This window comes from Acanthopagrus latus, chromosome 14, assembly GCF_904848185.1.
Source record: "Acanthopagrus latus isolate v.2019 chromosome 14, fAcaLat1.1, whole genome shotgun sequence".
Lineage (NCBI taxonomy): Eukaryota > Metazoa > Chordata > Actinopteri > Spariformes > Sparidae > Acanthopagrus > Acanthopagrus latus.
The window spans coordinates 21,271,332-21,414,253 of NC_051052.1; the positions used below are offsets into that span (position 1 = coordinate 21,271,332).

At 43.2% G+C, this 142,922-nt stretch overlaps 7 protein-coding genes, 3 long non-coding RNA genes and 1 other non-coding gene across 29 annotated transcripts in view; 5 read left to right on the forward strand and 6 right to left on the reverse strand.

The window, feature by feature from the left end:
- phf21b (PHD finger protein 21B) overlaps window positions 1-45,559 on the reverse strand; it is a 75,637-nt gene extending 30,078 nt beyond the window's left edge. The window contains exons 1-3 of one of the 4 annotated variants that reach the window (XM_037121744.1): window positions 45,113-45,558; window positions 44,313-44,378; window positions 8,419-8,469 (exon numbers count right to left, since the gene is read on the reverse strand). In XM_037121744.1, the coding sequence (XP_036977639.1) occupies window positions 8,419-8,469; window positions 44,313-44,378; window positions 45,113-45,166 (171 nt within the window). In that variant the 5' untranslated portion in view covers window positions 45,167-45,558. Of the gene's footprint in view, window positions 1-8,418; window positions 8,470-44,312; window positions 44,379-44,681; window positions 45,011-45,112 lie in introns of those variants that run through there. The other 3 variants (XM_037121745.1, XM_037121746.1, XM_037121747.1) reach the window with 3 other exon arrangements.
- A 7,980-nt stretch (window positions 45,560-53,539) lies between these two features.
- Window positions 53,540-60,873, forward strand: LOC119032562. The gene is made up of 3 exons (XR_005078946.1): window positions 53,540-54,514; window positions 55,428-55,590; window positions 60,749-60,873. It is a non-coding gene; the product is annotated as an uncharacterized LOC119032562 (long non-coding RNA).
- A 796-nt stretch (window positions 60,874-61,669) lies between these two features.
- Window positions 61,670-69,796, forward strand: nup50 (nucleoporin 50). Of its 2 annotated transcripts, none has more exons than XM_037121805.1 (8): window positions 61,670-61,846; window positions 63,176-63,254; window positions 63,359-63,442; window positions 63,605-63,806; window positions 65,108-65,749; window positions 67,658-67,742; window positions 68,249-68,367; window positions 68,836-69,796. In XM_037121805.1, the coding sequence occupies exons 2-8, from the start codon at window positions 63,186-63,188 to the stop codon at window positions 69,033-69,035; spliced, it is 1,401 nt and encodes a 466-aa protein (XP_036977700.1). In that variant the 5' UTR covers window positions 61,670-61,846; window positions 63,176-63,185; the 3' UTR covers window positions 69,036-69,796. The 2 variants fall into 2 exon arrangements, with proteins under 2 accessions (XP_036977700.1, XP_036977701.1); XM_037121806.1 differs by having other exon boundaries at window positions 63,181-63,254.
- A 2,188-nt stretch (window positions 69,797-71,984) lies between these two features.
- On the forward strand, window positions 71,985-113,084 carry LOC119032561. 2 transcript variants are annotated; one of them, XR_005078944.1, is made up of 3 exons: window positions 71,985-72,047; window positions 72,805-72,994; window positions 113,016-113,084. It is a non-coding gene; the product is annotated as an uncharacterized LOC119032561 (long non-coding RNA). The 2 variants fall into 2 exon arrangements; XR_005078945.1 differs by lacking the exon at window positions 113,016-113,084 and adding an exon at window positions 82,899-83,033.
- On the reverse strand, window positions 73,326-91,400 carry kiaa0930 (KIAA0930 ortholog). 4 transcript variants are annotated; one of them, XM_037121822.1, is made up of 10 exons: window positions 91,188-91,400; window positions 83,041-83,189; window positions 81,572-81,676; window positions 81,414-81,491; window positions 81,231-81,332; window positions 80,139-80,279; window positions 79,051-79,239; window positions 77,724-77,883; window positions 77,476-77,631; window positions 73,326-77,047 (listed from the first exon to the last, which is right to left on the reverse strand). In XM_037121822.1, exons 1-10 carry the CDS (start codon window positions 91,192-91,194, stop codon window positions 77,007-77,009), a joined length of 1,128 nt encoding a protein of 375 aa, XP_036977717.1. In that variant the 5' UTR covers window positions 91,195-91,400; the 3' UTR covers window positions 73,326-77,006. The 4 variants fall into 4 exon arrangements, with proteins under 4 accessions (XP_036977717.1, XP_036977718.1, XP_036977719.1 ...); XM_037121823.1 differs by lacking the exon at window positions 91,188-91,400 and adding an exon at window positions 91,021-91,153; XM_037121824.1 differs by lacking the exon at window positions 91,188-91,400 and adding an exon at window positions 88,352-89,106.
- On the reverse strand, window positions 92,964-97,420 carry fbxo7 (F-box protein 7). Its single transcript, XM_037121799.1, has 10 exons — window positions 97,274-97,420; window positions 95,822-95,944; window positions 95,534-95,732; window positions 95,045-95,314; window positions 94,798-94,966; window positions 94,358-94,441; window positions 94,174-94,269; window positions 93,744-93,920; window positions 93,604-93,644; window positions 92,964-93,301 (listed from the first exon to the last, which is right to left on the reverse strand). Exons 2-10 carry the CDS (start codon window positions 95,941-95,943, stop codon window positions 93,002-93,004), a joined length of 1,458 nt encoding a protein of 485 aa, XP_036977694.1. The 5' UTR covers window position 95,944; window positions 97,274-97,420; the 3' UTR covers window positions 92,964-93,001.
- Window positions 98,329-104,509, forward strand: rtcb (RNA 2',3'-cyclic phosphate and 5'-OH ligase). The gene is made up of 12 exons (XM_037121788.1): window positions 98,329-98,737; window positions 99,486-99,564; window positions 99,647-99,714; window positions 99,796-99,895; window positions 100,348-100,504; window positions 100,586-100,742; window positions 100,926-101,085; window positions 101,435-101,610; window positions 102,264-102,452; window positions 102,549-102,659; window positions 103,412-103,531; window positions 104,166-104,509. Exons 1-12 carry the CDS (start codon window positions 98,645-98,647, stop codon window positions 104,271-104,273), a joined length of 1,518 nt encoding a protein of 505 aa, XP_036977683.1. The 5' UTR covers window positions 98,329-98,644; the 3' UTR covers window positions 104,274-104,509.
- Window positions 105,555-116,912, reverse strand: LOC119032483 (protein NLRC3-like). 2 transcript variants are annotated; one of them, XM_037121731.1, is made up of 10 exons: window positions 116,776-116,912; window positions 116,236-116,296; window positions 115,619-115,820; window positions 113,715-113,850; window positions 113,040-113,194; window positions 110,576-112,463; window positions 110,236-110,409; window positions 108,597-108,770; window positions 107,963-108,136; window positions 105,555-105,964 (listed from the first exon to the last, which is right to left on the reverse strand). In XM_037121731.1, the coding sequence occupies exons 3-10, from the start codon at window positions 115,629-115,631 to the stop codon at window positions 105,739-105,741; spliced, it is 2,940 nt and encodes a 979-aa protein (XP_036977626.1). In that variant the 5' UTR covers window positions 115,632-115,820; window positions 116,236-116,296; window positions 116,776-116,912; the 3' UTR covers window positions 105,555-105,738. The 2 variants fall into 2 exon arrangements, with proteins under 2 accessions (XP_036977626.1, XP_036977625.1); XM_037121730.1 differs by lacking the exons at window positions 105,555-105,964; window positions 107,963-108,136; window positions 116,776-116,912 and having other exon boundaries at window positions 108,625-108,770; window positions 110,268-110,409; window positions 116,236-116,627.
- Window positions 116,913-119,764: 2,852 nt separating this feature from the next.
- pthlha (parathyroid hormone-like hormone a) lies at window positions 119,765-135,072 on the reverse strand. Of its 2 annotated transcripts, none has more exons than XM_037121854.1 (4): window positions 135,054-135,072; window positions 126,404-126,514; window positions 120,890-121,432; window positions 119,765-120,482 (listed from the first exon to the last, which is right to left on the reverse strand). In XM_037121854.1, exons 2-3 carry the CDS (start codon window positions 126,508-126,510, stop codon window positions 120,913-120,915), a joined length of 627 nt encoding a protein of 208 aa, XP_036977749.1. In that variant the 5' UTR covers window positions 126,511-126,514; window positions 135,054-135,072; the 3' UTR covers window positions 119,765-120,482; window positions 120,890-120,912. The 2 variants fall into 2 exon arrangements, with proteins under 2 accessions (XP_036977749.1, XP_036977748.1); XM_037121853.1 differs by lacking the exon at window positions 135,054-135,072 and adding an exon at window positions 126,745-127,096.
- Window positions 121,277-142,922, forward strand: part of LOC119032553 — a 111,509-nt gene continuing 89,863 nt past the window's right edge. For all 9 annotated transcript variants that reach the window (XR_005078928.1, XR_005078933.1, XR_005078931.1 and 6 more), the window contains exons 1-2: window positions 121,277-121,413; window positions 133,405-133,465. This is a non-coding gene — a long non-coding RNA (uncharacterized LOC119032553). The remainder of the gene's footprint in view (window positions 121,414-133,404; window positions 133,466-142,922) is intronic.
- On the reverse strand, window positions 123,350-123,422 carry trnat-ugu. The gene has a single exon. It is a non-coding gene; the product is annotated as a tRNA-Thr (tRNA).

Here is a 142,922-nt window from a genome sequence, read left to right on the forward strand (position 1 = left end):
ACCTCTCGCCTCGGGCCTCTGATTGATTCTGACTTTACTTCTATTTCAGTGGGTTTAGCACTCAGATGTATTGTTGACGTGTGTTAAAACAGCCTTAAAGGATAATAGATGGTGATACTGTGATACATAAAACCTCAGCTTCAAGGTTTGGAAGTCATCATGTCTGAGAGGAGGACGAGGAGTAAATGAAGTCATTCCAGACCATGATTTAGTCATCCGAGGGCACAAATTATTAATTTGAGGGAACGAATCTAGTCATTTGAGGGTATGAAGCACTAAATTGAGTGAATAAAAAGTTATTTAAGGGGGTGATTTAAAATTTGAGGGGACAAATTACTAATCTAAAGGAAGGATTTATCACCCTCAGGGCTCTGTTGTTGTCAGACGACGGCACGAGTGTAAAACAGTGATTTTACTGAAGGTCGTAAATGCTAAACGATCATTTCTGAGCAGCGATCAGAGCGGCGGCTCACACTGCTGCAGCCATCGTGCTGAAAGAGATGGATCGTACGGCTGAACCAGACCATTATTTTGAAATTCATCCATTTAGCGTGTTTTTCCTGAGATGCTGCAGAAGGAGACGTAAATCTAAAAAGTCAGATCTCCCCTCTGTCATGAACAGCCTCACATATGGCCGCGGAAACAGACACGTTATTAATTCAGCCTCTTCTTGGCAGCGTGGCGCCGAGCTGAGAGCACTAGACCAGGACCAGAGGGGGTCTGAGGGAGTCCAACTGGCCTGTGGGAAGCCTCGGTGCCAGGGTCGGCGCCCTGCGCTCGCTGCAGAGAAAACAACCGTTTAACATGTTGGATTAGCCGGGATTAAGGACATCTGTTGAGCAAAACGAGGCGCTTCTGTTGGTTTTATCTTTCCTGCTGCGACGGAGAAGAACGAACCAGGAGGCACGAGGAACGAAAAGTCAAAGTCTGGAAGTCACCGGGGGGAATATTACAGCGGAGGGAGATTCAGGAATTAGTTTGAGTAGTTTTCACTTGTGTGGGAGTAAAACTTCTCTTTTACTGATCTGAGACCTGCGTTTTATAATAGAGTCTGTAGGTTAAAAGATCCACAAATAGAAAACAGGACTTAAGTTTCAGCTGCCAAAATGCAAATCAAATCATATCTGCAGTCGACCTGAGTGCTGATAACTTCCCCAGTCAAAGTTAATGTGGAATATTTAGTGTTTTATTTGATTTGTGAGGATCCTCACTGGCTTCACTGAAACAGAAGTTATTCTAACGACACAAAATGAGATGCTGCTGTTGGTTTTTATCTGTGATGACAAAGAACCAGGAAGTCAGAAAGTCAGCAGGAGGCAGATGTTACAGCTGAGAGACATTTAGTGACTCTGGAGGAGGTCTGAACTTCTACTTTACAACATTTAAAGACGGGAGCTAAATGTTTTCTGCTTCTCGTACGATCATCTCAAAGTTCAACTGCTGGAAGGAAAAAGTACGAGAAACAGAGCTGCAGCATTCTGCTGAACAACTCAAGCTGCTGAGACTTGATTTAAACCAGAGAAACAACCACAGAAACATCAGATGTCTCCATACAGCTCATCTGTAACACATCACAACCTGATCTGAGACCAGATTTACACTTCAACACTTTTAGCTCAGCAGCTGCAGGGAAGATTTCAGCTTTAAAACTGTAAATAACGTCTCTTTGAATCAGCAAACCCAGGAGAAGGTGATCCAAACTGAAATACATTCATTTACTTCCTGATGGCTGGATGAGAAGAGTGGTACCACTCGTCTGGCTGCAGCCACTTAGCTTAGCTTAGCTTAGCTTAGCTTAGCTTAGCTTAGCTTAGCTTACAGGGGGAATCTGCTGGCCAGGTTCAGTCTGTAGCTCACTGATAAACATGTTACATCAGGTTTATTTATTCTGTATTTCAAGAGCAAACATTTACAACAGTAAAGATTAGAATGATTTCCTAAAGCCTGAGAACAAGTCCGTCATCAACTCACTTTATTTATCAACTTTTTTTTATTGTAATTCTAGTTGTGTTCTCTATCAAATTATTTAAATATAATGAAAGACGTTTCACCTCAGCACAACTGTCCACAGCCAGATTCAGTCACTTTATAATACAATTAAAACCAAAACAGGACAAATTTAGTTTCTGAGGTTTTCAGGAGATCAGCAACATCATCATCTGGGTTTTAGTGAATTATTTGGATCTTTATAAACCATTTTACAACAACAACAAGTGAAATCAGTTCTCTAAAGTGGAGCTGAAGTCACAAACTGTCCTGAACTTTAAATATTCAGTGTCCCATCAGAGAAAGCAGCAAATCATCCCACTGAGAAGCTAAAACGAGGAACTGTTTGACATTTGCTGTCTTAAATTAATTAAATTAATCATCAATCAACTTGAGATTTCTGCTCCAGGTTTCAGACAGCGAAGGAGCGTCTGTCCTTGCATTTACCTCTCTGAGTCAAATCACTTTCGACCCCCTCCGGTTAATATATGCACATACACAATGATGTTATTCACTCTGTGCAGTTAAATCAAACGTAAACTGGTGACAGAATTAGAAACGAACAGAACTCACAGCTCAGCAGAGGAAACCCGGCGTGTAGTGATCACTGACGTCCGATCTAAAGTGAAGTGAACTAAAGGCCTCGTCACCTCCGATCAGCTCTCTGCACACCCAACGTCAGTGATGGAGGAGGTGGAGGGGGAGGGGGACAGCTGGAGAGGCTGGGGGAGGAGGAGGGTGAGGCTGGGGGAGGAGGAGGGTGAGGCTGGGGGAGGAGGGGGGTGAGGCTGGGGGAGGAGGAGGGTGAGGCTGGGGGAGGAGGAGGGTGAGGCTGGGGGAGGAGGGGGGTGAGGCTGGGGGAGGAGCTGAGCTGGAGGCCAGCAGATGGACCCCCGCAAACAATAGAGTCAGACAGATGCAGCCACAAAGAGCAGCGACCACACAACACACACACACACACACACACACACACACACACACACACACACACGGTGTGTGTCTGACAGCCACCAGCAGCTCAAACACAAACTGAAAACTTTCACCTGAATATTCAAACTGGCTGTAAATCAGATCTGGATGTTTGAGTTGTGTCGCTCTCGCTGGCCGACGAATCAAAGATCATGATACTTGTGACCACATGTGGACCGGTTCTGGACCAGAAACCAACTTTCTTGCGTCAAGAAAGAAAAGTACAGAATTTATAAAAATGACCTGATTTAAAGATATAAATGTGACATTTCTGCTTTAAATTGTCTAAAAGCCTCAAACTTTGTTCTATATTGTCCTGGTACTCAAATCATCCCAAAATTAGACTTGAAGTTCCTTTAATTCTTCTGTTTCTGTCATTTATCATCATTACTTTGGGGATCAAACATAGTTTCATCATTTCCCTTGTTTAAAAGCACTATGATTCCTTTACTTTGCTTTTAGGATTTCCTGTTTCTTTCCAGAGGAGAGACGACAGGTGAAAAACATTTTGACTTTCACAACGAACATTATTTCAGATCAGAATTCTCTGCTGGAGATTTTCATATCCAAACATTAAAATAAAGATATTGTTAATGTGATATCTACTCGCTGGAAATGGTCATGCAACATGACCGCTAACTGCTGTTAGCTCTGTTAGCTGCTCCCATGTTACATGCATCTGTGCTTGTGCTCTGACTGACAGCGCTGGAACAAGGTGAAACAGGTCCTCTTGTTTTAAACAGATGAACCTTTAACGACTCGGCCAAAGACGACTTGATCAGATATCTGTATGCAGCAGCAGGAGCGTCGTCAGCGGGAACATCTGCTCCCTCCACAACCTCGCCGCGTCTCCTCCGAGATATTTGAGAACTTCCTGCAGGCGCTCAGGGGCTCCGAGGGGACAAAGGGGGGGTGTTTCTGTCCCTCCCCTCCTCCCACCTTCAGCCCGAGGCGGAGAGGAAACATCCCAACACACTCCTCCGTGCAGGGGGAGGGGCCTCGTGATGTAACATGGAGGCCTGACGCTGAAACAAGCGCCACCGTTCACATGAATCTCAAATCAAATCCATTTTATTCATAAAGCCAAAAATCACAGTCACATCACGTCGGTGCAGTGAAACTCATCCTCCGGATACAGTGAGGAGAAAACTTCCCACACTGAGCAGAAGAATCAACAAGATGGAGGAAACTCTCCGGGGACGGACACACAGGAAGTAGATGTCGTTGGAACAGAACTACAGAATGTGAGGGAACTTCCTGCAGACGGCTTTGTTTCAAACTCAAGAGTCTGAAGGGAAAAACTAGAATTTCTTCTTGGAGCTCGTTCCTGAGCTGAGGCAGCTGGACAGACGTCACATCTGAACTCTTCTACAAATCCTCAAGTTAAAAATGTGAAGTGTGAGGTCACAGTGACCTCTGACCTCTGGAGTCTCATCAGTTCATCCTCCAGTCATAGAGGACAAAGGTGATATTGTGTTCACAAAATGTGACCCATGGATGGATGGACAGCCTAAAAACATAATAATAATAAAAAACAAACCTGATGTTATCATCAGAAATCTTCCACCACAGCTACATCACACATGAAACACTTTGTTTGTCCTCCATCTCTCCACTGTGTTACACTCATTAACAGTGAACAGCTGGTTGGAGTTTCACTCTGTGCTTCAGCCTCTGTGGTGTTTTCTGAGAGATCAAAGATAAAAATCATTATCTGATTCTGTATCTCATGTCCAGAGAAGTCAATCAATGCTCAGGATCGAATCACCGTGACGACAAACGGCCTCATTTCTGATTAAAGAGTGATTAAACACATGACTCATCAAAGCTTCACGTTCTGACTCAGAACCAGTTCCAGGTCCAGGTCTGATGGGAGAGAAACTCCTCACGTCGGGATAAAGGACGCTGACGTATATTTGAACAACAGTAAAACTATTTTCTTTCTTCAGAATTTGTTCATCAAACATTAAATAACAGAAGATTAAAACACATTACTGAGACTCCAGACCAGGACCAGCACCGGGACCAGGACCAGGACCAGCACCAGCACCAGCACCAGCACCAGCACCAGGACCAGGACCAGCACCAGCACCAGGACCAGGACCAGGACCAGGACCAGCACCAGGACCAGCACCAGGGCAGCCAGACATGCGGTCCACTCCGTGTTTTAAAGATGTATATCTATGCAGCCTGTCACTGCTCTTTGTTCTATATTTACTCAACCACATCTTACAATAACCTCTGACCGCTGGAGCCTGACTGAGCGCGCTCAGTGGCAGGATGTGTTCAGGACAGATAGTCGAGCTGGAGACGACCAAAACATCCAGACAGACACGACGGAGTCAGTTTAACACCAGAGAGTCCGAGAGGAGACGAACCTGAACACACCTTTACTGTCAATCAGAAATATTTAAAAACTATCTGATTCTTTTACTTTGAAAGAAGCAGGAAGTCCTCAAAGCAAAGACAAAAGTAAGAGCTTCATTAAACAAGAGACATTATTTTGACAGTTTGGGCTGTTTGGCTTCAATAACACAATGTTGTTGCAGTGATATCTGTCAGCTGTCTGGGACTTTATGTTTGAAGGCGTAGTTTGTAAGAAATGGCGTGCGAGCCGTTGTTAGCATGTAGCTCCTCTCTGTACTCTGAAGGGCTCTGCAGAGCGGTTGGTCTGCAGGTCATTCACACCTGATTACAGAATAACTGATTCCTGAGAACATGGACGGCTGGTGACAATATTTTCTCATTTATGGAGCACTGAAATGAAGAGAAGAGGATTCTGGACCGGGCTTTACTGGAGGTTCCTGTTCCTGTTCTGAAGTAGATTCTAGAAAAAGTCTCATTGAAATCCAAACACTGACTGAATGTCAGTAATCAGCTGTGGAGGCTTGGTGTTGTGGTCCCTGTTCAGCTGTAGTGTCTCCTCTTATGACACCTCCTCATCACAGTTTATGGAGGAGGTGTGGAGCAGAGCCTCTCTCCCCCTCCCCCTCCTTCTTCTCCTTGCCTCGCCGAGTGTGACGACTTTCAATATCAGTGTATTTGATTTGAGGCCAGCGGGTAAATATTGACAGAGTGGATCTGAATGGAAGACGCTCTGTTTCTGCAGCGCTGCGTCTGAGATGAGTTTTCCTCTGCCGTGGGAGGAGGCGGTGCATCACGGCGGGGCTCGCTGGTGGAGGATGGAGGATGGAGGACATTCGGGCGGCGGCGTGGGGCTCTGGGAGGCTGCCGGGGCCTCCCATCAACAACAGCCATTTTCTTTCATTTGTTTCCCCTCTCTACATCCATCCCACCGACTGCTGCCGCCATCAGCTCAGCTGGTTGTGAACCATCAATTCCTCTCTTCTCGTCTGCAGCTGCAGCTCTGATTGAATCATGAAATACAGCAGCGAGCACACAAAGTGACCCTGACTTCTGCTTAAACTAGTTCGCTCTCCAACTCAATGATTCACTCCATACAGCCAATTAAAGGCGCCCTTAACAACGACAGCCATCAAAGCTGCCCCCCCACACACCCCCGACGCTTTTCAGCGCCATTATTGCTCATCCGCAATCACTTCAAATTAGATCTACAAGTCAATACCAGAAGTCAATATTTAATTTGCTCATAGCAGGTGGTGATTCAGGCAGAGACATGGTGGATCGCCGAGTCCTTCATACAAAGCACGGACCGGACCGAGAACAACAGGCGGGAAACTGGAGATAGACTTCCTCTAAAATATAAAATAATCTATACATTAGTTTATTAGACAGCATCTGAAAGTAGAGTCGTCCAGTTTGTTCGCTAAAAACCACAGTGAGCTGAGTGAATACTGAAGATTCAAGTCTTCAGTAGGAACCAACTGGACACAGACAGGAAGTGAGACGGACTGACATGTTGGTCTGAGTCCAACCACGGCGTCTGTTGAAATAAGGAAACCGTGGTGGACTTCAGCTGGAAGTGAAGACACAAACACAACGCCGTCACAGTTGTGCATCCTAATGGATCGTCTGTACATCCCTGCTGGTGTCTCAGTGCATGCTGGGACATTCTGTGACCCGAGGATGAAGCAGGGGCGAGAGAGCTCGCTCCGTCCTAAACGACTGTTTTTAGGATAAGACGGCGGCCGGCCGGCCTTGATGTTGACTGGCTGTTAAACACTTTAGTGAACCCTCCGGAGAATCATCGAACAGCTTCACTCTGTCGTATGATGATGTTCACGATTGATCTCCCTCCTCGGCTCTGTCTAATTATGCCTCGGGGAGGTAACAAAGGAAGGTGTTGCTCAGCGGACTCTTCATTACTTGGCTGGAGGACCCTGGCAGCAGCTCGCTGAGCAACAACTGGTGAGGACTCGTGTTTATCTGTTGTCTTAATGTGGCCGACGGCGGTTTGCTTCCTCGTCAACACCTCTGGGAATGTTTTTGTTCTGCAGAAATCACTCAGAACTTTTGTGGGTATGGTTGAAACGGCAGCGGTCGACTCTGGAGGAGCGGTTTTAATTAGCTCCTCTGGTTAACAGCAGCAGGAGTGAGAGTACGCTGATAGAACACGGTTTACAACACCACCGTCATGGCGCGTTGAAAGCTGCTCAAACTGACAAGAGTCCTGCCAGAACCAGCCGAGGAGGGAAAAAATGCAAATCTACCCATTTACAAGGTAAACCTGTAAAACAAATTCAGCCTCAATTACACACACTGATGCCTCGCAACAATTATCCACCCATCACAGAGCGCACAGTTCATTTTAATTAGGGTTTTTTTTGTTCCGGGCTCTTCTGCATCACATGCTCTGTGAGGGCCTGCAGAAAGAAGAGCCACCACCATCGACTTCCACTCCGTAATGAATCGCAGCTCTGAAATTAAACTGACGTGTAATGAATCTCCATCCTTCTCTCTGTTTTACTCCTCTCTCTTCAACTCATTTAAATTCATCAGCACTTTCCTGCAGCCACAGAGACTCACTGCAAGTCTGCCCCAGCACAGTCTCAGAGAGAAAGTCCACTTTATGTTATACTTTCCCTCAAGCTTGTCAACTTGGGCATTCGGATCTCACGTTCTGCTCTACAAAAACAAACAGACTCCATGTTTCTACTCAAAGACAGAAAGAAGTTCATGTAGAACATTTGCTGAATTAACAAGAAGGTCCAAATAATGCAGAATGAGTCAGAGACAGAGTTTCACAGAGTTTATAAAGTGTCTCCAACTCAACAACTCACTAAACTGACACATTTGTTAAGGGAGTCTGGTCCAATGAAACAGTGAAGCACCTGCAGGTCAGACAGAGTGTGATCCAGTTTCATGTGCTCAGGTCTCGAGAATAAACTTCTTCAGTGAGCCAAAGTCTCCGTGCTCTTCAGAAGAAAACATCCAAATACTCCCCATGGCAACAGCAGGTCACAGGTTAACACAACGAAACTGGTATAACTACATATATGTATATATCCATCCCACCATCAGTGTGCTGTGAACAGAACTCACCTGTCCGTTCTGAAGTTCGTTGAGGCCTTTGCACAACGTCTGATTCTGCAACTGAGAGAGAAAGAAAACAGAGTGAATAAAACGTTCAGGAGGAAACTGGAATCGCATGAATACAGACGCGTATCGACATTTTACAAATCGGTGTGGTGACATTTCTGGAGATTCAGAAATCCTGATTCACATGACTGATATTGGTTAACCCAATCATTAATAAACCTGACAGATCAATACATCTCATCACACCGACTGAAAATTCAATGGAGACGCTCATTGATTAGAAACAGTGACCTTCTGAAACCACTGAGAGCAGAACAGAACAGGAGCAGTATCGATGGCTCGGACACAACAGTTACGTTACTTTACAGAAGTATATTTACACATCGATCGCTCAGAATCCACCTGTAAACACCTGAACACCAGCCTCAAAGAGGACAGCAGCGTCTCAACTCCCATCCAAACAAATGTGGATTAAAAGATTCATCCTCTGGGATCATGAACACCCACAGCAGATCTAATTTAACTGCGGCGATCAGTTCTTGTAACATCTTGTCGTAGAGCAGAAATTTTGTTTTGAGTTCATAGTTTCCTAAATGGAAAGGGTTCATCATCTGGGGACACGTCGTGAAATTCATCATAATCTGACCAGTTATTTATTTTTTTCCTCAGGCAAGGAGAAATTTGGGGTAAAAAGAAATCAGTAAATTCATCAAGATTTATCCTCTGGGGTCACCAACATCTTAGACAGTTGTCTTCCTGGGACTATGAATTACCACAACAAATGAAAATGTAGTCATAAGCTTTTAAAATATCTTGTCATAAACCAAAATAACAACTTTTTACAGCAAGACAGGAAAGGTCCAGGTTCAGCAGAATGTTATTGGTTCATCCTCTGGAGACCATGAATATCCACAGCAGATTTCATGGAAATGCAACCATCAGTTTTTGCATTTGTATTTTAATGAAGCACAGGTAGAGTAACGGACAATCAATCACTGAACTCGTCGAGATGTATCCTCAGTGGACAACAAATGTTCAGAGGCGTTTTAATGGACGATGCTGGTGCAACAGAAAAGGTGGAGGTGTTATTCATTCATCAATATCAGCAGCTGCTCGACTTCTCGTCGCCCACCCTGCTCTTTATCAAACAGCAGCGAAGCCTCAGGAGACGCCAATAGAGGCGTGTGATCACAGCCGGACCGATCCGAGCCGGCAGAGGAAGATCTGTGTCCATTTGTCAACTATAATCTAACATGGAGGAACGTCTGGGGACAGCGGCAGAAAAACTGAAGCCCGGTCGAGAATCTTGACTTTTTAATTTCCCTCCAGCGGGGCGGGTGGCTCGGGCGGAGAGAGACGAGTGTGTGAGGATAGTCGGGTAGATAAATAGAGCCGGATTCATTCGGTATGCATTGCTTTTCACGCTGGGGAAATTTATAAGCGGAGCGCTGATAGTTTCCAGATCAGGTGCACTCGGGAGTTGAGCGGCGTTGCGTCAGAGAGAGATTACTGCACCGTTTTACAACAGGACGTTTTACTGTGTCACCGTCACCTCCTCCGCCTCAGACCGCTCAGTCAGTGCTACTGCAGAGGAGGAGGTCGTTACAGCCATCAGCAGGAGGACGTGAGGACGATGACCTCTGCTGTAACAGGACAGAGGCTGGGGAGGAAATACTCACAAGTAAAACACACTCTCAGGTTTTAAACATGGCGGAGCTCTTTTAAAACACAGTTTAAAACATATCCTGCGCTGATTTTTAACAACTGCTGACAGTGCTGCATAAATAACGTCAGTGTTTGTCCTCAGTTTGTTCGAGGTCTAGCTGTGTGAATCTGGCGTGATGTTTGAGGGTCGTCCCCGAATTAAATTACACGTTTCTCAATGAAAACAGAATCAACGCCTGGCGACTGTGTCTGTGTACCAGTGGGGTTGTGACAAGTTTAGCAGAACGTGATGTCATAGTGCGTTAAAGCTTCCTTTGAGTTCTTGAGTCATGGCCATTTTAAGAAATTCCCTCGAGGCGTTCACGAAACTGGATGAACGGATTATCCAAAGTATTGTGCCTCTGGCCACAGCCGTCACCAACACAGAGGCACAATAACATCAAGTATCATTTCATTTGAGACATTATTACCAGATCTGTGTACAAAAAGTCAGAAAAGCAAAACTGGATCATAACTGATCTTAAAGGAAGAGTTGACCTGACAGAGTCGCAGCGTTCTGCTGAACAACTGAAGCAGCTGAGACTTGATTTAAACATCAGATGTCTCCATCACTCGTCTGCTGTGATCACAGTCTGCAGCATCGAGCACATCACTAACTGATCTCAGACCAGATTTACACTTTTATTAAGATGAAATCTTCACTGTAGCTGCTGAGCTACAGTGTTAGCGTGCACCTCACATGGAGTGGGTGCATGAAAAAAGGTGTTAATAACATCTTTTCAGATCAGGTTGTGATCTGTTCTCTCCTCCGTTTTTAAATCAAGACTCCAGCTTCTTCAGTCGCTGCTATGAGGCGCCACCTTTACTGTCAGCACCCTTCTGATGAATCCTCTTCAGTTTTCAGTCTTGCTCATGAAGTTATTAGAAGAAAACTTTTATTCAAACCAATTTTCTGACATTTGAAAATTGCATTTACTGATTCAGAGAGTTACTTTGTCCAACAGTGAAAATTGAGCTGTGAAGAACAAAAACAGCAAAGCAAGACAAAACCTTCAGTGGTTCCACAGTGACTGATGCTTCTAATCTGTTCCACTTAAATGAGCAGAGTGAAAAAAAATGTATTCTACTTTTCTGAAACAAAAGTTCACATCAAGGTCATGAAACACTACAAGGAAAGATGCTGATTGGACAGGAGTATAAGACGGCGTGCTGATTGGCACATTCATGCAGAGTTTCTGTGTTAAAGCTGGCCAACTGTTTGCCCTTCACTCCTAAAATACAAATATTTAGTTGACAAGATAAAGATCAGCTCGCTCAGAGAAAAGAACGGACTGAATTTGCGGCTGACTGCATGTGAATGACTGTTTTCTCTCTCAACACATAATCCTCCCCCTTCCCCTGAATGCAACAAAATGAAAACAAATGGCATTCCCCCCCATATTTACAGCCAGAGCATCTGTTCAAAATGCACACAAACACAGCCGGCTTTTGCTTCCTTGTTAGCATTTGGATGGGGAGGCTTTCTGGGGAGAGCATTAGCGTTGTTTGGCTAACTCTGACGGGCTTCATCTCTCAAAGCTGCAACCGTGGAGCCTTGTGGGAAACAGCGGCCACCTGCCCAGCTGCCTCCATCGCAACACGCCCAACTCTCTGCTGTGGGCTGCAGCCCGGGCCCCACATTTATCTGCCGCCAAGTATATGAACAAACACGTCTTCGGTGGTCCAATCAGCACACAGCAGCTGCCAAAAGTGGCTAAAAAACTTGTTAAAAGGTGATTATGTGTGAGCCAGGGTCAAAGGTTAAAGAAAATCTGAATCCAATCAATCATGACTGAAAACAGAAAGATAATATTCAAATATGGTGACACAGCACACGAGGTCACGCTGTAAGAAATGTTTCAACCAGATTAAAAAGTCAAGAACGGAAAGAATCGAGCTGTAAGTGTTTAAATGAAAAGGGTTCATCCTCTGAGGATATGATGCGTTTACAGAAGAATTTCTGAACTTTATTCAAAGTGGGAAACTAAAAGCAAAAGAAGTAGTTTTGGCTTATTTGAGAAGCTGCAGGGGAAAAGTAAATCAAGGATTCATCCTCTGGGACCATGAATATCCACAGGAGAGTTCAACATTTATTTGACGAATATCTTGTCATAATCAAAATGTTGAGCTCTGGGGAATCGTCCTCTGGAGACTCTAAACATGGCCGGATGTTGGTGAAATCTCTCACTGTCGACTGAAGATTTGTTGACAATATTTCATCATGTTTGTTGTTTCAGCTGGAGCAGAAAATATTTGTGCCAGGTAGCCTGATTTTAGGACACTGGCTGGAGCGTTAGAGAACCAATCGCAGGGGACTGGAGGTATAAGGAGCAGGAGGAGGTGTGAGGAGGCAGCGGGGTGGAGGTCCGGAGGAGGAGGAGGAGGCCTGGTCCCGGGTGTGACAGCAGCTGATGGCAGCGTGAGGCTGGAACATGCTCCGACATGCCGGCGTTCAATTAGAGGTGTGGCTCTCACATATTCACAGCTCCAGCAGGAAAACAGCCACTTAGTTACAGTGAAAACGACTTCTGGAGCATCATTCAGGACGCCTGTGGATACTGTTTCTACATGTTAATTAAAAGAAGCTCTTGGAAGCTCAGTTTACCAGCTGTTCTGTCGTTTTTAGAGGAAAAAACATTTTTCTTTGCAACACTGCTGCTTTTTGACCAGGCAGGACTCTGAAACAGCAGCTGCTCCACGTTTAGGTCATAACAACTTACTAATGCTTCTGAATCGGTCATATAAAGATCGATATGCAGACCAGCAGAGACTACAGCACTGACAGATAACGCACAATTGTACACAGTATGTCCCTTTATCTGGATCCACTCCAAACGTTACTGGGTCTATTCTGGGCCGAGACTCATCCATCTCAGTTTGCTCTCTCTGGTTAGTGTTTTTCTGTCTAATCCTGCTGACAAACCAACAAACTAACCAACCAATCACCAACAACCTCATCGATAGAGGCAGTAAAATCCTCGTGCGTATTTATGCAGATGACACTCAAACGTACGTTGTTCTGTCACTGAGAGGAAACAGTTAACTGAACAAACCACGAAGCAACAATCGGCTGGACTTCTCTTCAGGTGAACTGTTCCTTCCACTCAGATGACGGGCTGGTTTCTACTGTGTGGTGGATAGAATCTGATTTGCTGCCACTTCTATAAATCTCAGCGGTTCAGGACCGTGAACTTTTCCTGCACTTGACTGGACAAACAACAAACAAGCGACACGCTGGATTTTTATTGCTTTTTACGTTCAAATGATAAAAAAATGGCGGCTCTTCAGAAAACGTCCGACTGAACAAATGTTTTATTCCAAATGTAACATGAACATGAAGAGGTGAATCCTGTTTACATTCAGAACAGCAGCCGTTTATCTTTCCTGTTTTCATCCTCACAGTTTTCTGATGGGCTTCCATCTGTCAGCATCACAAACTGAGCTGTGGAGGCCGACGCTGAGAGAGACGGTTGATAGTCGCTCTCTAACAGGTCGCTGTGGAGAACGTGATTGAGCTGCAGACGTGGTGTGGCCTCTCGCTTTGCCTCTGGGAGCTGCCGACGACACGCCGCCATCCATTTCTGCAGGCAGCGTGTGTGTGTGTGTGTGTGTGTGTGTGTGTGCGTCCCAATCCATCTCCATGCGATCACACAACACATTGCCTTTTCATTAGATGCAGGTAAATGAAATTGTCTTTTGTCTTCTGCGGCTGCACACGTGAGAGGAAGTCGTCCTCGTACAGACACAGAATCTGATCCACAGCTAACAGACTCACGTAACCGTTACATAAAGAAAACCAGACTGAGTGTCTACATGCGGCTCCTCTTCCTCCCGCTCACCCTGTCACAGTGACTAACGCTCCACCACACAGAACCGAGGGGAACCAGCAGTCCTCACATTTATTTGGACGTGAGCAGATGAATATAAAACGCACAATCGACTCCCAGCACACCCACCTCGTCTGCTCAGTCTGACAAGAAAACCCTCCTCTGTTTCTTCAGGGTCCTCGTTTATTTTTGTGCAAACATCAATTCTTTCACTTTTTAAGTTACTGGCACTAACTGTGATGTAAAAAAATAAAATAATGATATTGTGTTAATAATACATGTGAGATAATGATAATCTCAAGGCTGAAGAGTGTTTATGTTTGATAGCCTGAGAGCTAGCTGACGTTAGCTGACCTGCAGCCAGCGCTGCGCTCGTTAACTCAGCGCTGAACCCTCCTCACTGAACGACCAGGTACCAGAATCTTCATGTAATTAAATATCCAGCCAGAGGAGGAGTTGTTGCAGATAACTGCTGCTTTCACTGTGGTGGATCACTGAGACATTACAGAGGACACGAACCACTTCCTGCAATTCAAACAGAAAAGTCTGTAACAGCTAGAAAGGCGGCTGTGCGACACACATCCCACCGCTTCCATCACATCGATGACACTGTTGCATTGACGTCAGCTCACAGTTGATATTCGACATGTTAAATCGATTTGTTGCGGCTGCAGACGGACTTCTAATAAGCATGGAAGGTGAAGATATCATTAAACCAGCTGACGGCATCATGTCTCAGCTATCTACATTTCAACAGGGCTGGTCTTGCCAAGATGGCTGCCGAGTGGTGAGGATTTTGACGTTATCTTAGCATTTTTACTTCTGTTAGCTAAAACTCATGGCTGTGTGTGGACCAACATACTGATCAGCACACTGAAACAATGAGAGGTCTCTGTAGTTTGTCCCAGACCTCATGATGTGACCTGAACATCGTCTGCACATAATAACATAAATACTGTTTCTTCTACTTCGGCTGGCACAGTAAACGCTGGAACATCGTATTGCTGCCCTCTACTGCTAGTTTGTCATGTTCCCCTCCACAGTTATTAATATACATGCACACGGTTCAGGACTGCAGTGACGGTCCATCAGCATCAGGTCCGACCTGAAGTACTGTCGGGCGTATTTGTTGGTTTAATTTATAAAACTGTAATCACAGAGAACAGAGAACATCCTTTTAAATGTTTCTACAGTTATCATATTATTATTATCGCAAACTTGTTTGGTGTCGTGAAAATCTGATATCGTGCAGCCGTCCTATGAAATGAAATGGATACAGACATCTACAGCTCTGCTGATTCAGGTTCTTTATGAAGGCATTAAAATAAATGGATGTTTAATTAAAGGATGTACACACAGGAGGAGGCAGCAGAGGTCAATGACGCCTGCGCTGTACGTTCACCTCCTCTGAGCTGATAAAACAAAACACAAAGCAGCTTCACGTGTCTGAGGCAGCACGGCCTTCATCTGAACGACACGCTGTAAAGACTGAATACCGTCAGAGAGCGAGATCAGGCCGGAGAACCACCTCAGCAGCACTGTGTCTTTATTTGTATGCGCGCAGGAGCCTTGTTATATTTGGCATGTTGCTACGGAAACTGGCCTTCATTTAAGAACTATTGTTGCCTCTTCCACGAAGGGCGGAACAAACTGTGCCGAGGTTTTCTTTTCATTTCTGAAGTATCCCTTTGACACGGAGCTCAGGTACAGCAGAGTTCAGTGCCACACTAAAGAGCACCAACAAAAAAAGAAAAATCTGCAGCAAGCAAGTCATTATTTTTCATTAAGCAAAGCCGCACAGTAATCACTCTTCAGTTCAGGGCCCAGATTCAGCTGACCGCTGAATAATGTGCAGTGAACACACACACACACACACACACACACACACACACACACACACACACACACACACACACACACGGTGGTAGCCAGGAGCTGTGGAGAGACAACATGGATATACAGTCCTCAGAAATAACACAGCGCCTGTGGGCAGCAGCAGCACTTCAGCTCGCTCCAAATAATTGGGTTAATTTAGCCGTTTAGTGTGATGACGCCTCAGGACGGCGCCCAAAAAAGTCCACAGCAGCTCCAACAGTTGTGACGAAAATAAAAACTAAAAGCACGGCAGCAGCAGCAGCTCACAGCGTCCGTACCGTTCTGCCTTTATCTCTTTCTCCGGGGCACTTCTGTCCAAACCCCATTTATTTTTAATTGCTTTTGTCCGCATCTTTGTTTACGTCTCTGCGGCCTCCGATAAGCATGGCAATAATGGGAAATTAATTTGAATACATTTACAGAGGTAGCTAAAATGTCAGCCTTTAAAATAAAACTCCTGGCTGCAGAGAGCAGCGAACATGAACCTCATTCAGCTGCTCTCATTAGCTTCCTGTGCAGTGCTCAGATGTCCATACGTGCTAACAAAGCAGCTGGTGTCTCTGACGGGCGACATGTAAACACAGTGTATGTCAGAGGGCAAGGAAGACGCATCACAGCCGTCTGGACGGAGGGTGAAATCAGTCGAGCAGAGGCTGCAGAGCGGCTGCACAGATACTGATAGCAGAGTCAGACTGTGTCAGGGCCGAACATTAAGAAGAAAAAATCTTTTGTGGATCTGTGAGCACCAGTTCAGTGCTTATCAGGACGTGAGGAGAGTCGAGCTGAAGCAGCCACGAGCTGGTTTCACTTACAAACACCTGAACTGAGAACTGAAACGTGGCCCATCGCTCCCCTCCTTATAGATTCCTTTGAATTTCATCATTTTTGTCATCTGAAGGTCCAGTTTTAATGCAGTAAGATTAAAAACATCTGTTAGATTAAACAGTGATGTATGTTAGTTTGGTCCAGTCTGCTTCTGCTTGTTCGCTCTCTGTTTTGGAAACAAAGGTATGCCAGAGTAAGCATGAAACGGGCGTCCATATACTTTTGGCCATGTTATGTATTCAGACAATAGTCTCATGAATCATCGTCTTTATAATCATGTGAACTAAACTCACTCCCAGCCTCAGAAAATGTTTAAAAACTACAGACAACTGCAATTCTACTAAATCCTGCTTTTTTTTGCTGGGGTTTGGTGTGTCGGAGCGCTGTTAATACTACAGCACCCATAAGCCTTATCTTCCTGTTGCCATGGAGACCACAGAGCATCTCAGCAGCAGGTCCTTCTTGCCTTCCACCCTTTCCTTTCTTCATGCGATGCATTCATGTGCAGTAAAATACAATCAGAGGAATGATTCTCTGAACAGAACCACCTTGTAGATTTTGCAGTTTTTAGCCTCTACAAACACATCGGCATAAATCGAGGCCGTTATCATCCCCTCGCCACATTTCCCTCCTCTTCACTCCAACTCTACATGCCGTAGCTGCCTTTCACCCATCACTCACAGCGACCTTGTCGAGGAAAAACAAATTAAAGTCCCATTTATTAAACGGCGCTCTTTGTAAGCGCCTGACTGGCAGCACAAGGACGGCCCCCGCCACGGCTAAATTTAACCCCAAACCTCACAAACACCCCACAGATGATTCAGCTTTTATTTAGCTGGTTTTGATGAACTGTTTGTGGTTTTATTAACACAACAGTTCATCTTGCTGCTGCTCTGTCTCTCCGGTAACAGATGACACACAAACACACAAATGAATGAATCAAAACGGCATTTTTCATTCAGAGGTTCAGTGCTGAACACAGCCGACGTGCTTCAAGACCTCTTCATCCGCCCGCCGGCCTTCAGCTCAAGGTGATCCCCACAATAACTGCACAAACCTCATGAAATGTTCACATTTATCAGCATTAACTGCTCCTGGCTAACAGAAAGTCTCTCACACGGTCAAAAGATAAATCTGATGCTGATGAATCACAAAAAAGATACAAATCGAGCACTGAGGCGAGTTGACACTGGATTAAATCTTCAACTCAACAGAAGTGAGAGTTTATTCACATCAAGACTTTACAAGATGAATCCAAAACAGGTTTGGGTCGGTTCAGTGTACCAGTTCAACCCGCTGTGACTGTATGTACCTGAACTGGAACTTGTCAGGTGTGCTAGAAGAGCTGGAAGCCAGCAGCTAGTTAGCAGCAGCACTGGGACAACAGACAAGGCAGCATATCACTGCAGTGACCGCTAACAGCTGCTAACTACTGCTAACAGCTGCTAACAGATGCTAACAGCTGCTAACTACTGCTAACAGATGCTAACAGCTGCTAACAGCTGCTAACAGCTGCTAACTGCTGCTAACAGATGCTAACAGATGCTAACAGCTGCTAACTGCTGCTAACTGCTGCTAGTAGCTAGTAAGGTGCACTCAAAGATGTTTAGATGTTAAACACAGATGATATATAAATCCACAAGATATCTCACCCTGATTTTGTTAAAATATGACTAATAAGTGAACAGAGTCTGAACAGAACACAGCAGCGTACTTCAGGCACGTTCTGGTGGATGTACCTTTACACAATCAACATATTCTCTTTAAAACAATCATGTCAACCCGTTCAGATCCGCTCGCACTGCTCCAGAGCAACTGATGGTGACAGATTTCAGTGTGCAGAAAGCGACGGCGGAACAATCCACGAGTCAAACGCTGCATGTGGCTGCACTCAAGGACATTTCTGAGGCCTTGTACGCGGATATTCAAAGACGTCCTCCTGCTGCTTTTGTTAAATTATGATTCTTAAGTCGACGATTTCCGCTCCACTTTAGTTACCAGGCAACTTGGCTGCACATTTAAAGTGAGACGTGATTAAGCAAACATATTATTCTCCTCTCTGATGAAACACATTTCCAGCTCGGGCCTGTTCGTCTCTCTGTTCCTGCTTTTAATTCCTCACATGGAGCTCTTTATCACAGCGTGTCACTGCCTTTGACAAAATTGGGCCTGGTGCTGCTGCCGTCCCAAAGACACGATAAAAACCTGGGTGGAAAAAAAAAACAGCACCCTGCAGCAGAAATCTGTCGGAGAGCGGTCCCGGCAGAGGAAAGGTGACACATATGCAGCCTTGAATCTCAGCTCGAGCCAGGAAATCCCTTTCAGCTCGAATCACAATCATCAGCCTCTCACAGTCACAAACCGTCGTGCTGCTTTATGTGCCTGTTTGCATTTCGGTGCTGTTTTGCAGAGCGAGGCCCGGCTCGTACAGTTGTGTTCCCTCCCAGCGAGCAGCGGTTTATTTACAGACTCACACACACTCATTTTAAAGCATGGCAGAGCTATTAATAGCGTGGCAGCAGCCCTGATCTGTAGCTTGAGAGGAGACTGCATACGAACCATGCCATCTTCTGGCTGCAGCAGAGAGGAAAGAGACGAGAGGGAGGAGAGGAGGAAAAAAAACGACAAATCACCGTCAACATCCAGCCGGTGTGGAAGTGGAGACAGAGATACTGCTCACAGAAGATAACACACCAGAGACACGACGTAGAGAAGCGTCTTATTTAACACCACGTCCTCCTGACGACACTGAAACAAGAGAAAAGCTTCCTCCTCATCATCACTGCGTTCCTGCAGGTGAATCTGCAACATGTCCGTCTGTCAAACACCAACACATGACTCATCTGGACTTCACTCCACCGAGACTCGTCAGGCTTCCTTTTCCTTTTCCTTTTGGTCCGAGGCCAAAATTATTAATAAACTATCAGAGCTGGTTCTGAAGCTCAACACACACTGTCTGTTACACATTGAAGCCAGAATGTAAAGTCTAAAAATCAAAGTCTTCTTCTTTAGTTTGGACAGTTAATTGAGTTCCTGTACTGAGTGTCTCGTTCACAGATAAAGAACAGATTTATATTTACCATTTCCTGTCGTGGAGCCTCTCAGACGACAGACTTCTCACAACCGGAGAGACGAAATCTTAAATCTTAGAGCAAAGCTTAAATATTTCCTCTCCACGCAAGATATCTGATTACAGGCGATCGATATCTGGTGTGCACAACTAAAATCTGTCCGTAGAAGATAATAACGTGTGTGTGTGTGTGTGTGTGTGTGTGTGTGTGTGTGGTCAGGTTATCTGGTTCACAGTAGATAACAACTAAAGCCAGTTCAGAGTTAGTCTCAGTCTTCAGAACAAAGAGCCTTTTAGTTTCAGTCTACTGTCATTTTTATCCTTCATAGTTTCAGTCGACTAAAAGGTTTTAGTCAAAATATATAATAATATACATACACTATAATACTATCATTCAAATCACACTGGTGCTGAAACCATCTGACTAGAGACAAGAACCTCATACAAGTCCTCATAAAGAGACACGAACTATCCCTTTAAAGTCAAAATCAAAGCTTGAATGTTTTTATTCACGTTTACACCAGAATCTGGACCATCAGCAGCCAAAAACTCATTTTGTCTTTATTCTTAAAAAGTATTTTTAAGGTTTTGATTTCCTGGAAAATGATAAAAAATGTTGATGACTCTTGAATGAATCTTAATTTGTATGTGTTACTGCACACAAACACACAGTTATAACTAGTATGATGTCACGTTCGTCAACACCAATCAATCAATCAATCAACCAATCAATATCCCCATCCGAGCAGCTGGTGTTAACAGACGTGGCTGCTGCAGCTAACAGCTTCTCTCTCTGTTCCACTGGAACTTTAAGCAGCTCACAGCACCTCTCTGCTGTCAGCAGAAGGCAGCCATTTTGTTTCAGGCCTGTGCAGTTGCAGTTGCTGTAGCTGTCCCAGCTCTGTGTGCTGCACCGAACCTCCCTCCGTCTCTTCCTGCTGCTCCACCCGTCCTGTATCAGCACCGTCGGCTCGCTCGCTCCCTGACAACACGGTGTGCTGGCGGTCACGTCGGCAGGTCGGCCCTGAACGCCGGCTGCTTCCAAACGGCTCCAGCTGAAGCTCTGACTCACAGGTCAGCGTAACCCGGCAGAGAGAACAGAACAGAGGAATATGGGTGATATTTTTAGGTGAGTGACTCACGCAGACACACATCTCTCTCTTTCCTCCACGCTTTCACTTCTTGACTAAATGTCTTCACAGAGTGCTGGAGCAGTAACGAGCTAACGCAGCAGCAGCGGGATGAAAGGGCCCGTCGCCGCTGGATGGAGCGTTTCCATTACGTGAAACTGAAACTGGATCTTAATTCTGCTGTTCTGAACACGGCTCAGAATAGCTCCATCCAAATCAGGGATGAAATTAGAATTACCTGGTGTGGCACCTCCACCACTCTAAAGATCTGTGACAGACCAGACTTCATCTCCAGAGCGTCGGATTAGATTCCCGCTGCAGACCCGAGCCCACACATTCACATCTGATTAAAACGTGTGAGGCTGAATATTGTTGATGTTCACGATTAATAAATGTGCTTTCAGATTGATTCTGACCCGCTGCTACAGGAGGTGGTTCAGGAGAGACCCAGAATCATCTGGACCTCCATCTAGAACTGGCTCTACATAGAGGCGGCAGAATCCATGGCTACACACACACACACACACACACACACACACACACACACACACACACACACACACACACACACACACACACACACACACACACACACACACCTGGACTAGTAACAATCAACAGATTAACTGTTCTTTACAAAGACAGGGTGAATTTATCCTGGAGTTTTCTTCATAAATTCAAATAATATTCACCATTAAAATTAAATTCAACTACAGACGTCCTTCTGTGGTTCAGCAAACTACAGAGAGATTCTCAAATCCAAGATATTGATCACTTCCATGACCATTGATGATCAGCACATAGATTTAATATCAGTTATTATATAAGGCAGATTTAATAACGGGGTTATTAATAATCGTTCCACAGTGAATGTAACTGTTTCACTGCTGGAGACAATAAAGTTTATTGTTCAAAGTGTCGTGCCTCCGTAACATCTGTCACAGATGTTTCGTCACCATCTGATGGATCGATGGAGTAAACACCTGTTTCAATATCAATATATGGATATTTTGGAATGTTTTACTCCATAATATCAGTTTGACTCTCGTCACCTCTTCTGCTTTCCAATCACTGATACAGTGGATCAGATGTTACATATTAAATCTAATTTGACAACATGCAGACGGACAGAGCAGAGGAATCAGACAGTAGCCTGGTGAGGTGAAGTAACGTTACTGTAGGCTGAAGAAAACTCCATATTTAAACATTACAGGACTGTTTCTGTTATTGCTCCCGACTGTCTGAACCGCCTGCAGATTCATTCTGCTTTCACAAGATGTCGGAGTGTTTTCACAGTCACTGTCATTGTTAGCTCGACTCCTGGCAAACCTTTGGGCTCTGAGCGCCAGAAACAAATGTGGATATCAACGCTGAATTAGCGAGCGGAGTCTGTTTTACGGGTGAATGTACCTTTGTGGCGGCGCCCCGTCACAACTTCAAAGCACACAGACTTTTGAGGCACAAATGTCCCCAACTTTGAAGCTGATCAGGGAGGCTGCCGAGCGGCGGCTGACAGTGGGAGGAGCCTGGATGAAGGCGGAGAGCCTCCCTGGAGGTTTCTCCACCACAGCGAAGAAGAAAACACACTTCACTTCAAAGCACAGCCGCTCCTCCATCGCTGCAACTCGCTATCTTCACTGCTGCTGCTGCTGCAGCCGGAGCTGCCGCGCAGCCAGGGCCTCCAGTCCTGGCAGCTCAGCTTCTATGTGGGCCGACAAAAAACTGAACGCCCAGCAGACAGTCTGACAGTGGAGGCTTCAGCACAGGCTGGAGATTCATGGTCTCCAGAGGATGAGTTCTCTCAGTGACCCTCTGACCTTCCCCCCCAAGTTAGCAGGATGATGTTTCTCTTCCACCAGCGATGGCAGCTTCTTCTCAAAGTTTGTGTTGAGAGAACAGGTGTTTTGTCAGATTCGTGTGTGTGCTCGGTTCATCAGGACGGTCGGCACGGATCACTCACCACGTCCTGTTTAAAATTCAGTGGGGATATTTGCAGTGAAGTTAAAATCACAAAGACATTCTTGTTTTGACCGACCAAACGAGCAGCAACACAAAGAATCTTAATTCACTGTGAGAAGACAGGAAACAAACAGGCGGATGTTTTTAAAAAGCTGCTACAAAAGACAAGTTCTGCTATAAGATCACATATTCCAATAATCCTAAGTATCATCTGCACTTATATAACATCACCATGCTGTAATATCACGAGGTGTCAATCGTTCGAGGACTCATGTTTAAAGAAGCCTGAGTCTGTAGGACACTGAGGAGCAGCAGCCTTATTATTACCAGACTGAAACAGAAGCCATGACGATCTTCATCACGTTGACTCTGATGCTCAGAAACCTCCACACATTACCAGAGCACATAAAGAGTAATAATCAGAATTTAACTGTATTGTTCCTGGCGGCTCAGGCTGAGGTAAATTTAGCAGAGAAGGAGGGTAAACTCTCTGTGGCATTAAGTCTTTACTCGGCCGTTTTCCAAGGCAATGTTTGTGTCGCTGCTGCTTTGATTAAGGGGATTTCCAAAGATTATATTCCCCGCAAACTAGAAAGGCATTATCAGTATTAAAGCAGCGATGCCTTGAGCTATGCTGCAGATCTGTGGATGAGATCAGATTTGAGAGGGATGGCAGGATTAGACGCACAGAGGCGTAGACCTGACAGCTCATCACAGCTTAACACCGGCTCGATCCCCACGACACCGCCGATATCCCTCCGTCTACTAAATATTTGGACGCGGGACCGGATACAAACTGCCAGCAACAACAGAGGAGGAGGAGGGTGACGCCGCACTTCTCAGGAAAAACTTCTCTAGTTCCTGGTTTGTTAAATATGTCGGAACAATCAGAGGGATCCTGTCAGCTTGTGCAGTTTGTCAGGGATACAGAGTCACTTTTCAGTCTGATCGGTGATGCAGCCTGAGTTTGATTACATCTGATATCAGGTGAAGATATCCAATAAACATCTGATCGTGTCCTCCAGAGGATGAATCATGTGTTTTGTTCTGTCGGAGCCTGAGGACGTGGCGTCCGTTCGGTCCGGCCGCTCGTCTCCGAGGTGAACGTGAGGCGGTGCGAGGCTCTACGGCAGTATTTTCATTTTAGATGTTTGCCGCCTCGACGCGGCCCGGCGCCACATAATGAACGACTGTGAGCGCCCTGCATCATGTGACACATTCATCTTCTTCCTCTGTGCGACTCCCTCCCCCTCCTCCTCCTCCTCTGTTGCATCATGGGACGGCAGGGAAGTGTTTAGTAAATCAGGACGAGTCCTCATGGGCCCAAACAGGAGCCTCTGTCTCCTCCATCACCGCTGCAGCTCGGGCTCCGTCAGTCGGACCGTTCAGAGCTGATCTGCTCACGTCTGCGTTCAGTCACCTTTTCTTTGTTCTCATAATTCATTTAACAAGTATATAAGGTGATTATTAGCCTGCAGGCATTTCATGACTGCTAAACGACTGCACGCTCATTAAGGTTTAATTAGATGGAAGTCATAAAATGCTAACGAGAACTTCCTGCAGGAAATAAGTGTTTTTATTTTTCAAATATCAAGAAATTAACAAAAAATTCTGAAAAAATGTTTCAATTGCTAAAACATTTTTAATAGTTTTAAGTTGCATCTTTAAAGTAACGCAGCAACAAACAATTTATTAAACTTTATTATTAATTACTTTGTTTTTTAATAAATAAATCAATGGCTTTGCGTGTGATGAGGTTTGTGAGCATTTGAAGACAGTTAATAAATTATTCATAGTTCAGTTCATCAGCTGAGAAGGAAATTAAGATATTTTTGGCCAATTTACACTTAAACTGAAAATTAAAAATTAAAAGTTAAAATGTAAAACAATATTCACCTTTTTACTTTTACTTTTCCCCAATTATTTATGTATGTTAATATAGATTTTTTATAGTCAATAAATTGTTACAGTTGGTTTTCAGGTAAAACTCCCAACACAGAAATATTTGGACAACTGAAGATGATTTTATACAATTTTCAGACATTTTATCAACAAGATCACAAGAATGATTGATCTGAGCAGCACTAACCTGTGTTACTGTCACTCATGTCTAAAAATAAATAAATCTTATATATGATATGATTTATGATATATCTTGTTATATTTTGATATAACTGCTTATTGCCTGAAAACCTCCAAAATATAGTTACTGTTCACTAAATGTTTCTTCTCTTTCTGAACATGAAGCTCAGATTAAAAAGTGCTTCATAAAGAAGGTGACTGAATATAACAGAACACATGTGGGGCAGATCAATGATGCCTGATCACCTGATCGTCCCTGTTCCCCCTAACGACTGACACCAGCCGCCTCCTCCTCCTGCTCCTCCTCCTGCTCCTGCTCCTCCTCCTCCTCCTCCTCCTGCTCCTCCTCCTGCTCCTCCTCCTCCTGCTCCTCCTGCTGCTCCTGCTCCTCCTCCTGCTCCTCCTCCTCCTCCTCCTGCTCCTCCTCCTCCTGCTCCTCCTCCTGCTCCTGCTCCTCCTCCTGCTCCTCCTCCTCCTCCTCCTCCTGCTCCTCCTCCTGCTCATCCTCCTCCTCCTCCCTCTCCTCCTCCTCCTCCAGGTGTTTGTTGCGATGCGGCACATGACGTACAGCTCGGTCTTTATTACCATCCGGCTGATGTCATGTGACGTACGACCCCGTGACCTTCCACAGGGAGGACGAGGCGTTGCGGTCTCAAACGAACCAAACGCACCGCGGCCTCTGGCGTGGGGTGTCACTCAGACGCTGAGGAGGACAACAATGGGCTGATGGGACTGATGACACGGCTGTGACATCACAGACGCTCAGACACCTGACTGACAGTCGCACCATCACTGATACCGTTTGCTCATCACCTCCATGTTTACCGGTTAATTGTCATTTCTTCCACAGATCATGGACAAAAGTTAAAAGACTGAAAAATAAAAGATATTCACGACTTTTCTTCACTTTGCTTGAAAAGTACTGAAGGACTAAATTAGATGTCCGAGTGTTTAATCATCAACGAGAAAAACAAATCTTTATCCTGCTGCTTCAGTTTCTAACTTCACATTCATCTGTTGTTTTTAATGAGTTGCAATCAAGATTTAAAAGATTAACGCCGTTACCAGGGAATTTTTACGGTATTATCACTTCTGAGAAGATCTGAGAAGAATCAGCTGAGACACCAGGAGGATGTGACCTCTGGCAGATGACTGATAATAACATGGCTGCTTGTGTTTTCCTGTTTTGTGCGGTGGACCTGATGAAAAGGCCTCGGCCTGAGATCTACTTTAGCTACAACCCCACCTGATCAATTTTTCAAAGGGTCTTTGAAGTCACCCTTGTTGAGTACGCAGCCCTGCTTCCTTTTATGGCGAGGCCTCTTCCCCTTCTAAGGATGCCACTAGGAGACTCAATAATGCATAAAAAGCAGGGCATTGTGGGATGCTGGCCTAGAAGGAGTATGTAAATGACTGCTGGGTAAGAAGGCCAGAAACACAGGCCACTCCCACACATTGTTCTGATGTGAATACACACAAACACACTGTTTTTCTGCAGCTTTAAGATGTGAGTTTTCTTTTTAATGTGTTTGGACCCGACTGGAGGAGAGCAGCAACTCCAGCAGGACAAAATGTTCTGGGTTTTTTTGTATCACGAGAGGCTCGAGGAGTGAAGAGAGCAGGAAAAAGCTGCAGCGTTTCACATTTTCATAGATGTCAGACGTACAATCAGCCCTGATGTCGACAGCAGGAGGCCAATTTCTCTGAGCCGGAGCACGAAATGGTTTCCATAACAAAGACTAATCAGACGAACATTTGAGAGGTTTTTTTGCTCTTTGTTAGTGCTTTTCCATAATTGACCTCTTTCTGCTGATGTCTGTTTAGCTGGCTGACTGAGTCCATTGTTTGTTCCTAAAAAAGCCTTGACGAACGAACCACTTCCTCTCCCACACACACACACATATATATATACAGAGGCAGGAGACGGAGGGAGAGGCAACAAAAAGCTAATCAGAGAGCAGTGAATGAGGCCTGGACAGCAGGGGCTGAGAAGCAACCAGCTGCTGTGGGAAAGACAATAACATTCCTCTCTTTTCTCTGCTCGCTTTCTCACAAAGACAAAGACCTGCGAGGACAAATACAGCTCGACGTCCTCAGCCTTATCAAAACACACGTCTGGGCTTCAGACCTGTTCATCCTCACTGAAGCACCGACAAAGTTCCATCCTGCTAGAATAACAGAGATAATCACATGCACACCAGTGAGCTCCACCGACTGGCCAGAGTACATCTGAGAAAAGTACATTTCAGCAAAAACAGAGACGTGCTGTAGTTTCTTTAGGCCCAATTTTCTATTTCGTCTTGTGACAACACTGTGCTTATAGTCTGGTTAGATTAAGGCACAACATCACCTGGTTTTGGCTTAAAATACCTGTTAGTGCCACCAACAACACCTCTTTAAAATACTGAGATATTTTGTTCTGTAGCTGAACACGCAGCAGGAAAATGTCTCTTCAAAAATACTCTGTTTTCTCACACAAACAGCTGAAAGCATCACGATGTCTGGTTTTGAAACATGGCTGTAAAAAGGTTTTATCATATTACACTTCACAGTTAAAAATGACCCAACGTCACATCAGAAATATCTGACATGGCTGAAAAAAACAGACATTTCGTTAAAAAGCACAGCTGGAATCATCCTGACGTCTCGTTAGAAATATCTGACAGGTCCAGACCACCAGTCACTGCGACCAGAGATCATGTTAATCGTACCAGGTATTGTTGGAAATGTCCTGACGTCGCATCAAAAACTAATATATGAATATGACTGTCTGAGATGTCAAACACCAGTAAATATGAATATAAACCGGGTCGCTCCAGGTGTCTGACAGACTGAAATATAGGACGGCGGTTCTCGTGTGGCTGTACGAGCTGGACGCTGATTGGATTTCCACTGCAAACACTTAGAACAACATGGTAATTGATACGCTGCGAGTCAGTCCACAGCAGTTCAACAGATCAAGTAAAACAATTAATAATTTGCTGTGAGCAGTCATTCAACATTATTCATGGAGCGGCACCCCTGGCCTTTTCATAATTACCCATTTAACAGTGCCATCTGAGCCAATCAGGGGTCAGGACGCTGCGGAGGGGCTGATTCAGCAGCTCTGGAGACGGAGCCCACGCTGGCTGACGGCGGGCCCGTCGCAGTGGAGCTATTAATGAGCAGTAGTTTAATTACAACACCAGACTTCTTCTGCTCCTAATTGTTTATTTCAGAAGTTCATCCCTATAATATCTGCACACCAGCAGTGCTTGTCACTTTGAAGATGGATCCAGACTGGAGATGAGAGGGATTGTGGGGCGCTAATCGACGAATCACAGCGCGGGGACAGAGATCCGGTGATGACAGGCGCCGGCGCCAACAACAACAACAACAACTTGACTTTCTGCCTCTGACGCTTCTTCTTCTCTCCTTCTCTTTGTAAACTCCCCAAACTGCAGCGCTCCAGCTCAATGTTTAATCAGGATGACCTCTTTAGTTCAGAGGATAAATAAAAGATTACAGAGCAGCCCAGTTAATACAAAAGCAGGAGACGGGGGAGCGAATAAGCTCACTTTCAACTCCGACTCCTCCAGGCCTGAGCCGGATACTGTGACTCTCCTCAGCTCCCAGAACGACGACGACGACGACAGCAGCAACAAATGTTTATGAAACTGCTTAAACAGAATTATTTCTGTTTCCAGAACCAAAACATTTCTGTTGCCCAAACATGAGCTGAAAACTAAAGCAGGGAGTAATCTCTCTCTGTGTTCAGGTTTGATTTAATATGGAGTTCAGTTGTGACGCTGCTGAAGAGGAAAGACAGAAAATCCACAACCACAGTCGAGCTGTTGGATGAAAATCAGCAGGCGACAGTTTGGGCAAACCTCAAAGCTCCCAGCACATCATCAAGGTAGGAAACATGTTTTCCTGCTGTTTGGAGAAACAGCTGCAGGAATCCCAACGTGACAAAAAATTCAATGCAGCTCTGTCGGGTTCACTGAGTGAAGCTCCCGTGTTCAGTAAAGCGTCGCTCTCCGTCTGACAGATGGAGGTGAAGTGGGTTATGGGAGCAGCCGGCTGCAGCAGCCCATCATCCTGTCAGTCTGAGCGCAGGGCGGCGTTCCCCTGCACATACATGTTCCCTCTAACTGATGAAGGTGCTGCCGAACATCAGAGACACTCGTCACACTGACATCACTTCCTGTCCGGGGTCAGCGTTGGGCGCGACACAGTGACGAGGCTACGATTGATCCTGACGGTCTCATGGTGCAGTTACGTGCTGATTTAAGATGATCTTCTTTCTTCTAGCTGCTTCTTCATTACAGTGTTTTCCATCAGTGTTAAAGGACGAGTTCACATAAAAATGTAAATCCAGTCATTAACCCTGACTGACGGAGCCGGAGACACAAACTGATCTGACAAGACGTTATTTACACCCTGGACGTGTGGTTAAGCTGGTGAACCTGCTTCAGACGCTTTCAGCTCAGCAGAAGATTTCAGCTCATTAAAGGTGTAAATGACGTCTTTTCAGATCCGTTTGTGATCTCTGGACTTCTGCGGTTCTGGATTACAGCAGACGAGCTGTATGGAGACAATCTTTCCTGCAGGTGTTTGAAATAAGTCAAATTATATTAAACTGAATTGAAGCAAAGTTTATTTAATAAGAACTTTTCTTGGACCTCATAAAACTTCCTCCTCCAGCCGTCCAGTCAATGCAGATCAGACTGTTTTACTATTAAAGTCTTTCTATAAAAGTTTTTGTCAGTTGAGAAGTTTTAAGGACATCTCCTCGCTGAAATCTCGCATGAAGACATTTCAGATGCTGCTGTCATGGTGACTGTCACAATAATCTGCCATGCAGCGGCTTGAGATGCTGCAGCTCAGCGTCTGATGATAAAGTGGGTCTTTCTGGCCGGGTCCCGCTGCTGACTGTGCACAGCGGCGTTGTCAGCCAGTAAGCTGCTGACGGAGCCTCGGCCCGCCGCTCCGCTCTGCTATCAACACACACACGGGCTGGAAAACCTTATCGAGGGAAAAGTCAATACGGCTGCCTTTCCTAATGCTGCGCCCTTTACAGGAAAGAAAAATGCTTCAACAAGGACCCGATTCTAATCTCCGTGAAAAAAAAGTCACGACTGTCCTTTAAATTACAGCGTTCAAGGTGAGTTCACCGAGCCTCTGCAGCAGGACCGCTGGGTCCAAACGGTTTATCTCACTCTTCAGGAAGTGAGTTCACACATCTTTATGCTTATGAAGAAGAAAAAAAGAGTCCTGTGGGCAGACATGCACCAATCAACTGCTGCTACAAGATGTATGGAAGCCATTAAGGACCAAATGACAACTGCAGGTCGTTTCCAGCTGGTCTGAATGGAAACGTGAAGGTTCATATGTCAGCTCAACATTTAGCTTCAAATGTTCAGTACAGTTATTTCTGTTCGTTACCAGGATCTGAAAATTAGAGCCGCGCTTAAGCTTCAGGTGTTTAATCAGGTGACCACAGTTTGAGTCACAACACTGAAGGACAGCTGGAGATATTTCAGAACATTTTGGTGACCTTCACCTTTTTACCCCTCTTCAAAAATATCATCAAAAATCACAGAAATGTATTTCACATCCTCACAGGGACCCCAAAGTTAATCTGTGGGGCTGAATGTTGGAGAAATAAAATTATGCTCAATAAAACAGCTGGCGGCTTGGACTGTAAGAATGAAGCGCTCAGATGTAAGAATGTGTATCTAAGAGATTAAATGGGAGTTAAAAACACCCGACTACATCTTTGGCTTCAGTTTGTAGAACAGTAACAGGAGTTTGGTCCACGACCGTCCTCTGGCTGACATGGAGGCTCATCTGTGATCTGTGATGCATGAGAGCGCTCACGTACACGAGACGCTTCAATGTCAAGGAATCTGCTCGTCTCACGGATGCTGTTCATGGTGTCAGTCAGCTGGACGGCCACACCGGCGGGGGGAGGAGGACAAGAGTCGGCTGCTTTTATTCTGAAGGTGTGAGGAGGCTGTTCCTGTTCTTATTCACACACACAGAGCCGAGGCCCAGGTGACTGGACGGTGATAAAACGTGTTGCTACGATACCAGGATGAGAAGATGTGAGGAAGTTCATTAAGGGTGAGGCTGCTGAATGGAGCTCCACCGAGAGAGGAAACAAATGAGTGCAGCTTTTGTCCCTCCAGCTCATCAGCGAGCCGACCGAGCCGCCGGCACACTGAAGACGTTCACATCTGACAGCAGAGATCAACCACAGGCTGCCGTGTGCTCGCTCACACACACTCACAGCGTTCATCACCTGCTCGACCTCTCTGCTAACTCTCAACATTAAAGATATCACAGCGAGAAGAACACGGACACCAGAGCCAGAACACACACGATGATACCTGCTGGGGCTGTCAACACTGCTCCGAAATGATGTTCGAATATTCGCTCTGAAAAACACACAGGTTCCAACCATTCAAATATCTATATTTGCACATTTTGTCAATAACAGGTCAAACTGATTAGAGACATAACTACTTAGTAGGTATTTTCTTGGCTCCAATTCTTGACAAAACTCTCTGAAGCCATCAGTGATACTGATCGGCTTCATGTCCTCGCATATGAACGAAGCCAGTTTCTTCCTGCAGCCTCTTGTGCTGCAGACAAAGAGCTCGTGGCGGCTGGTGAGAAATAAGAGTCAAGATGTGGCTGTTTAGTTGGAGTTCCAGACATGATGGGACGCTCATCTGGGGTCACATTTTTAAGCTGTGTCCTCATGTTGCTGATGGTGCAATGCTAAGCTAACTGTAGCTTACACAGCTTGCATACAACTTTATCTCCAGGCTTTGTTCCGTCTACTGACCAAAATCCAAAATATTTCCAAACGAATCACAAATAAATGTTTAAATGGTGTTAAAATGAAGGGTGGTTCCCCTTCTGACTGGGATTCAGGCAATGAAGACTATTTTTTGTCCCTGTATCATCACATGTGTCAGTCCATTATTAGACTCCTTGTGATGCTGACTCCATCACACAAAAACAAGTGGCAGCGTCGACAAACATGGTGGCAAACTGTGACTGTGTGGCTGCAGTGAGCAGCCCTGAATCAGCAGATTCCTCTGTAGTTAGCTGAGCAGTGGGCTGAGATCAGGAGTGGATCGTTTGGACAGTTTCAGATCAACAGACTTGCTTTAACGGCTCAGTATCAGCAAACATCTGCACGTTAGCCTCCAAACTGTCCTGATTAATCAGCATCAACCTGCAGCTGAGCATCCAGATTTATCCCTGAATCCATCTGAACTCCTCCCCTTCACATCGCCGCCCGCACGAGGATCAGGATGAACTTTGTAAATATCAAACATGCCGATATCATTGACTGTAACTTTCTGCCTCCTGAAGCCGTGTGTGTGTGTGTGTGTGTGTGTGTGTGTGTGTGTGTGTGTGTGTGTGTGTGTGTGTGCAGCAGAAAGTAGTGCAGTGAAAACACACTGATGTCCATGAAACCTCAACAATTAACTTCAGGTCTGCGTGAAATTGAGCAATGATACGGACTCGTGCTGAAAATGCCGGCGCCACAAAGGGCAGGAGATAGCTCTCATAAACAAAACATGCAAATTACCGGAGCACTTTGTCTGCGCTTACACAAACACAAATCTTCAAAAAGAAGAAGAGGCTCTGCGCACGATGCAGGGAGGCAATTTTTGAATTATTACAGCAATTTTCACGGCTTTTTGAGCAGGATAATCCGAGCTGTGCAGCACTCCAGCACACGGCTCTCTCACTCCCTGAAGGATGTTTCCACCTGCCGCCTTCCAAACTCACCACAGAAGAAGAGAGGAGAATGTTTCCAGGCTTCTTCTTTACTAATGAAGTCACATCTTTAACACCCGGGCACGTCGCCGCTCTGCTTCTGTACCCGACGTCAGGCTTCCTCTGAGGGATCACACGCCTGTTAACATGGACAGACTGAGGACGAGCTCACCGAGAGCTGCTGCAGATCATCTCACAGCAAAGTTGTCATGTTGGTAAAATGGTGTTGGAACTCAACAGAAAAGTCAAAAATTGTGAAAAACAGAGATGTAAATTCCAAAAACGAAGTCATGATGTTACTAGAAACAGGCCAAACATTATTACAAGAATATAATATCATCAGGTTGAGTCCAAACTTCACCAGTTAATCTGTAATATCAAAACTGCGTGATAAGGAAAGAAACTGAGAATTTGATGTAATTCTGAGGAAAAGTTGTGATGACATGAGATACAAATCTTACGTTTATGAGACCAAGTTGTAGTTTTACAAGAAAAGTTATGAGTAGAAAGTCGAATCATAAAAACAGCCTGACTTTACAAGAAAATAGGAAATTATGAAAAAAATCATGTCGAGTCCCTACTATGGGTTCAAGCTGTAATTCTGCCAGAATCAGCTTTGAATAAAGACTGTCGGCGTCTCGTCTCACCTGTGATCATCACATGTGAATTAACGTGAGTACAGAAGCCCCGACAGGACAAAGTAAAGAACAAAGAGCGGCAGCAGCGGTTACAGCTCGCAGCAGACGACTTGCCTCATGCTCGCAGTCTTTCTATCGATTTCACTAACTTGCGTCTTTCATTCTTCGCTCCACGAAAAGCCGTTTTCCAAAGCAAACTCTCACTCATTATTTATTATTTCCTCTGGGATCGCCTCCGAACACAACAAATAAAGGGAGCTGCTGTGAACAGAGGAAGTGATGAAATGTAATGACTGTTTCTTCTTTGTGTGGACCTGCTGGTGTTTCTGCTGCTGAATGAGCCTGAGGGAGGCGTCGTCCTGCCTCCCACAACACCGCCACACACAGCCTTCATCATCTGTGTCGCACATCTGCATCCAGAGAGCAGACGGACCCCCACTGCATCATGGGAAATGTAGAGATGTGGTTGTACTCAGGACGGATTTTGTGTTGAAAATTGTTCGTCTATGCAGCAAAATAACAGATTGAAACTGCCGTGAAACTGATCTGCACTGTTGGATTCAACTTTATGAGTGTTGTCAGAAATAAGTTATATTTCAGGTAAACAGGTTTAATGGCTATCAGAACCAGAGGCGTGGCGATATACGATTTCTGACAGTAAGTAAAGACAAGCTAATACATTAGCATCTATGAAGTTTTGACAATGCACCAATAAAGTGTGTAAAGTTTCAAATTCCTGAAACTGTCTTCTGTTTTTCCCCAAACGTTCCCTAGATCCACCTCAGTCACAGACTGAGTCAGAACACAGTGTTCATCATCAAATGGATCCAGCAACCCTCTACACCAGAGATCCTAAGATGGCCGCCATTTGATTGACAGCTCTTTTGAGCAGATATGATGCCCGCCCTAGAGCCTTCACCAGCCAATGAGTGATGGTGTAGTCATCAGGTCCAGTAACAGTTTATCAGTTATTAAAGCCCTGATCTTGGAAATGATAAAAGTCTGTGTAGTTTTCTGTGTTCTTGCTCTTTGAACAGTCAGTTTTTAAACTGTTTGTTTATAAAAGGAAAATGACCAACATTTTCAAGATGTCGAGAAAATAAATATTTTGACACCTCAGCAGTGCTGAAACTACGAGACTATCAGACTATCAGAGACGGGCCGGCTGGAGCTAGCAGTTAGCATGCTAACTTCAGTAGAACACAGATCAACACGGGCCACATTTTGCAAAACGACAACAACAGCCTGCAGATTAATCTATAACACAACAAATACATGAACACATTTACCTGCACTATATAATCCACCTGAACTATTTTCTGTGCTTTGTAGGCCGTTTCAGGAAACATCGCAGCGTGAGAAGGAAGTAGGAGAAAAAGTGTCTCTGTTTCTATTTCATGTCTGTTGAGCTGTGAAACTGGAGAGCTGCAGGAGCCGGTTTAATAGGATGCAGCTGAAATATTTAAAAGAACAGAGTCTGTTTGTGTAGATAAAAAGATAAATGTGAAATACAAGAGATGATAACAGATTTCAGTTTTTCTAGGATGTCCAGCGTGACGACTCACTGAGGAGAACAGGATGACGGACAGAAATGATACGCAGATCTAATGTCAGAGATGAAATCGTCTGTGTTGTCAACTGATTTAGCATCGCACGATGATCTTAAAGCAGATTTACTGCTGCTCCGTCTTCACATTACACACTGTTGCTGTGTGAAGAGAGATGACAGAGTGTTTGAGAGCGAGCAGCAGCATCATGGCAGTCAACATGGGTTAATTCATCGCAGCCTTTCTGCTCCCTCTGCCTGCCAGCAGAGCTACATCAGCACTTTTCTGTGAGTCTGTGGAAATGACTGTTTGCTGTTCGGTAATAAGAAGCCGTCAGACGGATCCACGACTGCAGGATGATACGAACCCGGCCTGGAGAGCAGGAGGAAGGGAGGCTGGGGCTTTCTAAGCATAGTTGTGACACACCAACAAGCTTAAAGAGACCAAAACACTATAAACTATTACATAAACATGCAGGTTGTCGTATGTGTCTGTCTAACTGACACCAGCACTACAGCAAAGTGTCACTTTATCACAGATGTCACTGTAAATCCTCCTAATAGACTGAAAAAATACAGGCAAAACACCGAAGAGGTTGTTTGACTGTACAATTAAAAATGTGATGTGATGTACAAGAACAGTTAAAACATGAAGTCCAAAGATAATGAAATAAAGTCAGAATGTTACAATAAAAAGCTGTAACATCATAGAAATGATGCAGTTTCATTACAAAAACACTATAAAGTGTTTGCTCAGGAGAAAACAGAGATTTTACATAATTGCACTCAAACTTTTATTTTTTTCATTTCCTGCAGGTGTTAACAATTAAAAGTCCCAGAGGAACAGAGGGGATTACGTCTTGTTTGCTGCTTTTAATGTGGCACATCTGAGATGAAACTGATATCCACCATCTCATCTCCTGAAATGGCAAAAATAAAGAGGATTTCCTAAAATGTCAGACTTCCTTCTGGGCCGTTTCAGACTCACTCCAGGAACCCGTCACGACTCCATTGATGGTTTTAAACACCGATGCAGACAGCCTGGCGAGCTCCTCGTTTTTAACCTCGCATGAAGCAGAAAGCACCTTTTTACCCAGAAACAAACGTACGGGCTGTTTGAGGCCTCTGATTGTGGTGGAGACAGTGAAACATGAAGCTGCTAGGCAGACAGCCCGGCCTCCCTCAGGAAGAGTCATCACAGGGTTTCCTGCTACGTTCCTCTTAATTAAAGCCGAGCGTGCCTCCAGTAACGAGTACAAAGACAAAACGCAAAAATGGGGACGATTCTCTGCAGCTTCAAGAGCACAAGGACGACCGAGGGCAGATTTATAGTCCCGTGAGACTGATCTGGGATCTGCTGCTGCGTGGTAGTGATATGTGGCTGCCCTCTAGGTGGCCTGTCCTACTGAACACACACACACACACACACAGCTACCCCCACACCAGCACACAATTCCATTTGTCTTACTACACTGTGAGGTTCTCAACCTGTGAAGCCACAATTTGCTGTAAAAGACTGAAGTCTGGAAAACATCCAGAGCAGTTCAGTTCGACCAATCAGAGAGCTACAGGAAGTGCTTACATCCACAGAGACATGTCCGACCAATCAGAAAGCTATATGAAGCATTCAACCAATGAGAGAATTACAGGAAGTGTTGACATTCACAGGGACATCTCTGACCAATCAGAGAGCTGTATGAAGTGTTTACATGATTACACTTCCTCTAAAACTTCAAAATAAAAGGTTTTTCATAAACAATGAAAGGCCAGTTCCTGGATACAGGTCCTCACTCTGATGACCAACAACAGAGACAAAATATCCACTCAAGGTCCACTTACTCACTTTCCACTGTAGCATCGTCTTTATCTGAGCACGCTCAGTACTGAGATGACTGTACACATCCAGTCAGTCAGTCGTGGTACTACCTTCTTAAAGTGACAAATGAGAGGATGTGGATCTGGTCTCTGAAGTCCACACCTCCATTTCTCTTCTGTCCAGAGTGATGGGACTGGAGTGTATCCCAGCATGCAACGAGGCAGACAGGACAGGCTTCCGGTTCATCACAGAGTGAAGAGACAGACAGACGCTGCGCTTCATACTGATGGACGAGTTAGTGACCACAGAGAACTCCTGAGAGACGAGCAGGAAATGAAGCTGAAACACTTCCTGCTGCGACTCACCGTGTTACGTATCATGCACTACACACCGTGTCCTGATGCTGGCTGTGCACTCTGCTGGATTAAATTCATGGAGTTTATATCAAGAGAAAATTATAAAAAGAGCGAACTCCAAAAATTCAGACGGACATGTGAGAGAATCTCTTGTCCTTGTTTGTGTTGGTAGGAGCTTTATAAAGAGAAGATTTAAATCTCTGGAACATAAGTTGATTTGTCTTTAGTCTCACATGTCGGTAAAATCACAGACAGTTAAAGGATGAACAGAGAAAATCCATCACATTAAAACAGCTGCAGACAAAATCCTCCAAGTCTGCCTGAAGACGTCAACAACGTCCAGCTTCTGAACCGTGACGCAATGATTTCACTAAAATAACAGCACATGAATAAATAATGAAGATAACTGTTAGTTGTAGGGAAACACTGGTAATTGGATCTGATACTATTTTATTAATAATGGGATTTGGCTTTTTTTGTCCACTTACCGATAAAGTCTAAACTAGAAAGGCATTCGAGTGCCCACCTCCACAGGGTCTACTCTGAGCCGAGACTCGTCCTCCAGACAAGTCTGATGGAAATCTGTTTCTCTTCTTGTTAAATCCTTCTGACAAACAAACAAACCCACTGATAATTCACAATTTTGGAAATAAGATTAAAACTTGTATTTATTGGTCACTCGTCTCTTTAATTACCATTCACTGCTATCAGTTGATCCCTGATTACTTTCCAGAGATTTGGTGCCATTTACGACATTTTTGATCATTTTTGCAAACAGATAATAAGAATGTGGAGCAGACATGCTGTCTGACCTGGCTGGTCTGAAGCACACCGAGTCTTTTACTCTCTGCTTTGGCTGCATTGTGAAAAAACAAGACACTTTCAACACACACTTAGTCCTTTTCCTCTGTGAACCTCCTGCATACTGAAAAACCTCGTTAGGAGAAGAAGAGCGTATTTTGCCATCGGGACGTGAAGGTACAGTAATTATCCAGTTAAAGCTTCCTTCAGTTTTGGAGACAAAAGAAGAAAGGCAGCAGGGTGAATTCAGGGAGAAAGTTGTTTAAAGGTATAGATTGGCCTCTAAAAGAAAAGCCTGGAGGGAACCGGGTCCTTTACACCACTCTGCTCTGTAAAACCACGAGTTAGTCCAGCAGAAATCCCTAAACCTTCCTCTGGTTCAATCAGCTCTGCAGGAGGCTGTAATGAGCCGCTGTGGGATTAGCCCGAGTTTGGTTTGAGTTGCTGGGAAAGTTCGCCTGCTCGCCGGCCTCCGTACGACGGCTGAGACAAAAACCCTGTCCTCTGTCTAAACAAATGTGACCACCACTCCCTGAAACCTTTAGCCTGGCCCAGCAGGAGGAAGCTAGGGATGGAGGGATGTATGGATGGGGGCAGGGGGACCTCTCTGCCTCCCACCAGAGACGACCAACAGCTTCTCCAGCCTCTCAAATGTCCAATTACTGAGCAGGGCTGATGTATGACACAGTCGAGTCTCAGCAGCGCCGGCCGACCGCTGACCCTCGCTGACTAATGTATGTGCAAAGAGGAAATTAGTGCAGAAAAAAGACACAGTGTTGTCTTTAAATGGCTTTTAGCTGGACCGGAAAGAGTTCCTGAACAAGTTACAGCCGCTTTAATGTCACCTGTAGGGCTGTGAGGGGACAAACAGCCGGCTTCACTAAGTTAAAGTCGACACTTCACGAGACCTTTTTAAAAATACCACACAGAACACAATCTGAAGCCTGTTTCACCATCACCACAGCCACCAGAGGCAAATAATATCACATTTTAAGATCACACCTCAGCAGTTAATAACTATAATGTCTGATTATTATAATCAATAACAGTAATGTGAGCTGGAACAGCAGCAGAAAATGGATTTAAGAGTCCTTTACTGAGAAGTAATTTAGAGCTGGTATGAACATCCATCCTGAGTGAACTTGTGTTTTTTAATAAAGAAAGAAGTTCATGTAGCAGAATTAACAAGAAGGTCCAAATAATGCAGAATGAGTCAGAGACAGAGTTTCACAGAGTTTATAAAGTGTCTCCAACTCAACAACTCACTAAACTGACACGTTTGTTAAGGGAGTCTGGGGACTTTCTCCACGGGGACAAAGAAGCCGCCTATATTGTTCCTGTTTAGTGTCTTTGTAACATGTGACATGTTTAGATCAATAACATGCTTCTTCTTTCATAAATGGAGTGTAAATGGTGAAATCAGTGTAAACAGTGTGTTCAAACAGCTGATCAATGTTGGCAGGTAAGACTTTAGCACTTTAGACACAGAAGCAGACAGGCTGGTACAGACATGCTGCCACAAACTGACACTTTTTACAAGGAGACAAACAACTTCAGCTGAAACATTTAATGCTGAATTTACAACAAGGACACAATGAGTCAGAATCTGTCAGAGACACAGTTTCACTACGTTATGAAGTTTGTTTTAAGTCAACAACTCTTAAAATCACCACATTTGTTAATGGAGTCTGGTGATGTTGAGGTAACTATTTCAGTGCTGCTGATGTTGGCAGGCTAACAGAGACCAACATCTCAGTAAGGCACCTGAAGACCAGACACATATAACATAATCCTGCCCCTCACTGTATTTGGGGGTGTGCAGTCCTGCTTCATTACGTGACCTTCAGGCTCTGTCAGGTGGAGGACCTCCATGTCTGCACACAGTTTTAACCCAGTTTAAATTATTTCACTTGTGTGTTTATATGTTGCACTTAAATCAATGTTTAATAAAACACATCTGGACCAGCTCAGATATAGAATAAAATACAATCAACTGACACAAGTCCCAGTCTTATTCGCTTTTTTCCACAGAATAAAATCTAGAAATGTTAAAATAAAGTGCAAGAGATCTTTGACATCAAACCTCTGAACTACACAGCACCAACAGATCTGCTCCAGAACTCTGACCTCAGCTGTGAAAGTGAAAGAGGTCAACCTGAAACCAAACTGTAGCTTCCACACCAGCTCTGACTCGCTTTGTCATCCGGCTCTTCCCTAAGTAGCTAAATTAATTCAGAGTGGTGATCTCTCATTACACAACTTACTATCGAGGAGCTCAGGAGAGAGAAAAAGTCAGATTATGGAACAATCAGGGACACAGAGAGGAGGTGACAGACTCAAAACCTCCGATTACCAGCAAATTAAACATCTCTGGGACTCTTACTAATACATTATGTGTATCAACTTCATGATGTGAAAGTTGCTCACTGATATGATATAAAGATGGTGTGTTTGATATAATACAACTCAGAACTCGCTAGTCTAACACCATATACCATCTTCTGACTGTCTTCACCAAACTCAAGCTGAATTTTGTTCAGTTCTGACTGAAGAATTCACTTTGTTCTGGAGATCACACTGGTTTGCAGACGATGCATCACTTCTTGTACACTAACAGAAACATGTTAGCACATACTGTAGTGTGTACTTCACAGCCTCAGTAAACATATGGAAATGGGACACACAGCATTAGTCATGACCTTTACACACTGCTAAGTCCTGAATATCCAACCATCCAGAAACACACCATTTCTCATCACAACAAACCTGATTAGAAACATCTGAATCTGAATTACGAGAAGTTTCCTGTCCTGAAGTACAAATACTTACTTACTAAGTCAGTACATGTTTCATGTATCTGAGTCTCTGTGTGACTTCTCCTCTCTACACCTGAACTTTCTCCTCCTCACAGCTTCAGAACAGCCTTGTTACTTTAGTTTGATGCATCTGAGCTGAATTCTGGATTCTTGTTATTTCCCAACATCAGCAGACTGATGTGGACCAATCAGACGCAGCGAGACGAGACAAAGACGTAAAAGCCGTAAGAAGCCGTAAACAGACAGAGAGGGAGGCTGGAATGTGGAGAAAAGGCGAGTTAGTGTCTCGTATCTGCAGAGAGTTTCTGATTTTCTCTCTTTGTTGCTGCTCGGGACGCTTTACCAACCCAACATGTGTCTATTTGACGTCCTGGGAATGAGACTCAACAATCAACTGTCTTTGTGCTGCGTTCAGGAACAGCTGGGACAAATCCTACTGATTCTACCTTTAACTTTAATAGTCTTTGAATTCTATTAATATGACGTGAGCTTCAGTTAGCTTTGACCACAAATGTCCTTCAGAGGGAGACTTTTTACTCTGATACTCTGAGTCCATGTCAGAGCCTGAACTCTGTTACTGTGCTGGAGGAAACAAGCTGGATCAGAACTTCTACTGTCACCAGAGTCTGTTTTTACATGAGCATCTGTTCTTCTACAAGAGGAACATAAGAGTGTACAGCTGCCACCTGTTTTCTGGAAGGTCACTCACAAATATCAGTAGTCACAGAATGTGCGTGTTTAGTAAATATATTTGCTTCTCCTTTGCAAAATTACAAATTAGATGAACAATTAGCCTCCCACCTTTGGTAAAGCTGCCTGTTTGGTGTTGTTTTACAGACCTGGTTGCTTGTTTCTCTCGCCAGATCTGGCAACACCGATTACAACTGTGTCTCGTCATTACTCCACCAATCACTCCCTCTGCACTCGCACTCCTCTCCTGTGGATCTCATTTTAGAGAGCACTACTTCTCTTTGCTTTACTGCTGTTCACATGTACACACACACACACACACAGAGTGTGTATATATATATATATATATATATATATATATATATATATATATATATATATATATATATATATATATATATATATATATATATATATATATATATATATATATATATATATATATATATATCAAAATACACTCCCTGTATACACATCACTATGTGAAACTTTAAAAAAAAGCCTTAATGAGGAGCACAGGGTGTAAGACACAGGAGTATCCATGGTTACAGATGCTGTATTTAAAATGACTTTACTTCTGTCACTGGGAATCTTTCAAGTCAAGCAGCTGCAGCCTTTGTTTCAAGTTAAAGGGAAGACTGGAAACACTATTTCTACTCCAGAAATTGAATAAATAGAAGAGTTTAACGCCCAGGAGATAAATCCACAGAAGCTGATCGATGGTCTGCTTGAAGAAATAAATGAAGACAATAAATGGAGCAGAACTGTTGAAAAAGGAAGAAAAACAACTTCTATCCACCTGACAAGTCAGTAAAAAACTGACGCCATGATGCAACAGAGGGCAAGTAGAGCAGAGTGGAGCAAAATCAATGAATCCATTCTTCTTCAAGGGCCAAAAACACGGCTATCAAGGATACAGGTAGTCGATACAGATGTTATAGTGGAGACAGACCTCCACACCGAGTCAGAAAACCATGGTCAGATTCTTATATGCATCTCATCTGTTCTGCACTTCTCCAGTCAAGTTATTTTTATTTTCTAATCACTCCTCACTTGCATTTACATCCGTCAACCACGGAGAGCAGCCTGTTCCCCTCCTCTGATAAACACTGGCTGTTTTCTGGAGCAAAACAGGGTGTTATTAAAAACGTGTTCTTATTCACAACATGGATGCTGAAGACAGACTGCGCTCCATATTCACTGCTCAGCTCCAAATTAAAATCCTCCATCTGATTAGTGGAGGCTTCTCTCTCAAACTTCCGTCTCCAGGCCTCAAACTGTGACCATGAAATGACCTCCAGGCTTTTTCTTCCAGCCAGGAGACAGTCTCTCAGTCCTACTAAAACACTTGTGCAGTTATCTAATTATTTCTGCTTCCATCTGATAAAAACTTGCTCTCTTAGCAGCTTGAAGTTCAAGGCGAGTTTATTTCTGGACATAGCAAATGTTGACACAGCCTCAAAGTGTGCTTAGTTTTATCCAAGATCATCATTAAACCTCTACTGGAACAGCCCTCTGTGGATGTATAATTTAGGACTAATTTGGTTTAAGAGAGAAGCAGCGCATCATGTGTGTGCAGAGGAAAACTAAAGGTCACATTTTGCTGCTAAGAAGAAGAAAAAAAATCAGTGTAGTGTGTTGTGATTAAAAACATCGCCGTGCAGTGCTGACTGGGCTTTCTGTCTCTCTTTTCCCTGCCACCCCTCCCCCCGTCCAAACCAAAAACAGCATCAAAGCAATCAAAATGGTAATGTTAGGCATGAATGGGGCCCATCCCCCCTCCTCCTCCACCTCCTCCTCCTGCACGAAACTCTGCAGACTTTTTTCCTCTCCATGTTAGAGGGGGGAAGCAGCCACCCCCTTTTCTCTCTCAAAATGGAAGCTTCCACTACCAAACTGAAAGAAGCAGAAGAAGAAGAAGGGGAAAGAAAAATACACACTCCAACACAAACACAAGGATGTAGAGTCAGGATTCAGGCCTGCACCGTGACAACACACGGGATTCATAACTCTGGCTGTTGTGCTATGTGGCTGTTTTACATACAGCAAGTTTAATGGGTTTAACTGCAACAAATCAAGGCGCTGCTGCTCCAAGTGCTCACAAACTGCATTCCACAGGAAATGGGATCGATGAAAGTCAGGCAGAGGGAAAACAGGCCCCGAACAATTCAAATCAAACACAAGGCAACGAGTGGCGAAATAAAAATCGACCTATTTTCCCTGAATTCTTCTTCTTGCTAATGTGGGGAAGTTGTGTGCGCTGCTGTCGGGCTGGGACCGACCGGCGGGGCGGTGCAGCGGCAGCCGGAGGAGCCGGAGGAGCTGGAGGAGCTGGCCGCGGTGCTGAACACCACTGCTGCCTCCTCCAGCATCCATCCATCCATCCAGGCCGTGTAGCTCCAAAACCAGCCGCTTCAAAGTTAATATAGGACACCGTTTGCTAACCATAAAGATAGTAGAAAAGTGAAAGCGTAATCGTGGGCGAATCAAATGCACCGCTGTGGTCATGTGACCCACAAGAAATAATAGCAGCAGACTAAGTATAAAGTAACAGAACCGGGCCGAGCAGCGGTGTCAAACACGCCTAAAAAAAGAAAAAAGAAAAAAGCAACTCCACCGTGATGTAAACGGTTCCGTTCACCCACACAACTCCAACTATTACCTCCCAAAAAAGTCTGAGCCGGATAGTTAGCTCAGCGGCTCCTTTTATTAGCCTCCACCGTTACTCTCCAGAAACATGTCGACCTACTCAAAATGGACGCTAACATTTTTCAACATTACACAACTTTGAGTGTCGAGAATGAAGCCCTGCGCCGAGTTAAGCTAGCTGCACTGCCCGCCGCGGCTCGACGAGGCGGCTTCCAACGGTCCACTTTCACATCCACCGTGTTGTTGTGGCTACTTGTACCCGGGAGAGAAGCTCCCACAGCCGGGCACAGACATGGCAGAAAATAAAAGAAACAGTCCGGCCGGAGCTTACTTGTTTATCGCTCAGGGCTGTTATTCTTGTTTGCCTGTCGTGTAGCTGTCTCTTAAGCTCTCCATCCTACAATCGAACAACAACAAAAAAACACACTGTCAGTTGAAATGACCATTTTGTGACACAACAATGAAACTTCACACCACATATGACGGGATTTTTTTTTCCTCCATTAAAGTCACGATGAGGGAAGCTAAAGCTGCCAAAATAATAACACTAATAAAGACAGGCGTGCTAACTGGTGAAGCTAGTGATGTTTAACCGAGGACAAGAAGAGATTTATGCTGATAAAGTTTCTCGCACACTCCCCGATCCAGGATCCCGGATCGTGTCGCTGAGAAGCTTTCAGGAAATATATATAACGTTTACCTGTGGGTCCTGCTTCATCTGTGCAACTAGTTTGTAAACGACGGAGGAGTGAAATGGGAATTTACAAAAGTGTCTCAAGTTAGTATGTAAGGGAGGAACAAAGCGGTGCTGATCGCCACAGCGACTCAGTTTCTTTGCACCTCATAAATATTCAGGTCGCGTCCTGATCGCCACACAGCACCACCGCATTATCACTCCAAATTCTTGTTGCTCGGAGAAAAACACCGACGACAATCGGCCAAAAGTACCATGAAAAGTGCACTTAATCAAGACTTGGAAGTGGACGATGTGTCGCCGGCAGACATTAACAGCGACATGTCGCATAGTTCTCCCCTCGGAGTGTTAACCTCTCATCCCTTCAGATTTCTCCCCTCCTGCTCTCACTTGCTCGTAACACCAATAAGGGTAGAATAACACGATGTTTCATTTACCTGATGACATTGGATTTCTACTTTCAACGCCTCTTGCAGGCCTTGTAGTTCCATGTTCCGACCAGAAAAACACTTTTCTCCCACTTTCGACGCGACCGAGACGAAGTTTAAGTGAATTAAAGATTTTTTAAAGCGACAATAACAATTGAAAGAAGAACTACTCAGGCTGCAAAGCAAGTTCTCGCTTCTTTTCCAGGCTAGGACTCATCACCCACTTTCCGCCCGTCTCAAAAAGTGCTCCAAACCCGGCAGAAAGAGCTCCGGCCCCGGACGGGTCCTCTCCAGATGACGGCCGAACGTCGACGGGTCCGACCGGGAAGCGGGTTCGCTTTTCTTTCGATAAATTTAAGTTGAAAAACGAGGACTATATTTTGTCCGAGTCCGCGGCTTGATTTCACTTTGCCTGGGGAAAAGTTGCGCTTCGGCTGTCAATGGTAATTCTGAAGTTCCCGGATGGAGCAGAGAGAGCAGAACCCCCCCCCCCCCACGGACCGAGCATGCGCAGTGAGCCCGTGGGGCCACTACTTGAACACAGTGAGGAGGGTTTCTGATTAAAACTCTGTTTTCACTCAATAATCTAACGTGAACATGATCGAAATATGAAGATAGAGAGTCTGAATCAGAACTAGACTTATTCTGCATTCAGTGAGAAATCATACAATCATCAATATGATTATATTACACACACAATTAAAAATGCTATATACACCTACAACATTTAATAATAGGTGTAGTATCAGTATATATATATATATATATATATATATATATATATATATATATATATATATATATATATATATATATATATATATATATATATATATAGTCATTTTGTTCTTGGAGCAATTTCTGACCTAATATCCTGGATAATAAAGTTCTATCTGATCTTATCTTTTGTAACTAGGTAACTAAAAGCAGTTCTGAGACATTCAGAAAATTCAGCCTCACATGTTTTGCATGTCTGGAAAAATTCTAGTTCTGAAATCATTTTTGTGCACCTGAAAGATGTCTGAACAAAGAGTTTATAGTAAATAACCCTCTGGTGGGCTGCTGCAGTATTATAATGTGAGTGTAAGTGTTTTTATTAACTGCAACTAAATGCTTTATTAGTTAAATACTATTGTTTTCATGATTTTACCAGAAAATATGACCATACATGCTCAGTCAATCGGATAGCTTATATATTAATATCACTAGAAAATGGTGCACTCTTCTGAAATTCAGTCAGGTGTTTTCCCTTGAAAAGGTACAATAAAATTTCATATTTCTTAAATTTACAATCTTTTTCTGGTTAGGTTTATGCAAAAAAGCATTCTAGGGTTAAGAAAATATCATTTGGAGCATGAACTTATCTGTGGTTTGCAGAAACATTAACTGTAAACTTTGCATGCCAGCTACACGTCTTAGATCGTCCTATTCTTCTTTCCACACATGCAGGACCTTTGTATAGATGAGAATCTGCTGCTATTCTTCAATTTCATAAAATACAGATTCAAATATACAACTACAGACTTTCAAGTGATATTATGAATATTATTTCAGCTGCTCAAAATCTATTTGATGCTTATATAAGGCCTAACGGTCTGTGAAGTCATTTCCAAAGTCCATAAGTTGAATTGTGACTATAAGAAGGATTAATATCTTTGTGTTTGCACCATTAAAGTTGTTTTAAGAGGCCTTTTCTACATTTGCCGCGAATATAAAACATTTTGACTGTTCAAAAAAGGGCTTTAGTTTAGGACTACACTCATTTTTTCTCACATTAATTTTCTCGGTTCAGGAAACAGTGTAAAATGCTCTCTTTGTCATGACTTATAATAATGATGACCTGTAGTCTATCCACCTATACATTTGCATCAACAATACAAACTTGCAATCTAAGTTCAGATTCTTTTCAGACTATTTTATACTATAGTTATTTAGTTCTCTACAACCTACAAAGGCTGCAGTGAGTCGTCCAACATTATTTAACTCCTCTGGATTCCAGCATTAACACCAAGAGCAAAAATGGCAGCAGCAGCTACAATCACAAGTAAGTGAGGCAGACAAGGAGAATGTGGAGGATTAGAGAATATAAAATATGTCGATACATCTAGAGCCTCCGAGCAAATCTGCCCAGTTGTAGTTTTTGCCTCTTCAAACACAAAGAGGCCAAATGTGGCAGTTTGTTCTCACAAATCCAGCCTCTTCTCCCCCATTTCTGTCAGCCTGGCCCCCGCCGCCTCCTCCTCCTCCTCCTCCCGCCCTCTGAACACAAGCCGAGCCGCTATTGGTCCGAGCGGCTGCTTCAGTGCGCGAGGGACGAGAGTGGGCGGGAAGGTCGAGCCAATCAGGAGTTGCGAATGCAGAGAGACGGGACAGGGAACCAATAAGAAGAAGTACGGGCTCGGAGTGGGCGGGGCTGCACGGAGTATGTGATCGGAGAGTTGATGAAGAGCAGAGATGGCAGTTAGTGTTTGACTTTATTGTTGACTCGACAGCGATTAACTTCACCACAGTCTGAAGCACCAAGCATCTCAAAATGAAAATCAGCGGAGGTGGAGGAGGAGGGTGTGTGTGTGTAGGAGCTCAGTGCCGGCGTTTAAACGTGTTTAATAGGGAGCAGCACCATGGACAGAGGCAGCAGCTCGAGGGACTCACAAACGGACATTACAATTCTTTCGACGCTGCCGTGGAGCCATTTCTTCATGTCGGCGGCCCCCCGGCGGCCTGCCGCTCCGCTCCGCTGAGTCCGTCCATACAGCACTAAAACCCGGGGAGGGGTCCACCAGCGCAACATAAAACAGGCCCAAATTCTACATCAGCCCTCACAGTAAAGTTGTAGTTTGTAGTCAGCTTGCAGCGCTGACAGAAAGTAGTCCCTCCCAGCCCCCTCCTCCACCTCCACCTCCTCCTCTCCCCTCCACCTCCTCCTCCGCCCGATGAACCCCTCCCCCACCCGGTCAGCTCTGCTGCTACATCAGCTGCTACTTTTCATTTCACGGCTCAGCGGTGAAACTCTTGAAGTCTTCTCTGTGGTGGCTCTCCGGTCCAAGCTGCTCAGAGTTTCAGCGCTGCTCGCTCTGAATGGAGCAGACTCTACATCCTGCTGCTGCTGCTGCTGCTGACTCCATGTTGGTTTAATGTTCAGCTCTCTGTCTGCAGGGCCGCAGATACACAGATCCACCGAGGTCAACCCGAGGCCCCCCATGTCCCCCCCTATTATTCTAATTAGATGGATCATTATTATGTAATATGTTTTATTCTACTACATCATTTATTTCCATATTTTGTTTATGTTGGGAAATGAGTTAAAGGAGCAGGCCCCGCATTTTAAATCAATTTATTTTATTGGAAAAAATCAGATTTAAAAACACTGATTTTAAAAATAAATAAATACAGAATATCTGAATCTTTATGTGGTATTCATTGTTACTTCGTCAGAATTAAGAAGCTACATTCTTTGCCATAAATTACTGATATTCATGTACATTTAGCACCAAATACTTTGAGACTTCTACTCGAGTACTATTCATAGTCGCGCTGTCTCTGTTGTGATAAATGTACTTACTGTAAGTCTCTTTGGACAAAATCTCAGCGTCAAAGAGGATTTAACACGTCAGTTTTCTGCATTTGTACATGAAGAAAAGTCCTTTCAAAATAAAAGATACAACTGGCTGAATCATCCAACATGAGATCACACAAAACACTGAGGTGCCCTGAAAGATGTTTATACTGTTTATCCATCAGATCTAAATCATTTATATCCTATATACAGGTGATCCTGTATTCAAAAATGTATTTAAGTAAAAGTTAAAAGTATTAGCCCACTTAAAGTACCAACAGTTAAAGTACTAATATGCTTTAATGGCTCAGTTCAAGCTAATGTATATTATTACTGTTGAATCATAATTATTGATGGACTCATCCTGCTGCATCCTGTTGAGACGGAACTCATTTTAATAACTTCATATAAAGTTCTGAGTATTTTAATCCACCATAAACATACTTTATTTCTTCATTAATGTTATCACATTAAAGTCGTGGTAGGACCATATTTCTCTCTGAGATGTAGTCGAGTGGAAAGCAGGACATCCTCAGGTTGAGTCCAGCCGTAAAGTTTTATTTAAATACAGTAACTTGACTACATTTACATTTATGGCAGAGGTATGCACTCTACTGGGTGCCATTCTAGTTGTTAATGATAAGCACTTGTTAGCTGGTTTTATTAAAGTGCTCTATAAGTAAACAGTTACTAACCTCTTAGTGAATGAACGTCGAGTGTTCTGTCGGCTGATCAGAGGTCAGCAGTGACGTCTGAACAATGACGAGGAGATCAGTAACTGAGCAGGTCTGCTGCTTTCCTACAACTTGATTAATTTTCATTTATCTTCATTTAATGTGCAGTTGGAGGAAGACATGCAGGAACTCAAACAGATTTGATATCAGCTGGACGTTAGTTTTATGTTATAGTCCACCTCAGGCCAGGCCTGGACCGGCCATCTGTCAATACTGGCAGAACCCAGTGAAGCCTGGCCGGTCCTGGACCAGCCTGGGTCGTCACTCGCAGGAAATGTTTAATGAGGGATATTTGGAAAACAAATAACGTACAGCAGGCTGCTCAGCTGACTGCACAAACTAAACTGCACAGCTTTATTTTGGTGCTTTGTCAGGGAGGCCACAGAGAAGTCTCAGAAGCACAAATGTCCCTGAATGCACCACCACTAAAAAAAGCCAACCCCTATAAACAACAGGCCAGTGATATCTATTCATCATCATCATCATCATCATCATCATCGTCGTCAGGACAGAGTTGACTGATCTCACCTCCAGGTCACTGCAGTAACCGTTCTGGAGCTTTCAGTCACATCACATGTTCTTCGTCCATCTTTCTGAGCACTTCACAGATTTCAGATTTGTGCGTCTGTTGAATGAATCAGTTTCCTGAAATACTTGAGCTGAAGTAGTTTGAGAGGTTGGACGAAGTCATCACAGATGGTCCTCACTGACGAGCAGCTCTCAGCGAGCGATGAGGAGCCGGAGGGTCCAGATCAGAAGCTCTTTCATTATTTGTCCTGAACATGTTCTGCAGGGAAAGTTAAGAGGAGATAGAGAAGATGAATTAATATGAGGGCAGAACTCTGGTTATTTCCCTCCAGCGCTTCATTTACCTGCTGCCTCGCGGTGTGCTGAGTGATGCTCTGAGTGTGTGTGTGGTATAAACAGCAGCAGCAGGTTGACAGTTAAATGTGGCCCAGTATCAGCAGAGACACTCCATCACTGAAGTGGTGCTCTGACGCTTTTATTTGGTCTTCCAAATGGATGGTTGGCAAACAGCGTCGCACCACGCAGACGGAGCACAAGCCAAGAACATATCCTTCACCGCTGATGAAAAGATACACTGACATTTGTAAGGATTGTGTCTTTGGGCTTATGAGCGGTTGACATAAATGTCAGCCAAGTGCAGTCAGAGAGCTGGCAGCTGAGATGAGAGCAGAGGAAACACTGCGTTCCTCTACCTACAGACTGCTGAGCCGCCGTCAGCTTCACTCCACATCCACACACACGCAGGGCAGCAGATCTGTGTGCACCTGACATATATGATACTAAGGTTAGCATGATATGAGCTCATACACCACTGTAAACAATGATTACTGTCAGTTTAACGGTAAATTAATGGCTAATAAATGCAGTAACTTGACAGTAGTGTGATAATGTAGATGAAAATCACAGTAGAAACAAGATTCCTGTGATTTTCACAGCAGTTTTCATTGTTTCTGCAGTTAGCAGACACAATATAACTGTAAAAATACAGTACTGTGATGTAAGACTTCATTATGATGCTGTCAGTGTCTTCAGTGGTTTAGGATAAATGCTGCAACACAATATTATTTAATTTCATTGAGGGGCTCAATACACAGAAACATGTCTTAAGAGTGATTCCTGATGAGCCAATAAAAGAACTGGTACAGAGCTGAAGCCCCGCCCACTCCAGTGGACCTCATGGAACCTTATTTTTGTTTGTCAGTTTGTTGTAGTTTAGTGTTCAGCTCAGTGAGCAACATGGTCTCATCAGCACAGCACCAGAACCAACATGGAGCCCACTGGGTCAGAAAAGGTCATGAACAAGAAGAACATCACTATAAATCTGCTTATTCTGACAACTGCAGTTCTGGCTCAGTTCTGTGAGCTGCTCTACAGTGTTGAAGTTACAGGTTCTGGTGAACGTTCAGCGAGACGACAGACATCATGTGATTCATGACACGATTCAAACTGGATCAATACATTCTGTCTCTCTTCACTGCCAGACAAAGATCTGATCAAATCATGTCCATGAAGGGAACAGGAAGGGGCGGGGCTTCAGCTCTCTGTTATGAATTGAGTGGATTTTCAAAATAAAACACACTGCGCAGACTGATCTACAGCACAAAGTCAGAAATATTCACAATAAACACATTTAAAACTGACAAAAACGAAACAATTCACTGACACAGCCCAGTCAGCCATGACACACCTGGCACACTATAAAACTACATGAGGGATACAGAACTTCTGGACTGGACCAGCATGTTAGAGGTTCTACAAACTGACTCACAGGATTCAGCTGGAGGGTAAAAGGCAGAACTGTAAATGTGTTTTCTTATGAAGGTACAAGTTAGTCTAAATGTCACCAGGACATTTCTGCAAAGGTCGTGTTCATTAACTGACTTTCATGTCAGAGGCAGCAGATGTTTCTGAGGGGAGCTGGAGTCACCTGCAGCCGGTCTGTGGGGACAGAACCAGGTGTTTTCACAGAGACCTGCTGGACCTCAGTGCTCATGGAGACTGACACAGGTGAACCCAGGTGCTGCTGGGCACAAACCTTCTGTGACACGAGAAGAATCATCTTCTGGTTTAAGTTAACTTTTATAAAGAAGCTTCTTACTTCAGCAGCAGCAGCAGAACATTCCCAGACACACTGAGTGTTACCTGTGTCCAGGTGCAGGCCATGGACCAAACCACTGTGAGGCTTATGGAGCAGGAGAGGAGGACTTTATATCCTCAGGAGGAGGAGAGGAGGACTTTATATCATCAGCAGGAGGAGAGGAGGACTTTATATCATCAGGAGGAGGAGGAGAGGAGGACTTTATATCCTCAGGAGGAGGAGGAGAGGACTTTATATCATCAGGAGGAGAGGAGGACTTTATATCATCAGGAGGAGGCGAGGAGGACTTTATATCATCAGGAGGAGGAGAGGAGGACTTTATATCATTGGGAGGAGGAGAGGAGGACTTTATATCATTGGGAGGAGGAGAGGAGGACTTTATATCATCAGGAGGAGGAGAGGAGGACTTTATATCCTCAGGAGGAGGAGATGACTTTATATCCTCAGGAGGAGGAGAGGAGGACTTTATATCATCAGGAGGAGGAGAGGAGGACTTTATATCATCAGGAGGAGGAGGAGAGGACTTTATATCATCAGGAGGAGAGGAGGACTTTATATCCTCAGGAGGAGGAGAGGAGGACTTTATATCATTGGGAGGAGGAGAGGAGGACTTTATATCCTCAGGAGGAGGAGAGGAGGACTTTATATCATCAGGAGGAGGAGAGGAGGACTTTATATCATCAGGAGCAGGAGAGGAGGACTTTATATCCTCAGGAGGAGGAGAGGAGGACTTTATATCATCAGGAGGAGGAGGAGAGGACTTTATATCATCAGGAGGAGAGGAGGACTTTATATCATCAGGAGGAGGGGAGGAGGACTTTATATCATCAGGAGGAGGAGAGGACTTTACATCATCAGGAGGAGGGGAGGAGGACTTTATATCATCAGGAGGAGGAGAGGACTTTATATCATCAGGAGGAGGGGAGGATGACTCCATAAATCTGCTTTGAAACCCCCAAAACAGACGCTCCTCACATGTGCAGAACTTGCCTTAGAAACATCACGTTTTAAGGTTTGTTCTGTACATCCATGAGAACACTGCAAATAGGAAGCGCTAACAGCTGATTCTGCAAATATTTTATCAAGTATTTTTAGTTTTTTTGGTCGTTTGTCTGTTTTAAATCAAGTCTCCAGCTGCTTCAGTTGTTTAGCAGAATGCTGCAACTTGACGACGACACTTCACCTGAATTTGTTCTGAGTTCATATCTTTGTGTTATCGAGCAGAGCGCTGCAGTAGAACTTCTCTCTCAGCGTGTGTCGCAGCTACATCAGCACTGTGTGACGATGGTCGAGGTTGGAAGCGTAAACATGTTTGTTTTGAACTGACGTGAATGGAAACCAGCGAGAAGCTTGACAGGAAGAAAACACATTAAATCCATCTGAAACACTCCAGAAGGCTCTCAGGACGTGAAGTACTGCTGCTGTGGTGACAGCGTAGTATTACAGTGAGTATTAAAGTAGTATTATGTGACATGCCATGCAGCCTGATGACGGCGGCAGCAGTCGACTCTCCAAACAACACCGACCTCTCTGAGATAATTGTTGCTGTGCTGAGGCTGTGACCCAGTTCTCTCACTCAGAGCTTCTTTCTCCTCACCAACTAAATAAACACAAGTTTCTCCAGCGAGCCGTCTCGGCTCGGCTCTGGCTACCAGCCGAGCGCACAACCCAGCGATTCTGCAGCAGCCGGCACAAAGAAACAGCTATCAAACGAGTCGTATGTGAACAGAAATAAGGCGACTGCAGCTCCATTCTGCTCCTGTGAATGGGAGGAAAGCGTATTGTTCAGCTGGAGATAATGTGCTGACATAATAATGATTCACTGTGTTTCTGTGTGTCAGAAACATGCAGTGTAGCAGGGAGGAGGCAGCCGTGCTGAACCATATCTCATGTTTGTGCACTCTTTGTGTCTTTGAAGGAGTTGTGCAGGAGTCTCACATCGAGCAGCGTGTGATTACATTCATACAAGCTGCAAAGCAATAATTATCAGCTCGTTAGCCGGCCTGACAAGCTCCACAAGCTAACATTTAACAATTAGCTTTGGATATCTCTGTATTATTACCAACATGACGGGAAATATTCTGCTCACAGGCACTTCAGCAACAAACAGGAGGAGGCGGGTTGGTTTGAACTGGTTGTAACCCTTCAAATTAACAGGAAGAATTAATTAATGTAGATATCAGTGCATGAGGACGACCACGTGTCTGGTAAACTGCAGTTTGGAGTCTGGAGTTAGTGGAACATTTAAGCTGCTGCATGGAATATTTTTACAGTTTGGCGTTCAGTTAGTGAACTCATCCACCCAGAGATCATCTACCGAGTGGACACAGCAGGAGACCAACACTGAGCTGCCTGTCTTCTAAAATCAGATGCCAGCTAACACTGGAGGACCTGAACCACCAGCAGACTGAAAGAAGCTACCAGACCACCATCACACATCCCCACGTTACTATGTTATCTTATGACGCATCATGTTAGAGCTACGTTATGTTACGGTACGTAGCGTAAGGCCTGAGTTTTGCTCACGTTACATTTCCTCATGTTACATCGGACTTCTTTAGTTAACAGTATGTTACATTATGTTTCGTTACATTAGGACCACATTACATTAAGTTACATTGTGGTACGTTACGTTCCGTTACGTTGTGCGATGCTACGTTACATTACATTATGCCTGTGTGATGTCATGTTGTTTCATCATATAACTTTTGGTCCATGTTATCTTATGCCTGGGTTACGTTACTTTCTACCTACATTACATTATGTTGTGCTATGCAACACTACGTTACATTATGCTACACTGTGCCTACTCTACGTTACATAACTCACTCTGAGCCTTTCTTTTTGGTAGCCAGCAGGCTGTAAGTGTATATGAATGCATGTGAGACTACTGCCTAATGTCACAGTCTGATGTGAGCTGTGTGAGCAGTGTGTGTTCAGGGTAGTGAAGGATGTGTGCATCAGTTTCGGTCTGAGATGCTGCTGCTCTAATGTGACCATCTGCAGCAGTGAATGTTGTACATGTCACCTGAACAATCAGCTGAATATGTGCTGTATAATGAAATAATACAGTGGCTGTTCTGCAGGTGCTCTGCTGTGTTACACAGTGTTAGTAGTACTATAATGACACTGACAGATATAATTCGCTCAGACTGCAACAAAACACCTCTTTTCTGATCCTGTGGTGACGCAGCTCTTTGGCAACAGCCGCTCACTTGTTCTAAATTTGAGGATTTAATAGGAATGAATTATTAATCAGTACAATTCAGTCATTCTCAGTCTGATTGTTCTGAACTCCCCTCAGTGTTTGCAAAGCCACTTCATATTAAACCAAACAGACAGTCTGTAATCAGAAGGCTTTAAAGAGTCTGACGGGCAGATTCATTCATCAGATGGATATTTCCCCAGGTGGAGGATCAGCTTCACAGGCTGTTATGAGCTCTGATCCGGAGCAGCGGGAGGAAGAACTCCCCAAAAACATCAGACGGCGTGCTGTTCCTGCCGCGTCCAGCAGAGAAGCATCAAACGCTCGCATCGTATAGCTGCTGCACCAAACACACGGGGCTGATGGGTAACGACAGGCTGTTGTTCTTAAAGACATATTCATACATTTATCCTCTAACCTGAGTGTTTCTCCCCCGGGTCAGCACAAATCCCAGCATGCACCGAGACATTAGTGGCCACAAACCAGCACAGAGACCATTTAACCTGCTGAGACGTCCAAGTCTCACACACACACACACACACACACACACACCAGCTGTGTGTGAAAATCTCTCGCCTCAGAATGAAAATCAAACTTTCATAGCTGTGAGATGTTTGTATTTATTTATTTTAAACTTGGCAGAAGCTGCTGAACGTGTTCTGACTCCTGATGTGAGACTTCAACCGCAGATCTGAGAGGAAAAGAGAGCGATGAGATGAAAGTTCACACTCACAAGATAAAAAGTAAAATATCTGATAAACAAGTCAGTCATAAACAAGAATTATTATATAAAAACTCTCAAATACGAGAAAAGGCATTTAAATTATGAGATGAAATGTCAGAAATATGAATTAAAAGTCAAAATTACAAGATAAAAAGTTATAATTATGAGATACAAATTCATAGAACAGATTTACATAACTTCAACTTTTGTTTGTTCACAGAAGTCTTGTTGTCTTATAATTACGACCATGAAGTGTTTTTTTAAATCATGGCTACATGTTTTTTATAGATTATTATTCTATAACTGGTAGAAAAAGACTTCCATAAAAAAAACCCTTTAATCGAGGAGGAAATAACAAATGTTAAAGAGTTATCAGAAGCTGTGTCTGGTGTTAACGTGACAGAAGAACCAGTGAGTTTGAGCACATGTTGTGTTATTTGTCCTCTGTCACTCCCTGTAGTTCCTCTCTCGGCCACTAGGAGGCGTCAGGCTGTTTCACAGAAGTCTTTTCTCTTCAGAGGAGAAACTGAAGTTTGTGCTCACTAACACATTATTGTGATTATTGTGATTATTGTGATTATTGTGATTTCTCTCACCTGTTTTTAATGGGACAACATGTCGGATCATTAACAGCATCAGTTCTGCTTCCTTTTCATTTGTCACTGCACTAATTGACGTCCACAGCCAGTGAATTAATTCAGCCTAATTATAGCTCCATTTGCAGAAGACTAATTGACACGTAGATCTGTCTGTTGAACGGCCGATTAGAGATGAGATGCATGAAATATTGCATGTATGAGATGAAATGATGGCAGGATCTTAACGATTTAATCAAATATGATAATTAATCAGAGGCGGGAATCTAAAGGCAGGTCGACGACACGAGCTCTGAACACATCGTCCTCAAACAGAAACTCACACAGACCAAACTCCATTCAAAAAACCACACGTTTTATTCTTACTGTCATGAACTACTTCTTACTGATTTGTATACAAATTGTTTTTTTAATTAACTTTTCTCTTTAAAAAGTTGATCTGATAGAAATGGGATGAAAAGATGAATAAACGATTAATTAATCAATTCAATCAATCTTGTAAGTTTGAATAACTGAATGAGATCAGTAAATAATTAATTGATTAATTAATCAATTACTAGAAGAATTAATAAATAAACAGTCAGAGTTACTGATTAATGAGCCAACAAGTGAATAAAAATAAGGAATTAATTACTTTACTTATTTTGATTAATGATTAATGTCACAATTACTCATAATGAATGAATGAGTGAAGAATTAATTAATTCTGTTGTGTGTTGTGTTGTGTTGTGTTGTGATGTGTTGAGGTGTGTGTTGTGTTGTGTGTTGTGTTGTGTGTAGTGTTGTGTTGTGTGGTGTTGTGTTGTGGTGTGTGTTGTGTGTTGTGTTGTGTGTGGTGTTGTGTTGTGTGTTGTGTAGTGTTGTGTGGTGTTGTGTGTTGTGTTGTGTGTGGTGTTGTGTTGTGTGTGCTGTAGTGTGTTGTGTAGTGTTGTGTGGTGTTGTGTTGTGTGTTGTGTTGTGTGTTGCGTTGTGTGTGGTGTTGTGTTGTGTGTGGTGTTGTGTGTTGTGTAGTGTTGTGGTGTGTGTGGTGTTATGTGTTGTGTAGTGTTGTGTTGTGTGTTGTGTAGTGTTGTGTGTTGCGTTGTGTGTTGTGTAGTGTTGTGTTGTGTGTTGTGTAGTGTTGTGTGTTGCGTTGTGTGTTGTGTTGTGTGTGGTGTTATGTGTTGTGTAGTGTTGTGTTGTGTGTTGTGTAGTGTTGTGTGTTGCGTTGTGTGTTGTGTTGTGTGTGGTGTTGTGTGTTGTGTAGTGTTGTGTTGTGTGTTGTGTAGTGTTGTGTGTTGCGTTGTGTGTTGCGTTGTGTGTTGTGTAGTGTTGTGTTGTGTGTTGTGTTGTGTTGTGTGTGGTGTTGTGTAGTGTTGTGTTGTGTGTTGTGTGTTGTGTAGTGTTGTGTTGTGTTGTGTTGTGTGTTGTGTAGTGTTGTGTTGTGTGTGGTGTTGTGTGTTGTGTTGTGTGTTGTGTTGTGTAGTGTAGTGTTGTGTGTTGTGTTGTGTTGTGTTGAGGTGTGTGTAGTGTTGTGTTGTGTAGTGTTGTGTTGTGGTGTGTTGAGGTGTGTGTTGTGTTGTGTGTTGTTGTGTTGTGTGTTGTGTAGTGTTGTGTTGTGTGTGGTGTTGTGTAGTGTTGTGGTGTGTTGAGGTGTGTGTTGTGTTGTGTGTTGTGTAGTGTTGTGTTGTGTGTGGTGTTGTGTAGTGTTGTGGTGTGTGTGGTGTGTTGAGGTGTGTGTAGTGTTGTGTTGTGTGTGGTGTTGTGTAGTGTTGTGTGTTGTGTTGTGGTGTGTTGAGGTGTGTGTTGTGTGTTGTGTTGTGTTGAGGTGTGTGTAGTGTTGTGTTGTGTGTGGTGTTGTGTAGTGTTGTGTTGTGTGTAGTGTTGTGTTGTGTGTGGTGTTGTGTAGTGTTGTGGTGTGTGTGGTGTTGTGTAGTGTTGTGGTGTGTGTGGTGTGTTGAGGTGTGTGTGGTGTTGTGTTGTGTGTTGTGTTGTGGTGTGTTGAGGTGTGTGTTGTGTGTTGCGTTGTGTAGTGTTGTGTTGTGTGTTGTGTAGTGTTGTGTTGTGTGTTGTGGTGTGTTGAGGTGTGTGTTGTGTAGTGTTGTAGTGTGTTGTGTTGTGTGTGGTGTTGTGTGTTGTGTTGTGGTGTGTTGAGGTGTGTGTTGTGTTGTGTGTTGTGTTGTGTTGAGGTGTGTGTAGTGTTGTGTTGTGTGTGGTGTTGTGTAGTGTTGTGTTGTGGTGTGTTGAGGTGTGTGTTGTGTTGTGTGTTGTGTGTGGTGTTGTGTGTTGTGTAGTGTTGTGTTGTGTTGTGTGTTGTGTAGTGTTGTGTTGTGTTGTGTGTGGTGTAGTGTTGTGTTGTGTTGTGTGTTGTGTAGTGTGTTGTGTAGTGTTGTGTTGTGTTGTGTGTGGTGTTGTGTAGTGTTGTAGTGTGTAGTGTTGTGTTGTGTGTTGTGTTGTGTGTTGTGTTGTGTTGAGGTGTGTGTAGTGTTGTGTTGTGTGTGGTGTTGTGTGTTGTTGTGTTGTGGTGTGTTGAGGTGTGTGTTGTGTTGTGTGTTGTTGTGTTGTGTTGTGTGTTGTGTAGTGTTGTGTTGTGTGTGGTGTTGTGTAGTGTTGTAGTGTGTAGTGTTGTGTGTGGTGTTGTGTAGTGTTGTGTGTTGTGTGTTGCCTTGTGTGTGGTGTTGTGTGTTGTGTTGTGTAGTGTTGTAGTGTGTTGTGTTGTGTGTGGTGTTGTGTAGTGTTGTGTTGTGGTGTGTTGTGTTGTGTGTTGTTGTGTTGTGTTGTGTGTTGTGTAGTGTTGTGTTGTGTGTGGTGTTGTGTAGTGTTGTGGTGTGATCAGTAGTGTATCAGCTCTCAGGAGACACCAGCTTTGATTCTGCTCACAGCTCTGAGGTTTGGACCCACACAGCCGGGCCCCGCTGAGCTCTGAGTGCGCGGATCGGCTCGCTCTGAGCCCGCCGGCTGCTCCGGGCTTCAGTGGACCCCTGCTGAGTGAGGGGCCCCCATACTGAGCTGAGGGGCCCTGCATCTTATCAACACACTGTAATTCAGCCTGCACAGCAGGGAGGAGCTGCCGCTATTAAAGCAGCAGCCTGACGGTACCAACACTCGACAGACGCGGTGAAGAGAAAACCTGCTCGGAGCACAAAGATCTGTGAGGTTCTGTTAATATCTGCAGACTCAGATCATCACAGACTGCAGTTATTCAGCTCAAGAGATGCAGAGCCACGTTTACCAGTCAGCAGTTAGAAAAACGATTTGAAAAGATGGTATGTGAACACTTTATAAGCTGAAATCTTCCCTGGAGCTGCTAAGCTACAAGTGTTAGCATGCACAACCAAGAGACATGTTGCTCAGTGAGCTGCAGACATGATGGAGATGATTCAATATGTGTGGCTAATATTAGCTTTTGAGCTGTATTTAACATGGTATTAGCTGCTCGCTGCTAACGTGTGAGCATGGTGAACCTGCCGTTAGCTCACGTGCTAACAGAGTTTACTCCCTGCTGGAAGAAACAGCATAGACACACGTGTGTTTTTCTGCTGGTCCAAGGTGTTTTTTCCAGCAGGGAGCTTACTGTTTTACCTGGATAATTGTTGATTTGACTGAAACGTAATCATTTCACCTGAGATGAAGAGTGGATGCTTGTTAGCAGCGTTTCTTTAAAAGTCAGAATACTAAACTGGACACAAACTGACTCCAGAGAGCCAACGAGCATATTTAGCCCAAAAACTGTTGTGATTGTGTTTATTTCTCTTTATGTATTTTGTTCAAAATGAACTCTGGTCCCTCTGAACTCTTTCTAGCATGTCGATAACAATATCCAAGCTTCCATTTTTGAGCCTAACCATAAAACTGTTCCAACATGAGCAAACACAAAGTGGGATTTGAGCTCCCATCAGTCGGTGTGATGTGTGAGGCCTTAAAGAACCCCTGCGTCTCTCAGCTTCACATGTTGGCTGCCCTGTTCCTTCTACATTATACAGGTTTTCTCTTTTTTCCGCTGCCAAGACTTTCCATTTTCTCCTCGCCAGCTGGTCAAGGGTCTCCTGCTGCCGCTAGGGCCCACAGCTCACTTCCTACTTTCTCCAGCACCTGTTCCTATTTGGCAAAGCCGGCTGGGATCCTGAAAGCTTGGAGACGAGCCATCTGCTGCCCGGCTCTGCAGCATTTTACCCCCCAATCCCTCGAGTCTCTGCATGCATCCTGATTTCTCTTCTGTTTTCAGATGGAGGAAAAGCTGAAATGGACTGGCTGCTAAATCCCAAAATCACCTTCAGCTGAAGGGAGAGGCCGTGCAGGTTAAATCAAAGCAGGACTCGTGTAGCAGAGCTCATTTACCTCCTGCAGGCCGACCGACTGATAACTGTTCTCACCTCAGATCCAGGAAATTATTTTGACCTTCGTGCAGCAACAATGGCTGTAGCATCTCACCCTGACGGACGTGTGGAGAGATGTTCTGAAGCCTCTGAGCTGGAGCCATGAGTTTGAATTCAGGTGTCATGTTACAACTTTAAAGGAGCAGTCTGAAGAAATGTTAATGAGCAGAGAAACATCATCAGTGGCTGATTTATTTCTGCCTGAACAAACTAAATAATCAAACTCTCTTTGTGTCATCACTGAATAAACAAGCTGACCTTAAAGGATGACACAGTTTACACTGTTTCACTTATATGTGGCGGACCCTGCCACCTTAAGGGAGTAAAGGTCAATGATACATGTATTTACATGAATGTACATATTGTATACTATCAGTCGACTGATTATCTGAATCATAATTCACCTTTTTTTTTTTTCATTTTTGCTTAGTTAAATATGAATATGGTTGGCTCTGATGCAGCATGTAATCTGTAAAGAAACTAGTAACTAAAGTTGTCAAATAACCATAGTGGAGTGAAAGTAGACAGTATCTGACTGCAGAATGTAGTAAAGTATAAAGTATAAATTAGCAGATAATGGACAAACTTTTACACACTTAAGTTAAAGTATCTCAAAATTGCATTTAAGAAAATTACTTGAGTGAATGTACTTAGTTATATTCCATCACTGAGTACACGTCTTCCCTTCTAGAAAAACAATGTCACTTGTTATGAACTACAACTCCCGAGGTGAACAGGACTACTGCGCATGGGCAAAAAGGTGGGGCGCGCGAACCCATGCGGATATATCGCTATGTAAAATGGCGGCGTGAGAGAGGCTCGTTCAAAACATAGCGGTGTTACCTGTGAAGGAGGTTAGCTAACGTCTCTGCTACGATCTGCGGTACGTGGATCCGTGTGCGAATCATTCAGTGGAAGCGGCTGGAATTTACGTTCCGGTAAAAAAGGTATGTCGTGTTTTATTCGTTGAGTCGGTCGGTGTGTGGAGCTAACGCTAGCCTTCACGCTATATTTAAAATGACGTTAGCCGCTAGCTGCTAACGTCTGGGCCCGGTGAACCTGCCGTTAACTCACCGGCTAACAGCCTGTGGATGGATGTCGAGCAAATGAACGTATATAGTATCAAAAGTTTGACTACCTGAGTAATTAACCTTGTGAAATAATCTACTCTTAATTGTTTATCTGAGTGAAACGCGGATAATCACCCGGCCTGAGGTGAAGAACGGACGCTTGTTAGCCGGTAAAGGAAAGCTAACTAAGTTAAGCTAGGTAACTGTTACCTCAGTTAAATTCCACCGGACATGTGTGTCTGTGTGTTACCTGAAGGAGGAAATCAAACCTTAGCCGGTTCTGTAACAGTCGGGTCACCACGTTAATGAAACAGATGCATGTTCCACACCGGTATCAAACCCTCCAGAATGTTCTCACAACACACAGACCGTGAAGGCAACTGATGTGTTCACAGGCACGATGTCACAATTATTTTAGTTACTGGTGTGATTATTGTGCAGCACTTCAGTACAGATGATCTCAGACATTATTCTATTTTTATTTGCTTTTGTTTCTTTAATTATTTTTTATTGAGTTTGGTTTCTAACCTGCCTCAATTCTTTTGGGATGTAGTAAGTTGGTTGTTCTTAAATAAGTGATTCATCCTTTTGTTGTAAAATCACCAAAACACAGCCTGACATATTTAAATATCTTGTTTTTTATCCAACAACAATTAAAAGAATTCAAAGATATTTAAGTTTGCAAGAACCAAAGACTAATGAACCAACATGTATTCACATTTGAGAGCCTTATTCTCATCACTGATTTAAGTATTTCAGTGTTGTATCTGAAAATCTAAATCTGCAACATAACTAGTAATTGAAGCTGTTTAATAAATGTAGTAAAATAAAAAGTACAATGTTTCCCTCTGAGATGCAGTGGAGTAAAAGAATAACACAACACAAAATATAAATACTGAAACAGAGGAGGTTTATACTTTCTGTCATTTTTTTTTTTTAGCTTGTTTTACGACTTGTCCTGAACCTCTGGATGACCTGGTCCAAGCTGCTGATGAATTCAGATATTTATATTTAGACGAGATGTATTTAGATATCTATATTTAGATGAGATGTATTTAGATATCTATATTTAGCCGAGATGTATTTAGATATCTATAATTAGATGAGATGTATTTAGATATCTATAATTAGATGAGATGTATTTAGATATCTATAATTAGACGAGATGTTGTCCTGCTAACTGTCCGTCTGCTCTTTGTGTCTCAGAGCAGGTGGGATGGCGAAGAGGATCGCTGATAAAGAGCTAACAGACAGGAACTGGGATCAGGAGGAGGAGGGAGAGGAGGTGAGTCAGAGCTGAATGACAGAAATATTCTTGTTCAGCCGGATCCGTATCAGGATTGCAGACAGTGATGATGTTTTAACCTGTAACATGCTGTCCTCCATCAGGCCGGGACGTTTTCAGTTGCGAGTGAAGATGTGTTGAAGAACCGACCCATTAAAAAGGCCAAACGCAGAAATGTGGGAGGAGAGGTAAAACCACACATCAACGTATAATTCAGCTTTCTTACTGACTTTACATCAGCCTGTGGACGGAGTAAATTGTTTCTTTAAACGTCTGCAGAATTCACATCTGATTCTGAGATGACTTGAAATGAGTGCAGCTGTAAACCCTCAGTGCTCACTCTGTTTCAGGGAGAGGGCAGTGGATCCTTTAAAGGTTTTAAAGGGTTTTCTTTGAGCACGGCGGCGAGCGGCGGCTCCACTCAAACAGCCTTCTCTGGATTCAGTAACGGTGGCGGCTTTATAGGCCTCAGCGGTCTGACCAACGGAAACAGCATCGCTCCATCATTTAGAGGGTTCTCATCTCCTGCTGCAACATCCCCCGCTGCACCTGGTGAGTTCACCACTGTTCACCCTCTGTGTGAACCGACTGGTTACTGGCTGATGTTTAATGACTGAATGATCCAAGCTGGAAGTCTTCAGGTGTCCATTAGAAGTCAGGAAGGGAGCAACAGGCAGAAACATGGTGCTGCAGCGTGACACTTTCATGAGCTGAGTTAACAGCAATACTGAGATGTCAGTAGTGAGTTCGAGTTGACGACGCGTGTCCCGCACTGTTGGCACTCGTCGGCTGCTGTTGGGTCGAATAGGCTGTTCTGTTGAGGACGAGGGAAAGAGCCGATACTGGCGCACGATATACACTGGAGCTAAAAATTATTGGCCTGATAATGGAAAATATGCATGATCGCTTTCGGCAAAATTAAGGCAGAGAAGACGAGGAATGCTGTTGTCATGCACGATGATGTGATCACCCTTTGCGATACTTGTTCCAATGTTACACGGGTGATCACAGAGGAAGGAATAAATCTGAGTTTAATATAATAATTCTTATTACAGCTAAAGAATATTAAGTCAGCCATCTTTGCTGGCTACATCTGAGTCTTTGTGACCTGCAGATAAACTACAGGTGAGGGATATTTTTAGAAAAGGTAAAAAATGATATGAAATTATCGGTTCTCTCATCCTCGTCTTCAGTGTCAGCCTTGAGAGGCAAGAAATTATGTCATTGGTATCAGCTGGAAAAAAATCCAATATGTGCATCATTAAGCAGCCTACAAGTTGTTAATGTATAACATTAAAAGGTAATGTATAATTATTAAATTCACATTTAAGTATTCACGAGCAGTAGGATAGAAAACCTAATAAATCTTATTGAGTTTTCTTGCATCTAGAGAAAAAAAGATTATAACCCTTTGATAGATGGTTCATTTTTTAAATTAGAAATTGAGCCCGAGTGTCGGTTTGTTTGGAAGATGAACTCGTTCTGTGCTCGTTGTGTTTGTTGCTGACTCCCGACGTGTTCGTGGACATGATCATTAACCACGTCAGTAACATGGCTCGTCTGTACGTACAGTCTGATGTCTGGTGTCAGTGTGCTCCTGCAGCACAGCAGCAGTTTGTGACCTGATTTCAGATCAGTTTAATTCTCTCTGACTTCATAAAGGCTCGTTCCCTCTGATGAAATCATGTTCATCCACATGTAATGGAGGAGGAAGCAGCTCGTGTGTGTGTGTGTGTGTGTGTGTGTGTGTGTCGCTGCAGGGCAGGATGGGGGGCAGCAGAGGGGGAGGGGCCTCCTCCTCTCAGCCTCACCCAGCTGCTGTCACGCTAACGTTTCTCCCTCCATCGTCTCAGGTCTGACATTCAACGGCCCCGCCTCCGCCAAGCCCAGCGCTGACATCACAGCCAAGCAGACCAATGGCTCCACCTCGAGCCCGACTCAAAGCTCCAGCTCCTGCAGCAGCGCCAGTGTGAGCAACAAGGAGTACAGCCGGCAGCTCACTGCCCTCAACTGCTCGGTGCGGGACTGGATCACCAAGCACGTGAACGACAACCCTCTGTGTGATCTCAACCCCATCTTCAGGGATTATGAGCGGCACCTGGCCAGCATCGAGCGGCAGTACGGAGCCGGGTCTGCTGACGGAGGCTCCGAGGAGAAGAAGCTGCCGGCTGCGGCCACCCCTCCTCCTCCTGCTGCTGCCTCGGCTTCCTCCTCCGGCAGCTCGGCGGCTCCGGCTCCAGCCGCCACTTTGTTCTCCTTTGGCAAAAACACGACAGAAGACTCAGCCCGGGACAAAAGTGCCATCGGCGTCACGTTTAACTTCGGTCAGAAGGTGGACAGCTCCGTCCTCGGCTCCTTAGGGTCCAAAACGACTCCCCCCAGCTTCTCCTTCTCCTCCAGCGCCTCCTCCAGTCAGACCTCCCTGTTTGGAGCTCCTGGATCTGCTGCACCACTGTCCTTCAGCGGGACCAAGTCTGAGGATGCTCGACCGGCAGGTAACACCCGCAGATATCTTTATGTCCTTAAGCAGAGAGCTGAGAGGCCGTCTGTCGTTTAAATTAATGTTGATGTTTTATTCTCCAGGAAGTCAAAAGAACTTAAATATTCTCATCAATTCTATCAATAAATCTGCTGGATTTAAAGCTGCAAAAGAAAAAAATTATCCACAACCATTTTGATCATTGATTGTTTTCAGCTCATCACACATGAAGATTAGTATCTGTATTTTTCTAACAATAATAAATAAAAGATCTTTCTTGGAAAAAGTAAAATCGACAACGACATCACTCGGCTTTTAATTACTTGATTCATCAAGAACTTTACTCTCAGAAAATAAAAATGATCTGTTGTTTAATCTCGTAACAACTTTATATTTCATGTTAAATGTCAGCAAACTGTTTTCATCCTCTAAAAACTGAGATATCAACATCGCTTTGGACTTAAAGAAACTGGGCATTGGACATTTAACTCAGAAAATAGTCGTCAGTGCAGCCAACGTTTAATATACTAATATCAGAAAGACGTTCAGAGTCCATTATGACTCCTATAAATGTGTTCTGTTGGACCAACAGGAAACAGAAACAAGATTTGTTCATCTTATCTGTGACACAGTGATCCGTAATAATGATGTTAGGAAAGTGTCAATAAAACACAAATATTATTTTGACTGTAGATTCATTCATGTAATATTTTCTTGGATAATCTTTGGGTCAGTCAGTTGTCATAGAAATGTTTAAAATGGCCGACAGAACCGAACACCAGTCCAAGGAAATCAGTTTACAGTCAGAGCTGCTATTGTTTCTGCTCTGGCTAAAATGTCAGGTTTTTTAAATGAAACCTGGTTGAACAGGCGAACGCCTCTGTAACAATCCTGTTTAAAATCATTAATATTAATGTGGAAAACAGTCAGTGACAGCTGATCTATAATTATAATGAAGAAAACGATCAAATCTTCAATTTTGAGACGATGGGACTGAATGATTTATGGTTTAAAAATGTAAATTATTATTTCATTGCTGTCCATTAACTACCACTGATAGCTGACCATTTGTTTCAGCTGTAGCTAAAATCAGTTGTTTTTTTTTATTAGCTGGGTTAAAAACATTTCAATTTTCTTCTTTTCCATCCAGCAGAATTTTTGGTTAAACTCTTTTACTCCTGTAACAATTTTAACTGAATACAGTTAATTACAGTTGATTGATATTCAGGCACTTTTAACTCTGCAGGTTTCGTTACATTAATTCTGAACACAAAGATATTAAAGATCAATCTCTCAATCACAAAATAAAATCTAGTGAATTTTCACTTTTAGACGATGAGACTAATTGAGTTTTGGTTAAAAAAAAGACAAATACTCATTAAACTATTGATAATTAATCAACAGACTGTTCCAGCTGTGGCTTAAATCGCCTGATTTTTAAACACACTCTGGTTAAGTAAATGTTCTTCTGGTTTAGCAGCTGGATTGATTTGTGGTTAAACTCTTTCCTCCTGAAGCTCTGTGAGGCTTTTCATTAAATACAGTCAGTTACAGTTAATTATAGTCTCTGTTACATTAATTATGAACTAAGATATCAAGTTCACTGTCATATAAACCACAGAAACACAGAAAACGGTCTCAAATAATGTTGGATAACATTTTTTTTTGTTTGGACTAATTGTTAATTTAGTAATAAAAACACTACATACCTGAAAAAGGTGATTTATATTTAATTAATAGTTTGTAATGAGCCGACATGGATCCAATAATGAAAGACTGATTAATCTGCAGATGACTTAAACAGATGCCTAATAATTTCTGTAGACGGACCAAACATCTGAGCTTTACTCCCGGCTGTTTGATCTTGTTTTTGTTGAAAAATCAGATTTTTTTAAAACGTATTTTAATTATTTATTTTTGGTAGACGAGAACGGAGACGAAGACTCAGACGAGCCACCCAAACCGGACGTGAAGGAGGTGAAGGAGGACGACGCCTTCTACTCCAAGAAGTACGTCTCACTGTTTCATTCACCGTTTAAACACACTGACGTCACATTAAAATCTGCTCAAAGATTTGTTTTCAGACAACTTGAATCTTTAACGTGGAGCCATGTTAAAACATTACAGGTTCACTGTTTATCCGTCAGTTTAAACAAAGTGATTTACTTCACTCAGATATTTGATTTCAATATTTTTTAGGCCTGAAGAATAAATGATCCACTTTGCCACAAGAAACAGGAAATTAACAGATTTCATGTTGAATAAATGAATTATTGGTTTTGTTCGATGTGTTTTTATCTAATGATCACTCAGCTTTTGGATTATATCATAATGGGTGAGAATCATTCAACCACAGAATAATCTACAAGGATGCCTGTGATTCACCATTCATTCAAAAATCAGAAGTGTGAAATAAAATTTTGCTTTGTAGAAAATCTGAATTTGAACACATCATCGTTCAAACTGTATCTGGATGTTTTTACCTGTGTTAACCTGAAGCGTCTGTTTCTGTCAGGTGTAAACTTTTCTACAAGAAGGACTCTGAGTTCAAGGAGAAAGGAGTCGGCACGCTGCACCTCAAAGAGACCGACGACGGGAAAACTCAGATGATCATTCGTGCCGACACAAACCTGGGTAAAAAACAAAAAGTGGTGCCAAATAAAACATTTATTCTCATTTTAGATGCAGTGAGGAAGAAACTACATGCGTGAAAGGAGCCGAAGTTATTTCAGTTTATATGCTCATCTCACAGAAACTATTTTATTCTGTAGTCAGATTAATTTTGATTCAGAAGACGCAGATACAAACTAAAATACAGAAAAGGAAAGAAAAATGTTGTTGCTTCACATTTTTCTTGTTCTGTACAAACCTGCAGGTGATGAATCATTTAAATACACATCAATATTCAACAAAATGTTCCAGTGAGATCTGAGGCAGCAGACTGAGCTGTGGGCGAACAGCGCCACCTGCTGGTCAAACTTTAGAACTGCCGCCCTCTGCAGCTCGGAGAACGTTACTGCGGCCGCTGGACAACAGATTGTCCCAGAGTAACTGCTGTAGATGTTATCATCATTGTAAGACATTGTCTTTTGTCCTCGTCAGGAAACATCCTGCTGAACATCATCGTGCAGTCGTCCATGCCGTGCTCTCGGCTCGGGAAGAACAACGTGATGGTGTTGTGCGTCCCCAACCCGCCCATCGACGACAAGAACCCCACCAGCCCCGTCCCCCTCCTCATCCGAGTGAAGACCGCCGAGGACGCCGACGAGCTCCACAAGACCCTGGAGGAGAAGAAGGTCTGAGGCTGGAGCTTTTAGCAGACTTCACCTGGTCATCCTCCGACAGATCGACCTCACCACGCACTCACATGATAAAACAAACTCATCTGTACTTAAGTCATCCTGGTAAATCACGATTCCCTCACAATAAATTGGTCGTCATACTGTGAAATCTTTTTGTTAGTTTCTAATCACATCGTCGTCGCTGTTCGACTCGGCTACATTCCTCCCGGTTCGATGCTGCTGCTGCTGTTTTATTAGACAAACCGAACCATGTATCTTATCAGCCTCACTGTTTCATTTTACTGTTTTAATTTGGTCGTCGAGTGACTGAAAGTGTGACTCCAGAAGAATTATGACTGTGTGACATCCACGACCCGTACCACTCAGTCTTTTTGGGGAAACCTCCAAATAAAAGTCCAGTCGATTTGGTTTTACAAATTAAATACTTGCAGTAACAGTTAATTTTTTAAATGAACGTGTCGAGGATTTAGTGTGTCTGCTGAGTGTTTTTTTTGCTCTGGAAACTATTTATTGTACCGGCAGGATTTGTACTCTCACTGATTGAACCTCGTGTGAATGTTTCCCCTGAAGAGCTTCTGTAATCGTGTGGACGGGACGTGTGAGACAGACCAGTTGTTTTATTTTCTGTAAACATGGACTCTGTTGTTTTCCAAGTGTCCTTTGTGTGGCCTTTGGTTCGGCCTTCGAGATGAGGCATGCTGTCATCGTCTGAGAACATTTGTAAAGACATTTATTGGAGAATAAAAGGAAACAAACCACCACGCCTGCTGCTGTTTTTAGTTCTTTTTCATTTGATTGGAAATTTAAGTTTCTCTGGGATTAAAGATTCAGCTCAGGTGCTGCTGCAGGAACACAGTGTCCTCTCAGCTCACTGCTGATGGTTAGAAATGATCCTCTGGGTAAAATATCCAAGTTTAATGTCTCACAATATTTTAATCCGTGTGAGGTTAATGGGATTTTTATTGGCCTGCGGTTATTACTACCTCGCTGCAGCTCTGAGTGCCCACCAGTGAGGTTTATAATTGGAAATATTCTTTAAAAAGACAGAAAACAGACTGAATTTTAGTTTCCTAGTCTTTGGTAGTCACTTTGATCCAGACTGAAATATCTCATCTGATGAACTGCCATAAAACTGCACAAATATTATCCAGAGGATGAACTATAATAACTGGTGAGCCTCCATCAGCGCCATTGTTGGGTCAACATGTTAATGGGTTCAGTAATTTGGATTAAGACCAAACGCCTGAAGAACTGATGACATCACAATCAGCCTCACTGCTGTCGAAATCACCAGAATAATGTTTTTCCAACTGACACTTAACATGAAACTGGGGTTGATGCTTAGAAACTCATCATAGTCATCTATTTAGTGCACATGTAATCTGATCGGGTGTTTGAGGTTGTAACCGTTGGTGTCCACTTGGAGTGATGGAGAGCAATAAACCTTTGAGGCGTCCATGTTGCTCCAACACGAACAACGAACGACCGACAGGAGCGTGTAATTACCTGTGTGGTCAGTGATTAGTGCTAATGAGCTAATGCTAACATGGATACACAATTAAAACCTGGGCACATTTTTGGGAGGGAGCTCTGTTCCTGTCATAGCTGCTCAGTGGCGCATGAAGCCAAAACAGCTCGACTTCTCTGGTATAAAACCACCTGGATCTGCCTCATAAGTATATAATTACAAACAGAATCAAAGAGTTTCTTTAAGTCAAATTGTGAAATACTTCATCGGTCTGTTTAGTTCGTTGTCTGGTTGTGCTGAGGACAGACTGGAAGTTTGTATGTATTTTAAGTTGTTGGGTTTAAAACACACACTCTCTCACACACACACACACACACACACACACACACACACACACACACACACACACACACACACACTACTCTTCAGCATTTAAAGTATTAAATCTGCTTTAAAATGTATGAAATGAGGAGGAGGGGGCAAAAGCATGCTTCCGTGTTGTGCGGCCCATGGAGCATGCGCACGGAGACTTCCGCCGAATGAGCGGGCTAACTTCCGGTTTTGCGCGCGGCTATCTTGAACAGTGATAGAATAATTTAACCCAGCGGCTCTTCTGGACTTTACAGAGGTTATTATACGATATGGATCCAGTGGTGACAGTGAAACGAGTCACGTCGCTCAAAATCATGTAACCAGCATTTTACAGACTCTTCTTGGTGCTAGCTTAGCTGGAAGCGGCCGCCGCCATCTTGGCCTCTCGCTGTTTCCGTAGTTAGCTGTTTGCTAGCGAATGACAACAGGCAACAGGAGCGTTTGTGTTCAGTTTCACTTCTAACCAAAGTCCCGAAGTTAGTACTCACCGAGATGTACTGCGGTCCAGCCGCCGTGGTTCGTGTTTACTCGTCAAATCAGCCTTTTTTCTTAAGCGATGCCTTCAGGTGCGCTCTCAGACACTGGGAGATGTCAAACCTGGAGGGACTGTGTCGAGCAGGCGCCACCTAGTGGACATCAGGGTCGATGCACTTTCCTTTGTTAGTGCAATTTAGGCCGCCATGTCAGAACCACGTGACGGTCCCAACACAAACATTATGTGATAAAATATTAGAAACATTTTCTTAAGAAAATACGTCTAACCCTAACCGATTGTAAAGAATAAATAATATAATGAAAATGATAGATTCTTACATAAATAATAAGTACAAGTGCCCCGCCCCTTTCTGTGACATCACCCCCATAAAGTCATGTGATTTCATTCACATTTAATTTCATTCATTTTATGGTAAAATTACATAACAGAAATCAATAACGCTTGAGCTGAGGTGTCCAGATTACACAGCTGCCATATTTTGTTTTTTTCAACATAAACGTAAATAAGTCCCGCCCACAGACTCTAACAAATCCAGGTGGTGCGCGCCAAAAGGGGGCGGTCCCGCTTGTTTCCCGCGAAGTTAGTGCATTTCCCTCCAAAACCTCAGATGTGTATAATAATGGCTGACAGATCGTCACTCTGGTTGGAGCGGCTCTTCTCTGAGGACACAAACACGGTCAGTAAACTGTTCTGTATAATCTGCTTCATGTGTCCAGTTACCTGCTCAGTACAGGTGTATTCACGTCTGTGTGGGAGGATCACAGATCACTTATTACCTACAGATCTCAGGTAATCAGCCCAGGTGATGTTCCTTCATAAATCAGGGAGCTCCACATAGTAATTACCTCCATGTTGTCTCAGCCCAGAAAGTTGTACATATGTGCAGGTTAACAGGGAGCCAGCCTCCCTCTCATGCAGGTCAGATCTGTTTTTGTCTCAGTTGTTTCTGAAATAACTGAACAGAAGCCGAAGACTTTTCATTTAACTGTTACCTGTTGAGGTAAATTTGACTGGAACATAATCATCTAACTAACTTTACATCCAATTAAATCCGCAATGGACGTTGTGTTTTGCTCGGCGCACCAAACTCCATTGTGATTTTGGTCGTTTTTTCTCTGCCGTCTTTATTACATGAATAATGCACAGCTAAGCCATTATTGAACATCAGAGTACAACACAGTTAGCGAACAGGCTTCATGTGTTGTGTTTCATGATGTCTCAGTATGTTAGTATGTCAGCATCTAGAAGGTCATTCTGAGCAGCTAGTGTGTTTGTCTCAATTCTGGGTTAATGTGTTATTTAAATCACTGCACTGACTCCCTGTGTGTCAGAAGATAGACTTTTAAATCATATTACTCGTGTTTAAAGCACTAAATGTTCTCAGGATTAAATATATTTGGTTTACTTTTGGTTTACCTTTAAAAACACACCAGGAGCTGAAAGTGTGAGCAGAGGAACAGGCTGCTGAGGACCAGCGGGACGATGGTTTCCTGAACTGAATCCTGATTTCCTGTCATCAGGTTTTGTGGGCCGACATGTTGTCTGGTTGGTGCTCGGCCCGGGACAGGAAGGCTCTGCAGCAGGTGATCCATCCATCCACAGAGCATCAGTGACAGAGGACAGGTGAGGTGTCTGCTCAGAGCTCAAACAATACTGAGAAGACTAACAGAACCAGAGGGAACAGCAAATGTTAACGTTGGAAAAAAACGCCCCCTAATTATTATTAATTGAATGCAGTTTAAACCAGAGAGTTATATAAAAGTTATATAAGAGACCAGGAGTGATGTAGTTCCAGGCTGCAAACATCGTTGGTGCATCTTCATTTCTTTTCGGCCCACTTGGTTCAAACAGAACCAGACTTGGTTCTGAAGTTCACTCAAACAGCAGATAAACATGTTGATGCACAGATACAAACAGAAACCTCACAGATGATAAAACATATTGGAAACAATTGTACTTTTTACTCCACTGCATTTATTTCAAGTTACTGTGTAGATTCAGATCATTAATACTTAAGATAAAAACTCCTCAGCTGCATATTAACACATTAAATCAGCCCCATGATGCATCAATACTCATAATCCAGTGATATAAAACACATTATTCTGTATAAATGAGCACTTTTAGGACTTCTGGTGTCAGAACTTGTAGTTGATGATGTAGAAATCAAGAAAACACACAAGCTTCAGATTTTTCTGCTAATGTGTATTTCAATAAATAAATACAGGAAAACGTACACACAGTTTGGAGACGAAGCAACAGAAGTATGACTGAAAACATGCACGTTTACTGTGTGTGTGTGTGTGTGTGTGTGTGTGTGCAGAAGCGTGATGACAGCGATGAACTGATGTAAAAACACATCAACGAAAAAGTTTTTAACAAACAGGTTTTCAAAAAGGTTCTAAAAGCGTTTTACAGTGCAAACTGTCATTCTGCTCGTATCAAACGTTTCTCGGTTAAAGCCGTCGTTTCTATTGATCAGCGTGGATACATTCAGCTGGAGGAGCTATCAACTACATCATCATCATCATCATCATCATCATCAACATCATCAACACTGAGGAGGCGACTCGTCCCTGTGGAAGATCTCACACAGAGGAACACTTTGATCGATGGCTTTGTCTCTGACTGACAATCAGTCACAGATAATAACTGATCAATAACAACAGCTGACTGAGCTGAGAAGATTCTGTCGGATCAAACATGAAAACACGAGACAGCAGAACCTGCGACGGATTCAAAGTGGCTTCAGTTTTAGTCACAACTTCGATTTAATTATTAAATATTAAAAATGTTTGAATTTCTCCAAATCTGAGAAACGTCGTCGCCTGCAGTCGATCAGACGAGGATTCACTGTCATCAGACACTTTAAATAAAAAGGAAACAAATCAATCAGAGTTAATGATCAATGAAACAACGAGCTCAGTTCAGTTTTCTTTGGTTAATTATTATTATCAAATGTTTCCACGATCATCTGACTTTAATGACAGTTTAGAGTTTTAATAATTCACATTTCACTTTTATCTGATGTCTCTGAATCTACAGTGAAAAGAAGCTCAATGATTTTGACTCAACAACATCCAGCCTTTAATCAATAATCAATTATCAATCATCTAAGTTGTTTACTGAGTTTATAGACGTCGATTACTGACAGAGAAAGAAAAAAAATAAAACTAAACTCATTATTCTAACTTTACATATGAATATCTTTCAGAAATGGGCAGAAGGAAGGAAGGAAGGGAGGAAGGAAGGAAGGAAGGGAGGGAGGGAGGAAGATGTTGTGAATGTCAAAATGTTTAAAGTGTCCAGTAACAGTGAAGACGCTCGTCACAAGTTCTCAGAGTGAACCGTCGCCGATCGATCGAGGTGAAGATTTTATTTTATTTTATTTTATTTTTTATTTAAGAATGTTTTAAAAATAATACTCAGTGATTAAAAACATCTCGTCCGTCACTCTGAGATCATTTCTCTCCCAAACAAGATTTTTTCTCTGAATGTTTGAACAATTAAATCAAAATCATCCAGAAATTATTCAAATCATCAGAATTTATCTTTATGAAACTGTCGGTTAGATTTTCTTCTAATATGAAAAGTTGAACTGAATGTTTGATGTTTTCTCCAGGTTACTTTTGAGGAACACTGATTTTATATTTTCTCCTGTAATGATCAAATTTTCCTCGAGGACTCTGGGAGTTTGTGACAGACGTTCGTTGTGACTTTCAGATCACGTCGAGCGTCGCGGTTCTGGTTCTGGTTCTGGTGTTTCTGCTCTGTGAAGTCCGACTGCAGACGAGCAGTGAGCTGATCTTTGGACGCCTCGCTGGTCGTTGTCTGACAGTTTGTTGGAGGAGAAAGACGTTGACGCTGCGTACAGTCAGATTTAAGGCTTCAGGAGCGCAGGAGGAGGAAACATCAGCAAACATCTGGAGCCAATCAGGCGGCTTCGTCGCGTCACTTCCTGTTTTTACGTCGATTCTCAGTTTTCCCTTTAACATCCTCTCCACTGTCGTCACTTCAGTAGTTTTTCAAGTCACTTCCAGTTTGTGAGTCGCAGTTTTTAAACAAAGAGCCGGTAAAAAAGTCAAAGCTGGATTATTGTGATTCTTTTTTTGTCTCATTTTGTTTTTATCGTGGTGAAAAAAGTCAAAGACGGGACGAATCATCACGCGGCAGAACTGGCGGTGTCGTCAGCTCGGGTCCAAACGAGAAGTGAAGGGACAAACTAAAAACAAGAACTTCTCTGTTTGTGGAGGCAGAACTTCAGCAGTGTAATAAACATCTTTATAGGTCCAACATGTCGGTTCTGACCCGTCACAGACCCGTGGAGACACTCAACCAAGTCCTGTCATCTGAAACTGAACTGACTCTGTGACGTGGAGACGAATTCTGTTCAGATTCTTGTTTTCAGACAGTTTCACGTTATTTTTTCATGATTAAAACGTATCAGTGAGCAAATATTTCTGGGCAGCGTCACTGTTCTGAAGAAATATCTCATGTTCAGACTGTCATCAGCCCGCTGAGACGCAAAGTTTCACTACAGATTCTAACTAATCATTTTCAGATCTACTTATTTTACAGCAGTAATGACACGATATTAATTTCAGGATCTCTTTGTTTTCGCCACGTTGTCTGAATGATGTTTCTGCACAAGATAAACTGCTGATTTAGAAACAGACGCAGAATTTAAACTCACCAAGCTGGAAACACTCAGCCGCTGAGTTCACGTCGCTTCAGACTGAAGAAGATTAAATCCAGATTCTCCTTCACTCAACACTGACTGTAACTAACCACCAGTTACCTAACCACCAGTTAACTAACCCACCAGTTACCTAACCACCAGTTAACTAACCCACCAGTTAACTAACCACCAGTTAACTAACCACCAGTTAACTAACTCATCAGTTAACTAACCACCAGTTAACTAACCCACCAGTTAACTAACCACCAGTTAACTAACCACCAGTTAACCAACTGCTGAATGTCACAAAGATAAATGCTGCGTGTGGTTTCTAACGTCAGTGTCACTCGAGCACTTCGGATCTTCTGTCAGAATCATGAACCCAAAGTTAAAGTTCTGACGAGAAGTTTTCCTAAATGAGAATCTGGGAAAATATCTGTTCTGACTCGATCCGATCGCTGTGATCCAGTCTGCCGACACGATGGCGGGTTCTAAATGTTCTGTGTTCTCCCTTCACGTCCGAGTAGATATAGTAAAAAAAAAGGAAAGAAAACAAACTCCACGAGATCCAGGACGAGTCGAACAGAACCGGCAGGTGAAGCGGGCCTTTGGGTCGAGGCGTCTCAGTGAGTAAAGCAGCAGGATATTTACAAGAACACACACATTCTTCACTTCCTCCTCCTTCCGGGTCAGAGTTCAGCCAATGCCTTTTGTTTTTTCGCATCGAGGTCATGTGATCCCGACGCCGGGCCCGTTTCCACGGAGACGACCTGGGACGCAGCAGGAACTGAAAAGAAGAAGAGGCACTTCTCGAATGGCTGGTTGGTTTGTGGTCGTCTCCTCCGACTCGTCTCCAGGTGAAGCAGATGTTGGACACCGGGGGGCGCTGCTGTGGTCTGTGGCCCGATGCAGGAGGCACTTGGTAGTGATGCTCTGAGGGAGTCCGGCTCGGCTCGGCTATGTCATCAGGATCGGCTTCTGCCGCACCTCCAGGATGTCTGAGAGAGGAGTGATGTCACAGTCAACATGTTATCATGAAGTTTAACTCAGAACCTCTAACAGGATCTTTTTGTTTCATCACATCAACTTCCAGACAAAACAACCTAAAGAGTCTGAACTGTGATGTCATTTCCTGCTCTGAGACAAACAGACTCCATGTTTCTACTCACAGACAGAAAGAAGTTCATGTAGAACATCAGCAGAATGAACAAGAAGGTCCAAATAATGCAGAATGAGTCAGAGACAGAGTTTCACAGAGTTTATAAAGTGTCTCCAACTCAACAACTCACTAAACTGACACATTTGTTAAGGGAGTCTGGGGACACAGAAGTAGAATATATTGTTACTGTTCACCGTCTCCCTTCATAACTGGGTGAATGATTAGTCAGGTGTTCAGACAGCAGCTGACTGTTGGCAGGTAACACACCTGTGGTGATGCGGTGCAGTGGCAGCGTGACGTAGGTCAGGTGTGAGTAGAGCAGGAAGTAATCTTCGGTCCGGTTGAGTTTGAGCCAGGAGCCGACCAGCGAGCGACCGGTGCCCGACAGAGAGCGAGAGCGGAGGTTGGTGGTGGTGTGAAGATCTGAAACATCAAGACGACTGACGTCAGAACACCTTTACAGAACATTAAATGAGCCTCCGGCAGTATAAATAAACCAGTTTGTGATCTGGTACCTTCGTCTTCCTCCTCCCTGAAGAACTCCTCGCTGTCGTTGGCAGAGTGAGACTTCTTCATCTCTGCGATTCTGTTCCGTGGAACTTTCCGTCTCAGAGACGGAGAGAAGAAGGAGGGACGGTTCCTCTCTGGAGTCGGAGGCGTGCTGAAGGACGTCACCTGCAGGGAGACGAGAGCTGTTCTGACCCGCTGCAGACGATGTGTGGAGACAGAACGCATCGTCACCGAGCCGAGTGCAAACTGCACCCTGATTGGCTCCCAATTAGCTGTGATGTCATAAATCCTGCACATGTTTTGCATCTTTTTGGGGACTGAAAACTCTGAAACCAGTTCCTGAATATCATCCTATGAAAACACCAGCTTTAATGTCGCTGTGGCCACACGATGAAGCTGCACCGACGGGACGACGACAGGGACGATGGCGGACGTTATTCTCCGGTGAGTTATGGCACCGTTACAGCGCCTCCTACTGGCCGGCACGCACACAACAGTTTTTGCAGCTTCGCGTGCAACAGGATCATTTTCATGTTTGAAGGTGGAACTTTTATAAAATGCAAAATAAAAACTTTTAGCTCAACTGTTGTTAAAGGATGTTAAAGTGATGAACGTGAACTCTGCACTCGCCGGATGTAACGATTACTGACGACATCAGTTAATACATTTGGTCAATCAAATGTTTTAGAAAAGAGAGTGAAGTAGAAAGAAAGGAATGTCTTGTTTTGTCAGATAAATATCCACAAATCAGAAATGTATTAATTAGTTCACTGACGAATGACTTCAGCTGCCGCGGGCTCAGACCAGGATCCAGTTCTGTCCAGTCAGCTGATTCTCAGTTCTGGTAAATATGAATCTACGATAAATAAAAGAAAGTGTAATTTCATGGTGACCTCAGAGAATCCACCAGTGAGACACATCTGGAGGACAGACTCTTAAATGATGCAGAATCTGGTCCAGCAGCATTTATTATTGATCCTGACCTGATTTCATGTCTGTGTGGAGGCTGAACAGTCGACTGAAGGTTTTTATTCTCTTCTGTTTCTCTGCAGCCGCAGACAAACAGGAGGAAGTGAAGCACAACCGTCAGTAAAAACGCCTCAACTTGTAAACAGACAAACGGGAAGTGTGGAAGTTTCTGATTTGCAAAATCTGCAAAAACATCAGGCTGGACTCTGAACACAACCTCAGAACTTAACTTCATCTGTTCTCCTCAGAACCACGATCTTATGTTCTGTTCTGTGCAGCAGAGAGACGAATCTCCACTTGGTCGTTTTACACAGTGACAGTAGAAACTCTTGGATCGTGGAGTAAAACAGAAAGTCTCCTCACCCTCTCGTGCATGGGCGACACCTGGTCCTCCTCGGTGCCACAGGGGGAGGTGTCACCGGTCGGCACCCTGCTGACGGCCATCTCAGCGTGACCTTTGCCCTGCGGACCCTTCATCCTCACAAACTCCATGTTGTTGTACTTGTAGAAGCCGAACGACATCCGCTGAGCCATCTTAGCTGCGACGCTCACCTACAACACACACGTGGAAGAGCGTCAACATGGAGTCATGAAAAACAACACAGCAGTTAAATATGTGTTTAATCTGAACACGTGTCCGAATAATTAACACAACGATGAGCGCAGAACGGAGCTTCCAGATCAAACTAATCCAAAAAACATCCGAGTCAAAATAACATTTCGGATGTTGACATTAATATTATTTATTATTCAATAATCTCCTGTGTGACATTAGCCATAGCTGTGATTTTAGCTTAATGCTAGCATTAATAAGGTCAATATGCTAACAGTAACCTTCTAGACATAAATACTGACCTGCTAACATTAGCACGTTAGCATTCCATGTTATAAGACCTTAACAGCTAAAATGATTCTTCCATGTTCGCATCACAACATGCTTCTGTTAGCATTTTAAGATGCTAACAGTTTTGCTTCTCTAGTCAACAATGTTCAAAATGTTAGCGTGATATAGCAGCATTAGCTTTAACAGTATCATGTCCAGATACTGAAGACAACATTTCTCTTTCATGTGGTTTAATTTAAATGAAACAATAATAATGTTGAGTTATTACAATAAAAGTAGTGCTCAGAATCTTACATCAATATAAACAGCAGCAGTTAATCATGCTGCTAATGCTAGCATGCTAACCCATGCACATCTAAAATGTTTAACATGATATCATTTAGCACATTAGCTTGTAATCCAGCAAAATGAATGTGAGCACAAAACCTCATTCTCGACCTCAGGGACTGTAGATGGAGACACAAACAAAATGTATGATTTAGCATTAGCATTAGCCAGATGGTGAACATGGTAAACATTACACCTGCTAAATGTATCATTAACAGTGTCATGTTAGCATGCTGCTGTTAGCGTTAGCTGGAGGCGCTGCTGTCCCTCAGCCTCTCACCCGGTTGTCGTAGACTTTCTTCAGCGCCTCGTAGCGGATCGAGCCCTGGAAGATGACGCCCTGGAAGGTGTTGCTCTTGTCGCTCGCCACCAGCTCCACACACACCATCTCGCCCTCGCCCACCGTCATGTCGCTGAACACCTGCACAGATAATAATGATGTGTCACTTCACCTGTGGAGACCCAGTAACTCTTAACTTCCTGTCTGTACGTCCATCCCTCTGGAGCTGCGTCGTCTCCACACTGACTGTTGGCTTCGACTTGTTTCGCTGTGAACTCAGTTGTTTTTCGCTCCTGAGCACCAAAAACCTGCTCATCGATTTCCTCCCAGGAGTGAAATCTTTGATCTGGTGTTTTTCTCTGCAGTCGGCCATTAAAACAAGGTGCTGATGCAGGAGTTTGTTTTTAAATGGAGAGAAAAAGCATCAAGTCACACTTCAGTAACCCAGAAGCAGCTTGTATCTGCTCATCAGCTGCTGTGGAGTCAGTGAAGGCATCATTACCGAGGGGAACGACCATTTCTAGTGTTTTCCACAAGCCTTTACATTTACACCTTCTGTCCCAGGGTGGGCTCTAAAGCGTCCAGAACCTGCCAGTGGCAGAAGAAACCCAGCTGGACGTGAGCTGAACATGACAAAGATGTTGGTCAGGTGTCTTCAGTCAGGCAGTTATTCGCACACTGAAGCTGAAATCTTCACTGTAGCTGCTGAGCTAACAGCGATAACATGCAGCCTGTCTGAGGTGTTTGATCACATGTGGAGGCTGTAAATCTGGTCTGAGATCAGTTAGTGATGTGTTCTCTGCTGCAGACTGATCACAGCAGACGAGTGATGGAGACATCTGATGTTTAAATCAAGTCTCAGCTGCTTCAGTTGTTCAGCAGAACGCTGCAGCTCTGTTTGACTGTGAAGCTCCAGAACTGTTCTGTGGACGACGACACTTCAGCTTATCTTTCAATCTGTTTGCTATATTTTGTGTTAAGCTGTCAGGTAAATGTAGTGAGGTAATAAGTTTCTCTGTACGATGCAGTGAGGTGGAGTATGAGGCGGCTGCATGTTATCAGCCGTACGGAGTGTGACCCGGCTACAGTTACCTCCTCAAAGTTGTCGATCATGAAGAAGATGTTGGGGTAGCTCATCTTGGACTCCTCTCCTTTACTGTCCATGGCGTGTTTACTGGGAGAGGCGAACACTTCCTGTGAAACGTGGCAGACAGACGTAATGAGGCCTGAACCTGCTGAGCTGATCTGAGAGCAGCTCCAGGTCCTGAGTCCTACCTGACATTTCTTCTTGTGGATGTGGATGTCTCCTGCATCTGAGCGCGTGCAGACGGCACACGTCACCACATAGTCCAGCTGGAAGACAGAACGGGTTTCAGGTTATCGTCGGTGAACCAACAACCAGAACCTTGTGTTTTTCTGAGTGTCTCGCTGACCTTCTGCAGGATGAGGTTCAGGTAGACGCTCTCCTCCCAGTCGATGTCGGGGTCACCGAGGCCGGGCAGCTTCTTGGAGTCTCTCCTGTAAACCTCCACCTCCACCTGAAACACATCCCACACACTCCATCAGAACCAGCTACGGGTCAACCTCAGCGCAGGTGTGGAGGCGCCAGGAGACTTCCTGTCACGTCAGAGTGATGTCAGACGGAGAGCAGAGACTCAGAGGACGAGCTGCTTTATCTCTGATAACATCCAGACTACATGAAACATGCAGCCGCTCCGTGGACACGACGCTTCAGTCCACAAAATGCTCATCACAGTTTTATCCAGATTTAACAGATATTGTGTGTGTGGTTATTTAATACTAACGTTTTCTTTAGTGTGTGATTAAATATTTTATTGTTCTTCTCTTTCATCACTTCTCTTGTTAAATACAAACAGTAAATAAAATACTTTCACTTCACAATCCTGTTTTATTGTCTGCTCACAGCTGGAGGAAGTGAAACGTCCACAGAAACATTTTCACACATCGAGTCTCAACGAACTCGGCGTCCATTTTTATTTTCATCTGCACGACATCAGCAGAGAACTCGAATCTGCTGCTTTTAAAACGAAACGTTTCTTAGGTTAACGTTGGTTTAACAAAAGATCTTCTGTGATGTTTTACTGCACACACACACACACACACACACACACACACACACACACACACACACACACGTCGCCGTGGCAACCTCTCCCGCTCTACATGCTCTGTGAGCGATATGAGTCGTGGCGTGGAGAGCTCGTATCTCCCTGCAGACGAGAAGCTTCATCAGGTCTGTTTAAATAAAGATGTGGAGACGAACTCAACGAGTTTTAATTCAGAGTCAATTAACGACTCTGATGGAGAGATTCTACATACGGATACATTAAAAACAGTCAGTGTGTCTTTATTTTAACAGTTTAACTGAAGATCAGATGATTATTGATCATCGCTCTTTGATCAGGTGACGTTAGACCAGCTCAATGTGTTCAGAGGTCAGTTTATAGTTTATAGTCATCTGTTGAGTTCTGACCCGTTCGGAGGGTTTTTACTGTCTTTGTGTCATGAAGTCATCCTGCAGGAATCAAACCCACAACCTCCTGTAACTCTTTCTATGTTAATCTATCGATTATTTCACAGTGAACTGATTTATTATTTAGTCCATGACGTGTGAAAGGAAACTGTCTTCAAATGACAGTCAAAAATCAAAAGAAGTGAAAAGAGAAATGTGTTGTATAGATAAAGTTTGATTGATTGATTGATTGATTGAATTAGGATGTTCTGTATGTGAATCTACAGAATCATAATTGAAGCCTCACTGATGAAGCAAAAAGATGTTTGAGAAGCTGGAGGCAGAACGTTCTTCATCAACGAGTCGACTGACGGGTCAGTACAGATGAATGTTGTGTCTCAGAACTGATCGGGGATCAGCGCTCGTCACCTTTTTGCCCTCGCTGTCGTCTGCGCTGACGTAGGCGAGTTTCCTGCGGACGTAGAACAGCATGTCGTCCTGTCGAGGAGCCCACTTCTCCATGAAGTACGTGGAGAACATCCAGGTCCAGAACACGATGCGGTCATCTTTAAAACAGCCTGCAGAGCACAAACACACAACGTTAACTCAGAGAACCAGAACCATCCTGACAGCTGTCAGTCGGGCCGGATCCTCCTCATCGCTCAGATCCACTGGATCACAAATGTTTGTTCATGTTGAAAGAAAACTTCACTGTAAACTTTACAGACTTTCTTTGCTCATTTTAACGATTGTTCCTGTTTTGAGACTCGTGAAAATATAAATAACATTAACAGTCTCAGACTAAATGAACATGTCATGAGAACTGAAGCGATGATGAAGATGAGAACTCTTCCTCGGTGGAGGTGAAGGGGTGTGAAGTCTCTTTCTCTCCAGCTGGAGTTTCAATCTGCAGTCGTTTCTTTTTCACAGCCAATAAAACAGCTGATCAATTATTCACTGCTGGATTATTACAGTCGCACGCTCTTATTTTGAAAAATGACCCCGACGCTGTGAAAGGAAGCCGAGCTGCGGTCGCTGGTGCTTCAGATGTCGACCACCTGCCCTCCATCACCCCGGGGGAGGGGCTCTGCACCTGCCTGCCGCCCGGCAACTGTTGCCAGGCAACCAGGCAGAGGATGACATGGCATTTAGTGAAACTTCCTGTTGGAGCAGCTGCTTTCATCAGGACCTCCGTCTGACCCTGAACATTCATATTAACATTCGTTACATCCGGTTTGTGTTCTTGTGCTGATCCGACTGTACGGCTGTCTGTGATTGGTTCCATGTTCAGCTGGAAGATCCAATCAGCAACAAGCTGGACAGTTTAAATCTCCAATAATAATAATAATAATAATAATAATAATTTAATGTATTTGTTATTATCATTAGTCTTTATTCTTTTATAACATTATCTGATATAGATTTGCATTTTATTCAGATTCTGTCGGTTATGTGTAATATTTGATCTTTATTGTTGTTTTTAATCTTTTATTATTGTAACTTTTTACTCGTTAGTCTCTGAACTCGTTTCCAGTCACTTCAGAACTTTGATTATATTCTGATGTGTGTGAAAGGTGTTTTATAAATAAAGTTTGATTGTGTGTGATCGATCCTGAGGAAAAGTTACATCATGTTGCAGCTGATCCAGTAAATAACCATAACTGACAAACTGACTAACTAACTAACTAATAACAGAGAGAAACCCGACACTTCCTGCAGATGTTTCATAATAAAAGCCTGAACTGTTGATGTCGGAGGACTTTTGAGAGTTCAGATTATATTTGAAACTCTTCTTTAGAAAGAACAGTTAAATAAAAACAATCAGCCGTCAGCGATTCAACAAGAAACTTCAGTTCCTCTGATCTGTGCAGAGTGAACCCTCCTCACAAACACATCAATTAAAGATCTCTGAAGAACAAAATGAACCAACATGTCCGACGCTGTCAGAGTTTCCTCTGGTACCAGTCAGTACCAGTCAGTACCATGATCCCGTCCACCTTCAGTCCTCATCAGAACACGTCGGCTGCCTTCATCAGATGTAACTTTATCGACAGCAGCTCGGTGTGACGACACACGATGAGCATGAAGAATATAAAACGGGTCCGGACCTCCAGAACTTATGACTTGATTTACGGTACTTGCGAGTCCGACAGAATTCATTCAGAGACCAGAAACAAAAACACAGTCTGATTTAATTCCACAGGCTGGAGTTGAATTAGGTTAATTAAATGTTGGACTGTGACGATTAACCTCGTTTACTTTGATCTCATCAGCTTTAATTCATTTAAACACCTGAAGGTCACCTGGTGAGATACACAGCGACGTACACATCTTCTCCCTGTTCTCTCAGAGTATAACGCCTTTATAAGTATGTACGGAAGCCTGTGGATGACAATATTAAAATGTATTATTATGATTATTATCATCATTAAGATGGAAGTGGTATTGCATCGTGGGAACTGTAGTCTGTGATGGAACGAAACCATTTGATTTTCTGTTAAAACCGGAGACTTCCCATCAGACCAGAACATTAAATCAGCTCTGCGTTCAGGCCCACAGCCAATCACAGCTCTGCGTTCAGGCCCACAGCCAATCACAGCTCTGCGTTCAGGCCCACAGCCAATCACAGCTCTGCGTTCAGGCCCACAGCCAATCACAGCTCTGCGTTCAGGCCCACAGCCAATCACAGCTCTGCGTTCAGGCCCACAGCCAATCACAGCTCTGCGTTCAGGCCCACAGCCAATCACAGCTCTGCGTTCAGGCCCACAGCCAATCACAGCTCTGGTTGTAGAGAGGAAACGACCTCTGGCCTCCGTCCAGACAGACTTGGCATGACAGACGCTCCTCTGGGACGGAGGTGAGACGTGAACACGACCTGCTGGCCAACAGAACACCAGAAGCTTCCAGAAACACTCCGAGCCAGAAGAACTGGAGGTCCACTCACTGGCCTCTTGTCTTCAGTATCTAAAGTTGTGGTTGGACCTTGAACACACTGGAGTAACATGATCCTGAAAGACATTAGATATCACAGTACAACACTGTGTAACCGTTGTTTTACTGTATATTTAACAGATTCTCATCTCACTCGTGTCTTTATTCTTGTTGTTCTGGTTTTTAAAGTTTGATCTAAAAGGTGTTAAAAGTTGGATTGTCAGCTGAGCGTTCGTGTTGATCCGGAGCGAAGCCGCTGTGCAGCAGCCTCAGAGACGACCGTGAATCTGCTCTATTTATAGCTGCGTATCCCGTTTTAAAAATACATCAACTGTGTGATGAAGCCGGCGCACCATCACTCATCGTCTGATGAAAGTGAGCTGAATCTCCCTAAATCTATCGCTGCTGGCACCGGCGGGGAAATATCACGAGCCGCGTCCGTCCCGTTGGGTTTTTCATCACTTATATAAGACTTGGTGGGAGCTGGCTGATGCTCCGTCACAGCTCCAGTGACCTGGATCAGAGGATGAACCGGAGGATGGAGGGATGGACTGAAAGCTCCAGTGGTGCCTGAGACACCCGGGTCAAAAGTTTAGATTCTACCACAGCTCAGACAAACTCCTGAAGGACGATGAAAACCATCCAGAGGAACCAGAAGACTTCCTCATGACCACCACAACCCACAACAGGACCTCTAGAACCTCCTCAGGGACCAGAACCTACTCAAATTATCACCAGAACTTCCTTAAATGAGCAACAGAACCCTTTAATGATCACTAGGACCCACTAAAGACCTACAGAGCCTACAGGACCTCCTGCAAGACCATTAGAACAAACCTGCAGGTCCTGACCTGCCAGAGGAAACCGAACGATCTACAGAGGAACAAATCATGGACCCGTTCACCACTTCACACAACTCAACCCAACAAACCCCAGAAAATATAAAAACTAAATGTTAGTGGAACTGAGTATATAAGAAGGACGTCTTTCTGTGTTTTAAGAGGCCACATGGTAAAAAGACTGAGGGAACCTTTGAAATGACTGAAGTTATTATAATTATAACAACTGAAGCAGCGTCTTCACTTCTGACTCTTCAGTCTCACAACTTGTTTCACTTCTCAGCTTCTGAAACTGTGACATTTCTGTTAAAACTGTTAAAATGCACTTTTCTTTAAATACAGAGGTTCTGTTCTGACCCATGTGACTTCTGACTGTCGCCTCCATCATGTGTTCACGCTGAACGAATGACTGAGTGAACGAGTCCTGTGATGCTTCTGTGACGGTGGAACTGATGACAAACAGCAGGTCTGATGACACGGATCGTCTCCTGCGGGGTTTCAACAGGCTGTCCACCGTCTGAAGACTCATTCTGTCCCAGCAAACTGGGTTTTAATCCGATCAGAGGATTCCAACAGAACCAAACCACCCAACACTTCCTGATCCACCTCAGAAGCATCACATCAGTTCATTGTTTGTCTCAACTCCCTTGAGTTCAACTGCTGTTCATCAGATCATTTATTATCATCTACACACATTTCATAAGATTTAAAATGTAAACAAGGTTTGTGAGAGTTTTACACACAATATTTGTTAAATCTGGATTAAATTGAATGGAGTTTGGTTGACGTGAGGCGCGTTCGTCTCTTCAGTCACTCTCATATTATTAAGTGTGTCGTGGTACATCAGAGCTGCCTGCTCATCACTAGTCCAGTCGCTAACTGCAGTTAGTTCATGAGACAGACACGTTTTGTTGGGCAGCAACATCTGCACAGATGAACATCACTCTGAAGTTTGAAGCGTAAATTAAAATCACTTGGTCAGTTTGTGGATTTGTTGTTTTGTGGATTTGAGCAAACTGCTGCCTGGTTTGTGTTTCAGGACTGCAGACTTCACTTCTCTACAGAGCTGCAAGTCAACAGGAAGAAAGTTCATCATCGACTATTTTGATCACTGATTTCCAGAAACGATGTCCAACATGTTCTGCTTCTGCTTCCACAGTGAGTGAAGACACTTCTGATGTGAGACTGCCGGTCGGACAGAAGACGTCACCACAGTATAACTGATGAATCAGCAGATGAGTCGTTGGCGACGGGTCGTATTTACAGACACTTCACCGGCTTCACAGTCTGAACACGTGAACGTTATCTGCAGGCAGCTACACAAACACAGCTCAATGTAAACAGATGGGAGACCCCCCGCTGAGCTCTCCTTCTGTCTGCAGCGTCCTGCAGTCGTACACACAGACACACACCAGACGCAGCTACAGGAGGCTGGAAATGAAGACGAGGCTTCACACAGACACTCAAACTTCAGCAGCTGCATTAAATATTCAGCAGGATTTGTAATAATCCGAGTGAGTCAGACGTTATTTTTACTGTACTGTAACACGGCGCTCGGTCACGTCGGCAGCGTACGAACAGCAGATCCCAGAGCTGCTTTTATCGATCCATCAGAACACGACGCCGGCCGCTGATGTCGGTGTATTTATAGCAGGCAGCAGAACCGGACTGCAGCTGGAGCGACACACCGGAGAGCGAGCAGGTAATTAAACCTGAACCATCGACGCTCGTCTCTCTGGAGCGCCGCTGGAAGAAGGTTCAACAGGAAGCAGACGGTCCAGTGAGAACTACAGCCAGAGAACAGACGACAAACAGACCGGCACAAACTGGACCGCTGAACCCAAACCACCAGAACAAGACAGAACAAGAGAGGTGAATCTGTAGAGACCTGAGTCACAGAGGAGCACCAGGGACGAGGACCACGGGCTCCAGACACAACACAGCTGTGAGACAACAAGATGGCCGCTCACCTAGAGGTCTGAACTCAACCCGCTTCACAGCAACACTTCAGCACCAGAGGTCCAGTCCGGTCATCATCTCCTCCGCCGGCGCTGACAGACGGTCAGCTGACGTCTGACACTCCGAGTCCAAGATGGCAGAAATGATCTCATGTCACGTGTCAAGTGTCCTGGTCTAAAGACCCGCTACAGGAGGGTGATGTCACAAAGCGGTTCTGCTGGTTCTGATACATGCTGGGTGGGTTGGTTGACTCTCGTCTGGGCTCAGAACAGAACTCACTAACTTCAACATCGTGTGACACTTTTGTTTGTTCGTCTTCTCGGTGAATAAATCCTTCACGTGTCTGTCAGACGTGTTCAGACGGCTGGTCTCCATCAGTGAGAGCGACCCGATCTGGATCCTGATAAAAGTTCTGATCCAGCGGTTCTGAATGTGTTTTCTTAATATATGGCTGCTGGGCCCTGGTGGAGGTATACACTCTACTGTGTCCCACACAGACCGACAGCTAAGTTATAATCTGGTGAAGTGTTTCAGGGCGTGTGAAGAGTTGAGATGGAATCTACTGATCAGATTACTGATCAGAGTATTGATCAGATTATGGATCAGTGATTAAATGTTGACGCGCTGCTGCAGCTGACGACCAACAGAGCTGAAGACGAGGAGATAAACTGAAGCCTGTGAGCTGTGATGAAGTCACTGAGAGAACAGAGCCGCATTGATCCTCAGCACACACACACACACACACACACACACACACACACACACACTCTCAGTCGGCTGCATCTGAATTTACTTATTTTTGTTTTGAATTATCTTGTTTATTATTTTTACTATTTAATTTTCCACTGTGTTTATTTAGTGATTCATCCTTTTAATTTATGTATTTATCCTGTTTTATTTTCTGTATTCTTGAGATGAAACAAAAATACAGAAACAAATGTGTAAATCAACAAATACAATAAATGAATTAATGTCACATACTCTAATCATTGCCTCCATTTACTGTAAATATTACTTTTGTGTTTTTAATGTTATATTTACTTATTCACTGAAACATGTATTCATTTACTTCTGGCAGTTTTAATCCTCCATAATATTATGAGTCAATTATTAGTTTGACATTCAGCTTTTATCTGATAATTGATTTGAAATAAATTGATTTGTAAATGTTCTGATGCAGCATGTAATCTGTAATCTGTAAAGTTTTCAAATAAATGTGGTGGAGTAAAAAAAAAAAAAAGCACATCTCTGAGTTTGTGGAAGAGTAAAGTAACAGAATAGAAATACTCGAGTAAAGCACAAGTACTTGAAAAAAGTATTTAAGTTAATTACTTGTGTAAATGTATTTAGTTACATTTCTTCACTCAGATGTAACGGAGTAGATTTAGAAAGTAGCAGGAAATGAAAAGTAATCAGTTATTTTGGACCGTCAGTCGCACCTGTACAGGTGAGGAAAGTAACGGAGGAGTTGTGAGGCCTCAGCTTTACTCATCGTGCCGGGTTGATTAAACAACACGTTAATGTACCGGGACGACTATGACAGCGTTCAGACCGGAGCAGGGACCTCGACACGGAGCTCGTGTCCGGGCCACAGTGCACACGGAGCGGGCGGAGCAGCTCACCCAGTCCGCTGACCTCCTGGCGGATGTTCAGTCGGTTCCTCTCGTCGGCGATGGCCTTCAGCATCTGCTGCAGGGAGCCGTCCAGCTCTCCGTTCTCCTCCTCCGCTGGCCCGACAGCCTTACACAAACCGGGGAAGGACGCCATCTCCGAGCTGGGATCATGACAGTCCGGGCTAACAGCTACCGACGGCACCGGTTCACGGCAGCTAGCAGGCGGCTAAGAGGAGCGCAGGAGCGGGGAGCAGCAGCAGCAGGAGGGGGGGGAACCTGAAATGAATCCCGGATCAGAGCCTCAGTGTGGCGCTGCGGACCTGCCGGGGGCCGGGACCGGTCTGCTCTGCTGTGGTACCCGGGGCAGGAGCAGGTAGGTCGGGCAGCTGAGGGAGACTGTGGTCTTTCTGTTGTGCAGATCAGCTGGAAACACCCCTCACACTTCCTGTAACAACACGAGGCTCTTAAAGGGATAGAGCACCTGAAACGCCGGTCACTCGCTCACACAGGTGTTACAGACGATCCTGTCAGCCGGAGCATTCAGTGACCGCGCCAGGACTTATAATGACGACTAAATAAATGAACATTCTGCCGTGCGTTAGCATTCAATTAACGATTATTATCATGTCGATTGATTTTATTTTTCATATTAATCTGTTTTGTTCAGTAAAATGTCTACAGTAAATCTGTTTTCTGTCCTCCGGTGCTCTGCGGCTCATGAATCAAACGCACCCCCGTCACATTAGCTGCTAGGCGGTAGGAGCAGGACAGAGTCCCCGCCCGCCCGGAGGACACAGAGAGGAAATTAACATGTGAACTAGTTAACAACCTGTTAATTAGTTTAAAGTTCGCTCCTCGGTTAACGGACGATGTTTAAATTAGCATCCGGCTGGAGAGAGCTAAGCTAACTACTGGTAGCGCTAGCTAGCGTTAGCCGAGAGTTAACGTTACTCTGAACTCTTTGTCTGTTTGAACTTCTGTTATTCGACAGAATAATTCACGGAGAGTTTCAGGAGATTCTCCGTGGTTCGCTGGAGGGACGAACCGGTGGACCGGGATGTACTGACCCGCTCCGGTGTTTTCATCACGGCCCGTTTGATGTTTAAATTCTCCGTCGGTTAGAAACGTAACAACCAGGCGTTACGTCGATTTCTGTGACCCTGCAGATCCCCTGATGTTTCAAACTAAACAGACATGACAGTTCGACAACATCCGGGATTATCAGCGTGTTTACCTGTCATAAAAACACCTGTAGCTCAGGTGATCACACAGCTGAGATTACTGATCAGGTCACAGGACATGATGGGGACCGCCCGCCTACACGGGTCCTCGTTTCTGGTGATCCGGGTGATCAAACGAGCGCACCCTTTGTTCGAAGACAAAAGATGACGTCATTGTCTCACGGGTTGTGCTGACCGTCTTGTTACCTTCACGTGTCCCTCGTAAACCTCAGCTCCGGTCGAGAGAAGTGGCATTTAGGTGTTTCTGTTTTTCTTTTGAATTTTAGTGTTGTTTGATGTCTCACCATTAAAATATTAAATCCATATGTTCTGGTCTCAACAAAAAGTCCTTGTTATTGTTATTTTATCTGTATTTTCTGATGTAAACTTTACACCGTCGTACTCCTGCAGCAGTACAAACATCAAAATGTCCTCTTGTTAAAGATGAACTGGTTTAGATTGTTTTATGTATAAAATATAAGGATCAAGGTTTTTCAGAGCTTAACAAAAAAATACAAAACAACCAAAGCCCCACCTGTTGTTCAGCTCCTTAATTAAAGTGCAGAGTTATTGTGTTCAACCTTTTAAGTTATTGTGATACATTTTTCACTTGGGGTCTAAACTGGAGTAACTGTTGTTGAGTTGTGACAAAATATGGCTTAAATTGAACCTTTTACTTTAAAAAGTTGTGAACAGAAATGTCAAAAGTCAAAGCTAAATTATAATAACACGAGTCAGCCTTTTGACTGTCAAATTATAGCAAGATCATTTGAGACTTAAGTCTCATAATTTTTACTAGTGACTCAAAATGAAATTTGACAGAAAATCTCAATTTAAAGGATGACATGTGATGATCTTCTGCTTCGTCCCTCTTAAAAAAACAAACAAAACCACATTTTATCTTTAAGTGAAAGTCTCACCAAAATGCAACCAAGGCTTTTTTTGTGAATGTATAATTATGACTAAAGAGGCACTTTTAAGATTTACTGACCCGAAAATGAAAAAACAGTAAATCTTAAAAGTGCCTCTTTCATTGTAATTTTAAATTTACATGAGAGTTTGACTCATATACATCCACAAAAAAGCCTAAATTGCATTTTGGCGAGAGTTTCACTTTAAAAGACAACATTTTAACTTAAATTCTGCAAAAGTTTGACTTTATAAGTCAAAACCTTAAAGTAAAAAGGAAACAGAAAGTTGAATTATCAGCTCAAGTTTTATTTAATGACTTGGTGCTGACGGTGTCATCAAACATGTCAGATTACTTCACTGGTTCAAGTCTTTGACGTCTTTGTCCGTCAGTCCAGTGTTTCCATGATAATGAATGTTCAGACAGTGAGACACGAGTCAGATCATTCATGCCGCTGTAAAAGAAATGTTTCAGTTCTGACCCGTTTTCACACATTTCTAAGTCACAACTCCACTGTACTGTTATTTGTTTGCAGTGGTCCTAAATCTGTCCCGGACAGGACGCAGGACGTGAAGATGAGTTCATGCAGAAAACATCTTTTCAGCTCATCTTGTTCTTCAATCGTGTTTATTTCTAAATTTATTCCAAAAAGACGATTTTGGCGAGTTTCTAAAGCAAACAAAAAATGAAATAAAACAGGAGATTCACTTCTGACTTGTTTTCATTGATTCTGTGAAAAAGATCCAGAACTCTATTTGTTTTACAGCGGCGTCTGTTGTACTCAGTCAACCTGCTGCTTTGCTTTAAAATAGTTCCAGAAGTCGTATGTCTGAAAACAATCCACCACCACCAACATCTGTCTACAACAAACCAACACTCCTGCTGTTCACATGTTTTATTTCTGCAGAAGAACAATCGTCAGATGAAACCTCGCCGCACGTCTGCGGGTCGTCCTCCCATCGGTCTGAACCTGCGCGAGTCGGTCACAGGTCGTCTGTCGTGGTCTCGATGAGGACCAATGGGGTCGTGGCGAGGTCGGGGGAAGAGGCCGTGCGGGAGGTTGGGTCTCTGGTCGTACTCGCCCCCGATGATCCCGGGCAGCGGCGGGTGGAGGGGGGCGGGTTGGAAGATGTCTCGGGGGTGTCGGAGGAAAGGAGGGAGGGAATGATGGCGAGCGCGTCGGAGGTCATAACGGATCTTATAAAACCTTTTGTAAAGCTGAGGAGAGAAAAAGACGTCAGAATATAATCTGAAACTTTTATTCTGTTGATTATACAATCAATAATTAATAAATCAGTATCATCTATAATCAATGACAAACTGAGACAGGCTGACATCATCAGATTTATTCGTGATGGACGTCATTTTGAATTTGCACATCAGCACTACAGGATGATTCACTGCCCCCTGAAGGCCAAACCAGGAACTACATCTTCACCTGCAAACCAGCTGACTAACTGTGTGTGTGTGTGTGTGTGTGTGTGTGTGTGTGTGTGTGTGTGTGTGTGTGTGTTGCTCACCTCCTTCCAGTCTGTGTCTCTGGGTCTGTTGGGATCTGAATCTGAAGCACAACACAGACCAGTGGATTCATTTATCGGTTAGAAGACAAACTGGAAGATGCTTCTGGAACACGTCACCTCTACAGCGCTGGTGGTCTCACCTGTGAAGTCTCGGCGGAACAGGTGTCTCCACAGCGTGGAATCGGCCGTGGCCACGTTGAAGTGTCTGCAGACTGACGACAGTCTGACCACTGAGGTGACGTCCAGCAGTCTGAGGACTCTGAGGAGGAGTTCTGGAGGAAGAGCAGCCAGACCGAACGCCACCGGCAGAGCCATGGCTGGAGACAGACGACAGCGACATCACTCTGACATCACTATGTCATCACTCTGACATCATTACCTCTTTGTTACTATTGTTGATCATTCCTGTAATCTTGTATATTCATTAGTGACGTCTGTCCTTCAGCCAGCAGCTGGTGGCTTCATGAAACGCTCCTGTATTAAATGATGTGATCTAGTCAGACTGAAGCTGGTCGCCTGCAGCCTGAACAGAGACATAATCTCATCAGACATGCTGAGGTGAGTCCTTACCTGCTCTGGCTGCAGCGATCAGCGGGTACGCCAGCTGGTCTTTGAAGATCCGGGACAGCTTCTTCAGATCTTTGAACGCTGCGGCAGCGCCGTCTCCTGAACAACAACAGAGACGTGACATCAGGCTGGTTATTTACAGAAGCTGACAGAAGCTAGTGTCATCAACCAATCAGAGCTCTTCTACCTGGCCACTCGTCGGTCACGTAGCTGGCGGGGTTCAGACACAGCTTGCGGACCGTCTCCACGGTTTGGTTCACCTTCAGAACCGCTGCAGAGCCAAGAAGAGGACGAGCATCAGGAGAAAATGTCTCACAGTGAAAACACAGAGAGGAGTTTTTAAGCTTCTCAATGTTTTTTTCAAGTTAATTTAAGTACAAGTTCCTTGTAACTGACTACATTTACCAAAGTAAATGTAGTCAGTTACATTTGTTACTGGAGAAGAAGTGCAAAGTGACAAAAATTGGAGGTACTTCAAAAAGAACTCCATGACATGTTGTCACTGAGTCGTAGTGGAGTATAAAGTATAAAACAGGAGAACATGAAGTTACTTTGTCTCGTGTTTAATGTGTAACTGTGTGTGTGTTTGTCAGACGGCTGCTGGATCGTTAACGATGACGAACTCACCGTTGATGACGAGCACGGGGCCCATGCACACCGTCACCACTGTCACCAGGCTGCGGTCACACAGAGGGTGGGTGTACTGCAGCTTGTAGACTCCACCCGCTGACCTCCACCCTGCAGGCATCTCACTGGTGTTCAGCTCACAGCCCGGCACACACGCACAACACACACACTGATTCATCCTTCAACTGCAAGACTCCATTTTACAAAGTTACTCAATGAGAGGCCTCCATGTTGTCTGCAGGCTCACCTGAGGGATGAAGCCAGTCTCCAGCATCAGGCGGTTCCCGGCCACCACCACGGCTTCGCTGGGACTCGTCACCTGGGCCAAGTGGTAGAGCAGCTCCAGAGCCAGAGGAGCCTCACCGTCCTCGGCCTCGCTGCACAGCATCGGCTCCCAGCTGGAGGCTGAAGGTTCACAGTTTAACATGTCGGGGGTCTCCTCCAACTCTGTGAGGGCAGCAGTGCTGCCACCACCACCACTGCTGCCGCCGCCGCCGCCACCGCCGCTGCTGCTGGGCTGATTAACAGAGGTGTTCAAATACAACAGACCTGTCAGGATCCACCACACAGAACAACAGCTGCATCTGTATGCGCCATGCTCCAATCCTGCTTTTGACTTCAGTGACTGACATTTAAAGCTCATTTTGATCAATAACTAAACTTAGTGCAGTTCTGACACACAGCCATGCTGTTGTTTTTCCACCACAGCACATCTTGACCAGATGCTTCCCCTCACCTGGTTGGACGCCATGGCAGCGTTCTGTTGGTTCTGCTCTTCTCTCTGGTTCTCTGCGTGGTCGGCGCCAGCAGCTACAGATTCAGGCAGGATGACACTGATCAGGTCTCCGGAGACGATGCCGCAGGACGACAGAGTCTGACCGGCGTCTGACAGAAGCTCTGAGCCGTTCAGAGACACACTGAACTCTGATTCTGCACTGAGAGACAAACACAAAACTCTGTTTCACTTCACTGTAACATGACCTGGAATGATGATGTGGAAGGAAAACTATATCAGAGTTCTGACCTGAGTCCATGAGAACACAAAATGTTCTCCTTGATATGATCTATGAGCTCCTTCAAACTGGGATCTTCTCCCAGTAACTCCACCCTGCTGGTCTGCCGGTTGATGCGAACACGTAGCTTCATGCTGTACGTGACAAAAGTACAACATGAACAGACTGAGGAACAATAATCAGGAGCTCCACCAGCTTTTCCTCATATACTGCAACCAAATACCCTACGTACAATACATGTTACACTGTATTACTACTGGTATGGGACCGAGCTACAGCATCCATCTTGTTTTTATTTGTATATATACACATATAAACATACCCGCATACTTTTGGCCACATTACCTCCTAAAATATCTTCACTTGTTCATATTTTTACAAACAAACAGGACTGACTTGCTTAGAACGCAGCTAGAATTAGGATAAAAGTGAATGGAGTTTGGTGGCAGCATTTCTACGACAGAACATCCTTGAACATGCGAGTATTCTTTTACAATCACTGCGCTTACTTACAAAGGTTGTCCACATAATTTTGTCCATTTATAATATCTGATATTAAACTTTCAACTGGACTGAATTAAGTTCAACATGGGATCTCAGGGTTCACTAAAAGTCGATGGATAGTTAATGGAGTTTGGTGGGAGGTGCTCATTCTGAATTTTAACATGTTTTAAATATAACATAAAACCAGTTTCTGACGGAAATAGAGACGTTTCTACAACTGCAGTAACACATTTAATAAGCAGCTAAAATTAGGTTAAATGTTAATGGAGTTTGGTGGGTAGAAACTTATATTCCTACAACACAGCATCATTAAACCTCGGTCCAAATACCTTTGTCCTTATAGTACATCTGTTATTAAACTTTCACCTGGACAGAACTGTGTTGGTAATTTTTATCACGATCATCTTAAAAACGAGACCACAGTTTTCACTAGAATTAGGTTGAAACTTCATGGAGTTTGGTGGGAGGTGCCCATGTCTTATCTCTATCTGCCCACATTTGTCAAATAATGTGTTCACCGTCTGCTCTCTTTCTGGAGGAAAGTTAAAATGACACAACAGCAAATTCCCGTCAAGAATCTCCATCTTTTTTAAAAATTCTGATGAGTCATTAACGTTGTTTTGGTTGAGCTGCAGCTTTCACACTTGTTTTTAGTAGTTCGGCGCAACATTCACATCAAAATTCACATTCAGATTAAAAAAAAATATTAACACAAGACAAGACCATCTCATTAATAAAATCAGACAGAGTCATGAATAAAACCGGCTTGTTATTCGAGATGAAAGTGAACGTTTCGTTTTCGTTTCAGGTCTGAACGTTAGCTAACGTTTCAGAAAGTTGCTGCGTGCTGAAGCTGGCTAGCTAACTTGTGCTAACTCCGTCAGTTAGCCGACTCGTTCCAACAACGTTTGAAATCTGACAGCAGTTAAAGATTTAAAGAGAAGCAGAGAAACACTCACATGACTGACTAAAGTTATCACATCCAGCTGCTTTTATATCGTTTCTCTCATCCATCGCACTGTCAACACTGACCGGACCGATGAGCAACGGACAGCCGACTGCTTCCGGTCTGAAAATGAATACTTCCAAAATAAAACCATTGTTAGCTGGTTTGAAAAGTCTTTTTGCTGTTTTAAAATATCATTTGTTTGTTTGTTTGTTTATTTATTTGTTTGATGTATTTAAAGAGAGCTCAGTGCACATGAATTAACATGAGCACCAGAGTTCATCATGTTAATGAGCCACATTTAGCCATACAGGCTCATTATCATCTGCAGTCCCAGACAGGTTGATGCTATTCAAACAACAAATTCATAAGCACAGATGAGTAAAATAGCACAATCACTACTCCACATCATGACAGCAGGTTGATGTGATGTGATATGACAACAAACACATATAAGAACAACTAATCACATAACACATGAGCATAGACATTAAAACACATCAACACAACAGTATAAGTGAAGACAAACTCATGGACACAGAACATTAGGAGAGACATAATCACATTATGGCAACAAGTTGCAGTTCAAAGTACTTTAATGAAATATAAAAAAGGAAAATATATCAAATATGTTATAAAAATACACATCAGAATTTTAAAGAATATAATAAATTAGACAAGCAAAGAAGGTGTTGCTGATTCATGTCTTAGAATAAATGTGTATGATTAAGCTCGGGGACACATTGTTCCTTGAAAATAAAGTAAAATCTTATCATTTATATGCTCACTAGTCGGAAAGTGTTAGTTTCTATCTGTGTGGTTCTAAAAAAATCAAATCATCTGCATCAATAGTGAACCAGCTCCATCAGATCTCCATCTGTTTGTAAGAGCAAACGAGAAAGTGAATCCTGAGATAAAACTTTTCAATAATTTTAATTATTTCGCTTTATTGTTTATGATTTTATGTTCTAATCATGACGGCGTGAATTAACATGCTTTTGTATTGAAGGCCAACTTCCGGCTCCACCTGACATGTCTCCTTGAACTTCATGAAACATGTTTGACTACAACTACGGCAAGCGATCAGCGTAATCGTTAGCAAACATTCCTGCATGCGACACAACATGGACGTGTAATGAACTTTATATCTGCAGGTTTTCTCTGTTCTCGGCGGTTCTAGTCAAACTGTCATTCAGGCGACATTTTGTTTTTTCATTGACCAGCTTATTTCTTTCCTGCGTCACGGCAAAATTGACAACCGCGTTTTGCTGTCAAAACACCAGCGAGCTTCCGTAGCGCCCTGACTGCTGGCACTTGGCAGCAGACAGCCGGTGAAACAAACGCAGCATTAAACAGTGAAATCAAACATTATCGGATCACAACGATGAGTCGAAGTTATAACGATGAGCTGCAATATCTGGACAAGATCAGCAGTAACTGCTGGAGGATTAAAAAGGGCTTCGTTCCCAACATGCAGGTGAGACTCTGGACATGTTCTAGCTAGCTTGTTAGCTCACTTAGCCACAGTTAAATACAGTCAGTCAGCACATGTTGGCTACTTTTATAGACTTTGACCAGTCAGGAGCTCCCCTCTGAAAATATGACAATATTATATTAAAGGTTGTCACAAGAATCAATAAATGATCCCCGAAATCATCCGCAGAGCAAAGTTAAAACTGCTGACGGAGCTACGTCACGCAGTTATTAGCTGTATAATGTAAGCCGAACTAAAGTCTGGATCCTGCTCATGTGGAAAGAATACAAATATATCAAACTATAGTCTGCAGTTTGTCTACATGGGCATCCGAAATTACAATCAATATCAACGATATAGAAGGTTTTGTAAAGACTGGATGTTTATTATAGAGATTAGAACTATGATTTATGAACTATGATGAGTTTTTTAACATTTAACATAATCAAACATTTTATTAGGTTCATAATAAGGTTGTTATTGTTAGTATGAAAACAATAATATATATATATTAGATTAAAGATATATATATATATAACATCAACAATATCAGACAGGACAAAAAAGTTATATTAAATTGAAGTTTGATGAAGCACCGATAGTATGAATGAAAATGTAATATTGTAATCAGTCAGTAATGAGAGGTGACTGTTTTGATAAAACATGTTAATTAAGAAACTGAAAACAATAGAGCACAAAAAGCAGATCAGACGTCCACATGATCATTAAAACTCTGTTCTTCGTCTCTCAGGTTGAAGGGAACTTCTATGTGAATGAGCCGCTGGAGAAACTGATGTTTGAGGAGCTTCGTAACGCCTGTCGAGGAGGAGGTCAGCAGAGTTTCACCTCTTCATCCTCTTTAACCTGCTGAATCCATCTGCATCTCCAATCCATACTGTGTTTGTATTTCAGGCGTGGGAGGATTCCTGCCGGCCATGAAACAAATCGGGAACGTGGCAGCGCTGCCAGGGATCGTACACGTGAGTATCATGATGACATGTTCTTTACAAACCCTCAGAGAGATCTGATCATGTAAACGTGCTGATCGTCTGATCCCACAGAGGTCCATCGGGCTCCCAGACGTTCACTCTGGATATGGGTTTGCGATCGGGAACATGGCGGCCTTCGACATGAACGACCCGGATGCTGTGGTGTCTCCAGGTACGTTTCTAATTTCTGCTAGGCCGGATTATGAGAGGGTCCAGCACCCCCACAGGACAGGACCAAGACACCAAGACCGACACAGATGGTGTTTGTTGTTTAGAATGAATATCTGTTCACTTTCCGTGTTTTTGTTGTCGCTCTGCAGCTCTTTCTGGTCATCAAGCATCTCTGTAGATGTTTTGTGTCTTTGTTGTCATGTTGCATATTTTTTTGTCAATTTAAGGTTTGTCTGTTGTGTAGCGTCTGTTTGTGGTCATGTGATGCCCCTTCATGTCTTTGTGTTACAGCTCTTTGTTATTTTGCTTCTCTTTGTCGCCATCTTGTGTTTGTCTCCAGCTGAACCACAGCGCTCCCTCAGCAGACTCACTCAGTGATCTGTGGTTCTCTGATGTTGGTTTTAGAGGCGAATCAACTCTGAAGTGCTGTGTCACGTTTCATTCGTCCTGTAGGTGGCGTTGGTTTTGATATAAACTGCGGCGTCCGTCTGCTGAGGACGAACTTGGACGAGGGTGACGTTCAGCCGGTGAAGGAGCAGCTGGCTCAGTCGCTGTTCGACCACATCCCAGTGGGAGTCGGATCCAAGGGAGTCATCCCGATGGGAGCCAAGTAAGGACGGATCCTGCAGGACTGAGGACAGAGCTCAACACAGTCTACACCTGTTCACATGTGTTACCTGTGTGTGTTCAGGGACCTGGAGGAGGCTCTGGAGATGGGGGTGGACTGGTCCCTGAGGGAGGGTTACGCCTGGGCCGAAGACAAGGAGCACTGCGAGGAGTACGGCAGGATGCTGCAGGCCGACCCCAACAAAGTCTCTTCCAAGGCCAAGAAGAGAGGCCTGCCGCAGGTATCCCAGCAGCCCCGGGGCTCACACCCTGATGTACACCTGTGGATGTTCGCTCGCTGCTTATAAAACAACTTCGACAGCGGTTAACGTGAAGCTAATTTCTGTGCGATACATTTACGTTTATGAGATGTGTGAGCATACAGAGAGTTGGACTGACTTCCTGTGTGTGTCTGTGTGGTGAAGCTGGGGACTCTGGGAGCTGGAAACCACTACGCTGAGATCCAGGTGGTGGACGAGATCTACAACGACTACGCCGCCAAGAAGATGGGCATCGACCACAAAGGTCAGGTGTGTGTGATGATCCACAGCGGCAGCAGAGGCCTCGGACACCAGGTGGCCACAGGTGGGTGGTGCAGCGCGACACACCTGGATCACAGTTTGAGTCTGCCCTGCTTTTTTAACTCAGTTTTCGACATTTTGTCTGCATTTATGTTTGTTACACATTTCAAACTGTCCTCACTAAATTCAGCTGTCAGTCTGACTTCTCATTTTATTAATTTAACAAAGAATTAAGCACCAGGAACCCAAAATACAATAAAAATGGCACCGGCACCTCTAAAAGTGTTCAAATCTTCACTGATCATTACTTTGAAATGTTGTGATAGAACAGCAGAAGATCCAAAACGATATTGTTTCACTATCTTTACTCTCAAACACACAGAAACATGTGAAGTGATTTTTCTCACAAACAGACGCTCTGGTCGCCATGGAGAAGGCCATGAAGAGAGACAAGATCACAGTGAACGACCGTCAGCTGGCGTGCGCTCGCATCACATCACAGGAAGGACAGGACTACCTGAAGGGGATGGCAGCTGCAGGAAACTACGCCTGGGTCAACCGCTCGTCCATGACCTTCCTCACCAGACAGGTAAACACACCTGGAGCCGAAGAGATGATCTGAGGCCGGAGGCATCTCAGGAATCAGACCCAACTGACCAGAGACGAGGAATATTAGTGACTTTTAGGAAAGAAGGATGGAAGTTTTAAAAACAGAAACGGTTCATTTAAAGTCACCATTATGAGAAAAAATAAATGATTGTTGAGGCTCACATGGTCTGAAACACTGATAAAAACATATAAGGTCTAATAGAGTATAGTAAAATAATATAAATTCAGCAAAGAAGCAAAATAAGACTTAGTGTGTCTAATGTTTATATTCCTTGTGTCTCTTAAATTTCAAAATGGCTGCCATTTCAGCCATTTCTTTATCAGAGAACTCTGATCAGTTTGACTTTGATCATTCTGCTGTCGATCCATCAGAAATCCATTTGTATCAACTGAACCTTCCATCATTCACTCAGAATACTTTTATGACTGATGTGAAACATGTGCATTAACACCACATTGTTTTAGGAAAATCCTTTATTTGAAAAGATGCTAGCTATTATCTGCGAGGCTACGAGTGGCTAACATGTTTGTTGGACCCTTTTTTAAATGAGCTGGTGTGAGATCGATCACTCAGACCACTCTGTGAAACAACATCATGTTCAGGTTGATACCAACTAAACTTTTATTCTTCAGGCCTTTTCTAAAGTGTTCACCACGACACCGGACGACCTCGACATGCACGTCATCTACGACGTGTCCCACAACATCGCCAAAGTGGAGGAGCACGTGGTGGACGGGAAGCAGAGGACGCTGCTGGTTCACCGCAAAGGATCCACCCGAGCGTTCCCCCCCCACCACCCCCTCATCCCTGTAGACTACCAGGTACAGACTCCAGTAACAAACTATTCAATCAGGTTTGAAAAGTGCTGCTGGAGATCTGACTCAGTGTCCACTGATGTTTTTATCCTCTTGTTTCAGCTCACAGGTCAGCCGGTGTTGATCGGAGGAACGATGGGAACCTGCAGTTACGTCCTCACAGGGACCGACCAAGGCATGACGGAGACATTCGGCACCACCTGTCACGGAGCGGTATGAGTCTATAGTTTTCTTACATTAAAACAAATCATATATATATATATATATATATATATATATATATATATATATATATATATATATATATATATATATATATATATATATATATATATATATATATATATATATATATATATATATATATATATATATATATATATATATATATATATATATATATATATATATATATATATATATATATATATATATATATATATATATATATATATATATATATATATATATATATATATATATATATATATATATATATATATATATATATATATATATATATATATATATATATATATATATATATATATATATATATATATATATATATATATATATATATATATATATATATATATATATATATATATATATATATATATATATATATATATATATATATATATATATATATATATATATATATATATATATGATATATATATATATATGTATATATATATATATATATATATATATGATATATATATATATATGTATATATATATATATATATATATAGATATATATATAGATATATATAGATATAGAGATAGATATATATATAGATATAGAGATAGATATAGATAGATAGATATCGATATAGATATAGATATATATATATATATAGATATATATATATATATATAGATATATATAGATATATATATATATATATAATGAAATATTTATTGCCTGGCTTCTCTGCCTGTCCGTTGTTCCAGGGTCGCGCTCTGTCTCGAGCCAAGTCCCGCAGGAACCTGGACTTCCAGGACGTCTTGGACAAACTGGCCGACATGGGCATCGCCATCCGAGTGGCTTCACCCAAACTGGTCATGGAGGAGGTGAATTATCTTTGGTTGTGTTTCAAATCTAGATGAAGGTTCTCAGTCATCCAGGTCATGGTAATTCTATGCCATATCATAGGCAACTAAACATTTCACCTCACATCCAAGAGGCTTCTTGAGCTCGGACTAACGGGAGGGGAGTTGCAGGTTTCTTTTAAACTCTGTGTGGGAGTGTCCTTACAGAGTCATAACTGTTCACACCTGAGCTCACCTAGCCCTATCAACCCACATGAAGGCCAGTTGGGTCAGCGGCCCACAAGTGGCCCTAATGACTCTGAAATTCAGAGCTCACAAGTGTCCTTAACGACTCTGTGAGGACACTCCCACACCGAGTTTAAAAGCCAGCAGCTCCTCCTGTTAGTTAGAACTGAAGAAGCCTCTTCACTGAGAGGTGAAATGTCCAGTTGTTGCCTACGATAGATACTTTGAATCATGTTTGAAATGTTTGTTGAAATGTTTAATGAGTTTTATTATTATTGTTTTTAATATTCAGTTTGTTTAAGGTGCAATGTTAAGGGAACGTTTTGTCCTTAAATTAAGTTTTTTGATCTAGTAGAAGTTCTTCACATGGCACTAAACATGTCATGTACGTGGATGTGACATTGACTCGTTTTGTTTTCTTTGTTTTAAGGCTCCTGAATCGTACAAGAACGTGACGGATGTCGTCAACACGTGTCACGACGCTGGAATCAGTAGGAAGGCGATCAAACTGAGACCGATCGCTGTGATTAAAGGCTGAAGCTGCACAACGCTACGTTTAAAGACAATTTACACCAAACGGATGTCATAAAGTTAAAAACACTGCAAGGCTACTCAGAAGAAAACATCTCCTCCTTTCTTTGTTTTGGTTTTGGTATGATGGATTTATGTTGAAACAGCTGAGCTGCGAAAAAAAACGAGATTGAAAGTTTGATTTCTGACCTGAATTTTTTTTTGTTTCAAATCTGTGATCAAAATAAAGGTGGTCACTTAGAACTGAACTCTGTGTGAAATAATCGCTCTCCATCAGTAGCAAGTATTCAGATCCTTTAATCAAGTAAAAGTAACAATACAACTTTGTTAAAATACTCAATTAAAGGTTAAAGTCCTTGATTCAAATGTCTATATGTAATAAACTTATTTATATAGTAATTAACTTTTTTGGACCGTTGGACACAATGGATGTCAGAATGGAATGATGATGTACATGTTTTCCCTCCTGACTGCAGAGAACATCAAGTCTCTCTTATAGTGACATGAACATGTTATTTTGTCCTCTCCTAATGTGATGGAGCCATACTGATGACGGGTCGGTGTTCCGGTGCATCAGTAACTTCCAGTTCTGTTGTCAGAACCAGAACAAAGCTGCAGAGTCACTGTGTGTTCAGGATATCAGAGAATCAGAGACAGAAAGAAAACAGAGCAGTTCAGACTGCAGCACTGACAGTCAGCACCAATTGTTGTGATTGGTCCGTCAGTCACTGCTGGATGAAGCTCTCCTTTCCACTCCACCTCCCAGTAACACAGCCCAGTCAGAGCCTCTCCACCCACCAGCTGATGGTGCTGCTTCAACCTGACTGGATCATTAGGACACAGCTGATCCTCTCAACACCTCCACCTTTCATCACTACCAGCTGAAGAGAGAATGAGAGAGAGCAGAAGTGATCCATGAGTGTTTCCAGAGACTCCCTCCATCAGCTGTCAGTCAGTGATATAAAGACCAGCAGGACTTCAGTCCTGTTCAGACCACAAGTGGAGCAGCTGTGTAGCGTAGCCAGCTTCCTTTCAGCTTCATGTTAACGTGTTGGAGTGAAGCTCACAGGTTTACTCTGCAGGTTTCACTCAAGTACACAGTGAAATAAACTGCAGAGAGTCCCTGAACACATAATCGCTGCAGAAACACTTTAATGATGATTGACAGCTGTTAAAAACCAGAGTCTCAGTCACACCTGAATATTTCATCTGCTTTGAAACATTACAAATAAGTAAATATGGAGTCTGTTGTAAAACATGTGGAGCAAACAAAAGACAGATGGACAGATGAATATATAATCCAGATTTACTTCCTGTAGACAAACACAACAACAACAGTCGTCTTCACATCAACTCAACACCAGATCACAACAAGCTTCTGGCTCATCTGATTGGCTGACTGTTCTCTCTCTGTCCAATCATGAAGCCTGTCACCGTTCTCCTCTCACAGCCTCACTTGATACTGACTGTGTTCAGAACAATACTGCTGAAACCAGTGTGGACTGACTCCAACCCTCGACTGACCTCAGGGTCTCCAGTTTACAGTGTGGACTGTCCTTCAGTTCAGACAGCAGCTTCACTCCTGAATCCTGCAGGTTGTTGTCTCTCAGGTCCAGCTCTGTCAGATGGGAGGGGTTGGACTTCAGAGCTGAGGCCAGAGAATCACAGCTGATCTTTGACAAACTGCAGCTCCTCAATCTGAATAAAGAACAAATGATGAAGATAAAAATCAGTTTATAATCCAATCAGATGTGTTCAGGTTTAAATATGCAGCTCAACATCACTGTGTCCTAATTAAGGTGCTCTGATTGTTATCAGACGATATTGGTTCTGAATAGTTTGATGGGTGGTCTGTAAAAGGGCCAATCAGAAGAGCCGATCAGATAAACACAGGAGACAGTTTGTCTTTAATACATGCAGCATGGAGAGAAGAGCCACAGTGTTCTCTGCAGTCTTCCACATTGTCTTGACTTGTATACAGCAGAACAGTGGTTACATACTTTATGACAGGTGTTACTCATGCCTTCCCCAAGGCAGTGACCCTCTGATGTTTGACTGGACAATAAGTGTCATCCTAGCTGCCTTCTGTTATCATCCTCATATGAACTCCTCACCTGTTCTATCCCTGACACCTCCCCACACCTCAGGTGAAGGGGAATCTCCCCTCCTCTCACATCCTGACATCTTCTCTACCATACATTGATATTTGAATCCAAAACTGTATAATTCCCACCAGTTAGAATAGTGTTTAACTAAAGTGGCCTGTAAAGACAGACTAGTGAGTAGATGAGTGTCTGTGTTCGCTGAGGAAGTTTAATGTCCCCGACAACCTCTGTAGTCTCATTCAGACACTTGTTAGCAACCGCTAACTGTTTTTAACACACATGAGATGGAATGATGGATTTTATGTTGGAGAGCAAAATGTGTAAATATGTTCAGCCTGTGGTAACCACACACCTTATTTCACATATTTAAAACACATTCAACACACTCAGACTTTGAGATGAGGGAACAGGATGTGCTAACATGCTAACATGCGAACAGATTTCTGGTTTTGGGACTACAGACTACACCTCTCTATAGGGAGGGGAAGCCCCGTCCCTTCAGGTGGACCTCATGGGACCTGATTTCAGTCAAGAAAGTGTCTGTTTGTAGTAAATAAAGTAAAATCTCATGTAGTTTTGTGTTAAACTGCTCAGTGAACTACTTTGTCTCACTCAACATACATACATCACCAACACCAACATGGCTGCCGCCTCCACACATAAGAAGGTCTGGTCATACTGAAAGCTGCAGTTATGTGAAAGGAGAGTTGGTCAGTTCTGTGAGCTGCTGATATTCAGGACGACTCTACAAGGTTTCAGTCAGCGTTAAACCAGATGTCACTTAACAACTGTTGGCTGTGTCATCTTTATAATCACATATTTTCACAGTCTTATATTTTATTAGTTTTATGACAAACTGAGACTCGAGAAAATGTTTCTCTTAAACTGACGAACATCATATGTGAGATTCTTGACACAATTTAAATGAGAGCAGAAAATTATTTGTCTCATTTTTTCTGACATAAGGTCCCAGGTGGTCGACCAGAGTGGGCGTGGCTTCACCTCTCTATTGTGGATCATCATCATGGTGACACTGTCCAGTCAACACAACATTCACCCACCTGTTCCCATCAACACACATTAATAACTACAATTATAGTTTGTGTGTGTGTGTTTTCTGAAGAATCAATATCAATGATCAGACATTACTTGTGAAAAAGATTTCAAGTGAACTTGATACTTTTAAATCAAATATGAGTTCAGAGGTTCTTCTTTTTACAGATGCAACCATTTACCAAAAATATAAACATTCATTTACATTTTCTACAGTTTAAGAAACAGAAGTCTTAAAGAACACAAGAAACATGAAAATATGGACAAAATGACTTTTACAAAGTTATGTTTGAACATAAATCAGCTTCAATTGTTAATTAAATATTTAAGTTGTACAACAGTAACATAGAGTCAGTGAACTAAGGAATCAACTCACTGGCCTCCATATCTATCTATCTATCTATCTATCTATCTATCTATCTATCTATCTATCTATCTATCTATCTATCTATCTATCAATCTATCAAATGTCTGCATTTTGTAAATACAACTTACAACATATTAATCTGATCACAGATGTAAAAAACTGGTGTCTGACCTAAGAGTCTCCAGACTACAGTGGGGACTCTGCAGAGAATCACACAGCAGCTTCACTCCTGAATCCTGCAGGTTGTTCCTGTTCAGGTTCAGGTGTCTCAGATGGGAGGGGTTGGACTCCAGAGCTGAGGCCAGAAGAGCACAGCTGATCTCTGACAAACTACAGTTCCAGAAGCTGGATAAAGAAATATGATGAAGATAAAAATCCAGTTATAATCCAAATAAGCTGTGTTTAGGTTTAAATGTGCAGCTCAATATTACTGTGTCCTAATTAAGGGTGCTCTGAATCAGATGACATTTATTATAAATAGTTTGACGGGGGGTCTCAAAAAGGGCCGATAAGAAGTGTGTGTGTGTGTGTGTGTGTGTGTGTGTGTGTGTGTCTGTGTTCTGAAGAATCAATATCAATGATCATACATTACTTATGAAGAACATTTCACATGAACTTGATATTGTTAAATCAAATATGAGTTCAGAGGATCTTTTGTTTACAGATGAGACCATTTACCAAAAATGCAGACTAAATTTAGATCAATTTGAAAAAATGACATTTACACAGTTATGTTTGAACTTAAATTATCTTCAACTGTTAAACATTTAGATGTACAAGTGTAACAGAGAGTCAGTGAACTTACCTCAGAGTCTCCAGTATACAGTGTGGACTCTGCAGAAAATCACACAGCAGCTTCACTCCTGAATCCTGCAGGTTGTTCCTACTCAGGTTCAGCTCTCTCAGATGGGAGGGGTTGGACTTCAGAGCTGAGGCCAGAGGAGCACAGCTGATCTCTGAGAACCAGAGGCCCCTCAATCTGAATGAAGAAAAAGTGAAGTGAGAGTAGAAGACGAAGTTCCAGCTTGAAATCATTCAGTGTTTAATCATCTGATCATAGCTGAACAAGTTTACATAATGAAGCTCCAAACACCTGAACACAACAGGTTGCAGGTCCAAAATTGTCAGATACACAAAGTGAATCAGAGCTCTCATTAATATTAATGACTAAGTGGTGCTACTTCAATACAGTTATATAATGTTTAATGTTATGTTAGATCTATTTTAAATATGAAGCTGAACAAGACTCTCAGAGTCCATCAGCATCAAATCTATGAGGCCAGATCCCCTTCAGACCTGATGACATGAAAACTGAGATTCACAAAGTTTGGAATAATGTTGTAAAAGTGTGAACAAAGGTTTAAAAAACATATTAAATGTGATTTAAACGTGAAAACAACAACAACAACAACAACATGTGTGAAATAATGGTGTCACATTTCTAACTGACATCAGCAGTTTAATATCTTCATGTTCTAAAGTTTGTCTTAAGAGTTTCAGACAGTCAACACGTGCAGTGTGTTCAATCAGACAGGACATTAAATTACATCATGTGTCTTTTGTCCAGCGTGACTTTAACATCATCAAAGCTCCTTTTTCAAAGATTCAACACTTTGTATTCACCGTGTCTGTCACTTGAAAACCAACAATCCAACATTAACACACACCTCACTGTGTGATTGGTCACCTGAGTGGAGGTGAAAAAGGAGGCGGAGTTTAAACTTCTTTCTCAGCTCTTTGTTCTTTTGTTACACAACTATTTCTGTCACTGTTCATATGAACAGCTGAGTGAAACACTATGAACATCTTCAGCAGAGACTGTCTGAACATGTGACATGTCTTCTCCATATTTAAACCATTGTTGTGTCTCCAGCAGCTCATCACTCCACCTTTGGCTGTTTGGAACAGCTGTGAACACTTTGAGCTGCAGATGTGTTCAGACAACACGTCGTACCGCTGAGCTTCTTTCTACAAATATCTGAGCCAGCAGCTCTTACAGAAAAGCAGTTCAGTGGATTTGCAAACAGAAGTGAATCCAACATCCTGCTTCTGTTCGCTGCAGGCACAGTGAGCATAAGAGCCAGGTGAACTCTGAACCTGCCTCTGGTGCACAACTGACCACAGATACTCTAAAGAATTCTGTCACAGTTCCAGCAGCGATCCATCTCATTCCTACTGGCTGAGGAAATGACCTGAAGGAAACTGCAGAGGAATTATGAGATTGTTCCCAAGGAACTGTGGAAATTGTTGTTGGATGTACGGACTCTAAGAAGCCTGGGACGTCATTTTTCCTCTCCACTATTTTTCATCATACTCCATCATCTTCATCAGATGTGCACTGAGCTGTGTGTGTGTTTGTGTACGTGTGTATGAAGTGAGGGAAATTTAAAACTTCTGTTCTAGATTTAAATTTAATAAACACAGAAAAAAACACATTAACTGACCCCAGAGTCTCCAGTCGACAGTTAGGACTCGCCAGTCCAGAACACAGCAGCTTCACTCCTGAACCATACAGGTTGTTGTCACTCAGGTCCAGATGTCTCAGATGTGAGGGGTTGGACTTTAGAGCTGAGGCGACGACTTCACAGTGAGTCTTTGAGAGTCGACAATGAGTCAGTCTGTGAATACAGATAATAAAACATTTAAATCACATAAAATCTGACTCTTTACTATGAAAAAAGACTGTTGAGGTTTTATATTATTCATGTGTGTAAAGTGTTGATCTTTAATACTGAAGGCTTCAGCTTTACTTCACTTCATCATGTTTAACACATCTGGACTTACACAGCCTTTCTACAGTTCCTCACAGCTGGAATCAGTCTCCTTCGTCCCTGTTCTGATGTTCTGTACTTCATCAGGTCAAACTGGTCCAGAACCTTCTCTGACATCTGCAGCATGTAGGCCAGAGCTGAGCAGTGGATCACAGAGAGTTCCTTTTTTGATCTGTTCTCTGTCTTCAGGAACTCTTGGATCTCCTGATGAACTGAGTGGTCGTTCATCTCCATCAGACAATGGAAGATGTTGATGCTTCTGTCAGGAGAGATCTTAGAACTGTTCATCTTCTTCAGGTTGCTGATGACACTCTGGATGATTTCTGGACTGTTGTCTGTCTGACCCAGCAGGCCTGCTAAGAGTCTCTGGTTGGACTTCAGAGTGAGGCCATGAAGGAAGCGAACAAACAGGTCAAGGTGGCCATTTTTACTGCACAGGGATTTCTTCATGGCACTCCTCAGGAAGCTATCCAGGGATGGGTAACAGGTCTCATGGTCATCAGTGCTTCGAAGAAGAAACGCAAAAAAATGCCCAAAGGAAGAGTTCAGTTTTGAGTTCCTGTGTTTGTACTTATTTCCTGTGAAGTCCTCCAGGGCCTTTATGTTCCTGATGGTGTAACAGTGGAACATGTAGACTGCAGCCAGAAACTCCTGAACGCTCAGATGAACAAAGCAGTAGACTGTTTTCTGGAAGATCACACTCTCTCTTCTGAAGATCTCTGTACAAACTCCTGAGTACTCCGAGGCCTCTGTGAGATTAAGACCACAGCGCTCCAGGTCTTCTTGGTAGAACATGATGTTTCCTGTCTCCAGATGTTCAAACGCCAGCCTCCCCAGTTTCAGAAGAACTTCCCTGTCAGCCTCCGTCAGCTTCTGTGGACTCGTCTCACGTCCCTCATCGTACTTCTGCTTCTTCCTCTTTGTCTGAACCAGCAGGAAGTGTGAGTACATGTCAGTCAGGGTCTTGGGCAGCTCTCCTCTCTGGTCTGTAGTCAACATGTGGTCCAGAACTGTAGCAGTGATCCAGCAGAAGACTGGGATCAGACACATGATGTGGAGGCTCCTGGAGGTCTTGATGTGTGAGATGATTCTGCTGGACAGATCTTCATCACTGAACCTCCTCCTGAAGTACTCCTCCTTCTGGACGTCAGTGAAGCCTCGTACTTCCGTTACCCTGTCGACACATGAAGGAGGGATCTGATTGGCCGCTGCAGGTCTGGAAGTGATCCAGACGAGAGCCGAGGGAAGCAGCTTCCCCTGGATGAGATTTGTCAGCAGCACGCTGACTGATGACTCCTGTGTGACATCAGACACGACCTCATGGTTGTTGAAATCCAGTGAAAGTCTACTTTCATCCAGGCCGTCAAAGATGAAGAGAAGTTTACAGACAGCGAGCTTCTCTGCTGTCACCTTCTGTAATGTTGGATGGAAAACATGGAGCAGCCTGAGAAGACTGTACTGCTCATCTCTGATCAGGTTCAGCTCCCTGAACGACAGCAGAACCAGCAGACTGACATCTTGGTTTTTGGAGCCCTCTGCCCAGTCCAGAGTGAACTTCTGCACCGAGAAGGTTTTTCCAACTCCAGCGACGCCGTTGGTCAGAACCACTCTGATGCATCTCTGTTGGTCAGGTGAGGCTTTAAAGATGTCGCAGCACCTGATTGGAGTTTCACTGAAGGTCTTCTTCTTGGAAGCTGTCTCAAGCTGCCAAACCTCATGTTGGGTATTAACCTCTTCACTCTGTCCCGATGTGATGTAGAGCTCAGTGTAGATCCTGCTGAGGAGGGTTCCACTTCCTGTTCCATCACTTCCTGTTCCATCACTTCCTTCAGTCACATGTTCACATCTCCTCCTCAGACTGATCTTATGTTCATCTAAAACCTCCTGCAGACCAACATTCACTGCAAAGAGAAAAATGTTTGAGCGAATTTGACAATCTGGGATTATTTTCATGATCAATAACAATCCATCAGTATCAGAATATATAAAGTTTGAGTCTCTTCGGGTCTTTTCATTGACTTTGTGTGTAATCTAGACAGTCTAGTAATTTGTCCTGGTGTTTGGTCTGAATGCCTCTGAAGTCTCTAAATAATTGTAATGACATGTAGAAGCTGAGATGTTTAAAGCAGCATGATGTAACTTTCTGAGGTTAAAGCAGCAGCTTCAGAGTCGTGTTGATGGTCAGGTGTGTTGTAACAGGTGAACGGTGTCTCTGTCACTTGTAGGATCACAGCCTCACATACGTGTTCACTTCAACACGTCACACTGTGATGATGTCATGAGTTGTGTCTGACAAACTGTTACACACCTGGGATTGTTTTTACCACAGTGGTGTTGCACTCAGAAACTGTGGGGGCGCCAAATCATACAACAATTTCTCCATAATGTGGCTTTAACATGTTGAGATGTTCAGTGTGACTTGGTTCAGTTTGTCTCTGACTGTCTGTCCACAGTCCAGCTGTTGTTCTGGGTCTTACCTCCACACTGGGGACAGGAGGAGTCTCCTGGTGAAGCAGACTGGTCCCAGTATGAGGTGATGCAGCGTCTGCAGAACCAGTGTCCACAGCTGGTAGAGACCGGATCCTTCAGGACGTCCTGACACCAAACACAGCAGGTGGGCTGCTTCTTCTCTCTGTGAACACATTTCATTAGAACTACAATGATTTGATGACTGTTGTTAAAAACATCCAGATTTGGTCGACAGTGTTGAGAAGCTCAGACGCTCACAGAGAAAAGTCAAAGTGTGGATACTTTTCATCTTGAATTCAGCATTTAGTGTATCATGAAAATGATGTGTGAAGATTATCTCTCAGAACAAAACGTGTCAGTATCAGAAACTCGTGTTTGTCACAGAGATTATTTCCTGCAATAATCCAAAATCCAAGTCAAAAATCTGACAGGCTGTTTGTGGAGGGAGCCAGAGCGATGCTAACTTCAGGGTTAGCCTACAAACATACGTCATGGTTCCACCATCTATTTCATCCTGCTGAGATTTGTTAGTGTCCTCCAGGATCTGACTGAGTTCAGACATGTTAGTGTTCAGGAGGCTTTCAAAGACTTTATGTTAGTGTTTCTTCAGTCCTGGAGCCTGATGTTACTCTACAGCAACACATTACCAGCAAACACTGAATGAGTCGTCTCAGTGCTCTTACTTTGTGTCTGATGGTCCAGGTAAACTGAAGTTTATAGGTTCATCTTTGGACCAGTCACTCCTCATAGACGGACAGATGGATCCTGCAGGTTCTGCTCGGTCCTCCTCTCCCTCCACACAAACACTCATCTTCAGGTCTGAGAGGTGAAACATGAACTGTGAGCTCAGAACACAAGAATCAGGAGAAACATAGAGGATTGGATCTTTATCAACAAGTCCAACAGGAAACTCCAGACAGAATTCATTTGGATTCCCATGAATGTCTTAAAATCTCTGTCAGGATTTCCTCGGTACTGCTTCAAATCTGTTTTTATTCTACTGGTTCTGATAAAATCCTGCACATCTCGCGAACTCTCATAGGAATTCTGTAAGAAGAGGTAAGGTCTGGTTATGGAGAAGTGCTGAGAGGTAGCATAAGAGTAACCGTCTTACAGTTGTCAAGGGGATGGAAAAAACAGTCTCAAAAAAGAACAGATGGCATATTTTCATTAATTAAAGAAGTTACAGAGTGAAGGAAGCAGAGGAACGTATATCAGGGCAGAAGACGACATTGTTCAACTTCAGGCTCGTACAAACACTTTGGAAACTCAAGTGAAGCTGCTGACAGAGAAAGACGACGACATGGAGAACTGAAGTCGGAGGAATAATCTGAGGATAGTGGGTTTGTCAGAGAATGAGGAAGGGCGAGATGCTTGTGAGGTTTTTCTAGAAATGGAGGCTCGTGCTCGTCTGGCTTTGGAGCGTGCACACAGAATTTGTCCACCACAACAATGAAAGGAGAACGAAGACACACTTCCACCAAGAACTCTGATTATCAAGAGTCTGAACTACAGACAGAACCAGCAGCTGGAGTGAAGCTGAAGTTTGTTATAAAGACCGACTCGTTTGACTCAGATGTGTCTGCAGACATTCACAAGAAACAGATGAAAAGTGACAGCGGCTACATGATGAGGGGATCATCAAACAGAGAATCATCTTTCCTTCGCAGCTTCTTCTCACACAGGGAGAAATCCAAACTGTCTGACAGCAGGAGGGACATTACACTAACGTTTATGGTCCTAACGATGAGAATCAGCATTCTACAATGCTTTCTTAGTGTTTATCTGTAACCTGTCAGGGCAACACTTTATAGCAGGTGATAAAAAAAACTCCAATCACACTTTGGACCCAGTGAAAGACGTTCAACAGGCTCTGACGATACACAGGCCACATCAAGAAAACTGATCCAACACTTGATGAAAGATTTAAATCTGTTGGATATTTGGAGACATCTTAATCCTGACATGTTGGAAGGATGTGCAGTGTATGAGAGATAAAATCCTGAATATCAACATGCCGTCATCTGCAGAAACATTTCTATTACACTTATATCCTCTAAAAACTGAAGAGGAAGAAATATACATTCATAGACACGTTTCTGTTACAAGCAAAGCGTCTTATTGCTTTACAATGGAAGAACATAAAGGCAGCAAGTATAAATAAGTGTCTGAAAGAAAACACAATAAACACGTCTGTGGAAGAAGAAACTGATGCTGTGAAAGATAAATTTAGGAGGTTTGAGGAAATCAGGAGTCCTTTCTTCTCCTTTCTTGAACATGGTGGAGACGACGCACTGAGAGTTGATTTACAAGTTGTGTCAGAACTAATATGATGTGACGAGAAGCTTTTAGATACGTTTGATTGATTTATCAAAGTATTATTGTTATTCTTTATTTTAACGTCTGGGCTCCTGGTCTTTAGTTCCAGTAGTTTTAATGTGTATTATTCAGCCTGTCAGGACTTTGTGTCCACAGAAGAATCAAAGTGTTGACTTTATTCTAACATGTGTTTCCTCTACAGTCCACAGAGACTAAACTGACTCACACTCTCACAGTAACATCACAAAAACCTTGTTTTAACACTCACCTGCCTCACACATCAGATATCTTCCTTCTGCTGCACCTTCGTAAAACAGAGACTGAACACTTTCACTTTAAGCCTCTCAGGTGACACTGAGCTACTCCTCCCCTCTGACATCATCTGTGTTTGTGAAGACTCTGGTCCAGTTGATTACTGCTGACATTCATCCAGGACCTTCATCACCTGTCGACCCGTTTCTGTCATGATGCTGCAACACACACACACACACACACACACACACTTCCCTGTTAAATCACTCATTAAGTTTATAGCAGACAGACGGTCACATTCAATATAATGCTGGCTAACATGTAAACTGCAGGTGAAAAACTAAGACGGACATAAGAACTGTTGTGAGTTCAGAATATAAACTTATAAGAATACGTTAGCTAATAGCTGGTCGCTGTCAATAACTCAACAGGTTTGATTTTTACATGTTCCGGCTTTACAATGATGTTACTGAGAGAGGGAACAAGAAATATATCTGACTTCGTGGAAAACAAAGATTCAGCTCTCATTTTTGACAATTAACACAGCTAAAGCTAGCATTAGCTGCCAATCGACTGTTAGCATCATTGCTAGCTAACTTTAGAAACAGTAAAGCTACACAGAGGCAGTTTTACCTGTAAACTTCTCAGTTATCACGCCAGTTTAATATGAATTCAAACCAGTTGAGCTGTTTTCCTGTCAAAGAGCAGTTAGCAGCAGAGACAAAGACAGTTAGCTTAGCTGCTTCAGAGGACAAAGAGCAGGACTTTGGTTGACAGCAGGTTTACAATCTGAATGAGGTGCGTTTAAGACCATCGGAAATTATATTGAAGCCGGGTCATACCAAAAATGATTGATTAAATCTAAAGCAGAGTTTATTAATGTAAACCAAAGTTAAAGAGTTTAATCAACGTGGAAATGCTACCAACATGAAAATGAATATATGAATAAAATCACTTAGTCAGGACCTGGTCAGTATAAAGGAGGGAGAATGATTCTTCTGTATTTCTTAATAAAACATCTCATTGTTTGCTAGTTATCTAAAAACTGTTTCAGGAGTGAGTCAAGTTTCTGTTGCTGAAAACACATTTCCTGCTGCTGCTGCTTCATAATAAAAGACTCTTAATGACAGAATGCCACAGGACTTTTATTGTGAAGAACTTAGAGGAAGTTACATGTGTGTTTGATGAATTCGTTGGCGCAGGTTCTTGGATCATCCGGCCGGGAGGGAGGGTGTCTCCGGCCGGGAGGGAGGGTGTCTGCAGCCGCTCCTCTGTCCGCTGCTTTAAATGTCTTCTACTCAACACACAACCCCCTAAATTCCACACACACACCTGGAAGCAGGTGGCACTGTTGTCATGGAGATACGCAAGCGACGTGACGAGTAAAGTTCCCCCCGCTGGCCCCGCCCACGAGTTCCCGCTCAGCCTTACTTTGTGATGACGTCAAACAATTTTAAATCGCTTTTGACAGCTTATTAAAAGTTTTAGTTAACATGTTTACAGCCTGAATCTAATAACTTCTGCTCTCGAAACCTAATTCATCCCTTCATCACTACCTTTATATTACCCACTGGTTTAAATCACATTAAATTAAAGTTAATTAGGGGGCGTGGCCTCTTTGAGTGACAGGTGGCGGTGAGCTGTGAGCTTCACTTGTCACTCAACTGGATCTGTCCGCTGTGTTTATGGTGTTTGTGTCTTCTGGAGGATTTGATGCAGATATGAGACAATAATATAATAATGTGTGTCATGTACAGTAACTCTCTTCACTGACCGCTGAATGGAGGATAAATAACTACTTCAGAGAAGACACGGGAAGAAAAGAAGCTACAGCATCTGGTGAGTGCTAACTTTGCTAGCTAAACACAAACACCGTCAGTGGCAGTTGTTTCTCGGTGTCATGCGGCTCATGGATGGTGGAGTTGTGTCTGTTTGGGGCAGCATGAAGTGAAATGTGCTTGTGTTTTCGTGGGAACACAGTTAGCTTGTTAGCCTGGACTTGTTTCAGAAATAACCGCTCACTCGGTCTCTATCAGCCAGAGTCAAGTAACGTTACTAAGATGGCGGCGGCCCGTCATCAGTGTTGTGTTCATTGCTGTAGTTTTATAAGCGACATTCGGTCTTCAGGGGGCTTCAAAACAAAACAACAAATAACAAAAAGAAATTTAACTATCAGTAAGACGATCACGAAGCCACGCCCCTTCCGGTGGACCTGTCTGAAGTGGGTCATGAATCTCACACATGATGTTTGTCAGTTTAAAAGATAATTTTCAAGTCAATAAAGTGTCAGTTTGGCGTATTAAAGTCTCACCAACACGTCACTAACACCAACATGAAGTCAACTGGGTCAGAAAAGGTTCTAAACAAGATAAACCTCACAATAAATCTGCTCATATTGACGACTGCAGTTCTGGTTCTGGTTCAGTTCTGTGAGCTGCTGATATACAAGAGCAGCTCTACGATGTTTAAGTTAACAGATGACGACACTGTGATATCTTTATAATGACGTTTTCTCAGACTGATGTTTCATTAGTGTGATCAATGACACCGTTCAAACAGGATCAATACTTTATCCATCTCTCTTTCTTCACTACCAGACAAAGATGTAATCAAATAAGGTCCATGAAGGAAACCTGACTTCTGCTCTCTCTGACTGTCTTCTAACAATGTTTGATAAAATCGTACTGAACAGACAGACCATATGTTCATATCGTATGGATCCAGTGGCCTCTGGGTCCAGGTCTCCGTCCGCCCCTTTCTGGTTCTGATTGGGTTGAGTGGATTTGAAGGATTGTTGCTGTGCCGCTGCTTGAATCACAACATCAACACTGCCGACACCAGCGCCCGGCGCTCTCTGCTCCATGTCTCTCAGCTCGACAAGCTGCCGCCAAACCAAACTTGTCATGTTGTGAAGCCGCAGCGGTGGGAATTATTTTAATGGCTCGTAGAGCGGCCAAGTCCCTCTGGCCTCGTTCTGCAGCCTGGAGCTGTTGATCACCCCTAATTGAATTCTGGATGGAATTTATGATGAGAGGCGGCAATTTGTTGACACTTTTGCTCTATTGAGTGGAAAGTAGTAATTTTCTTTCCTGCTGTACGTGCAGAAGTTTAGAAAAGCAGCGACAGAAGCCTTGAGCTCGCTCTCAGCTGATGGGGATAATTTCCTGGTGGGCAGCTGATGTTGATCAGACGTTAATTGGACGAACTAGAGAGGTGATGAAAACCTGAAGACATACAGCAGAGGAGGGGAGCGAGGTGGTGGACTGGAGGTTGTTTAAACTTCATTTAACCAGAGTTTGATTCTGTGCTTCATGTGTGTCCTGATGTGACACCAAGGAGGCCTTCTGTGACTCTTGCGCCACCTTTTATAACTGCAGAATCATCACATTTTTAGTTCTGCCTCACTAACAGAATGATCCAGTGATTATACTATTTATTAGTAATAGTAGTTATAACAGATGACATTCGTAACTGAGGGAATCCTGCTGAGTGATGTTTTTCAGTCTGTTGGAAACATGTTTCTGTCCAGCTTTCAGTTTTTCTTTAGCTTCAGTGGAAACTTTCATGTGTTGAGCTGCTCGTTTGTGACTCACCATGACTCAGCCTGATGAGGCCAGACTGACTCCAGAGAGAGCTGAGCCTGAAGAGAGAGGCTGCTGAGGGTTTGTCTCGCACAGCCAGAGCTCCTCAACGCTCTGAGGAGGTTCACATTCAGTGTCAGCACTTGTGATGTGATGTCACTTCCTGCTCTGTATCAAACAAACCCATCCATCAGTGAAACAAACAGACTCCATGTTTCTACTCAAAGACAGAAAGAAGTTCATGTAGAACATTTGCTGAATGAACAAGAAGGTCCAAATAATGCAGAATGAGTCAGAGACAGAGTTTCACAGAGTTTATAAAGTGTCTCCAACTCAACAACTCACTAAACTGACACATTTGTTAAGGGAGTCTGGTGCTGTTGTGTTACTGGTTCAGTGAAACAGACGGTGTGTTCAGACATCAGCTGCTAACATTGGCAGGCTAACAGAGACCAAACATGTCTTCTTCATTACAGTGTTATCATTTCTATAATAATGTGATATCATCCAGGTTCCTGATGTTATTACCATTAACAGGACATTAAAGACACAGGACACAGAGAGAAGGATACTGTCAAATGTTTAATCCGTTCAGTACAGGGTGTTCATCTCAGTGCAAGTGCCATAAACAACAATATCGAGCCATGTTTGGTTTATGTACAAATCTGAACTTTGGCATTGAGAAGCAGAGCGGGCCGTGGAGGAAACAGAGTCAGTGAAGGCAGCAGGAGGGTCGAACACAAACGTGAGACAACAAACGGCTTCGATCAGAGCTGGAAACATCCGAATGATCAGCAGCAGAGAAACAAAAAACTGGATGTCTGAACAGAGCGAAAGGTCAAGAATCAGACTGGAAGATAACACAGAGTGACGACCGTTGTTTTTTTTTCTTCATTTCAATCAACCACATGAACAAGTCAATGAACAAATTAATGGTATATATATTTATATTTATATATCTAAAGTGCAATATGGTACAAAAATATAGAAGGTCAGCAGCACCTCGATACATTTACAAAATAAATACACCATTCAGACAAAATAAATTACCGCAAAAAAAATCTGACATAACTGGAATAAAAAGAAAAAAAGCAAGGATTCACAAAGATTAAAATCTGTTGCCTCACAGAGCATCAAATAAGTTTTTGGTTTTTTTTTTTATCATATTCTGCTATTTATTCTGCTATATTTAGAATATTTACAGACAATAAATATTTTCCAATTTCTTTCCAAACAGTCACTATTACAGGACACTGTAACGTGAGTATTTAGGAGTCCAGTCCGACTGTCCGCAGGCTTCTGGAACACAAACACACAGAAACAAAACTGTCAGTTCACGTTTTATATTTCAACATGAATTATTTCTATTTAATATAACAACTTTAAATTAAGTTCAGTGAATTCTGCATAGTATTTATATTATATTTACATTATATCCCCCAAACTAGAGTGCTCCCTTATTACTGATTAAAAATGCAATATGTGTTTAAAATGTTATGTATGTCATGTATAAATGTATAGCTAGTTAGCATGTCTGGAGCATGGATCCAGAATTGTTAATCTGATTACTAAGAAGTGCTGAACTTGCATTTCAAGAATTGAATTGTTCATGAGAAATAAATTTGTCGGAAGTTAAAGAAGCTCTAAAGATTTACTCTCTGAAATCACAAGTGTACTTTCCATCAGTGTGTGAGCTGCAGACTCACCTTTGTCAGAGACTGACAGCGTTTTAAAGCAGCGCCCTCTGCAGGCCGAGCAGAGACCTCCACTCCAGGTGGAGTCCACTTCCTACTTCGTCCTCCAGCCTCCACCCCAGTGAGCGCGCCCTCCTCTTCCTCTTCTCTCCCTCCCTCCTCTTCCCAGACCTTCCTTTCTTCTTCCTCTTGCCGTTTACTTTCTGCACGCCGTCTTTGTATGTCTGATTCTTGTTCTGCTCTGTGTCCTGCGGCAGGTTGGTGCCCTCCTCCTCCTCCAGCCTGAAGCTGATGGGGAGGTTCTTGGTTCCTCCGGGGGGTTTGGAGTGCAGGGTGCTGCCGGTGGTGCTCAGGTTGATGCCCAGTCCGACCCCTGGCAGCCCGACGCCGGCGCCGCTGCTGCTTCCCCCTCCGCTGGTGGTCTGGACCGGGAGGTCCCGGACCTCCGCCGTGTGGACTTCGTCCAGTAGCTCCTGCAGCCACATGCGCCGCTTAAAGTCCTGCAGCGCCCGGCCTTTGTCGTGCATCAGCTGAGCGTGAGTCACAGACCGCTTTCTGCAAAAGATCACACACAAAATGTTTGTTTTAAGGATTTTTCTTTGACTTCATATTGGGAGAAATTGTGTAAAAATACTTCTTTACAATTTAAATGTTGAGATTGTAGTGACAGAACTTTAAACCAAACTTCATTCAATTTTCCAACAATTTTGAGTGTTTTGGCCTCCACATTTCTTTGGAAATAAACTTCTGACAGATGAACATAATACATCAACCCTCTGTTGAGAGAAAGTTGTGCTTGAAAGTAGATTCTTAATTAAATAATGTAGTTTAAAAGCATAAATAAAAGTAAATGTCTTTGCATTGAACTTCACTGACATTTTTGAAACCTGCCTCATAATAAACTGCTTTGAGAAAGTTCATATCACCGATGTTACGAGAGAGTATTTGGTCTTTTGTGAGTTGGGATGCTCAGTTGACCAGCAGAGGGCAGCATCAGCACAAGAATGACAGTGAAGGCTTCAAACAGACCAGCAGATTTCCAATGATTCACTGCTGCATCCGATCAGTGAACTGACATGATTCATCGAACCGCAGGAGCTGAATTTGTTCCCAGGGTTGTTAAAACTGATACCAAAGATCTCCACCCTGCACAAGGAGGTCCAAAAGACTTTCTCCTCTTTTTTTCTTTTCATGTTAAAGTGCCAGATTTCCCTTCGATTGTTCATTCATACGATCTTTGGCCCTTCACTTTTCATTACTCTGCATGTTAACGTGGAGCTCAGGGATCGATCTGGAAGCACAAATGCTCCAAAATGAAAATAGCAAGAATTCATGTGGCTGAACTTCAGATCAGTCGGAGAGCAAAGTACTTCACAAGGCTTCTGTAGCGTCTGTAGTGTCACAAGAAGAGTTCAAGCACCAAATATTCATCTGCAAACATATATTTCAGTATTTACGGAATGAAATATCTACACAAAGGGCAGCGATGGAATGTAACTAAGTACATTTACTTAAATAGTTTGTTGGATTTCTCCTACGAGGGATCAATAAAGGCACATCATCTGATCTAGTGTACAATTCTGAGGTACTTCTGCTTTACTTTAATACTTTACTGCTACTTTATTCTTCCACTCCACTACATTAATTTGATTACATTAGTTACAAGTTACCTTACAGATTACATTCTGCATCAGAGCCCAAGTAGCACTTTTTAAAACTGTATTTATTTTATCTGCAACTGAATAAAAAAATAAATAACTGTAATCAGGAAAATGCTGAATATCAAACCAGTAATGTGACGACTGAAACTACCAGCATAGAAAATAAATAATTATGCCAATTAATGTACCAAACTTAAAATTAATAATATAGGCATTTAATTACTTTCTCTTTGTTTTACCATTTAGTCATTAGTAAATTAATTTATATATTAATTTATTTGTGTATCTTATTTGTATTATCTCACAAATAAGTACAGGAATAAAAGTAGCTTTAAAAATGACTAAACTAAATAGATAAAATGGAAACTATAATGGGAAAGTAAATAAATGTGAGAATTAATACAAAGGTAAATAAATTTTGAGGTGATTTACAACAGAAATGTCCAGTATCATTTTTAGTGCCTCCCTTCACTCCAAACCATGCAGTGAACAAAGTGAAAGGTGAATCTGACTGACAGCATTTGTTTCATAAGTTTTCTACACAGAGGATATCGCAGTAATACCTGTATGAATTAGTCTGGTTGCATTGAAAATAACTGTGATTCACATTACTTGTTGTATAACCGTCAGCACAGTAAGAAGCACTCGGTGGAGTTTTCCACTAAACTACATTGACATTTCTAAATATTTTGCGATGTGACACCATCAGCACCATCTACAGGTGAACAGTCATGAAGTATTACGTGTCCAGTTAGAAGTTTATAAAGTACATGAGCTATTCTTGCTCTGAGTGAGGCCATGAAAAGTGATTAGGCCCCAGCGAGATTTGAACTCGCGACCCCTGGTTTACAAGACCAGTGCTCTAACCCCTGAGCTATGGAGCCTGGTCTCTGTAGGCCACACCCACAACAGACCAGGCTGCTGCTGAAGGCTCACACAGACAGCCGTCACTCTCAAACAACACAATGAGGTCAAAGTCTGCTCAGGTGGAAAAGCAGGACTTTAAATATTAAACAGGACGGATGGATTCAAACTCACAACCTCTGGTTTTTAAAGCAGGACTGTAACTTCTAGTCTGTGGCGCTACAGCACCAAACAGCCACATGGTGGTGCTGTCTGCACAGGAACCCAAACACAACACTTGGCTGAACTTTACATCAAACTTCATTGAAATTTGTTGTGTTTTCAGATGTCAGGATTGACCTTTGATTAATGAACCTGCAGCTACAAAACACACTGGACTGGAAACCAGCACCGAGCTGCTCGGTGACACATTTGATATGATTACAGATTGTGATTGAAACAACAATCAGTCAAAAAGTTTCAGGGCATGAAAGACGCAGCAGAGCAGCTCCAGCAGCTCTGATCCTGTCCAGATGGGACCACCTGTTATCTTTCCTGATGCAGTCGGAGCAGCACAAGGATTCGGGCTTTGCTTTGCCGCGGTGTCGCGTTACTCAGACTCTGAACTCTTAGACAAACATGGAGGCAGAGGGCACGGCTCAAAGCCTGGGAACCAGCGAGCGCCAACGCCGGCCAAACACTTCAGGTGTCTGAGCACACAAACACGCTGGCTTCAGTGGGAGATAGCAGCGGCTGATTAGAGCTCAGCGCCGCCCTTCAGCTGTCAGGCTGCTTCCCATGATGCACTGCGGCTTTATCTGGAGGGTGTCTCTGCCGAACTTCACACAAATCATTTTCAGTTTGATTTGGATTCAGTCGTGGAGGTTTTGCTGCAACATCAGGACTTAAACCTGAAACCACATGGACCAAATGTGATGAAACCACATGGACAAATAAAAAAGGACTTTCTCTTCTGATTCAGCTCCCCCGGGATCACCGTGTGTTTTCCTGCTGAATAATAATAATATCCTGAACAAAACTCGCCTCCCAAACACAGAGGAGCCCCTGAGAGCAGCCAGTGTTTATATGCATACAGATATTTCCTGTAAATCTCAGGTCTGAGGAGAAAAGGCCTGCGAGCACAGCGCCTGTGAAACTGATCCGGTTCTGTTTTTACCTTTAATAACGCTCACATCAAACAGCTTCCAGCCGAGGGGAGGAGGAGGAAAATGGCCCTGAAACATCCTGAGGTGGCAGAGCTCCAACGCTCCCCGTCCTACCTGAGCCTAATTGTTTCTCTCTGCAGGAGACCAGCGGAAGAAGTAAAACCAGCAGTGTGACGATGGCTGTGGAAGCTCCTTACCGCCACCAGAACATGAAAACTCAGTTTGATGAGAAAAATATTCCCTCGAAAAAAACTATGAGACGTGTTGATATTTGTTCTTATAATTTAGATTTTTAATCTCATTCTTTTTGGTCTTTAATTAGCAGAATTTGGCTTCCAAATGTCCTTGTCCTATTTAATGTTTCGCCTCCTCAGGCTTCACCGATGGATCAGTTTTTTATGTTCATAGAAGACTAATTTAAAACCGTCAGTGATCCTGACTCTTGGTCACGGTGATTGATTACCACATTTTAGGCATCGTTGCAAGCGATGTTTGTATATTAGCCAAGAAATCAACATCGGCCCCAAAAACTGAGCGTCAGTCTCCTGATTTAAATCAAAACTTGGACAGTGTCATTCAGGCTGCGTCCTCACAGAAGAAAAACACTGTAAATTACTCAAAGTTTCCAGATTGAAACGCTTTAGAAATCAAACTCGAGGCAGAGCTGGAGCTGACAGACGAGCTTCATCATCAAAAACTGTGAAAGATGTTTTTCAGCATAGATGATTCTCAGAGCAAACGTCAAATGTCCTGTTTGTTTTCGGCCAACATATTTACTTTACTGTCATGTAAGAAAGGCAGCAAATATTCATGTCAGTTGGTATTCAAATCTTCAGAATCCTAATCAAATTGATTTTTTAGGATAGAATAATGATTGCAACTTTGTTCGCGTTGGACTACTTTTAATTGATTCCCAGAGTCTAACATCATTTTCTGGTCTAAATTCAGCTGAATCTCATTTTAAAAAGCCTGAATTCTGCGTCCTGTTTCAGGTCGGAGGTCACCGACTCCCACCGCCGTGTCATTTTCAATCTTGCGCTTTTCATCGTACTTCGTGTTTTCTTTTCCACTCAGGTGGCGTTAACCCTCGTCCTGAAAATCCTATTAAGTTCATATCACACAACGGCTGTAGCTCCATTTCCCCTGACATAAGCAGAACAGGCCCCACACACACACACACACAACCCGTTAAACCTGGACGACACACGGTTTGAATCACTTTAAAGACTCGACTCTCCAGAACTTCCAGCGCCGCCACCAAAATGCATTTCAGATGTGAAGTCTCTCCCCTGAGAGAGGCCAGAAACTCTCCCTCAGACTGTTTACAGCAGCATCTCCACCGCTTCATTAAACTGGTTCCATCTCACAGATATCATCTCTGCGCCGCTCTCAGACTGCGTTCAGCAACTTGAAAGAACATTTATTCTGTTTGGCATCAGACACCTCAGCAGGGGCGGCAGGTTTGGTTTGGTCCGCGGCCGAGCCGAACATCAGCATTATTCACTTCCCTCCATCGCAAAGTGTTTGCGGAGGGATGGACGGCGACGGCAGAGGACGGGAGCCTGAAAGCCTCAGAGGCCGCGGAGCTGCCGGGAGTTTATCACACGGAGACGGTTTCTGCTTTATGTAAACACACAGGTGGGCGAGGGCTAACTAAACACTTTCAGCACGTTTCACATATGAACACATTTTCCAGCCACTGCTCGCCCACCACGCCGGGGGGGAGGGGGGAATGTGCAAATATGGGAAAAAAGATTATCTGGAGGTTTATTCCACTCCAGCTCCCCTCAGGTCCGGACTGAGGAGCACAGACTGAAGTGAAGACAGGCTGAAAAGTGTCCAGAAATCAGACTTACATTCTGCTGCTCAGGGCATCAATGGGTCGTCCGTAGTGTGGCACCGGAGAGCAGAGGAGGAAGAGAGCGAAGCACCAGCGCTGAAGGACTCTCCGGGAGCAGAACATCTTTCTGTGGACAAACAAACACATGAACATTTATCTTCACATGCGTCTCTCGCCGTCTGTCTCTAAACCTGCCGACTCAAACAGTTCCTCTGTGGCTCGTTGAAATGATTAACGCAGCTTCACATGAGATGAAACCAGTCGAGCGTGTTTCACAGAGTGGAGCCACAACAAAGCTGAAATTAAACACAGAGACACAAAAGGAGGGAGAAGAAGAAGAGTTACTGGAAAACTTACTTTCCCACAGCAGTGTCTGTCCCGCACGGAGAAAAGATAAAGAAAATTATTTATTTTATGTCCTTTCTCAAACTTTCCAGTCAGACTTTCCAACACAAATCCAGGTGATGACACCTTGGGGAGCGGAAAAAAAAAATCCCCACGAGCCAAAAGACATCCAGGAGCTCGTCTGCACTGCTCTAAGTTATGTTCCTCAGTTTACAAACTCCTCAAAGTGAAGAAGAAGAAGAAGAAGTCCGGCTGCGGCTCCAGCAGTCGTCCAGGTGTCCCGCGGTTAAAGGTGAGTGTCAGAGCGAGCTGAGGCTGCACTGCTGCTGCTGCGGCTGCTGCAGGTCGATCTGATGGGAGCGTTTGCTGCATGCTGCCTGAGTGCCTGAGAAGGTCAGAGGCGAAGGGAAGGGGAGGACTTCTTAACAGAGAGGAGGGCCTCCATCATGTCTCAGCCCACTGAGTGTGGACGAGTCAGACAGGAAGGTGGCACTCGAGCAGCACAGAGACTGAGCCGAGCCACAGCTGCAGCTACGGAGGACACGCAGGGCCAGAAAACACCGAGCGTTCACTCATCACCAAAAACACTCAGACAGCAACACAAACAACAACAACACAAACACTGAGCGGCTCTGATCCAGCTGGAACATCTTCACAGTGTTCTTATGTCACAGCTGTTTTTAATCATTTTACATTTTTATTCTCATTGTTTTTCTTTTAAAATGTGTTTGGCTGTTATATGAAACAGTTTGTCTATTAAAAGTCACAAACAGACTAAAATTAGAAACACATTAATTTAAATCAGGAACTGGCTGATAAACAGAGTTATAATCTGCTCTGTGGGCGTCAGTACAGCCACTGACTCTAATGTTAAGGAGGACGGGTGCTGAGAGAGAGACTGAAGTTTGGTTTTACACCTGACCTGAGTGATCCGATCAGAACCGGTCCATTCACACCTGAAGTTAAAACGCATGCTGACGTGTGTTTTGAGCGAACACTTACGATGTCACTTCCTGCTCTGTATGAAACAATTTGCTGAATTTACAAGAAGGTCCAAATAATGCAGAATGAGTCAGAGACAGAGTTTCACAGAGTTTATAAAGTTTGTTTTAAGTCAGCAGCTCTTAAAATCACTACATTTGTTAATGGAGTCTGGTGATGTGGTGGTGACTGGTGATCTCAGAGAGACTTGGTCACCGAAATCACTGAAGAAATTTCAAGGCAAATATTATAGTTTTTACTCCACCACATTTATTTACTTATTACTTTAGTTACCGGTTACTTTGCAGATTACATTCTGCGTCAGAGCCAAAGTAGCACATTTGTAAATAAATGTATTTTATCTACAGTCATCAGAATATTGAATCTTATCACTCAGGTCCGTAATCAGTCCGTTACTTTTACTAGAGTAATATTAACACAATATCTTTACTTTCCTCACAGATAATGTATAGTTCTCTTGTTTCGTCATGTTGAGACGAGGTTGTAGAAAACTGAGTTTAGCTTGTTTGATTTCCCTGATTTGAATATAACAAAGTGACTCTGTCGTCTTGGACGCTCTTGCCTCAGTCAGACTGGGAGGTATTTCCTGTGTGAGTGATTCACACTGACAGCTGGTTGTCGTCTGCGTCACAGCAGTGACTCTGGGCCATCGCTGGCCTTTATCTGCCCACCGTCGACCTGAGCGGTCAGGTGGTCTGTTCAGGTAAAACGCTCGGCCTGCGGACACGACGCTGACGTGTGAGCGGAGGTGATGAGGCCTGGCAGGCTGAACTCTGACCCGTCTGAGAACATTCAGGAACATTTCTACACTGTCGTTGTTCACACAACAGCTTCTCAAGCTTCTGAAACACTCACGTTACCTCCAAAATGTTTTGCATTACATCAAACTGGTTACATTCATATGAAACGTATTAGTTCAATATTACAGTCTGTGTAGAGTAATGCATCACTTCCAGTGCTGTTTAAAGGACACACAAGTAAAGATGCAGTGTTAAAATGTTGCTTTGGTGAAAGTGAGAGTTTGCCTCCACAGTGTAGTGGAGTGAAGCTGACATCAGATCAGATCAGAGACTGCAGTGATCACATGTAATGATCTGTGTGCAGCAGCAGATGATGACAGTTCATTAAAGCTAACGAGCTAACAGATGAGCAGAAGAAGAAGAAGATGTGTATCATGAACGCTTCACCTTGTCTGATGTGCAGATGGTGGAAACATGTTTCCACAGCGGTTTAAATAGACGTCAGTCACATTAATCGTGTGTGTGTGTGTGTGTGTGTGTGTGTGTGTGTGTGTGTGTGTGTGTGTGTGCGTGCGTGCTCATGACTGGCACAGTATGGAATGGACTGGCATGGGATGAAACTGAGTACATTTACTCAAGTAGTTTAGTTTTTACTCAGCTCAGCTCAGCACAATGAAAATAAAGAACTGTTTCTGTCAGCAGAGCGACTCTGAGGACAAACGCTTGTCATTTTTAATCAGGCGTCTTTAATATTTCCTTATAAAAACAAGGGTTTATTTTTAGTGATATTGTTATTAGATTTGGAATTGGACCATGTAAGACAACATGATGTGCAGCCATTGTGTTTTCCAGCTCACAGAGACAGTTGCATCTCATTTTTGCTTATAAGTATTTTAATTATATAATTCAGTTTGTTCAGACTATTACAGATTATTAACTGAAGCACTGACAGAGCAGAACATTCATCTTATAACCTTTCAAAGGAGCCTAAAACCTCGTCTGTACTCCAGATGGTGAAGATGTTTCAGGATGATTTTATTTACACTTCCAGGATTAAGATGAAGTTAAAGCTTCTATATGCAGGATTTTAGAAACGCGTGACTTTGGTGACTCCTACTGGTGGAATCAAAAAGAGTGCATCGACTTTCTTCACGAGGGTCTAGTTTTGTTCTCGAAAAATGTCATCCTTCAGAATAATGTGAGAAATAATCCCACATAAAGGCTTTGGGAGAAGGAATCTGAGTTTCCTGAGTTGACCTCCACACATGGAAGACGCAGACAAACACTGCGGGCAGCAGCGCCATTATTCCCCTCCGTCACTCTGACTGACATGTGTTGAAATATCAGCAATGTGTTCCAGCTGTCGCCTCCGACAATTAAAAACAGATCTCACACACACACACACACACACATTTATCTGTCAGGCAGAAATCTGTGTGGAAATCATGTGTGGGAAAAAATGTTTACACAAGCATGTGGCACCATCATGTCACAAGTCTGGAGATTTATGCGTTGTTGTATTTTTATCCCTGTTCTGTGTGATGACTGGCTTTAAGAACAACACAAACACACACACACACACACACACACACACACAATTAATGTGCCTGACGTTTTAGCCAGTGGACTTCTTTGTGATGTCGACTTCACACAAAGACTTCTTCTTTGCGCTCTCTGTTGAATGTTACACAATGACTGATTGAGTTGTTTTAAACTGCACAAACAGTCGGTGATCTCCGTCCAAACCAGGGCGTACCTGTGGAGATCAGAGTGTCGCTCAGCCCGTCTAATAAACACACAACTTATAATTATTCTGTGTTTGAGTGTTTCCCACAACATCATTTAGACGTGTACCAACAACAGTTGTGGTTTGTGTGACACTTAAACACCAAATTCTGCGATTAAGAGCATCTCAACAGTAGTTAGTTACCAAAGAGAGAAATCTAAACAGATCAGCAAACATGACGGACAGACTCTGGAGTGTCACTGTAAACCAAATAAACCTAAATATCCACAACAAATATACATTTCGGTCACATAATGGAAACAATAAGTTGTTAGCGAACAGTTGTAATATTGTTCTGTATCAACGAGATGATTCATGTCCACTCTCCTCTCTGCTTTATCTCGGCCTCTGGCCTGAGGTTAATATCTGTGTCTTTAGCTGCTGAACGCTCCGCTGTGATCACCAGCTAGTATCATCCAGAACCAATACTGAAACTAACAAACGGTCACATGTCGCCTCGTGTGAACTACACCGCCCACCACCATCTCTGAGGTTCTGCTCAGTTTCATCCGTCAGCTTTTGAAAAACGCGAACAAATACGGACGTGGGTTTGGTAAAACTGAGTATGGATTAATATGACGGCAGTGAACGGACAGACGCGCCGTCTGTGTGGACAGATCCAATGCTGAGTGGCGAGCTCGACTGTGGTGTTTTGATTGGTCAGTGATTTTTTACGCGGCAGCTGCACGGTGAAGGTCACCGTATGAACATGAAAGCAAACAATGAAGACATTATTTGCTGAATGTGGAGGCTTTCAACATGCAGCCTGGACGTGATGATGCAACAAACCTCTTTTCATTCATTAGCATCATGAACAGAGTCCATTGTTCCTTCCAGGTCACATTTTGATGGTGAGTGATCGGTGCCAGGGAGAATCATGGGAGTAGTTTTCCCCCCAGTTTGTCTGCAAATTAGTCAAGTTCCTTCCAGTTTATGAGCTCCTCTGGTTGGAGTCGGTTCAGGAACACAGAGTCCGGGCAGATCTTTTCTGGAACAAAAGGAGGAGTGTCGGGGATCAGCGGTGGGAGCGAGTACCTGTCGCCGTCCCTCCCGCCTCCCCGGACGCCCACCTCGTGCCGCTCGCTGGCTCGGCTGGAAAGAAAGATCTCATGTGCTTCTCCTGCGAGAGCCGCTTTACCTGCATGTAAACAGGTACCAGAAAAAAAGTCTTTCCTGGCAGCGGGCAGCTTGTGGGGTCCGAGCCAGGAAAGCTGTTTTAGATTCATAGAAAATTGCTGCGTCTTGGCAGAGCACGACATGCACAAAACAAATGTCCGCTTTTAATCTTTGCGACCGCACCCCCCGCCTCTCCTGCCTCTGCTTTTAAAAACAATTCTCCTCACAAAGGCCCGTACTGTTACTGCCCCCATCAGCGGTCCTGACTCCGTCCTGAGGCCCCCCAGCTCTCTGATAGGACGTTAACCCCGTCAGGTCACAGCGACCACCAGCAAATCACTTCTCACTGTGTAGAAATGAGAAGACAAGTCTGCTGCTCACTGAATTCTTTAAAGGAGCAGTTCACCTTAAAAACATAAACCCAGTCATCATCTCCTCCACGATCATATGAAGTCAGGTGAAGTGTCGTAGTCCCATGTGATCACAGTCTGCAGGACAGAACACATCACAACCTGATCTGGGACCAGATTTACAGCCTCCACATGCTCGTCCACTTCAGATGTAGAGATTGAGGTGCATTAAGTTATAATTTTCTCAGTATTTGACTTGTTTTCCTCAGAAACAAACCTCAGACTGAATGAAGTGAGATGACGATGAGTTAACTAGGTGATTAAACTCGTCTGAGAAACTTGAAGTCAAACGGTGGACGGTTGTATTTTTCTGTTTAGAAAGAAAAAATATTAAATATTTCCTTTCTTGACCTTTTATGAGGTTATTTTGTTGACTTATTAGACTCAGTAGTGAACCAGCTTCAACATGTAGGGATGATCCATGAACAAAACACACAACAGTCAGTTTGTTTAACTTAATGCAGAAGATGCCAATGTGCTGGTGTGTTAAAGGGTTAATCCCAATAAAAGCAGATTTAAAGGTTTGACTTCTGATAAAAATTCAGGTTCCATTTCCACTTTAAGTTGTTCTGATGTATAAGATGAAGTGTTTATGCTCCTCGGTGAACTCAGGCTCCATTTAACAGACGTGATGGCAGTTTGTACAGCAGCTGTGAGACCGCCAGTAAATCACGGAGGAGCTCTCGGGGTGAGGAACGGAGGTCGGCCGGCGAAATGATGGAAAAGTGCGAGTAGCGTCGGGGGGGCCGGGTGATGGATGATGATGATTGAGGGATGATGAAGAGACCATGAGCCGTCTCTCAGGGGTGGCCTTCCTCTCACTCAGTTTAACCTCTGGCTCACCTTCGACCCTCCTCCTCTGCGGCCCCGCCGCGACAGATTTTAACGGAAGAATTCAGGAATGTACGTTTCTGGTTTTTATTTGTTTTTGGGGATGGACAGAAACTCTGAGAAACTCCGTCTCCCTGCCGCTCGTTCTCCTCTCGCCCACAGAACACAACACACGCCCACCACACGGCACATGCTCCGGCACCGCTGTCAGACCACAGACCCGCATTCTGCACGCTGCCGAGCTGCAGCAGAACCCTGTGACCATCTGATATAATGAGAAGAGTGCAGCCCACACAAACAGACCGAGCCGGGTCGCTGGAACCAGAGCGTCAGTTTAGACTGACTTTCCTAGTTTAACTGTCCTTCTTCACTGGCCGATAACACGACGATTCTGTCACTGTCACATAGTTTAGACTAATTTAACATTGTGGCTGTGATGCAGTCAGCGCTCTGTGAATCTGATTGGTTGCATGTCACGAGATAAAGCTTATGAACGCTGAATTACGCTGAGTATTTTAGGAGAAAGGTTATTTTAAATTTGATCCAAAGGTTTTTAGTTGGTTCCAAATATCAATAATAATCAGTATCGGTGCTGAAATAACGATGAATCTCCATTCTATTGTCAAGTTATGACATTTTCTGCTCTAATAAGATTATTTGTGTCAAAACGTTTTACTTCCTCTAACTGTCTGCAACTTTATATTCATAGATTAATAGCACATTGTTCAGCAGTTGGAGCAGCTGCAGCTCCTCTTTGGTTTTTAAATCCCAGTTTTGATTTCTCCAGGTTGGCGAGTGCGAGGGCGGAGCTGTGGGAGAGGACGAGGACGTCAGAGCAGAAGCATCAGGTGAGACGGATGCTGTTATACGCAGCAGAGCACCGTCCTGGATGGTTTTGTTTAATCTGAATCTGAAATGTTGAATCTGAGCAGTGGGTTGTGTCTCTTTATGCTCACACACTCGATTGAATTCTGACTCCTGACGCAGCCACTGAGATTTAAATAAGACATCATATGTCAGCAGAAGTCACTAAAATGGAACAGCAGCACTCAGCAGAAGTCGTCTTCATCTCTGAGCCGTTTGGCAGATGAACGTTTCTGCACGTTAGCGCAGCGTGAAGCTGCAGCACCGAACAAGCAGCAGCATTCAGAGAGCAGGGAAGGCGCCTGCAGTCTGTCTCACTGAGTCTCTGGGCCACTTTTGCAGATGTCACCATATGGGTGTACATAATCTGTTGGTGTGTCACTCTTGGATCCCACCAAGGCAATCAAGGTCCCTGCGCTCAATTAGATCTGATTATGGTTAGCACTGAGCTGCCAGCAAACTGGATCAGAATATGGAGAGGGACAGAAAGTGGTTCAGAGCAGTTCTGACTTGCCTAACAGTTGTCATTGGACACAGTCTTCATGGCTTTAGGCTCATGATTTAATTAGCAGTAAAAGGAGACACTGGAGATATTCAACACTGACTTCTACTGAACGTGTTTTAAGGCTAATTCAAACCTTAAGTGTTGGATTCGTTAGCAAAGACATGTTGAGAGTTCTCATTAGTGAGGGTGTGAAACCACAGCTATGTTTCACTTTGGATTACAGAAAGATGGCTAACAAGCTAACAAGCTAACGGAAACCTTGAGCAGAAAACACTGAAAATGAACATTAAAACAAAATGAATTTAGCACATTAAGCCGTATTAAAGCAGAAAAGGTGTTAAACAAGCTAACATGAAACACAACACACTGAAAATATGATGATACATTCACTGTTTCACTTCAAGGAATCAATATTTTCTTCAGCAAAATAAAGGCATTTAATAATACCTAACTCTGTAGAGCTACAGCTAAGAAGCAGCTAAGAACGTTTTAATGTTGGTCCATATTGATAATAACTGATCAGAAGTGATAAGCTGTCCTATTTTTTATTGTATCAGTTTTAATGACCAGGTGAAAACGGTTAAATTAAACCACTTTAATAATGCTAACACAATAATGACGAATACAAAATAAATAAATCTTCTGTATTCACACTAACCTCTCTGTCAGAACTCATATTCTCACTCTGCTGTTCGGACTTTGTGTTTTTCTCACAGTTGGTTTGTTAAACAATGAGCCAGTGGTGGAACTGATACGAGGTGTTATGAGCCGTCGACGATAAAATATAAATCATTTGTACAATGTGGATAATGATCTTGGATCCAGTCCGGATCAGATCTCTTCTTTTCTATTCCATCAGTGGTCGATTTTCTATGTTTAGTCCAACAATGATGAACCCATGATGAACAGCAATAAATCAGGAGAGGTTCTGTCACTGACCCGGTCCATCAGCAGCTGACAAACAAGTACAGAACTCCTTCTCATACTTTGATGATGCAGTTTAAGATCCATCATCAAAATACATATTTCTTAGACTAACATAAAAACTTTAGCTGATATTCACTCACCTGTATCGCAGCTGCTGACGTCTCCAGAATATCAAGAATCCACTGAAGACGTGTGAAATTAGACTTCCTCGGTCGCTTGTCGCAGGTTGTTCCTGAGGAGAAGCTCCTCTGGTGTCTTGGAGTCTCTGCACTCTTTGCTCTGTTGTGAAGGTCCGTAAAGCTTTATAAACACAGGTCAGGCCCTCCTGCTGACATCACACGGTGGTCATCAGCATCATCACCGCCTCACGTTAGCAGAAGAATCCATGGAGCTGGATTGTAATGAGGTGGATGAACTTACTCACTCTATCTGTTCCTCCCTCCCTCCCACATCCCCTCTCCTCCCCTCAGCAGCCACAACCTCACTTCACAATTCAAAGTCTAAACTAATGACACATGTGAGCGCTCCTCGTTGTTTTGCGTCCGTAACCGGTAGATTTGGTGTTTTTCAGCAGTTGTGGTTTTGGTGGTTGCCTTCCTCTCACTTTGTGACAGATTGATCCTCCTCGCAGTATTTTTTACCCTCCTGCGCGTCACTGAGGCGCGGCAATAAAACCTACATGTTAAATTCAACCTTAAAATGTTATTCCTTCACGACCCGAACTTTACTTAGGCAGATTAACGTGTTCATTTAAAAGCCGGTTATGAAAACAGTGTTCACACAGACAGAGCAGTCTGGCTCGCCTGTGTTTTTGTCTATCTTCTCTGTTTGTGTCTCACTTTAATTCTACTCTATTAAGTAATGACCCCCTGCTGCCAGACAGGAAAAAAAGGAAAAACCTCCTCAAAACATGGTAGTAGTGGTTTGGTTCGTCACGCCTGCCCACGCCTGCGTAGCATCCCTCCTAATCTCCAACACGAAAGCACTGCGCTCTAGTTTCCACCCGTGCCAGCTGGCCTGAGGTTCTCTATGTTTAGCGGAGGGTCGCGGTTTTGGGGTCAAACGCTCCTTCATGAGTGAGGACGGAGCTGAAGCCAGACGCTGCTGACTGCCTCTGCTGGCTGTCCGTGATGCCGAGCAGCTTCTACTGAACATTACCACCAAATGTTCCTGGAACTGAAAGGAACTTATCAACACAAATATAATTATAACTAACGTGTGGAACCTGGAGGATGATCACAGACACGTCAGTCAATCCTGCTCATTAAAATGACAGTGACTGGAAATGTTGTTGGACTGCAGCAGCGTTAGCTTGTTCAGACTGAGCTAACTTTAGCGGCTAAAGTCCACCAGTATAACGAGGTCATTAGTGTTTCAGCTGCACAGATTACTTGTCTGATGGAAGTAATCAAGTAAATCTACCGGACACGTTAGTGGAACTTCCAGGAGAAATGTTAAGTTTCAGTGGAAGCTGCGACCTTTCAGTGACTAACGTTCGTCCTTCTCTACATCCTGACTGTCCGTCTTCCTCCTCCTCATCACCAGTCTGGAACTTTAACCTCCACTGAGCCAAAACTGAGTCACTGCATCACCAGAAAGCTTCTTTCTTTACGTTAAGCCTCGATTCCCGTCCGTATGGAAGACATGAGGAGGCTCGTGTGTGGAAGTGAAGGATGAAGTTTTCCACCTCGTGCAGCTGTGACTCGTTTCCTCTTCGTCCACCGACCTGAAACTGTCGGAGCAGCGGCAGCTCGGCTGCGTCCACGATTCATCCAGTTTAATGAAAAACTGCTGTGTTTGAGCCAGAGCTTATTAGATACAATAATAATATGAGAGAAAAATCATGATGTTGTCAGAATGAAGTTAAAAAGGAACAGAAATGTTTTTAAAGCTGAAGATGAATAAATCCCTGATGAAATCTTTAGAATAACAAAAAGTGTACAATGAACTTGAATTTAAAACTATATATTTTATATACTATATATATATTAAGACTTTAAAGTTTAGAAAACATCACATTACATTACTTAGATTAAAATCAAAAGTGTAAAAGTGTCAAAAAGTCAAAAATGATAAAGTCATTGAAAAAGACACCAGAAATCAAAAAGAGAAAGAAATAAAGTTAGACAAAATGTGCTGGAACATTTTAAGAGATATGTTGAGAAAAAAATTAATCGATAAAAAAATAAATAAATGTAGTAAAGAAAAATGTTTTTGATATTAAAGTTAAAGATTAAAGTAAAAACAACAGTTGAGATATTTGAATAGAATGAAGTCAAAAATGTAAAATGTCTCTAATAAATATTTTAATGATCAAGTTTATGATTTAAAAACGTTATTTATATATGTCTTTTTAATTACAGGATAATATAGAAAAACATCTTTAAAAAAAAATATTTTGATAATGAAGTGACAGCTGTTATTATTATTATTATTATTATTATTATTATTATTATTATTTAAAATAAATGAATTTAAGTTTGTCAGTTGAACTGTGAATATGAAGCCAATAAAAAATAAATAAAAGATCAGTTAAATGATGATTTTTCTCACAGTAACTCATAAATTTTTAATCTCTCATTTATTAATTTTTGTCTGATCATTTTGACTTTGAATATGATAATTATGACACAGACTTTGTTGTCTTACATCATTCTGTCATAATATTTGTCCTGTTAACTGCAGAATGAAGCTGGTGAGTTTCTACCAGATGGATGAATTATGAAAGTGAGAGCAGGAAACTGATTTTTCGTCTGTGAAGCTCTTTAACTTGGATGTGTGTTCTAATCTCAGTGTTGGATTAACCAAAGATGATTCTGGCTCACAGCCGATTGGTTTATTTTTTACTGTCTGATTTTAAGTCATCTGAACTTTCCTGAACTGATCTGACAAACAAACAGACAAACATTTGATCTGTAGCTGAACTTTTGATGCCTGCCGGCTCAGAGACGTTTGTTGTTCACTTGGTGTCTTTTACATTAATCTCCTAATTCCACAACCTCAGATTATGACTGTAATGTGAAAGTATCCCTCATGCTCTGATGTAATCTGAAGGATTCACTGGAAACAGTCCTGCTGTGTGTCAGTGCTTTACCAAGAAAATATTGTTTTTCTGTCACGGAAAACATTCGTCATCAATGAACCCGAATTAAATTATTACTCCTAATTAAATGTCCGGCTGCTGTCTGACGCGGTTAATATCACAGACGAAGCTAAAGATAGAAGCTCGTCACAGAAAACATCACTAACGAGATAACGTGAAGCAGAATTATCATCAGAGATTCGTTCTGCTCTGCGTCCGTGAGCTCAACATGGTTTTCATTCAGAGTCTTTGTTCTTAATGAAGACACTGTAAAATGTTTCCACGTGCGTAAGCGCTGCGTTTACTGTGGAGATGTGAGAGTCCACTCAGATGCCACTGTCTTCTTCTCATTAATCTCCGTTTGAAGTTGCGTCGTCGTCGTCGCTCTGTGATAAATTCATTAACTTCCAGACGCTGCAGATTAATTCTCATCTTTGCATGTGGAAACTGAAAGAGTGCCGATCCTCACACCTAATTAACTGAGCCAGATAAAAAACAAAGTCTTTACAGACACAAACGAGGAGAAACGAGACGCTTTTATTAACACATGAACGCACAATCTGGCTGCAGGTGGAACTGAAGAGAAGGAGACCACACAGAGTTAAAACTGAGCTGCAAACAGATCATTCATGAAGAAACACAGACGAAGATCAGCAGATCAAACAGAGAACCACAGAAACAAGCGGCCTCGTTCACACCTGTCATCTAAATGTAGACACATCAGGTTCTGTTCTGATCCGACGGGAGCAGAGCTCAGAGACGACTATCTCTTCAGCCTGACTGCAGCAGTGATCCGGAGCGGACCTCCAGGTTCTGTTCTGTTGGCTGCTGACTGGAGCTGGAGGGGAACTGGACTTTACTTCATGAACGTAACGTTACAGAGAGGAGACAGTGAGCCAGAACCAGAACCAGAACCAGGGTCTCTGCTGAGTGCTGACTTCACTCAGATCTTCTCTGTTCAGCCTCAGCTGTTGCTCCAGGCCTCCTGGAAGAGTGCCAGGCTTTATCCTAGTGGACAAACTGTGTAATTACATCGTCACGTGATGCACTGCGGCCCAAGAAGAAGTTAACATTGTGAAATACGCATCTATAAAATGAAAGATAAATATTTCAGCATCACAAACCGCAAGAAATGAATTGTTTAACCGTCAGAATTTGATCCTTTCGGTCAGTTGAGTATGTAAAGTCTAGAAGAGCTGCAAGATGGAATTATTTGATCCCCATACAAGTTAGCCAGACGCTAAACTGGAAGTCATCGACCCCAAACAGGCCGACTTCAGACATCTTCCCTGAGAATTACAGCAGATCTGCACAAGACGCACATTTTCCATCACCCTCGCAGAGTACCAGAGATTCTTCCTCCTGTAATCCCCGACGTGACGGACGGTTACATAAAGCGTCTTTAAAGTCTTTTAGAGGCGAAGAATTTGAACACAATCTCTCATTTTCATCTCCTTGACAATAAAAACATGTTTATCCATAGAAGTGGTTGTGAGCGAGTGTGTGGTATTAAAGAGCTGCTCTGCTTCTGCTGCCAGAATCCATTTTCCCCCCTGAGTCAGTGAGCATATATTACTGCCCTGATCCCCTCTGTCAGCCCTCATATGTTCCCCAATATGGTTTCACTTTGAAAGAATAATTTGATTCAGTTACATTTCATGCAGAGTATAGTAGAAAAATACCACAAGCTCTCCATCCTGCAGAATCACAACAGAGCTAAAGAACGTATCGAATGACATCTGACGTCGCTTCATCGTCCACCGACATCGAGATGACAACGAGTCTCTTTGATGCTGCGGTCCTGATTCCCCCCTGCTGCCGGCGCGATGTGGGGTCTTTACGCCCCTCTGAATATGTAAATCAGACGAGAAAGGAACCAGAAACTGGAGACAGAAAACAAACGCTTTCGGTCTGCTGGAGGTTTTTCTGCAGACAGAAACATTCAGTTGTTTTGACAAACAAGTCCTGATATTAATAGTCTGATACTTCTGGTGACCAGAGATGAACCAAATAACTCGATATATAAATACACCAGTGTGAGAACGGGCGAACAGAAAAAGTTTCCTTTCTGCAGAAATGTGTGAGATTTGCTGAGTCAAATAACCGAGAAATGACAGGAAGGGAAGAAGGATGATGAGGAAGAGAAGTCGTGTTGGAAAAGTAACGTCTTAATAAAAGTAAAGATGGTGACAGTGAATCATCGCATGAGCAGTACTCGAGTAAAAATCTAACACTGTCTTATATTAAATGTACTTTAGATCAAAAGTTCAAGTAAAAGTATGTATTATACATACATTTACACATGGATGTAGTATATATACCTCTGTACAGTATATACTGCATATTATGGGTCGACTGATGATCAGAGTAAGTGTGTTGGTTGATCTGGACACTAACTGAGGTATAAAACAGTTTGTTGCTTGAAGTGCAGCAGCTGCTGAAATGTGTCTTAATGACCAACAGTGTCTCACTTGTATCTGAGTCCTTCCACTGGTGTGGTTTCATCTCCTCATCTACTGAGGAGGGTTAGGGCCACTTTTAAAAGTTGTTTGTCCGTCTTTAATTCTGAGATAAAAGTCAGACTTCTGAGAAATAATTCAGAACTCAAATAGATTTCTTTACAGTGGCTCTAATTCTTCTCAGTACGTCTCAACTTACTGTTGGGAAGAAGGAGAACAAACTCCCATGTTTCCCAAAAGTGTTGGACCGTTTCCTTAAAGAAGTTTATATTCTATAATTAATTGTATAAAAATCAATGATTTCCCACCAGAACACGGGCTTCTCCTGTGCAGAATTTACATCTTGTGTTGTGAAATATTTAAAGCAACTGTGATGAAACAGTTGGATAAATGGAATATAAAAAATCTGGATGTTTGAAGTTTCATTCCTTCACCCAGAGACGGAGCCCTGGCTCGGCATCGGTGTTGGCAGATTTGTGAATTTGTTTCCAGAAAAAGCTTTCTGAAACTTTGTCAACTCATCTCGTCTTTAATTCTTTTAAAAGCTCCTGCGGAGATACAGATCCTGAAGCTTCTGCAATATTTACTGTGCATGTGTGATGAGCTGTTTTCCTTGTGGCTGGTTTACAGCAGTTTCCATGTGCAAAGGTGTCCTCAGAGATTAAGCTCGCCTTCGAATCTGTAATTCCAGCTGCATTTCTTCCACTGCAGCGCGGGACACGCCAGGCAGAGGACGGCGCCAGCACAATCTGATTTTTCCAGTGAAAAATGAGGACGTAGGAAGGTGAACACCAAAACTCAGATATATATTCATGATGTCAGGATGTGAGGTGAATCTGCCGCTGTGAGAAGCAGCCAGTAAAACACAAGTCGCTGCAGCGGAGACGCCTGCCTGGCTTCACCCGAACTGGCTTCAGTTAGCTTCAGTTTCCAAGTTGACTTTCCGCCACACGAAGCAAATCAGACAGCTCACGCTGCTATAAATAGCTCTATAAAATAGTGCAGCTAATAACAGAGTGCAGCAGACATGTTGATTTAAGTGTGTGGAGGAGGCCGATGGAGCGTGTCCACGGCCTCTCAGTTTCCATGTGTTGCGATCCGAACGCAGGTTCATTAATGGAATGAAACAGGATTTAAAGATTTATTTGAATTCTTTAAGGGCATAAAAACAACAGCAGAGTAAGTGGAGATGCTTCAGAGACTGGAGGGCGTCTGGGGAAACATTTCTTCAAATTAGTCACTCAGATTAGTAATTAGTGGGAAATCAACTGAGTGATTTATTCACATGAATTCCTTGGTCTTCTCTCTTGTGAATGGCAGAAAACAATCCTTCACCGAGGGAGGAAGAGAAATCTGAACCCTCATGCAGCCAAAACAAAACTTGGGACCATAAAATATATCTTATGTTATATAATCTTAAACTGGCACAGGGACACTGCTTAGCTTTAACTTCTCATTCTGCAGCAAATCCTGATCACAGTGATGCCACAGTGATGCCACAGTGATGCCACAGTGATGCCACAGTGATGTCACAGTGATGTCACAGTGTAATGTCTGCAAGCATCAAGTCTTTGAAGCGACTCTGGGTGTTTGTTCCTGCAGGAGGTCTAGATCTGCACACGACTCTTTCAATGTTTTTAAACTCTTGTAAAACAGTGAATGACAAAAACTAAAAACTGGTCGCCATTTTGAGAGTTTTTAAGCATATTTTGATGATTATTGAGATAATGTTTTTACTCAGGATTCTTCAGGCCAGAATAATCATCACATGAACTTTTTGTATCGTCCCTTGTTTAGTTCTTAATAAAACTTCTGCTGGAGACTTTCTCTTCCACAACCCAAACTCTGCTAGACGTAAGGTGGGTAAAACTCCCAGAGTAAAGATAGCACATGTTGTTATCTGTCGCTGTGGACAGGAAACAGATTTTCATGTTTCTGAGTTTTTGTTGCCTGAAAACATTTTGCGATGTGTAACTTCTGTGGAGCCGCTGTGGGAGGTAGAAACATTAGAATCAGTCATTTTCTAGCCCTAGTCTGGGCAAGGAAAGACAATTTGTAGAAAATGGTTTTAGTCTGAAGTTTGACAAATGTTCTCTACAAATCAATATGTTCACCACATGTTTACTGATTCATAAATGGCCCATTAAGTGTGGTGGGATTGACTTTGCTGGCTTGTGATTGGTGGAAAGTCGTGTTCCCGTAAACTCTGCGCTGCCACCTCATTAAGCCTCTGATCGTCCACATTACAGCCCGTTAGCTTGTCTTGCAGGCTGACCTCTTGTGATGTGGGGGGAGCTGAACAAGCTGTGTAAAACTGGGGGTAAGTCCCTCGGGGCCAGACGAGGCTGATTGGATAATGCTATAATAACACAGCAGACTGAGAGTCATGGTGGAGGAACACCGCAGTCAGACTGATCTGAGCCCAGCCACCGCCGTGGTTTTGTCTCTTCACAGCTCCAAACACACTC

Excerpts from the sequence above, each read along its gene's own strand:
- nup50 (XM_037121805.1), top strand. The coding sequence starts at position 63,186 with ATGGCGAAGAGGATCGCTGATAAAGAGCTAACAGACAGGAACTGGGAT. Across the intron at positions 63,443-63,604 it reads GCAGAAATGTGGGAGGAGAG|GGAGAGGGCAGTGGATCCTT; the intron begins GTAAAACCACAC and ends ACTCTGTTTCAG. Across the intron at positions 67,743-68,248 it reads GACGCCTTCTACTCCAAGAA|GTGTAAACTTTTCTACAAGA; the intron begins GTACGTCTCACT and ends TGTTTCTGTCAG.
- kiaa0930 (XM_037121821.1), bottom strand. The coding sequence starts at position 90,107 with ATGGCGTCCTTCCCCGGTTTGTGTAAGGCTGTCGGGCCAGCGGAGGAG. Across the intron at positions 80,280-81,230 it reads TGATCGACAACTTTGAGGAG|GTGTTCAGCGACATGACGGT; the intron begins GTAACTGTAGCC and ends TTATCTGTGCAG. Across the intron at positions 79,240-80,138 it reads AGAAAGTCTACGACAACCGG|GTGAGCGTCGCAGCTAAGAT; the intron begins GTGAGAGGCTGA and ends TGTGTGTTGTAG.
- fbxo7 (XM_037121799.1), bottom strand. The coding sequence starts at position 95,943 with ATGAAGCTACGTGTTCGCATCAACCGGCAGACCAGCAGGGTGGAGTTA. Across the intron at positions 94,442-94,797 it reads CCCCGTGCTCGTCATCAACG|CGGTTCTGAAGGTGAACCAA; the intron begins GTGAGTTCGTCA and ends TTGGCTCTGCAG. Across the intron at positions 93,921-94,173 it reads GATCGCTGCAGCCAGAGCAG|CCATGGCTCTGCCGGTGGCG; the intron begins GTAAGGACTCAC and ends GTCTGTCTCCAG.
- rtcb (XM_037121788.1), top strand. The coding sequence starts at position 98,645 with ATGAGTCGAAGTTATAACGATGAGCTGCAATATCTGGACAAGATCAGC. Across the intron at positions 99,565-99,646 it reads TAACGCCTGTCGAGGAGGAG|GCGTGGGAGGATTCCTGCCG; the intron begins GTCAGCAGAGTT and ends TTTGTATTTCAG. Across the intron at positions 103,532-104,165 it reads CCAAACTGGTCATGGAGGAG|GCTCCTGAATCGTACAAGAA; the intron begins GTGAATTATCTT and ends CTTTGTTTTAAG.
- LOC119032483 (XM_037121731.1), bottom strand. Across the intron at positions 113,195-113,714 it reads CCTGGACCATCAGACACAAA|AGAGAAGAAGCAGCCCACCT; the intron begins GTAAGAGCACTG and ends ATGTGTTCACAG. Across the intron at positions 108,137-108,596 it reads TGTATACTGGAGACTCTGAG|CTTCTGGAACTGTAGTTTGT; the intron begins GTAAGTTCACTG and ends TTCTTTATCCAG.
- pthlha (XM_037121854.1), bottom strand. The coding sequence starts at position 126,510 with ATGTTCTGCTCCCGGAGAGTCCTTCAGCGCTGGTGCTTCGCTCTCTTC. Across the intron at positions 121,433-126,403 it reads GATGCCCTGAGCAGCAGAAT|AAAGCGGTCTGTGACTCACG; the intron begins GTAAGTCTGATT and ends GATCTTTTGCAG.